At 39.2% G+C, this 144,179-nt stretch overlaps 5 protein-coding genes and 1 long non-coding RNA gene across 6 annotated transcripts; 3 read left to right on the plus strand and 3 right to left on the minus strand.

Moving 5' to 3' along the window:
* Nucleotides 1–21,845: 21,845 nt before the first annotated feature.
* LOC131696217 (uncharacterized protein K02A2.6-like) lies at nt 21,846–24,860 on the minus strand. Its single transcript, XM_058984764.1, has one exon. The coding sequence runs from the start codon at nt 24,858–24,860 to the stop codon at nt 21,846–21,848; it is 3,015 nt and encodes a 1,004-aa protein (XP_058840747.1).
* A 28,924-nt stretch (nt 24,861–53,784) lies between these two features.
* LOC131696224 (uncharacterized) lies at nt 53,785–59,112 on the plus strand. The gene is made up of 4 exons (XM_058984777.1): nt 53,785–54,684; nt 54,947–55,048; nt 55,096–56,605; nt 56,834–59,112. The coding sequence occupies exons 1-4, from the start codon at nt 53,785–53,787 to the stop codon at nt 59,110–59,112; spliced, it is 4,791 nt and encodes a 1,596-aa protein (XP_058840760.1).
* A 15,498-nt stretch (nt 59,113–74,610) lies between these two features.
* Nucleotides 74,611–81,572, minus strand: LOC131696235 (uncharacterized). The gene is made up of 4 exons (XM_058984788.1): nt 80,062–81,572; nt 79,592–79,794; nt 77,322–79,514; nt 74,611–74,750 (listed from the first exon to the last, which is right to left on the minus strand). Exons 1-4 carry the CDS (start codon nt 81,570–81,572, stop codon nt 74,611–74,613), a joined length of 4,047 nt encoding a protein of 1,348 aa, XP_058840771.1.
* Nucleotides 81,573–85,673: 4,101 nt separating this feature from the next.
* LOC131677908 (uncharacterized) lies at nt 85,674–96,123 on the plus strand. Its single transcript, XM_058957999.1, has 5 exons — nt 85,674–85,907; nt 86,059–86,253; nt 86,312–87,024; nt 93,790–93,858; nt 93,918–96,123. The coding sequence occupies exons 1-5, from the start codon at nt 85,776–85,778 to the stop codon at nt 95,941–95,943; spliced, it is 3,135 nt and encodes a 1,044-aa protein (XP_058813982.1). The 5' UTR covers nt 85,674–85,775; the 3' UTR covers nt 95,944–96,123.
* Nucleotides 96,124–138,008: 41,885 nt separating this feature from the next.
* LOC131676323 (uncharacterized) lies at nt 138,009–138,616 on the plus strand. The gene is made up of 3 exons (XR_009303122.1): nt 138,009–138,124; nt 138,183–138,351; nt 138,502–138,616. It is a non-coding gene; the product is annotated as an uncharacterized LOC131676323 (long non-coding RNA).
* A 2,141-nt stretch (nt 138,617–140,757) lies between these two features.
* LOC131696244 (hemiasterlin resistant protein 1-like) lies at nt 140,758–141,108 on the minus strand. The gene has a single exon (XM_058984799.1). The coding sequence runs from the start codon at nt 141,106–141,108 to the stop codon at nt 140,758–140,760; it is 351 nt and encodes a 116-aa protein (XP_058840782.1).
* Between the last annotated feature and the right edge of the window lie 3,071 nt (nt 141,109–144,179).

The following is a 144,179-nucleotide window of genomic DNA, read 5'->3' on the forward strand; positions in this document are numbered from 1 at the left end:
GTCGGTTGGTTTAACCGCTTCTGTCAGAAACGGTGGTTGCATTTGAGCGAATTTGTTGCCAGAATTCTCGCACAAATCGCGCAAAATGCTCGCAGAAACTCTGCCAGCATCAATTTCGCTTTGCTCAACTTTAGCTAACTTTCTGCTTGCCACGCTGACCGGGAAGCAATACACAACATCCCAGTGAGCAAATTTTCTTCCAGAGACCGCTCTGCTAGGTTTCTGTAAGTCTTGGTTTGGCAGCTCTGTCAGATTTCTGCGCGTATCCTGTCGTATTAGCTGAGCTAGGGCGAACTCGGTTTTTATGGCAAATTTTGACAGGAACCGAGCAAAACCCTGGCATTACTCGGACATAAACTGTGCAAAGATACTGGCAATTCCTTCCTGGTAGAATTTAGCACGAATCGAGCAAAACATCTGACAAAGATGTGGCAGGAAGTGTGTATGAATCTGTCATGAATCTGGTTTGAGATTAATGCCTTTCAAAATTCCAATTACCAGTGCTTTCATATCTTCACATCGAATAAGTAAACGAGAGGAGAGATCCCAGAACCGATCTTTTAAAGAAAGAACTTCTGCTAGTACTTCAAGACCCATCGTATGTGTCGATAGCATGGAACCTAACGTGATTCATAAACAACGATACTGTATTCGTTCCAATTTGATAATGCGTGTATTTTCAGCAGAACGGAAACAAAAGCACCCATATTCCATTACTGAAAGTATCGTTGTTTGATATAATCTCATTAGACCCACTTGGATGAGCACTCCACCAAGATCCGGTTATTGTTCGGAGAAAATTCATCCTTTATTGGCACTTCGATATTAGATACCTAATGTGCCCTCCCCATGTACCTTTAGAATCGAACCGAATTCCAAGGTGAAACACCAATATTAAATAATTAACATTAATGGAAACAGAATCGAATGTTCCTTTTATGTTTAAGAACACAAACGCCTTGTTTATGCGTATGCGAGTTGGATTTCTAACGAAAGTAGTGCCAGACAATCATTCGTTCCATTCACTCAAAAAACCTGATTTCTGATAGCAAGCCGCCAATCTTTAAGCCAATCCGAGACATCGTAGGATAATTATTTCCAACAACTTCCTGTTGCAAGATAGCATTGCAATCGGTCGATACGAGTTATGGGCGTAGGCAAGTTTTCCCGGTTTTGGAATAGCGATGACTCTCATAAGTCTGCAATCATACGGGACAATATTCTGCTCAAGAAACTTGTTGAATAAATCCAACAAGCGTCTTTTGGCAAGGTCAGGTAGATTCTTCACCAAGTTGAAATCTGCTTGGACCCGGAGCCAGTGGCGGATCCAGGGGGAGGGTCCTGGGGGTCCGGACCCCCTCCGAAAGTTTTTCACTTACTAGAAAATTTTAAATTAGTTTAAATTTAATATTAGTTTCAAACTCAAAATCATTCCAAACCAAATTTTACCAACAAAACATATAATCATTAAATAAGGTTATTATGTATGACGAATTGTACAATGTTTATTTTAAAATCGAAATTGCAGACCCCTCCCAAAAAAATTTTCTGGATCCGCCCCTGCCCGGAGCATTATTGTTACATGAAAAGAGTGCAATTGGAATTCCCATCATTGTCAAAGGCGAATCTATGGAATCGTTTATTATAGGAGCATCGCGAATGATTTTCTGCGCAGTAGCAGAATCAAGGTATTCGTAGAGGCTGCTTGATTTTTTTCTCTAGAGGAAGTCAAATAATATCCAGTAAATCGAAGGTGTTGTGTGAATGTTCAGCGATAGTCAACCAGGGCGAGCAGCAGAATCGTTTGGGAAGTGGCAGATTATTGTGTTCTGGCCGAAAATCGTAATTGCTGTACCCACGAAAGAAACGCGAGGAAATCACGACGGCTGAGAGACAAGTCTGCACAAAATTTCTCCCTTTCCTCATGCACTTTAATCTTTTTTCGTTTGTGTGTCAGCTAGCCTTTCGTTCAAGATTATATATTCTGAAAGTACACACTTTCGAAAATAGTGCGAAATTTCATCGTGATCGGATCACTAGTTTCTAAACTAAAAATTAACACAATACTTTGAACGCGATTGTCTCGGAATGGTGTTTTTTGAAAAGGACCGCTGCGGTCAATGTGATATCTCAAAAAGTACTCAACCGATTTTCATATTTTTATAGTTTGTTCGTATTTACACTGCCATATACTTGAACGTTTCATTTTTCAAACAAACATTTTCGATGCTTCGTAATGAATTTTTGTTTAGAATTTTGAACATCTAAAACATCGATTTTATTGCCAACACAGTTTTTTATCGGATTTTTTTTTGGAAACCGAACCAATCAAGTACATTCAATACATTTTTCTTTAATAATTTCTTACTTTTTTTATTGCAGTTGAGCGGTTCGCAAGCCTCTGCAAAAGATGCGCCTCGGGGGAGGCGCCATAACTCCGACAATTTTCAATATTTTTTTTATCATAACTCTCCGAGCTCTCGATCGAAGCAGTTCATTTTCTGGTGCCGTGCATAAAGTGAATAAGAATAAATATTGTCAGTGAAGGTCAACCATTGTTTGAGGCAGTCTTTGTTCGCCGGTACCTAGGCTGGTGAAGTGAATACCAGAATAGCCGGAATCGCCACTATATAAGCTAAGTATTTTTTTTTTCTTTCATTTCCCTTTCCCCGATCGGTCTCTACTTCTTCCCTTTCCCCTGAATATAAGTTTCATCTCTCGTTTACACCACGTGTTATCCTCGTGCCTAAATGGCCGAGGGCGAAGTAACATTGGATGGGAATGATATTCCCATGGATTTACTGGATAAACCCGAAATTACTCCCTCCCCTGATTCCCCCAGTCCTCCCCGTATTAAAACATACCCAGCCAGTTCAAATGGACCCTGGGTGGTGTATTTCCGGCCCAACACGAAATCGCCCAATATTCTAGAAATATCACGGGAGCTGACTGCTAACTACCCGTCCGTAGCTCAGATAACACGTGTTCGAGCTAATAAGATACGCGTTATAGTAAATGATCTCGATCAGGCAAACCAGATTGCTCGCAGCGAGCGTTTTACGAAGCAATTCAGGGTGTATGAGCCTTGTAGGGCAGTGGAGATCGATGGAATCGTCGCCGAACCGGGTCTGAAGTGCGAAGACCTCTTGAAGTACGGGGTTGGCTGCTTTAAGGACCCTTCACTTCAACAGGTAAAGATACTGGAATGCAAGCAATTGTATTCCGCAAAAACTGAAGGTGATAAGACAACTTATTCTCTGTCAGACTCGATTCGGGTGACTTTCTCCGGGTCTGCTCTTCCCAACTATGTCCTCCTGGATAAGGTTCGCCTGCCTGTTCGCCTGTTTGTACCGCAGGTAATGAACTGCAGCAATTGCAAGCAACTGGGCCACATAGCCACTTATTGTGGCAATAAAAAACGGTGCGGCAAATGCGAGGGAGAGCATGAGGATGACGCTTGCGGTGGAGAAACTGAGAAGTGTATTTACTGCGGTGGCCCTCCGCATGCTCTTAAATCATGCCCGGTGTACAAGCAGCGCGGGGATAAAATTAGGCGCTCCCTTAAGGATCGCTCGAGGCACTCTTATGCAGAAATGCTAAAGAATGCTTCGCCATCTGTCCCTTCCGAAAATTCCTTTGCTCTTTTGGCTGGCATTGAGCAAGAATCTGACGACCCACAAGAGGGAACATCATTGGTTAACCCAGGGGAATCCAGGAAGAGGAGAAATCTAGCCTCCCCTAAATTGCCTCGTAAGGGTGCCAAGGTGTCGTCCACTCAGAGTGCGCCAACTACAATCAATAAATCCAACGGAAGTGATGCACTAAAGCCGAAGCAACTTGCTCCAGGACTTGGAAATATTAATTCTAACAAGGAGTATCCACCACTTCCAGGGACACCAAAAACCCCAAGTGTCCCCTTTTTTCAAACAGATACTCAGTCCAGTAGCGGACTAATGAAATTTTTTGACATAGTGGACTTAATTTTCACAGCTTTCAATGTTACTGATCCTCTTAAAAGCCTTCTGATAAGTTTTCTCCTAATAGTGCAAACATTTTTGAAGCTGTTGACTACTAAATGGCCCCTCCTTGCAGCGATCGTATCCTTCGATGGCTAAGTCATCGAACGAGGTCACCGATTCGATCACTGTTCTACAATGGAACAGCAGAAGTATCCTCCCGAAAATCGATTCCTTTAAATTTTTACTAAATAGTTTAAAATGTGATGCTTTCGCATTATGTGAAACTTGGTTAACTTCCGATATAAATCTCAACTTCCACGAATTTAATATAATTCGTCTGGATCGAGAAAACTCATATGGAGGAGTACTTTTGGGGATCAAAAAGTGCTATTCTTTCAACCGAATTAACCTCCCTTCGACACCAGGCATTGAAATTGTCGCTTGTCAAGTTATAATCAAAGGTAAACACCTTTGCATTGCTTCCATCTACATTCCTCCTAGAGCCTCGATAGGGCACCGAACGCTTTGTAATATCACGGAATCCTTACCGGCACCGCGGCTAGTTCTGGGAGATTTTAACTCGCACGGTACGGTATGGGGCTGTCTTCACGATGATAATAGATCAACACTAATCCAAGATCTTTGCGACAATTTCAACATGACCATCTTAAACACGGGAGAAATGACGCGGATTCCTACACCACCAGCACGCGCAAGCTCGTTGGATTTATCGCTTTGCTCGACATCGCTACAGTTAGATTGCATGGGGAAGGTGATCCCTGATCCACACGGTAGCGATCATTTGCCTATCGTGATTTCAATTGCTAACGGTTCAAGACCATCGGAAACAATCAATGTCTCGTATGACCTCACACGGAACATTGATTGGAAGAGTTACGCGACCGCGATATCCGTTAAAATCGAATCCACTCAAATAAATAAATAAATAAGAACTTCCTCCGGAGGAAGAGCACAGGTTTTTGGCTGGTTTGATTCTCGACAGTGCGAATCAAGCTCAGACTAAACCAGTACCCAGCGCGAATACCCATGGACGGTCTCCCACCCTGTGGTGGGATAAAGAGTGCTCAGAGCTGCACGCGGAAAAGTCCACTGCATATAAGGCTTTCCGGGAAGACGGGTTACCCGCTAGCTATCAACAATACGCGTCGTTAGAAAGGCGAATGAAGAGTCTAATGAAAGCCAAAAAACGCAGTTTTTGGCGCCGGTTCGTCGACGGGTTAACGAGAGAAACAGCGATGAGCACTCTTTGGGGTACGGCTCGACGTATGCGTAACGGAAACAGTACCAACGAGAACGTGGAATATTCAAACCGTTGGATATTCGCTTTCGCCAAGAAGATCTGTCCGGACTCTGTCCCGGTACAGAAAACGTGCCGCGCCGCGTCTCCTCCCGATACCGCGAACGAAACACCTTTTTCGATGGTGGAGTTCTCACTTGCTCTCTTGTCATGCAACAATAACGCCCCAGAGTTAGACAGAATCAAATTCAACTTGCTGAAGAACCTACCTGGTACTGCAAAAAGGCGCTTATTGAATTTATTTAACAAGTTTCTTGAGGGTAACATTGTCCCACACGATTGGAGGCAAGTGAAGGTTATCGCCATCCAAAAACCAGGAAAACCAGCCTCCGACCACAACTCGTATCGGCCAATTGCAATGCTGTCCTGTATTCGGAAGTTGTTCGAGAAAATGATTTTGTTTCGCCTCGACAATTGGGTTGAATCAAATGGCTTACTGTCAGATACACAATTTGGCTTCCGCAACGGCAAAGGGACGAACGATTGCCTTGCGTTGCTTTCTACAGAAATCCAAATGGCCTATGCTAACAAAGAGCAGATGGCATCAGTCTTCTTGGATATTAAGGGGGCTTTTGATTCAGTTTCTATCAATATTCTGTCAGAGAAGCTGCACCAGCATGGTCTTTCACCAATTTTAAATAACTTTTTGCTAAACCTGTTGTCTGAAAAGCACATGCACTTTTCGCATGGCGATTTAACAACATCGCGATTTAGGTACATGGGTCTTCCCCAGGGCTCATGTCTAAGTCCCCTACTCTACAATTTTTACGTGAATGACATTGACAATTGTCTTGCCAATTCATGCACGCTAAGGCAACTTGCAGACGACGGGGTGGCCTCTGTTACAGGGCCCAAAGCTGCCGACTTGCAAGGACCATTACAAAATACTTTGGACAATTTGTCTGCTTGGGCTCTCCAGCTGGGTATTGAGTTCTCCACGGAGAAAACTGAATTGGTTGTTTTTTCTAGGAAGCGTGAGCCGGCGCAACTCCAGCTTCTATTGATGGGTGCAACGATCAATCAGGTTTTCACATTTAAATATCTCGGGGTCTGGTTCGACTCTAAAGGTACATGGGGATGTCATATTAGGTATCTGAAACAGCAATGCCAACAAAGGATCAATTTTCTCCGAACAATAACTGGAACATGGTGGGGTGCCCACCCAGGAGACCTGATCAGGTTATACCAAACAACGATATTGTCGGTGATGGAGTACGGGTGTTTCTGTTTCCGCTCCGCTGCGAACATACACTTCATCAAACTGGAGAGAATCCAGTATCGTTGCTTGCGCATTGCCTTGGGTTGCATGCACTCGACCCATACGATGAGTCTCGAAGTGCTGGCGGGCGTTCTTCCGCTAAAAAATCGATTTTGGGAACTCTCATATCGATTGCTCATCCGATACGACATTTTGAACCCGTTGGTGATTGAAAACTTCGAGAGGCTCCTCGAGCTTAATTCTCAAACCCGATTTATGGCCTTGTATTTCGACTACATGGCACAGAACATTAATCCTTCTTCATATACTTCCAACCGTGTTCGTTTCCTAGATACTTCTGATTCTACTGTATTCTTCGACACATCCATGAAGGAAGAGATTCGTGGAATCCCGGACCATATACGCCCGCAAGTGATCCCCAATATATTTTATAATAAATTCCGAGAAGTCGACTGTGACAAAATGTTCTATACTGACGGATCAAATCTCGATGGGTCCACTGGCTTCGGTAGCTTCAACAATTCTATCACCGCTTCATTCAAGCTCAATGATCCCGCTTCAGTTTACGTCGCAGAATTAGCTGCAATTCAGTACACCCTTGGGATCATCGACACTCTGCCCACAGATCACTACTTCATCATTTCGGACAGCCTCAGCTCTATCGAGGCTCTTCGTGCGATGAAGCCCAAAAAGCAATTCCCATATTTCCTGGGGAAGATACGGGAGTCCTTGTGTATGTTATCTGAAAAATCTTATCAGATTACCTTTGTTTGGGTCCCCTCTCATTGCTCTATCCCAAGCAATGAAAAGGCCGACTCATTAGCAAACGTGGGCGCATTAAATGGTGACATATACGAAAGACCAATCTGCTTCAACGATTTTTTTAGTATTTGTCGTCAGAGAACACTCAACAGTTGGCAAACCTCGTGGAGCAATGGTGAACTTGGACGATGGCTACATTCCATTATCCCAAAGGTATCAACAAAGCCTTGGTTCAGGGGGATGGATGTGGGTCGGGATTTTATTCGTGTAATGTCCCGATTTATGTCCAACCACTACACCTTAGATGCGCATTTGCGGCGTATTGAGCTTGCGGAGAGTAGTCTGTGCGCTTGTGACGAGGGCTATCACGACATCGAGCACGTTGTCTGGGTATGCGCCGGGTATTTGGACGCCAGGTCTCAGTTAAAGAATTCCCTTCGGGCCCGAGGTAGACCACCCAATGTCCCAGTCCGAGATATGCTGGCAAATCGTGATTTCCCCTATATGTCCCTTATTTATACTTTCATAAAAACGATAAATATCTAAATTTCGCCCCTTTTTTTATTTCTCGTTTTTAGAAGCTTCCTCCTGCCGTGTGGAATTGATCAGCTCCAGACTGCCACTATGTGACCGCCGTCGCCTTTATCACTACGGAAACTGAACCGAAAGCGACTCGAGGTCCGATGACTTTTGAAGGATTCCCCGCGGGTCCGAAGAATATCATCCGCCAATCCGACCTACTAGACTGAGGCGCTGATTGCTTTCGCTGATCTCCCGTTTGTCCGAAAGTTGCAAGTTTTGCTCTTCTCTCCCGGTCACCATCTACGCCTTCTCTCCCCTGTCCTTGATACAATTGCTTTTACACCGATTTTGGAAATTAGCCCCCCTCTGAATATCTTGACCAAGCATAAGTCTCCGGTAAAAAAGTTTAAATTTGTGTTCCGTATTCCTAGTTTTAAGATAGTTGTAATTTTACCTCTTTGTTAAAATTATTGTCCCCCATCTTGTAAATAGAATTGTATCCCTAGTTTTAAAACACCTGTGAAATTTTTCATAAATTTTTGTTCCCCCTTTTGTGTACCAAACTATATTGTTAGTTTTAAGATAACTGTAAATATTTCCTAAAAAACTATTACTATTGAATTCCTTGTTTTAAAATTTTTCATAAAAAAAATCTTTTACCCCCTCTCTTGTATATAGAATCTTATTTCTAATCTTAAGATAGCTGTAAATTTTTTCTCTTTTATAAAAAAAATATTTCAACATTGTAACCTCCTAGTTTTAAAATATCCAAAATGTAAAAACAAAACGCATTTGTGCCTATCAAATAAACGAAATTAATAAAAAAAACCTGTTTTAATCCACCTAGCGGTGCAATTGTGCCTTTTTCATATTTCTCTAAACTATGGCACAGAGGCTTTTTATGTTCAACATAATTGTGGAAATGTCCATTACATTCTTAGTACACTTTGCACTTATACACAATGGCCTGCCAGCCACATACTTGATGAGCTACGTGTCGACGGTGAAACACTTGAAACAAAAAAATATCATACTCCATTAGCCTAATCAGCATTAGATCAATGTTATCTGCTTGCTAACTCATTTTGTCATGCGGGGATGGGTATGTGAGGAGGGTGAAAGTCCCATGAATGAACGACTCCCCAGCTTAAATTGGTATGCTTTGTAATATAGTGGTGGTTTAAAGATGATGGGGTTGAAAGGGAGGGGTATGAGGTGGTGGTCTGAGCGGTGATTTAAGGAGATTTTTAAAGGAGGGGAGTGAACAGTAGAGGGGGGGGGTGTAACCCCTCTCCGTAAACCATCAACTACGCCCCTGTTAAAATCCAGAAACCTTATGCGAGTTGAAAAAAAAATTTGGCCGGGATTAGGTTGACGTTTTTCAGAGTGATTGCATAACCTTTCTATATGAGAAAGGCAAAAATGTGCAAAATCCAAAAACGTGAATCTTCGTCAAATTTTTTTCGTGTTTGCATCAAATCTCGACGTTTCATGCACCTTGAATACATTTAGCATCAAAAATAAAAATTCTATTTTTAATTTTTCCTATAGTTTTTATGCGAAATTTCTGTGTGGCCGCACTCTGAAACCCGTAATTCCGGAACCAGAATTCCGATCGATCCAAAATTCAATAGCAGCCGATGGGAAGGTTGCACCTTTCATTTGAGACTAAGTTTGGGCAAATCGGTCCAGCCATCTCTGAGAAAAATGAGTGACATTATTTGACACATACGCACATACATACACACACACACATACACACACATACATACACACATACACACACATACAGACTTTTTCCGATCTCGACGAACTGAGTCGAATGGGATATGACACTCGGCCCTCCGGGCCGGGATTAGGTTGACGTTTTTCAGAGTGATTGCATAACCTTTCTATATGAGAAAGGCAAAAATGTGCAAAATCCAAAAACGTGAATCTTCGTCAAATTTTTTTCGTGTTTGCATCAAATCTCGACGTTTTATGCACCTTGAATACATTTAGCATCAAAAATAAAAATTCTATTTTTAATTTTTCCTATAGTTTTTATGCGAAATTTCTGTGTGGCCGCACTCTGAAACCCGTAATTCCGGAACCAGAATTCCGATCGATCCAAAATTCAATAGCAGCCGATGGGAAGGTTGCACCTTTCATTTGAGACTAAGTTTGGGCAAATCGGTCCAGCCATCTCTGAGAAAAATGAGTGACATTAGACACACATACACACATACACACACACATACAGACTTTTTCCGATCTCGACGAACTGAGTCGAATGGGATATGACACTCGGCCCTCCGGGCCGGGATTAGGTTGACGTTTTCAGAGTGATTGCATAACCTTTCTATATGAGAAAGGCAAAAATGTGCAAAATCCAAAAACGTGAATCTTCGTCAAATTTTTTTCGTGTTTGCATCAAATCTCGACGTTTTATGCACCTTGAATACATTTAGCATCAAAAATAAAAATTCTATTTTTAATTTTTCCTATAGTTTTTATGCGAAATTTCTGTGTGGCCGCACTCTGAAACCCGTAATTCCGGAACCAGAATTCCGATCGATCCAAAATTCAATAGCAGCCGATGGGAAGGTTGCACCTTTCATTTGAGACTAAGTTTGGGCAAATCGGTCCAGCCATCTCTGAGAAAAATGAGTGACATTATTTGACACATACGCACATACATACACACACACATACACACACATACATACACACATACACACACATACACACACACATACAGACTTTTTCCGATCTCGACGAACTGAGTCGAATGGGATATGACACTCGGCCCTCCGGGCCGGGATTAGGTTGACGTTTTTCAGAGTGATTGCATAACCTTTCTATATGAGAAAGGCAAAAATGTGCAAAATCCAAAAACGTGAATCTTCGTCAAATTTTTTTCGTGTTTGCATCAAATCTCGACGTTTTATGCACCTTGAATACATTTAGCATCAAAAATAAAAATTCTATTTTTATTTTTTCCTATAGTTTTTATGCGAAATTTCTGTGTGGCCGCACTCTGAAACCCGTAATTCCGGAACCAGAATTCCGATCGATCCAAAATTCAATAGCAGCCGATGGGAAGGTTGCACCTTTCATTTGAGACTAAGTTTGGGCAAATCGGTCCAGCCATCTCTGAGAAAAATGAGTGACATTATTTGACACATACGCACATACATACACACACACATACACACACACATACATACACACATACACACACACATACAGACTTTTTCCGATCTCGACGAACTGAGTCGAATGGGATATGACACTCGGCCCTCCGGGCCGGGATTAGATTGACGTTTTTCAGAGTGATTGCATAACCTTTCTATATGAGAAAGGCAAAAACCTGTTTTAATCCACCTAGCGGTGCAATTGTGCCTTTCTCATTTCTCTAAACTATGGCACGGAGGCTTTTTATGTTCAACATACTTGTGGAAATGTCCGTTACATTCTTAGTACACTTTGCACTTATACACAATGGCCTGCCAGCCACGTACTTGATGAGCTACGTGTCGACGGTGAAACACTTGAAACAAAAAAATATCATACTCCATTAGCCTAATCAGCATTAGATCAATGTTATCTGCTTGCTAACTCATTTTGTCATGCGGGGCTGGGTATGTGAAGAGGGCGAAAGTCCCATGAACGAACGACTCCCCAGCTTAAATTGGTATGCTTTGTGATATAGTGGTGGTTTAAAGATGATGGGGTTGAAAGGGAGGAGTATGAGGGCTGGATGGGGTGGTGGTCTGAGGGGTGATTTAAGGAGATTTTTAAAGGAGAGGCGCGAACAGTAGATGGGGGGTGTAACCCCTCTCCGAAAAACCATCAACTACGCCCCTGTTAAAATCCAGAAACCCTAAACGAGTCGAAAAAAAAATTTAGGCCGGGATTAGGTTGACGTTTTTCAGAGTGATTGCATAACCTTTCTATATGAGAAAGGCAAAAATGTGCCAAAATCCAAAAAAGTGAATCGTAGTCAAATTTTTTTTTCGAGTTTGCATCAAATCTCGACGTTTCATGCACCTTGAACACATTTAGCATCAAAAATAAAAATTCTATTTTTAATTTTTCCTATAGTTTATATGAGAAATTTCTGTGTGACCGCACTCTGAAACCCGTAATTCCGGAACCAGAATTCCGATCGATCCAAAATTCAATAGCAGCCGATGGGAAGGTTGCACCTTTCATTTGAGACTAAGTTTGGGCAAATCGGTCCAGCCATCTCTGAGAAAAATGAGTGACATTATTTGACACATACGCACATACATACACACACACACACACACATACACACACATACACACACACATACATACATACACACACACATACAGACTTTTTCCGATCTCGACGAACTGAGTCGAATGGGATATGACACTCGGCCCTCCGGGCCGGGATTAGGTTGACGTTTTTCAGAGTGATTGCATAACCTTTCTATATGAGAAAGGCAAAAATGTGCCAAAATCCATAAAAGTGAATCTTCGTCAAATTTTTTTTTCGAGTTTGCATCAAATCTCGACGTTTCATGCACCTTGAACACATTTAGCATCAAAAATAAAAATTCTATTTTTAATTTTTCCTATAGTTTATATAAGAAATTTCTGTGTGACCGCACTCTGAAACCCGTAATTCCGGAACCAGAATTCCGATCGATCCAAAATTCAATAGCAGCCGATGGGAAGGTTGCACCTTTCATTTGAGACTAAGTTTGGGCAAATCGGTCCAGCCATCTCTGAGAAAAATGAGTGACATTATTTGACACATACGCACATACATACACACACACACATACACACACACATACACACACACATACACACATACATACATACACACACATACAGACTTTTTCCGATCTCGACGAACTGAGTCGAATGGGATATGACACTCGGCCCTCCGGGCCGGGATTAGGTTGACGTTTTTCAGAGTGATTGCATAACCTTTCTATATGAGAAAGGCAAAACCTGTTTTAATCCACCTAGCGGTGCAATTGTGCCTTTCTCATTTCTCTAAACTATGGCACGGAGGCTTTTTATGTTCAACATAATTGTGGAAATGTCCATTACATTCTTAGTACACTTTGCACTTATACACAATGGCATGCCAGCCACGAACTTGATGAGCTACGTGTCGACGGTGAAACACTTGAAACAAAAAAATATCATACTCCATTAGCCTAATCAGCATTAGATCAATGTTATCTGCTTGCTAACTCATTTTGTCATGCGGGGATGGGTATGTGAGGAGGGCGAAAGTCCCATGAATGAACGACTCCCCAGCTTAAATTGGTATGCTTTGTAATATAGTGGTGGTTTAAAGATGATGGGGTTGAAAGGGAGGGGTATGAGGTGGTGGTCTGAGGGGTGATTTAAGGAGATTTTTAAAGGAGGGGAGTGAACAGTAGAGGGGGGGGGGGTGTAACCCCTCTCCGTAAACCATCAACTACGCCCCTGTTAAAATCCAGAAACCTTATGCGAGTTGAAAAAAAAATTTGGCCGGGATTAGGTTGACGTTTTTCAGAGTGATTGCATAACCTTTCTATATGAGAAAGGCAAAAATGTGCGAAATCCAAAAACGTGAATCTTCGTCAAATTTTTTTCGTGTTTGCATCAAATCTCGACGTTTTATGCACCTTGAATACATTTAGCATCAAAAATAAAAATTCTATTTTTAATTTTTCCTATAGTTTTTATGCGAAATTTCTGTGTGGCCGCACTCTGAAACCCGTAATTCCGGAACCAGAATTCCGATCGATCCAAAATTCAATAGCAGCCGATGGGAAGGTTGCACCTTTCATTTGAGACTAAGTTTGGGCAAATTGACATTATTTGACACATACGCACATACATACACACACACACACATACACACACACATACATACACACATACACACACACATACAGACTTTTTCCGATCTCGACGAACTGAGCCGAATGGGATATGACACTCTCTTCTCCGGGCCGGGATTAGGTTGACGTTTTTCAGAGTGATTGCATAACCTTTCTATATGAGAAAGGCAAAAATATTTTTGCCTTTCTCATATAGAAAGGTTATGCAATCACTCTGAAAAACGTCAACCTAATCCCGGCCCGGAGGGCCGAGTGTCATATCCCATTCGATACAGTTCGTCGAGATCGGAAAAAGTCTGTATGTGTGTGTGTATGTATGTATGTGTGTGTATGTGTGTGTGTATGTGTGTGTATGTATGTATGTGCGTATGTGTCAAATAATGTCACTCATTTTTCTCAGAGATGGCTGGACCGATTTGCCCAAACTTAGTCTCAAATGAAAGGTGCAACCTTCCCATCGGCTGCTATTGAATTTTGGATCGATCGGAATTCTGGTTCCGGAATTACGGGTTTCAGAGTGCGGACACACAGAAATTTCTCATATAAACTATAGGAAAAATTAAAAATAGAATTTTTATTTTTGATGCTAAATGTGTTCAAGGTGCATGAAACGTCGAGATTTGATGCAAACTCGAAAAAAATTTGACGACGATTCACTTTTTTGGATTTTGGCACATTTTTGCCTTTCTCATATAGAAAGGTTATGCAATCACTCTGAAAAACGTCAACCTAATCCCGGAGGGCCAAATTTTTTTTTCAACTCGCATAAGGTTTCTGGATTTTAACAGGGGCGTAGTTGATAGTTTACGGAGAGGGGTTACACCCCCCCCCCCCTCTACTGTTCACTCCCCTCCTTTAAAAAACTCCTTAAATCACCCCTCAGACCACCACCCCATCCAGCCCTCATACCCCTACCTTTCAACCCCATCATCTTTAAACCTCCACTATATCACAAAGCATACCAATTTAAGCTGGGGAGTCGTTCATTCATGGGACTTTCGCCCTCCTCACATACCCACCCCCGCATGACAAAATGAGTTAGCAAGCAGATAACATTGATCAAATGCTGATTAGGCTAATGGAATATGATATTTTTTTGTTTCAAGTGTTTCACCGTCGACACGTAGCTCATCAAGTTCATGGCTGACATGCCATTGTGTATAAGTGCAAAGTGTACTAAGAATGTAATGGACATTTACACAATTATGTTGAACATAAAAAGCCTCCGTGCCATAGTTTAGAGAAATGAGAAAGGCACAATTGCACCGCTAGGTGGATTAAAACAGGTTTTTTATGATGCAATTTGTTTTTATTTTCTTCTATAGTACTGCCAACAAATTGTCTTTCGCTTTTTCTAACAAAATAAGGCTACAACTTTTTTATTAGAAAATCGCGAACTTTGCGCACTCTTTCCCCTCAACTTTGTATATATCCCCTTGAAATGATTAGATGTTTTCGGGAGGTATGAGGACGCGCTTAAGAACCTTATTACTAGATTTACGTTTCACGGATACTTGCACAGCTTTTGAAAGACTAAGAAACTTTTCGCAAAGGTTGGTGAGCTGACTCATACTAGGAGTTGACAAAGGCATTGGGAGAATCACAATTGATTGTCTCCGTTTACACCAACCCAGGGACAACTTGACAGATAGTGCTTGTTTCATATATGTACCACCGTTTTGATGGTGGCACTAGTATACCTTCTCTGTACGAGTACCACGAACAACGAAACGAAAAAGTTTCAAGAGAAAAGCGTGTTTCGTTACGTGTGTTATGAACGCCGTCAATGCGGCTAGAACAACATTTAGAAAAAAACGTATTCCAAAATGTGGATAAAGAAAACTATTATTAGAGAATAAATTTATACCTAACTGGAAACCGTCAGCAATGTTACATAAATCTCATTATAAATTTGGCTGGAGGTCGTTGTTGTTTGCAACAGGCTCACCTCCTTCCTAACAAAGTTTTAGTTTTCTTATTGTGTTAAGTTTGTAGTTGGTAAATCATTGGTGCTGTTTTTCTCGAGAAATATAAATGAAAAACATTTTGGCCAATGAAAGTACATCAACAAGCTTAAAACTTCGCGAACCTACGACACCTTGTTTCAAGTTCATTAAGAACGTCAAGAACTCTAGTATTGTGATCGGGAAAATAAAGAATATATGTAGGATTTTGTACCTATTTAGCAAAATTAGTTTTAAATAGAATTTGTGTGCTTTTAGCAGAATTCTGGCAGCAAACCGGTAGTGCTCGGTTTCAGCAAGAATGCTGCCAGGAATGTACAATTTTGTTCGACTCCTGCCAGAGTTTTGTTCGACTTTTGCAATTATTCTGTCCGGAGATTGCGATACTTTTGGTACGGATCCCTTCAGAATTATTCTGGCAATTTATTCCAGTCTGAAAGAAACCTAACGGAACGGCCTCTACCGGAGGATTTCATGCCTGGGGAAATGTTGATTCGATCCGGAAGATTTTCGAGAATTCCAATAGAAGTGGAGGTCGCTTGATTTTGAAAGTCATCTTCTTGTATTTCCGAAAATCGAATTTATTTTATTTTAGATATTTTAAATTCAAAATGGAATATCTTGGCAGTACATTTCTGGCTGGATTCTGGATAAAAGCATAGAAAACATCCATGATCGAACAAAAATATTTAAAAAACGTGTGTAAACATTTAAATTAATATACGATAAACACTAGCGCCACCACACCAACCTATCCCAACTATCCGTCAAATCCATTCCGGAACCGGTTCGAAATTCTGAATGGATTCAGTATGGAATCTTGCTCAAAGAAAACAACCGATTCCGACTCTATCGGTTGATGCATTTGAGCTGGAATTCACGCTGGAAGTCCGAACCGGTTCCGGACTAGTTTTACTGGGTAGAGGAATAACTGCTGTCAATTCTGTCAAACTCAGCCACAAAAAACATGATGACAGTAGCGCACCTGGTTTGGATATCCCAACTACCTTCGAAACCGTTAGAGATTTTACACAAGTTGAAAGCTGAAGATGTCTGTTCTCTGTGCTGAATCCATTCAGGATTTCGAACCGGTTCCAGAATGGATTTGACGGATAGTTGGGATAGGTTGATGTGGCGGCGCTAGTGTTTATTGTATATTAATTCAAATGTTTACACATTGAGGGTCGAGCTTAGGCAGCATAACTACGAATTGTAGGTATATATGCGCTTTCCGATTGTCTGTGGACGAGTTCGCTACACCGATCATCTGTTTGTCTGTGAAGACTTGACGTGACTCAATTCATTTTTTCATTCATTGTCTCTACTACATAAAAGCACATGTAATAATTTTATCTAAAAATTCGAGATGTTTAAATAAAACTTCTTCGTGCTAAACCTGCGTTTTGTTATCGAACGGATTAAAAACCAGCAGTTTATGGGCCTAGCATGATGGCAGCCGAGAAAGTAGTATACCCACAGTTAAATGGTAAGAACTTCGCGAGTTGGAAATTTCGCACTTTGCTGTTGTTGGAGGAGAAAAGTTTGTCGGACCACGTAGAAAAAGAACCTTCGGCAGCAAATTTGGTAAGCGTAGAATGGAAGCAAGGAGATGCGAAGACTCGAAGTTTAATCGTCAAGTGTCTGGCCGATTCTTACTTGGAATACGTTTGGCTGGAATACGTTCTGGCCGATTCTTACTTGGAATACGAGATGCGGCAGGCTCTTTGTGGTGTTTTTGAAAAGAAACGAGCTGTTACTGAGATGTACTTGAGGAAGCGGTTGCTGAACTTGAGATATAAGGAAAATGAATGGATGGAACGGCATTTGTTAAACCTTGAGTCAATCATCAACGAGCTGCGTGGAGCAGGTGCGGATGTTCGCGATACGGAAGCTGTGAGTCATTTATTGTTGTCTTTACCACAATCTTACGACAATGTTGTCACGGCGTTGGAAACAGTCGAGCCGGCAAATTTGACGCTGACGAATGTCAAGGCAAGACTTTTGAATGAAGAGCTGAAGCGTAATGAGCGTAGCAATGTTAAAGCTGAAGATGTACAGCCTGCAGCTTTCTTAGGAAGAATGAGGAAGTTTACTGGAAAGTGCTGGAAATGTAAACAACTTGGACATAAAGCATATAATTGCAAACAGGAGGAAGTGGTGGATGAAACTGACCAGTCAGGAGGACAGAAGAAAGTTTTTCAGCTAAACCATTCAAATGAGTTCGATAAACCAGGAGGATCTTTTGCATTTTATTCAAAGAAGGAATGGAAAGTACAAGAATTCAAAACCACGGTACGAACGATTTGTTGGATCATTGATTCAGGCTGCACAGACCACATGGTTTGTGATGATTCATATTTCATGACATAAAAAGAGCTTTCAACACCCTATCCTGTTTCGCTCGCCGAAGAAGGTCAAACTATTGTGGCTAAGAAAGTGGGTTTTATTGCTGCATCCATGCAAACAACGAGGTGTTTCATTGTGACATCCAAAACGTATTATATGCCCCGGGACTCAGGCACAATTTGATGTCAGTAAGTCGTCTAGAGAAGGCTGGTTTTACTGTAGTATTTAAGAGCGGTGTTGTTGAACTGTGGTCGAATGATGTCTGGTTTGCAGTAGGAAAACGTTCACAGGATTTGTACGAGATAACCTTCCGTAGTGAATCGTCGGGAGGCTAATGTAGTTCAAGCATCAATCGATAAAAATCTCCTATGGCAAAGAAGACTTTTAGGTATGAAAAGCGTTCGTGATTCGACTAAATTGAAAATAGTAAACGGAATCGATTTCTCAATTACAGAGTCGTTGGGCCTTTGTGAACCATGCGTCATGGGAAAACACTACCGACCGCCTTTCCAAACTCGTGATAAGCGAGCACGTCGACCACTGGAACGTGTTCATACCGATGTATGCGGACCTGTCACGTCAGCTACATGGGATGGCAATAAGTATTTTCTATCCCTTATCGACGACTGCACTCATTTTACCGCATTGCTTCCAGGGACGAAGTAGTAGACCGATTTAAAGATTATAAAGCGATGGTAGAGCCGTGATTCAATCTCCCGTTGGCCAAACTAAGATGCGACAATGGGGGTGAGTATGTTTCTGCAGAAATACGAAAGATCTGTCGTGAGAGTGGCGTGGCAATTGAATACTGTTTTGTGTATCAGATTAATAAAAGAATTCACTTTGAGTTTTGGTAACAATTTGATTTTTTATTTTTAACTGAACCTCTAGTTTACCAGCTATCCCTAACAACTGTATCTTTTTGCTAACTATTATATCGCCAGTTCTCATCACACCTATTACACGCTTTCTCTTTTTAATGACTAGCAAACCTGATTAGATATCAAATCTTTTAGGAGGACGCACTACTCGTCCACTGCGCGTTTTGTAAGCATTATTCAAAGATGACCCTTCTGAGTCAGACATAGCATTGGTTAGTTCAAGATCACTAAGTATTTCAGAGTCATCTGCTGAGTAGAAACTGTCGGTTTCAAGACATAGCGATGAATCAGGCGACCGTGACTCTGAACATTCAACATCCTGTAGCTCGTTACTTACAGCAGGCTGATGATCCTGCTCAGAATGCTCAGTACAAAGAGATGGCGTAACAATCGTTCTTGCTGGATGATCAGGACGGTTCAAATACTTTGCAAAGTGCTCTTCATACAGCAAATCACTAGTGTTATTGTCTTTGTTTATTGTTCTAGCAATGAATCGCCTATTTCGTCGGAAGTGATTCCCGTAACAATCCCTCACAATGTATGATCGGTTGTTAACCATCCGAACTATTTGTCCGTAGTGCCACTCTTTGCCGTTCTTTTTAAAAATTACATTCTCACCGATTTCCAAGACAGGTAATGGTTTCGATGAACGGTCGTAGTAATGCTTTTGATTCCTGCGCTTACGTTTAATCCTTTCTGCAACATGATCCTCTTTCAAATTATTACGGACTAGCAATTTACTGGACGTAGGTAGACGAGACTTGAGTTGGCGCCCAAAGAACAGTTGAGCGGGGGAAAGGTTCATACTAGCTACTGGAGTGGTATTGTATTCGAGCAAACGATACCGAAAAGATTCAACTTCATAACACCTTTTGAGGATGTTCTTCGCAATAGCCACTCCCTTTTCTGCTAAGCCATTGCTTTGTGGATATCGAGGGCTGGAACATATGAATTCAATGTTGCACTTGTTAGCATACGAGTCAAACGCAGACGAATTAAACGGGACATTATCACTCCTGATTTGTGTAGGATATCCATAATCACAAAAAACACGATGAAGCACATTAATCACATGGCGGGCAGATTTTTCAACCAACTGTCTTGAGATGACAAATCCTGGGGTGGCATTGCGCATCTCGAAACGAAAGGTGTATGCAAGCTTGTATGAAAAAGTCGATTCGAAATGGTTCCATAATGTTGCCCCTGAATAAGCATCAACAATCACAACATGGTCGTGGCCTGCATATTCGTACAAGTCGATACCAACACACTGAAATGGATAGTTTGGAGGAGAGCCTTGATGGAGTGGTTCTTTTTGAATATTACGAGTAAACTTTTCACAAACACTACATCCTTTGACAAATTCACTAATATCGTTTGACATTCCTGGCCAAAAGAATTGAGATCTAGCGCGAGCCAGAGTTTTTTCCACGCCTAATTGAGGTGCGTGAAGCCACTTAGTTATTGTTGATTGTAACGATGTCGGAATAACTAGACGATGCTCCGAGTTTATAATTGTCCGGTGATAGACACACATTTTGAGATATTGCATGGATCATACCAGACAGTTCCTCACTTAAACCCCCATGTCCAGAAAGGGCTGCTCGAGAAAGACAATCAGCCACTAGCATATCCTTGCCAGGGGTGTATTTTATACAAATTCCAGGGTACTTCAATAAGTGTATGAACATTCTTTGGAGACGAGGTGTCACGTCGTCTATATCACGTTTCACCAGGGACTCGAGGGGTTTATGATCTGATTGAACCACGAACGCGCGACCGTACAGAAAGAAATGGAACCGTTCACAAGCAAACACGATAGCAAGAAGCTCCTTTTCAATCTGAGCCCATTTCTGTTCGCTGTTGGATAGGGTGCGAGATGCATAGGCCACAGGCATTCCATCTTGGATTAGTACACTTTCGAACTATCGGTTTGAACAACAACCGGTTTATCTGGATCAAATATGGCTAAAATCGGTGCACTAGTTATCGAACGTTGAAGATCTCCGAGTTCGCGGTCATGCACTTCAGTCCATGACCACTCGACATCGTTTCGAGACAGTTCTCTTAATGCGGCTGTGCGCTTGGATAGATTAGGAATGAATTTCCCTAAATATTTCAGCAATCCAAGTAGCCTGAAAATGTCGGATTTTATCTTCGGTTTTGGCATGTCGGTAATTGCAGTTATATATGATTGATCAGGCCATATTTTGCCGTCAGACATCACATGACCTATGAACTTGACAGTGTCAGATCTGTATTGTGTTTTAACTGAGTTGAACTTTATATTATTTTTCCTCGCTCGCTCGAGAACAATAGCTAACGTTTTGTCATGTTCTTCCAGATTCTTTGCAGCTATAGCAACATCGTCGAAGTATACTTCTACCCCAGGAATATCCCCAAACAATTGAACCATGCGTTTTTGAAAAAGTTCTGGCGCGCTGCTTATTCCAAACGGAAGACGATTCCAGCGAAACCGGCCAAACGGGGTCATGAATCTAGTTAGATCCGAACTTTGTCGATCCAATTCCATGTGCCAAAAACCATTACGAAGATCCAACAGAGTGAATACACGTTTTCCTGACATACGGCTAAGCAGATCCTCAGACTTTTGGATGAGATAGTGCTCTCTCTTGATACAAGCATTTAGGGGTTTTGGATCCAGACAAATGCGTAAAGTACCGTTAGGCTTTTCTACAATCTGCATATTGTTAACCCAATCTGTTGGATAATCGACCGGACTGATAATGTGTGATGTCGGGCCGAGATGGAATAACACGACAGTTAATGGTTAAATAGATATTTTATTCTTTTAGCGGTTAATATTTTTCCAGCCGTTCTTACTCTGGCGAATTCCTATCACTTTATGTGTTTTTCATGTGCGAGGCAAGGAAACTGTCAAAATCAGGAGCAAGGTATTAGTGTATAAGATGATAGTTCCAATATAATGTAATGAAAGGTATAACACTTCTCCCTCTCGTAAAAAAAAGTTCATGGTAATTAAATAAAAACAATTATAGATTAAGCTTCTGTGGATGTTTGATAATCCTATTTGAGCGCCTGATGGGCATAGTTGAAGGTCTTTCTGGGTATCCTGGTACTGTTCTAGAAGGAGTAGTGATGCCTTGACTGACCTTGACCGGTGTTGTACCACTCGCGTTCTCACTCGCCGGCTCTGCAGCAGGTTCGATTGGAGTGTCTTTACCGGCCACTGGATTGGCAGCAGTGACTACAGGGTTCGTAACCATGGATACAGGAACATAATGATTGATAGCCGGCGTTGGAAATTCGACAACATCTTCACGAAGATTTTCGCCTACTCCGACCATATGATCGATGTGACGTTCCCAGATTCTTCCATCGTCGAGACGAATAATGTATCGTAGCTTTCCAGTCTTCTCGACGATTCTTCCAAACTTCCATTTATCGTGAGATAGAAAATCCCTAACCCGAACTCGATCACCATCTTTAAACTCTCGTACCACGCAGTTCGGCGCGGCGCGAACTTCGTTCTTTGGCAATATAAGGTCCAGTCTCGACCGAATTTGACGGCCAAATACCAGCATGGAAGGAGATTGGCCTGTAGCTGGATGCAGCATCTTTCGGTACGTCAACAATATGTTGGACAACTCTGCGTTTATCATTGATTTCGAGCACTTCAGCGCCTTCAGCTTCTGTTTGAATGTTTGCACGTATCGCTCGGCTTGTCCATTCGTAGATGGATGATATGGGGCTCCCATTTTATGAATTATTCCGTTCATCCGTAGAAAATTTTGGAACGCTTCCGATGTGAACTGCACGCCATGGTCGCTAACCAGAACCGAGGCGATCCCAAATGTGCTGAAGATCTCACGACACATGTTAACTGTACTTTCAGCCGTAATTGACTTACACACTTTTATCTCAGGCCATTTGCTGTAGGCATCTACGAAAATAAAGAAGTAGGTGTCCATGACAGGACCAGCAAAGTCCACGTGAACTCTTTGGAATGGTAATGTCGGAGTTTCCCAGCAGTGCAGTCTTGTTTTCGCAGGTTCAGATCTCACCGATTGGCACTCGGCACAATCTGCAATCATCGTCTCAATGTCTCGGTCCATACCAATCCACCAGCAGTAGCCTCTAGCCAGCGATTTGGTACGCGTAATTCCGAAATGTGTTGAGTCTAACTCCTCCAACACCCGTTTCCGCAATACCTGCGGTACGTAGACTCTGATTCCTCTCAGCAAACATCCCTTCTGTAGCGAAAATTCAGTTTGTTCTACACCAAATCGATCCTTGGAGTCAAAGACCTTTCCGTACTTGATTCCTTGGACCAGCACACGAACAGTTTGATCTTCTGCAGTTGCCTGCGCCAGCTCCACCGCTGTTATCGGCAGCGTCTCAATTTGGTTTAATTCTACGATGTCCGACTCCTCGATGTCGTTCTCTGGATCGGCCTGCGGCAATGGCATTCGTGACATGGCGTCCGCGTTTGCATGGTTGGTGGACTTCCTGAAGCGAATCTCGTAATGAAATGATTGTAAGTAGGTGGCGTAGTGCTGCATCCTCAATGCTGACATGACCGGTAATCCTTTATGTTCCCCAAAAATTTTAGGAATGGCTTGGTTGTCGGTGATCAGAATGAATTTCCGACCGTATATATACTGGAAAAATTTCTTAACACCGAACAATATGGCATACGCTTCTTTGTCCACCTGCATGTATCCTTGTTGAACTGACGTTAGGGTTTGGGACGCGAACTGAATGGGACGTTCCGTGCCGTCCGGGTAGAGATGACTAAGCACAGCTCCCACGCCGTATGGTGATGCATCTGTAGCTAGTACCAGTGGTAACTCGGGTGAATAATGCACTAGGCAGTCCTTAGATTGCACTTGCAACTTAACAGTGCGAAATGACTCTTCACACTGTTTTGTCCACACGAAGGGGACGTCTTTTTTTAGTAAATTGTTGAGAGGATAGAGCACTGTGCTAAGATTCTTGAAAAATCGTCCATAGTAATTTATCAGACCAACGAACGATCGTACCTCCTCCTTGTTCTTTGGAATTGGCATTCCATTGATGGCTTCAACCTTTGCTCGAATTTTATGAATTCCCTCTTTATCGATCATGTAGCCGCAATACTCAATAACGTCCGCAAAGAATTCGCATTTAGACCTATTCATTCGGATGTTCCATTCACTCAGTCGCTGAAGGACTTCTTCGAGCCGACGTAGATGCGTATCTTGATCACTGCCAGTTATTTTGATATCGTCTAGGAATACACTCACCCCTTCGATGCCTTGTAGTATTGTCTCTATCTGTCGTTGCCATATTGCTGGGGCTGAAGCAATCCCATACATAAGCCGATTTGGTCGGTACAGACCCCGATGTGTATTCAGCGTCAGGATTTCTCGATCATCCGGAGCGACTTCCATTTGTAAGTAAGCTTGAACCAGGTCGATCTTGCTAAATTTTTGTCCACCGACCAGCGAAACGAACATCTCATCTACGGTAGGCAGCGGGTGTCTGTCCACCAAAAGATGTGGATTCACGGTTTGTTTGTAATCCCCGCAAATTCGCACACGACCTTGAGATTTCTTTACCGGAACGATTGGTGTGGCCCAATTACTTTGGTTGACCTTAGTAAGCACACCTTCGGCAACCAGCTTATCCAATTCGCTCTCGACTGCACCTCGCATGTTGAACGGGATCTTCCTTGCCTTCATACACACTGGTCGAGCATCGTTCTTCAGCGGTAGGTGAGCTTGTACGTAAGAAATCTTCCCGATTGAATCGTCAAAAACTTTCGGATATTTCATCAACACCTCTTCCAGCGCAGTGGTGTGATCCGGAATAGCGGCAGCAATCACATTTACACCCCCAAGTACTCTATTCCAATCGATCGAGATTTCCTGCATCCACTCGCGCCCGAGTAGCGGATGCTTTTCCGAAACCACCACATACAAGGGTAACTTAACATTTAAGTCTTCATATTCAACTCGCGCATCGAAAATTCCCAACACTTCGATGTTAGTATTGCAGTAACTCATAAGCTTGGTTTTACTTTTACGCAATCGAACGTTCGGAAAGAGATCTTCTTTGTCTTTGGCGATCCTGTATCAACTTGAAAAAGAATTTTCTTCCCATTCACCCGCAGATTCAACCCGTACTTTGCATGGCTCGATTTAGAGTCTACGATACAAACTTCGCGCACGTTTGTTTCGACATCGTCTGCATTCAAATCGGATTCGTCGACGTAATTTGCTTGAACTGAATTAGATCTTCCCGATGCTCGCGAATTACCGGCATTGGAAGCGGATTCCCTTTTCCGGCATACTCTAGCTAGGTGTCCTTTTAACTTGCAGAATGAGCACACTGTAGTCATGTGCTTGCACGTATTGGCGAAATGTGACTCATCACCACAACGAAAACAAACAGCATCTTTCGAATTTTTACCAACTTTGACAGCAATTCCTGCCTTATGCACTTTGTTCGCTTATAACAGTTTTGCATGGTGTATCGCATGAACCTCCTGGTTGGTAGCACTTCCCTCGATCTCAGCAACACCTTTTTGAGACAACTCCATACTGACAGCAACATCCCGCGCGACTTGTAGCGTAAGATCTCGTCTTTCCAACAACCGGTTCCGAATGTCGTTCCTCTTGATGCCGAACACCAGCTGGTTCCTCAATGCCGTCTCGAGGTAGTTGCCAAAATTGCAGGTAGTAGCGATTCGGCGAAGGGCAACTAGATATTCGTCGATTGACTCTTCCGGGGAAATAGCATTCTTGTCGCCCTGTCTGCGACACTTGAAACGAAAATTTTCGCTTATTTCTAATGGTTGGGGGTTGTAGAATCTATCCAGCGTATCGACAATCTGCTGATACGTTTGGTCATCCGGCGAAGCAGGAGCTACTTTGTCACATATGACGTCATAAGAATCCGGGCCCATGTGGTGGAGCAACAGGTTTCTCTTCAAATTTTCCTCAACGATCCCGTAAATGGCAAACGCCGTCTGTAAGCGTTGAACCCACCGTTTCCATTGAAGTTTCTTTTTGTCGAACGGCTCAATAGAAAACGTCGGCAGACAGACGGCTGGATTTACAACCGGACCCACAGCAGCAGGGTTTGACATCGTAGTAGCAACGCTCAGAACTTTCTAGACACAGCCGAACGCAGATTGTTTACCTGCTTTGTTTTTTTCCGCATTTTCCGCAAAACTGAATTGGATGCGTAACCGTCCTCGTCGCCAAAACTGTGATGTCGGGCCGAGATGGAATAACACGACAGTTAATGGTTAAATAGATATTTTATTCTTTTAGCGGTTAATATTTTTCCAGCCGTTCTTACTCTGGCGAATTCCTATCACTTTATGTGTTTTTCATGTGCGAGGCAAGGAAACTGTCAAAATCAGGAGCAAGGTATTAATGTATAAGAGGTTAGGCTGCTAATAGTTCCAATATAATATAATGAAAGGTATAACATAATGCCCTGAGCTTCCATAGTGCCAAGTTCCGTATTAAGGCGTTCATGCAAACTCATTGGGATACGTTTTTTGTAATGTAAAGACGAAACAACATTGTCTTTAAGTACAATAGTACAAGTACCTGGAAGCTTTCTTAATCCTTCAAAAACATCGGAATTAGCTTCAATGAACTTTTCTCTTTCAGCAGAAAATGACATTGACGACTGAAGGCTATTCAAACGTCCTATAAGCCCGAAGGCAATACATGACCCAAGCCCCAGTAACGACTCAAAAGAATCGTCCACAACGAGGAACTCAGCAGAATGAATTGTTCCTTTACTATCATCTACACACTCTAGTTTTACCTGGCCATGAATTTTTATTTCGTTTGAGCTGTAATCTACCACGTTAAAGTACCGTTTATTTGCAACTGGAATATTCAATTGGGTAACAACACTTAATGGTATGCAGTTCACGTCAGCGCCAGTATCGAGCTTAAATTCCACGGGCCGGTCCTGTATTAGATATCGCTCGGTCCATTTTTCGTGTGATCCCCTATTTGACGTAGTATTCGAATTTATTCTATAATAAGAGTTGGATCCACTTAACAGTTCCTCTCTGAAAGCCGAAGGCATCGGACGCAATTTGTGCTTGTTCTTCTCACGCTAAGATAGGTTGCTTGGTTTGAGTTGCCTGCTGCTTCAGTTAGTGAGCTGGAAGTGTGTGGACTTGTGTCAAAAGGAATCAATCTTAAATCAAGTCAAGATGTGCTTTTAGAAGATAGTAATATAAGTATGATGAAGCAGAATCATTGAAAATATATAAAACAAAACAGCACTAAGTGATTTAAATATGAGGAAAACCTAGAATATGTAGTGGAATATCTATGTATATATAATGTGTATGGCAGTGGTAGTGAAAAAAATCAACGTGTGCTAATACCACATGCTCAATGTGTGCAGTTTGTTGTGCTGGAGCAAAGCGAAGAAAAAACAGGCTGCTGAGATTAAAAATCCAAACGGGTGATTTCTATCTGATTTACCATTAGGTATATCGTTGTATTCTTTTCAGCATGCTGTGTGTTAGAAGTAGGGTGGGTTATTTAGCACATAACTCGTGTATGCGTGACGTTGTTTAGAGGTTTCTTTTCTAAAGTGGCCCTTACACATTCAATACTATAACTTCAATACGTCAATCCCATTTGAAATGCACATCATCAATCCAACTTTTTTTCATTACATGTTCAATACTTTTGTCAATACTCTCTAGTATTGACGCAGGTATTGAGCGTGTAAGGGCCGCTGTCTTATTCCTCACACTCTCATGTTGGTATAGAGAGACAAATGACGGGAAGCGAATTTTCAGTGTGTGAAAAAGACTGTGCATTGAATTTTTATATACGCTCATGTTTTGCTGCATTTACGCAGAAGTGAGGAAATTCTGGTGAACTAAGCAAGTGAGTTGGTCCTTTATTGAGCTGCCAAAGACGCAATTCACTCGGTTCATTGGGCAGTCGTGATGTGGATCGCGATGGATGGTTGTTGGTGGGGTTAATGACCTGTTTGGCGACTGCAGCTGAGGAGGTTACTGTGGTATTTCGATACACAGTTGACAGTTGTATTGTGTTACAGTGTAGTGTGTTGGCGCAGCAAATGTTTTCTGGGAGCAGTTTGCAGATGTGCCGATGGTTACCTTGGCTGTTGTGCGTGATTTTAGAATTCTGGGGAAGATTTTCATTAGGTGTAGGGCGGTGGTGAGAGATTCTCCTTATTTGCTTTCTCCTTTGTTAATTACCCGGCCATTTCAACATTTACCCCTTAACTGCTTGCATTGTATGTTTCCGCCTTGTGATCATTGATGTAGAACAGAGTACATGCCCGAATCGAACGCTTCATTCAGCTATAATTTTAATATATTGTACCTGGAGAAACACGAATTATTCCAGAACAAATTACTGGTATATTCGTTCTTGTTCTCAGTTGCGAGCAAGCAGCCATCAGCATTGAAATTCTGATTATGATGAATCAACGGCATACTAGTTGGTGCGAAGCGTTGTGCTGGCATTATATGTAGACTACTTTTTATTTTTATTATATAGTAGCAATATAAATACATGTAGTACATTAATTACTCTATATATAATTACCCTATTATATAATGTTTTTAATCATTACAGGCATTACATCAAAGGTTTTCAGTAGATTTATTACATTATTCAGCATTACAACATGACTTAGTTCTTTAAATCCTTTTAAATTGTTATTCAACCTATATTTCAGATTTATCGCAACCTTGAGATATAGCCAGGTGCATAATAGTTTAATTGAATGTATCCAGTATGTATTTCAGACCCCACGAATTACGATCATATTACTTAGTCTATATTCATTAAAATCACTATACTAAACACCTTTTTTATACATGATCCTTACCATCAAAGTAAATTTCACGTCAGTTTGACGCACCCTTCTCCAAACAAACCATCAGGTGGGTTCAAGCACGTATAGCGAAATTTTTTACCCTTTCGCTGGATATTATTGCTGGAAGAGGATCTTTCCATCCCACGGAATGCGCGTAAGTGTCTCTGCTTACGGGTTCGCCCAAACCCCTTTTGTCCCCTCTTCAGTAACAGCAGTAATATGAAGGTTGAATGATAAACTATTTCGGAGCTACGGTAAGTCTACCCGCATACACTGGAAAAACCTTGAGCTGATGGTGGCTACTAATCACATCATCATCATCATCATCAATAATAAGAGTTGGATCCACTTAATGCTCTACATCCGCTCTGTCTATTAACTAAGGGCGCTGCATAAAGATTATCTGCATCAGTCCAGTTTAACATGTGTACATTATCTCTTTGCTTCGCATCATACTTCGATGTGCTCGACGATGGCGCTGATATAGTCTGGTTAGTGCCTTTGTTATTGCCAGTTTGGTTGCTGTTCTTGTTATCGTATTTCGTTGCCTTGCAGTACTTCCTGAAATGACCACGCCGACCGCATCCAGCACAAACCACATCAATTGCCGGACAATAACGACGATGACGCCCGTTGAACGGTTGGCCACAATTGTAGCACATTGAAATCTTTAGCGCTGCTACTTCACTCCCCTCTTTTACAGATTTATCGCTGACGCTGTGTACCTCCTTACGCTCCAACAATTGCTTGTTTTCTGCAGCAGCTTCGTAAACTTTACACATTTTTTTATAATTAATAAATTTATTTAGGCCCAAATGCGGTAGCTCGACGAGGCCGATTGTTTGTTTTTTACAATAAATAAATAAAAAAACAGCTATGTAAAATATTTGGTCTCGTTCAGGCGCAGCTTTCTGCTGCGTGTTGAGATCCTTTTTCTAGGGGGCGAAATATTGCCAGTGTTGTCCACTGCAATTTTAGGTTCGATCCGTTTGTCTTCTTTCGCGTTGTCGTTCATGTCCATGTCCTCATCCGTACTACTTTCCTGCTGCTCGCGGTCAAATGTTCCAGTCGTTATTGTATGTCGTATTGTATGTTCGTATTTTTCGGCATTCGTTTCGTTGTTGTTGCTACTGGTTGTTGGTGCTTGATCCGGAGATGTTGGTTTTGCAGCTGTTAGTGGTTTAGCGTAAGATGGTTGTGTGCTGATTTCAGTTGGATTTGAGTTTTCCTTAACAGTTTCTGTAGTTGTGTAACGGAGTTCTGTATCATGTGTAGGGGAACTGTGGGTAAGACGGACAGGTTGGGTAAGACGGACACATGGTTATTTTAGGCATATAGCATATAAAGTTCAATTGCATTATATGAGTACTCTCTCTTTATAGATATCCTTGAATTATGAAGCACTCAGTAGGCCTTGAATATTGTTAAAAGCAAAAAAATTAAGTAAACATTGATAATCAGTAGTGCATCTTCGTGCGGATGTAATTTTTACGTCTCTGATTTTAAGGTTTATCGAGGAAAAAATCATTTTTTTCGCGGATTTTTTCTTGTATTTCGATAATGTAACTCTTAAATGACATCTTCGTGGAAAATAACAGGTAAGTTCTTATACGAGTAAATAAGTGCGAGCGTTTAAAAAATATGTGTACTGGTGGGGCAAGACGGCCAGTCTTGATTAATTCTATTGATTCATCCTTATATGAATGTCTCGCGTATAGAAACGAAATTCTAGCAGTCAAACGTGGAGAACCATCCAGTTAGCTGAAGTCACACATGTAGTAGACTGCAAGATGTACGTTAATGTGACCTAGGCTGAATACGGAATTCCTTTGGAAAAGGTAGAAGACTTTGTGTAGGTCCCGTATTATGGCTATGCGTAATCGAGGAACTGATGTTACCCAATTGCGTATTTAATATGTAATTTTCCAGTTTTGTATAAATGATTTGACTGATCATTGGAACTGATTGTATAGCCTCTTTATGAAAACGGAAAAAACGATATTAGAAAATACATCATTTGCTTCAACTTTAAATTGAACCCCAAAACGTAATTTTTCACCTCGAATTGAACATATATATTAAGAAGAACCACAAACTATCCAAAACATCCGTTAGAAACAGTAGATTTTAATATTTCGTATTGTGATCGTGCTTCCGGCGACATGTCCGTCTTACCCCCACCATATGTCCGTTTCACCCGCAGTCTGGAAAAAGTGGAGATATTTCTTTGTTTTCTATTTCTTTCAAAAAAAATACTTGTCGATTTTTGTAACATAATCCCTCTGGGCACTCGAAAGCCAACATATGGAGCTACAACATAGAGTATTTCGTGTTGACAAAAACATGCTTTTACTATGTTTTATTTGAGTATAACCTTAACATGTCCGTCTTACCCCCAGTTCCCCTAACGGAGTCTACTTCTCCGTATTTTTGCAAGCATTTTTTAATCGCGCCGTCAGGGGTACGCGTAGCCAAATCATGGACCCGAACTTCTACAGCGCCGTTCTCGATGTATACGGGAATGCTATATTTAACATTGCCGCATTCGGCGGTGTACTGCATGTTGTTTCGCGAGGCGAATGACTCAGCTTGGTTAATGTTGTTGAACGAAATCAGCACGCAATGTTTGATATGATGCATTTGTAGGGTTTTCACTTCATCCAGATTGAGTTCCATCTGCACTTTTAATAACTGTTCCACTTCCCGAATGGCTGGTCTTACGGGGCATTTTGAAAAATCAACAGCAACACAGTTCGGCCGCATCTGAGTTGCTTTTTGCTGGGCACCGTCACTCATCACTAAATCGCACAGTAGGTATAGGCTATTGTTATATGGACTGCTTGTGCGATAGGCACCGATTGATTTTTAGGTAAAATTGACTGTTTCACTTGCGCGGGACGATTTTTTGCTTCTGCTCAGGACGAGATGTGAAGACAAACTGTACTTTACACATTTCGACGATGCTTGCGAGCGGCTCGTTTTTGCCGTCCAATAATTTAAGCTGCAGCTTCTTGTCCTGAATGCCGACCACAATTCGATCTCATAATATTCGGTCTGCATACGATGAATGGCAGGCTTCACATTCGAACTCGCAGTATGCCAGTTGTGTACGGAGCGCTGTCTCAAATTCAGCGAACGGTTGTTTTTCTTTCTGAACGATGAGATTAAATTTGAACGCCTCGACAGCCAGATTTTTTCGTGGAAGGCAATAAGTGTCAAATGCATCAATTACTTGTGTTAGTGTTCGCTCTCGTGCTAAATCGGCGACAGGAACCAGAACTGCGGGACGATCTTCCTCCGCGTTAGCTCTCTCAGCTGGTAGGTTTACGATGTTTGCCCCTGCGGCTAATCCACCAAACATGCTCTCCATACTAGGGGCAGATCACTCTAGGAATGTATAACAAATTTACATCAAATTAGAAAAAATGCATTTAATTTCCATTTTTTCATCAACTTTGCACTTCCTCGCACAAACGTTTGTTTAACAATCGTCCTACGCTGATCCACTTTGTTCGACGTTGTGTTGAATATAGGACTAGTTTTTTGTTGGGTTTTGACGTCTTACACGCAACGCAAAATACATTGCACGCAACGCAAAATACATTTTGAATTTCTATTTTGATCGAAAGAAATGCATTTAATTTTGCTGATTTTCCAAAATGCATCACAAGCTAGGAGCAGATCACTCTAAGAATGTATAACAAATTTGCATTAAATTGAAAAAATGCATTTAATTTCCATTTTTGCATCAGCTTTGCACTGCCTCGCAAAAAAGTTTGTTTAACAAACGTCCTACGCTGATCCACTTTGTTCGACGTTTTGTTAAATGTAGGGCTAGTTTTTCTGTAGGGTTTTGACGTCTTACACGCAACACAAACAACATTGCACGCAACGCAAAAACATTGCACGCAACGCAAAATACATTATGAATTTCTATTTTGATGGAAATAAATGCATTTAATTTCGCTGATTTTTAAAAATGCATCACAAGTGATCTGCCCCTAGATCACAAGTGATCTGCCCCTAGTCTCCATATCACCATTATTTGGAAACAAAGTGTTATAGATTTCCACACCGTGTTCACCGACTAGCCATAAAAATGTTGCAATTTTGCTCCTTACTGTTTCGGCTGTTTTGTTGTTCGCAATCATATAAATGTTGAATTTCTGCTTCCACCTTGGCCATTCTTTGGCCAAATTAGTGCAATCCAAAGCTTGTGGTAATCGATCGGAGCCAGATGCCATGTTTACATTTCCTCAACTTCCGATCGCAATTTGACGTTTACTCTACACTGTGTAAGTAGACACGAGGATAAATTTCGGTCACTCACTGAGTTCACTGCGAGGTTCACTGTAGCTGTTTGTTTCTGTTTTTCGAGAAACACGTACACTAGGGTGACAATAAAACGGCCATTTTTGAAATTACTAATCTACACCCCCTAGCGTCGTTCCAAATCATGAAAAAATTACACTGTCCAAATTTGAGCGAAATCGGTTAACCCTAACCCCTCCCCCAACGAGCTTAAAATTTGTATGGGATTTTTGGCCAAAATGTATGGGGAAACACTCACAGTTCACATTATCGCCCCTAGAGGTCGCTGTAAACTTCCGAACACGGACCTAGGAAGGAGTTAAGCTTTTGAAGATATGCCGAACAAGTTTGTCGAAGACTGCAAGACAATCCAACCAACCGTTAAAGAGTTGTTAACGTTTAAAGTTGGATACTGCTGCTTAACATTCGCAAAGGGCGTACTCCGCTTATCTCATATATGTGACCCACATGCAAAGGTGGGGCAAGGTTAGGAAAAACTCATATATAGCTGAAACGACGAGAGATAGAAAGTTATGATGTTCCACAAAATTGTAGAGAAATAAAAGGTTTCACTGGAAAGTTTCAGGATTTCTCCGCATGATGGCGGTAATGAGCCAAGAAATTTAAAGGGAATGCTCCTATCTGTACAACGCTAAGAGATGGAGCATTTGGATGTTCTACAAAGTTGTAGAGTAGCAAAACATACATTATTCTCTAATTTGAAAAATGCAAAATTCCACCACATGGTGGCGCCAGTGAGCAAAATTAATTCAAGGTAATTCGCCTATCTATACAATGGTAAGAGATAGTGCAATCTGACGTTCTACGAAGTTGTAGAGTATTTCAAAGGCTATCGTGTCTCGTTATAAAAATTGGAATTAGGCCGCATGATGTATACGAAACTAAACAAATCGCTTCTAAAGAATTTCATTTACGCCAAGTTGATACCTGTAAGTTATTTGAAAAATATACTATTTGGCAAAGCAAATTGACAGTTTATGCCGTGTTAAAATGAACAGCTTCTTGAGACACTTTGTGGATGACTTGTCAAGAGACACATCTTTGGGTACTCTTTGGAACACATGCAGAAAAATTCGAAATCGAAAGGAGACGTTTGTCGAGATTCTAATACTGTGTAGAATATCATTCAATATGCTCCCACAACACAGTGGTCTAGAATGTGAATTTAGCAGCAATTTTAACTTTTTGCTAAAATTAAATGACTTAGTCTTACAACATGTTTGGCAAAGTTGTTAATTGTAGAAGTTGTAGAGAAACACATTTTAAACAAATTTGCTGAAGACATGCAAGCTCTAGCTTTTGTAATTTTCATTGCATGAGAAAACCAAATATAAGCTTCAGCGTGTTCTGTAACCTTCCGCCAGCTAACAAAGCTAGCAAAACTGTGTTGGCGCACCAGCGGCTGCTCGTTCATTAGGCTACTTGCTCGACTTCCGAAGGGTTAAAAAACGGTTTTATTTCTAAAGCTTTTGTAGTTTTTATTTTACACTGAAGTACCCTTTAGACAACTTGAAGATTATTATAGGGCGCATAATTTGCTTTAAAACATTAACTGACTACTAAACTTTTTTCGTTTCGAAGTTATGAGAACTTTCATACAAAAATGTTTTTAATCCACCTAACAGTGTGTTAATACATTTTGTATAACTCTTATCACTCTCTTCGTATATTATATAGATAAAGAACATTTATAACTTGATGCTTCGCGATGTTTTTGATAACACATACTACATGGGATAGTGGCAGGACTCAGAGAATCGTTCAAATCATCATAGGACAACATCAGTGCTTGAAATCTCAAATGCTAAACCAAATAAATGAATAAGCGGAAAATGACTCATAAAATAGACATACAAACGAATTATTGCTCTATTGACAACATATCTAAATTCTTCCATCAATGTATTGCGTGGGGAAAACTAAATTTTCCCAAAGAGGTTAAATAAATATATGTTGTGCTAAGCCCGAAAATCGAAAAAAGTTTTTTGAATCAATTTAAAGTTCATACTCTCAATAGCGTTCAGTCTTATTCGTCTGCTAGAGTCCATCTAACATGAGGTTGATAAAATGGGGGCAGACTAAATCGGGGCCTGATCAAAACGGGTCTTCAATGTATTATAATTGATAGGCAGTATTCGAAGAAGTCTCTTGGGGACGAGTGTTGAATGACTTTGTTTCTACTTGCTTGGAGTCAGTGGCGTGGCCAGAAATTCGATTTGGCGGAAGTTTGATGAAAACTTACTGTCCAAAACGCCATCTTTGAAGTTTTAATATTATGGAGAAATAATTTTTAAAAAAATAGTAACGGAGTTCGTGTCTTTAGCGAATTTGTTGAAACTATCATTTAAAATAACTTTATTACAGTTATGAATACTAAGTGTAGGGAGTATATCAAGTTATAAAATGATATTTACGAAATGTTCCTTAATCTATGTTTTTTTAAATCACTTTCTATTGTGAGCTTCACAAACTCAAGCTTTGGATAAAGTGTAAATTTTATTATTTATGAACAGTAGAAGAGATTTATCATGACAGTATAGAGATTACTGGGTAGGGAAAGTTATGAAAATTAGAGCCATAGTACTCAAGTGAGAGCAAGGATGTGAAGTAAACAGATCGGAAAACTAGAAGTGGCAGTCATTAGAACAGGCTTAATATCGTACGGGCTTCATTTGTGTCTTTTGCTAGCTTAGGCAGCAAAACTACGAACCACCTGAGTTCACTAGCATGTGTCCTGGTATAGGCAGACAAGTCTATCTTTACCGTGACAACCGACCCTGCCACTTCTAGTTTTCCGATCTGTTTACTTCACATTCTTGCTCTCACTTGAGTACTATGGCTCTCATTTTCATAACTTTCCCTACCCAGTAATCTCTGGCTAATTGAATGTCGTTAAAATGTGAATAAGTAATTGAAAATTTTTAATAGAAGTGACGCAAGGTTATCGAAAAGAAAAAGAAAATTCCAGTAATGATAATGATTTTCCCTAACCGTTTTCGAGAGTTTTTTATTTGTTCTTTGGCATTACATACCAAAAAATAATCAAATTTAAACGACATGTAAATCAATACGAATGTAAACATATAACGATTGCATCAAAAATTTGATTGAAAATTACGTTAAAATCAATTGGAGCATCAAACATCATTCAATTTTATACTTTAATTCGTGTAATACTACATTCATTCATTTTACAGCAGTATTCGAGTAAAAATACATTGAAGTGCATTGGTTCTCCGTTTAAAGAAACTGTAATTTTCAATCCACGTGTAAAATTCTAATAAAATTCGTTGAAAAAGCACGACAAGTCGCGTGTATTTGTGGTGGAACTTAATTTTAACATTTATATTCATGCTCCAAATATGTACATGAAAATAAACTTAAAATTACAAAATATTTTTTTCTGTGTAGGATTAGGGATAATAATTCAGATCAAAGATACTACTGGGAAGTAGTTTCAAAAAAACTCGATATCGAACTAAAGTTTGAACTATGCACGCATGCACTTCAGGATAGCGAGATATCAAGAGCTGAAATTTCAATGCTTAGTTCTCATCCGCGTTGGGAATTTGAGTAAACGCTATTGAGTATGAACTTCAAAATCTATTCGAAAATTTGTTTTTCGAATTTTTTGACTCAGCACAACATAACCCCTTTAGGAAAATTCAGTTTTCGCTACACAATGCATTGATTGAAGAATTTATATTTCTCCGCTTTTCCATTAAATTGGTTTGACCTTTGAGATTTCTTGCACTGATATTGTCCTATGCTAATTTGAGCGATTCTCTCAGTCCTGCCACTATCCCATGTAGTATGTGTTATCAAAACCATCGCGAAGCATAAAGTTCTAAATGTTGTTAATCGATATAATACCCGAAGAAAGCAATAAGAGTTATAAGAAATGTATCATCACACTGTTAGATGGAATTTAATTATAATTATTGACGCCGAAAGATTTCAAAATGCATGAAACATCGAGATCTGATGTCAAAGCAAAATATAGGCATCGAATCGAAATTTCACAAACCGTCCCGAAATTTTTTTCTGGATCCGTCCCCCCAAAAATATCTATAATGTAAAATGAATGTTCTGAAGGACCAAATTTTGGGAACATTTTTTTAAATAAAAGTTTCTGGCTTTGAAGTGTTTTTGACCACCGACCAAACCACAACAAAACCAAACTTTACCAGTGTTTTGGGGCTCCTTCTAAACTGTTCTGAATTTTTGTTTGAATAAAAAAAGATGGGTGGGTAATGTCTGTGACATAACTGGAGTGTTACTGACCTTACTTCGGACATTTAAAAAAGTTTTGGCGGTTATTTTGTATGATAAAAAACATGAATGTAGAAAGTGGGAGATATATTTCGAACTTTTCATATTTTTTTCATTTGATTGATCCAGTGGTTTAATTTGAAATCTGCAACACACAACACATGATACAATTATAACTGGTTAATAACCTACACCAACACCAATTATATCATGCTGAAAATTCTTCGGCATCCAACGATCTTTAAACTCAGCACAACCATCAATAGTTCTTTTCCGAACCACTATAATTATAATAAAGTATAATTTGAAAATTTCCATTCAAACATTTCCAATCTAAAGATTCGGTTGAATATCACTAGATTTCAAACAACATGACCGATGTGTCTCAGACGTTACCTATCCATGTTTGGTTTAATTACTTATTTACTTTTAAAAGAAAATAGCTACTTCTGCAGTTAGTATGTTAGTATTCTCTGTGGAAATACTGTTTGAATTTTATTGAAATATTATGGCAAAACAATGTGTATACTCCTTTGCCGTCTTCTGTGCATAGGGTAATTTGGCGAGAGATGCCGCACATTTCTCAAAACCGGTCCTGCATCAAATTAATCATTGAAATGATTGATGAAATTTGACATGAAAAAAAAATCATTAAATTTCAATGAACATTTTTAAAAAAGATCGTTGCAGGAGAGATGCCGCCTCTGCGGGTGAGGCGTCGCACCGTGATCACAAACTGAAAAATAGTGAACAAAATATTTTTTACCCCTCGTTGATGTTAGTGCCTGAAACTTTAAAGAATAAACCGAAGTAACTATTACTCAGATACATATCACCCGTTTAAATATATAGATAATTGATTCATGTCGCTGTGGATTGTGGATACACCTTATCCAGAACCCATACCTGACACAAATTATCATTAAATGACACTAAGAGGTGGAAAAAATATATATTAGCTACGTATCCTCCGCCATCGAGTGCGGCATATCACTCATAATTTTGATGGGCATCTCTCCCAATTCGACATAGATTTTTCATTCGGGCTTAAATCGCAAATGTAAACAAACTGCGTTTTCGCTATTACGGCATTATGCAACAAAAATACTACAAGATTGAGGTGAAAATTAGTTAAAATGGTTTTTAGTTCGATGTATAATTAAAGAAAACAAAACGGCGAAACATGCATTTTCTTCGAGATTTCGACTTAGGCCCTTCTTCTCATATGGAATATAAAGGCCAAACTTACATTTTTAGACAGAAGCGGGCGTACGGTTATTATTCACAAATAAAAGAATAAACGGCGATTCTGTTATATAAATGATAAGCAATATCTACTATGATCATGTCTACTCGATAGTTGTTGCACATAAACATTCGAATATTTCGATATTTTCATGAAATTTAAAGAAAAGATTCACGCGCCCTTTCTTTTACATTGGGTTTCTATGCGCCCATTTGCTGAGCCCTATTAAAAAGTATACTGTCAAGCTCGCCCATTTACCCAGCAAGACAGAGTTAGTTTAGCCCATTTAACGCGCCCTTCTGAAAATTATGTACACGGTTTAGCCCTTCCGCAAATGGTGGTTGCTGAAGGGCGAAATCACGACTGGGATGCAAATTGGGCGTAAGCATTTTGTTAGTTTCTACCCACTAAAAGCACATAGGAATTAAATTCTTTGTTATATTGTCATAAGGTTTAACGAAAAATTCTTCCGGAAAAACACGGTCATAAAGTAATTTATACCTACAATAAAAACTACATTTAGAAAAGCATCGCCGAATATTGAAACTGATTTTTCTCCATTTGAGTACATTGCGACTTAGGCCCTAATGAAAGATCTATGTCGAATTGTATGGTAGAGATGCCGCACGACGATATTTTCCGACCGTGCTCATGATTAGAATGCCTTCTAAAAGGTCCCAGCTATTCAACTGATACATGATTCACAAAAAAAATCGGCGCTCCACCTTAGTAACAATTGTGGTTTTATGATAGTTTTATAGCCACTGATAAAACTTGTAGCGTGCTATAAAACTTCAGTTATTACTTGGGCATGATGCAACTGGACGCACAAAATCATTAATACAATTTTCGTGAGTTAATAATAAGGATTATTTTACATCTCTAGTGTTGTAGTACCCCGAAAGACAAATTCATAATATCATATTGCCGTATAAAATTGACCCTATATATGAGATATGGAGAGTGCGGCACCTCAATCGAAATTACCCTACATAGTTTTTTGGGAATATTTTTGGAATTTCTAAATGTTTTTTCCCCAATCTGCAACATTTGCTGAAAATATTGTTGGAAAGCTATTGTGAAAAGCAGTGTGGCAATACTGGTCACTGGATGGAAGGTGAGGGAAAGACGTATATTCATTTTGTTCATACTAGTATTAGTAGCAGAAAGGAATGGAAAGAAACATGACGCGAACACGAGCGAGTGAACGATACTAGTGCATATTCGCGCGACTATACAACGGTCGGTCGGTTTTCCTCATCACATTTGACCGTCGTTATGCTACTCGTTAGCATCGACAGTAGCGGAGTAGAATTTTTCGTGCTATGACCCGTGCCAATCAGTTCGTAAATCCACCGGATGGAAAGCTCCCCGAAAGCAGTTTGCAACAAGGGTCGTCCGCAGAACTTCAAAATTGATCTATGCTTTCAGACCTTAACCATTATTATGTCCCCCAAGACACCAGCATTGCCTAACTATTGTGTCTTCAATAATAAAACAAACCAATGGCTAGGAAAGTGTGTGTTGTTTTCAAGGAAGTCGTAGCTAAATTTAAAAAAAATATGATGCGCCAACAAAAGAGAGAGAAGGAATATCAAATCGAAACTCATCATCAATGGTCGTCCTGAAAAGGGCAGGTTCTGGTTTTCTCGGTACTGTTTTGCCTGCTAACGCCTGACGGCAGAATGGCATGGACATTAGGCAACACACCATCCTGGAAAATGGTCACGCCGGAGAGCAATGTTTTAAAATCCGGTTTTCGTCGTGTATGCTACCCTCTAATCAGAAATGAAAATAATTGCCTCTGCTAACACAAACAGATTCATCCACCAACCGTGTTCAGCTAATTCCTTCTCGATATTGTACAGCCCTTTCAGGACCCTGTACGCTCTAAACAGTCCAAAACAAAATGAAACAAATCTACAGTGGACCTATATTTAAAATTTTTCATCATTTAAGTGTTCGGTTGGTGCATCATATTGACGGGTCTGACCGAGATGAGCTGAAATTTTTCGCCATTTCCGGGCAGTTTTCGAATAATTTTTCAAAACAGTTTTTGGTTATGACAACATTGTTGAACTTATTTTCGACAAAATGGCAAAAAAAATATTAATTATATGCAGTACAGCAAAAGATATAAGCGTACCAAACCTTACACGACTTTCCTACCGAAATTTTTAAAAGGGCCCGTATATTGAAAGGTAAGTCGTGATTCACGATAAAAATGGAGCTTCATTGTATAAAAGGTTCCGTCGCGGTATTGGTATTTAATTAGCCTACTCCTTAAAATAATGTCACTGTTGAGTTACTTAATACTTTGGAATGGCAATCCATGTTTTCATGATCTCACATGGACTACCATTCCAAAGTATTGATTTATATTGTCCAGTTTGGAAGTTATGTGTGGTACCAGATGTGATGAAAAATTGATCATTAGAATGAGACATGGTTATATGAAAAAAATAAAATTTTGCTCAGAGTAACTTATTGGGATCCATTTAGCTCCCTCTGCAAATTTTTAGCTCGATCAGTGAAACTATATTTTTGCGCCTACTGTTTAAAGTTTACATGAGATTTCGTATGAGGAAATCGTCTTTTGCAAAATAATTCTTCCAAGAGTCGTCCGTTACTTCCTAAAAATAAATCAAAGCCTGATTTTTATAGGAAATTTATCAAGGAAATAAAGTTATTAATCAAAAACCGATTGATGCTCTGAAGATCGATGAAAATTTCACTTTTCATAGCATCATTGCTGATGATAGTCTAATTATATACCAAATTTTTAACTTTCTCTTATTATGTACAAAAGAAGCCTCAATTTATCTCTCAAAACCCTTGCAAGGTGGTCAAACAGTATAGATAAATGATTTAGACACATTAAGAGTAAATCAAAACAAAATTTCACAACCAACAGCAGTGGTGCTAGAAAAAAATGATTTTTTTATCAATCGTCAGAGCATGAATCGGTTTCTGTTAAAATTTTTTTTCTCAAGCGTCAAATCGTTTTGTGGTTTTCGAGACTTTGTTTCTATGTTGAATTTCCTATAAATGTCACATAACGATTTATTTTTATGATGCAATGGGCAACTCCTGGAGGAATTATTTTATGAAAGTTCTATGCTATATTTCACCCTAAGGAGGAAAATTTGGTAAAAACCAAAATTTTTTCTCGCTAGGGTGAAAATTTGTTGGTAAAAACCAGTCTTTGTACAGGAGGGCACAAACAACACATTATGAAAGTTATTTTTCCCACACAAAATCCCATGTAAAATTTAAAAATCTAGTTTAATAGATCGAACTAAGAATTTGCACAGGTACCTAAAAAGTTTCTCGGAGCTGGAATCTAATTTGACTATTGTCCATCCGGCATTCAAATTGCCCTAGCACCCTTTGCTTACTGCCGAAGTGTCAGTCCCATACTCATATAACCAATATCAATTGAGTTGGGTTCGCAGTACATGGCGCGTCTCGAGGCGACCAACGAGCAGCTACGGCAACAACATACACCACATCTCTGCGGCAATAGCAAGCAACACGCGCAATGAAACGCACAAAGCAAAATTACACTACCCAGCCGGTTCAGTCTCTACTACGACAGAGCGATCGACGAGCGCCGGCAGCAATGTTGCAGCTATAGCAGGAGACGATCCTTCCTTGCCGGAATAGTCGCACAAAGCAAAATTAAAATATGTGGTGATGTACCCTCGACTGGGCAGGCAGCGCAGTTGGCATGCACGCTTTGCTTGTTTGCAAGGTGATAGGGGTTGCTGATTATAATAGAAGCACAGCGTGAATTGGATTGTAGCATACTTAGGCATTTATCCCAGGCTGCATTATTAGCGGAATGTAGTGTTTAAGCCTAGTATTCCGCGTATGGTGACAGAATATATTTTGAGCCCTATTCCTAAGTTATAAATGAGACCAGATATGATGAAAAAGTGACTAATCGGCATTCGAATTACCCTAGTAGCTCTCACCTATCATCAAAATATCAGCCCTGTAATCGTGCAACCAATGCCTGTCTAAATGAGTTCACGGCGCATAGAGTACGCTTCTTCTGTGGGAGGCAATCAACTAGCACAGACGCGCGGCACTGTTCCTGACGTCTTTGAGGAGAGAGCGTTCGTAGAATTAGTCAACAGTTGCTTCAAAAAATTAAAAAAGGTTAATAAATGAGGCAACAGGAGAAATATCAATGGGATTACAAAGAAAGTCAAGAATATAGATGTTATTATAACCTGAGAGTCTTAAGAAAACTCAGTAACATGTTATGTATAATAAAAGAAACTCTGCACAAGAAATAAGAGTATTATTTTAAACTAGTTTGATTCTCTAACGCTGTTGTGCAGAAAAAATAGAAAACATTCAAAAGGTGTATCAAAATATATTCATTCTCGATAATATATGGATGTTAGCACCAATATGCGGCCTAAACCATATTTATACACGAAAGCCTATGAAATGTTCTACAACTTCGTAGAACGTCAGATTGCACTATCTCTTACCATTGTATATATAGGCGAATTACCTTGAATTAATTTTGCTTACTGGCGCCACCATGTGGTGGAATTTTGCATTTTTTTTGCAAATTAGAGAATAAAGTATGTTTTGCTACTCTACAACTTTGTAGAACATCCAAATGCTCCATCTCTTAGCGTTGTACAGATAGGAGCATTCCTTTTAAATTTCTTGGCTCATTACCGCCACCATACAGAGAAATCCTGAAACTTTCCAGTGAAACCAAAAAGTCCTTTTATTTCTCTACAACTTTGTGGAACATCATAACCTTCTATCTCTCGTCGTTTCAGAGATATATGAGTTTTTCCTAACCTTGCCCCACCTTTGCATGTGGGTCACATATATGAGATAAGCGGAGTACGCCCTTTGCGAATGTTAAGCAGCAGTGTCCACCCAGTTAAGCTCAGCCGGAAATGAACCGGGATTCTGGCTGGTTCCAGTTCGTATTCCGGCTCCAGTGACACAACCGATTCTAGTTAGAACTCTTTAACGGTTGGTTATATTGTCTTGCAGTCTTCGACAAACTTGTGCGGCATATCTTCAAAAGCTTAACTCCTTCCTAGGTCCGTGTTCGGAAGTTTACAGCGACCTCTAGGGGCGATAATGTGAACTGTGAGTGTTTCCCCATACATTTTGGCCAAAAATCCCATACAAATTTTAAGCTCGTTGGGGGAGGGGTTAGGGTTAACCGATTTCGCTCAAATTTGGACAGTGTCATTTTTTCATGATTTCGAACGACGCTAGGGGGTGTAGGTTGTGAATTTTTTTTTTTCATATAAATCATTGTCACCCTAACGTACACACTGATAAACAAAAGCGGGTCGCAGCTGTATTAGTGTTGACGACGGTGGTTTTTTCCGCTTCTATGCGATTTCTTTCAATGGTAGCGCTAACGGCGATTCTGGCTTCTATTTTCCTGCCCGGTTTACACCGGTATCCAAGACAGCTTCTTGTAAGTTTTCACGACAGTCTTTTTACTTCTGACACCATGTTTTGTGTATCAGATTAATAAAAGAATTCACTTTGAGTTTTGGTAACAATTTGATTTTTTATTTTTAACTGAACCTCTAGTTTACCAGCTATCTCTAACAACTGTATCTTTTTGCTAACTATTATATCGCCAGTGCTGCCAGTTCTCATCAATGGTTTAGCAGAAAGGATGACTGCTACTAGGCTAGAGCGATGATATACGAAAGCGGTTAATTTAAAGACATGTGGGGAGAAGCGATTATGACAGCTGTTTACGTTACAAATCGGAGTCCAACGAGAGCTCTATCAAGCGATACTACACCAGCCGAGGAATGGTTTGGCGATAAACCCGATTTATCAGTTTTGCGTGTTTTTGGATGCAAAGCTTACTCGCCTATCCCGAAGCACAAGCGAGGAAAATTTGATCCAAAGAGTGAAGGGCGGATCATGATTGGGATAATACTACTTTTCGGTTTATTGGATCCCACAAACGATATCCATTAATATCGTTTGTGGGATCCAATAAACCGAAAAGTAGTATTATCTCGGGATGTAATCTTCGATGAAAATGAATTTCGGAATCGAAACTCAGGTGAATTTGAAAATCAAGCCCCTTCGTTAGTGTACCATGAGGATTGTTCGACGGTTCCAGGAAACAAAATGGGAATGTGAACGAATCGGCAACAAGGTCGAGTGCAATGAAAGTTCGAGTGATGAGGAGTTTCAAGCGTGTGAAGAGATAGAACTGAACACCGATCAATTACTGGAGCCTGATATTGCCTATATCGAAGTAACGCGGAATCAAGAAAATGAATTACATGATGAATCGATGAATGGTCCTTTGCAACCATGTCGTCGTAGTTGTAGATTGCGAAAACCGCCAATTAGGTTTGAGGATTATGAAACAGAACCGGCTGCTTTGTTGGTAGAGGTGTATGGCGAAAGTAATCCCTCCTCATATGCAAGCTTGGACCCGGTCAGCGTGGCAAGCAGAAAGTTAGCAAAAGTTGAGCAAAGCGAAATTGATACTGGCAGAGTTTCTGCGAGCATTTAGCGCGATTTGTGCGAGAATTCTGGCAACGAATTCCCTCAAATGCAACAACCGTTTCTGACAGAAGCGGTTAAACCAATCGATGCTGCTCACTTTTAACCAGAATCCAGCAAGAAATGTACGGCCAAGATCTCTGCACGCTTGCTCGATTCGTGCTAAATTTACCAGGTAGGAATTGCCAGGATCTTTGTACAGTTTATGTCCGAGTTATGCCAGGGTTTTGCTCGGTGCCTGTCAAAATTTGCCAGAAAACGCGAGCGAAACCGAGTTTGCCCTAGCTCAACTAACCCGACAGGATACGCGCAGAAATCTGTCAGGGCTGCCAAACCAAGACTGACAGAAATCTAGCAGAGCGGTCTCTGCCAGAAATTTTGCTCACTGGGGAAGGCCGACAGGACGAGTTGAGCTGGAAACGTGCTATCGAGGAGGAGCTGGACTCTCTGAGAGTTAACGATACTTGGGACATTGTTGAACGCCCTAAAAATGTCAAAATGATTTCGTCAAAGTGGATCTTCAAAAGGAAATTGGATAAAGATGGTAATTTGGAACGCTACAAGGCACGTGTGGTTGCACGTGGTTTTATGCAACAGGAAGGTGTAAATTATCAGGAAACATATGCCCTAGTAGCCAAACTGGCCACTATTCGATTCTTACTGGCGATTGGAATTCAACTGCAGTATTACCACAGACTAACAGACATAACACTATGAGGGAATTCCCTAAAAAAACATCGATCCGACAATTTTCCCAGAACACTAGCTCCACCTTTTATTCACAGTCCCAATCACTCATTTACTGGTGGGTTACCCCTCAGGTTTGGGAACAATTTTTCACTAGTGGTCTATCCCCCATATGCTTGTTCATATGTCAGTGGCGCCATGATTTCAAATGTGGCCACAGTCCCAACTACAAATATATTTAAAATGACCGTTAAAGCGGGCGAAGCTTTGTTTTTGAGTGTTATGTCTGTTAGTCTGTGGTATTACTTCTGTCACATGGACGTCATAACCGCTTTTTTACACGGATATTTGGAGGAACCAGTTTTTATGGTGCCACCCGAGGGAATCGATGTATCTGAATGCAAGGTTCTCAAGCTTAAGAGATCATTGTACGGTTTAGAGCAGTCGCCAAAATGCTGGAATAATCGGTTTCACGATTTTGTTATTAGTTTGGGTTTCAAACGCTCTGATGCAGATTATTGCTTATACGTTAAACTAGACGGGAACAGTACAAAATATCTTTTGCTGTATGTGGATGATTTATTGATTTGTGGAACTGAAGAAACAGCCATTAATAACTTGAAACTAAAATCACAGAACAGACATCCATGATCTAACAAAAATATTTAAAAAACGTGTGCAAACATTTGAATTAATATACGATAAACACTAGCGCCACCACACCAACCTATCCCAATTATCCGTCAAATCCATTCCGGAACCGGTTCGAAATTCTGAATGGATTCAGTATGGAATCTTGCTCAAAGAAAACAACCGATTCCGCTGATTCCTACTCTATCGGTTGATGCATTTGAGCTGGAACCCGGTCAAACCATTCGGAATTTGATTCGGAATCCTGAATGGAGTCAGTATGGATTCCAAATCAAATGCAACAACCGATTCTGAGTCGGAATCGGTTGTTGCATTTGATTTGGAATCCATAATGACTCCATTTAGAAATCCGAACCGGTTACGGAATGAGTTTAACTGGGAATTCATGCTGGAAGTCCGAACCGGTTCCTGACTAGTTTGACTGCCCTCTAAGAACGGTTGGTTTCAAAATCGTCCAATGAAGGACGTTCGTTGGACCAATTTGGACAACGTCCAAATAACCGTTCAACGAACGTCCATCATTGGACCCGTGTTGAACGATTTTGAAACAATTTTTTGGACGTCTCAGTGGGTGCCCTCTAAGAACGGTTGGTTTCAAAATCGACCAATGAAGGACGTTCGTTGGACCAATTTGGACAACGTCCAAATAACCGCTCAACAAACGTCCACCGCTGGACCCGTGTTGAACGATTTTGAAACAATTTTTTGGACGTCTCAGTGGGTGGGTAGAGGAATTACTGCTGTCAATTCTGTCAAACTCAGCCACAAAAACATGATGACAGTAGCGCACCTGGTTTGGATATCCCAACTACCTTCGAAACCGTTAGAGATTTTACACAAGTTGAATGCTGAAGATGGACGTCTGTTCTCTGTGCTAAAATTGTCATCGGAGTTTCGCATGAAAGATCTAGGGGAAGTTGAATATTTTATGGGATTGCGCATTCAAATTGACAGACGTCTTGACAAAGTAACTATCGATCAATCTACGTTTGCAAAAAAAACATTGACACGGCTCAGTATGCAATGTAGTAATCCTGTATCTACACCTATTGAAGCTGGCACTAAATTACAACGATCCAGGCAAAATGACGGAGTGAATACTCAATATCGACAATTGATTGGAAGTCTGATGTACCTCATGCTCGGGACTCGACCGGATCTCTGCTTCGCTGTGAGTTATTTCAGTAGGTTTCAGGACTGCGCTGATCAGTCGCATTGGAACTACCTGAAAAGAGTATTGCGGTACCTTAGAGGTACTTCATCGCTTAAACTTGTATACAAAAGGAACCCAGATGTTAATCCATTGAAGGGATTCGTAGACGCTGATTGGGCAAATGACCTTGACGACAGACGCTCTACTAGTGGTTATCTATTCGAAGTATATGGTAATGTTGTGTGTTGGGCAACGAGAAAGCAAGGAACAGTTGCGTTGTCAACAACAGAAGCAGAATATATCGCTGCGGCAACGTCTGTGACTGAAGCTATGTGGCTGAAGAAATTATTCAACGATGTACTCATACCACTTAAAACCCCGATTCCGATTCTGGAAGATAATCAAGGTTGTCTATTCATAGCAAAACATCCTGAAACTAAGCGTTCCAAACATGTTGATATTAAATACCATATAGTACGCGAAAAAATTTGGAACAAAGAAGTAGAGATTCTTTATCGGTCATCACAGGAACAAACTGTAGATATCTTGACTAAACCGCTGCCGAAAGGACCATTTGAGAAGTTTCGCAGTGCAATGGGATTGGAAAGAGGAGGAGTGCACAGTGTTTTAAAACGTCGTTTTCGTGCTCAAAATTAATAGCGTCTAAGCCGTTGACTTTAGAGATATAGTTTGTTCAGAGAAGTTGTTGTTCTTATGATTGCGCATCCACCGAAGTATACCGTTTAGTGATTAATTCACATATAAGTGATATACGAAATTTATTTTCCGAGCTAATTAAGATAGAGACTTTATGTCTTCTGCAAAGTTATAGCTAATGTTACTACGAAAGAAATTGCTGAAGACACTATATATCTAGCTTTAGTAGTTTACGAGTTATGGAACATATTATATCGAAGATCCCTTAAAATTAGTTTTTTCATGATAACTTTTTTAGACATTCTCGTATCTTCTTGGAATCTTCCACAAAGTTATTTGAAGCATTGAAACACATATTTTTGCCGAATGTAGTTACTTCCTATCTGTTGAATTTAAAAAGATATTCCAAATTTTACGATTTTTTTGGGGTAACTTCCACCTTAAATAATTCGTTAAGGAGCAAAAAGGAGCAACCACATCATAACATACTGAAAGTACTAGCTTTTTACTTTCATATAGTGGCCCGGTTGTTAGTCGACGCGATTCTCCCCGAGTATTATTATCAATACAATATGCCATCGCAGTGGTATAAAATGAAATATTTAAGCGCACTGCGACAAACAGCTTTATGTTTTTATGGTAACACAGACGTCCATCTTCAGCATTCAACTTGTGTAAAATCTCCAACGGTTTCGAAGGTAGTTGGGATATCCAAACCAGGTGCGCTACTGTCGTCATGTTTTTTGTGGCTGAGTTCAACTGAATTGATAGCGGTTATTCCTCTACCCACCCTCTAAGAACGGTTGGTTTCAAAATCGTCCAATGAAGGACATTCGTTGGACCAATTTGGACAACGTCCAAATAACCGTTCAACAAACGCCCATCGTTGGACCCGTGTTGAACGATTTTGAAACAATTTTTTGGACGTCTCAGTGGGCAGTCAAACTAGTCCGGAACCGGTTCGGACTTCCAGCATGAATTCCATTATCACATAAACCACAGACCTACCAGACATGACACCAAATTCATTTGAAAATGTGATCATCACTTCGAAATCAATTTCGCTTTGCACACTATCACCACCTGGTGGGGATCTTTTGAACTCTACCTTCTGTTTGACACTTTCATGTATTTGACATGGCGGTGCATTGGTATGCGTAAGTGATTATTATAGACCACAGAAACTAACAACAACCATTAATCAAACGGAAGAGACGTCGAATTCCGTGAAATGTATAGATTTCTTTGCAGGAATCTACACTATGTGAGCAAGAAGGATTATCTATCATTAACACAGAATGTGATGTGGGCAATTTGATTGTTCCGTGCGATGTAATGTGAACTGTTCCCCACAAGTCAGTTTGTGAAGTTAGTGGAAAGTGCACATACCAAACTGTTTCTGCTATTGAATTGAAAATGAAAAATAAAATATTTCCGCACAATGCCCAGATTCGCCTTATTTGATTTGCAAGTATAAATACAATTAACTATTATGAATATCATATTCCAATCTACTCTCATTTGACTTAAGCAGAAAAACATGGTTAAATCAGTGCGCAATTTGCCATCGTCGTTGCGGTACACTTAGATACCCACTGTTTTTTCCTGACATTGCTTCCTAAACAATCTTCTCAAAAATTTACGCCCTCGTTTTCGTAATACTTACTTAAAGTCTTGATTTCAAGACGAACGTTTATGAAAAGCAATTGTAGAACCCAAGTGTTATTCTTGTTTCAATCTAAAACTGTTTATTTGGCACAATAACAACAACGACAATAGCAGCCACTCAATAGTGTGCGTTTGGGCATTCTTGTCAATCATGTCATATGGTTACGCGCCTCTTGCGGTGCGCACGGAAAGTAATGAGCATGATAAATTAAGGTTTGAAAAAATCGTTGAATTTTTGCAACACATTAGTGACCTCGAGTGTCATGTCTGGTAGGTCTGTGCATAAACTTATCAGTATACTAGGTAATCACCACCAAACTACAGAAAGAATCAATGGTGAAATTGATATTGCACACCAAAACTTACCACAATCTGACTTTCATTAAGACTTTAGGTCAGAGATCTTGCTCCACTCCGGTCAGCGTGGCAAGCAGAAAGTTAGCAAAAGTTGAGCAAAGCGAAATTGATGCTGGCAGAGTTTCGGCGAGCATTTTGCGCGGTTCGTGCGAGAATTCTGGCAACGAATTCGCTCAAATGCAACAACCGTTTCTGACAGAAGCGGTTAAACCAACCGATGCTGCTCACTTTTATCCCGAATCGAGCCAGAAATGTACGGCCAAATGCAACAACGCTCAAATGCAACAACCGTTTCTGACAGAAGCGGTTAAACCAACCGATGCTGCTCACTTTTATCCCGAATCGAGCCAGAAATGTACGGCCAAGATCTCTGCACGCTTTCTGCCACATCTTTGTCAGATGTTTTGCTCGATTCGTGCTAAATTGTACCAGGTAGGAATTGCCAGGATCTTTGCACAGTTTATGTCCGAGTTATGGTTTTGCTCGGTTCCTGTCAAAATTTGTCAGAAAACGCGAGCGAAACCGAGTTCGCCCTAGCTCAACTAACCCGACAGGATACGCGCAGAAATCTGAAAGGGCTGCCAAACCAAGACTTACAGAAATCTATCAGAGCGGTCTCTGCCAGAAAATTTGCTCACTGCGGTAGAATACAGATTAATTAATTTTTTCTGGCAACCGGAAGATTTGCTGTAAATTTGAGTGACTGATCAAATTAGGTTCTTTACTGATACAGTTAACCTCACTTTTCTTGAAAGTTCACTTGTACTGTTTACATGGACTTAGAAAATTTTGTGGACGACTAGATTCGCTCGAAGGAAATCGTAGAGAATTTTGCTAAGTCCATGTAAACAGTACAAGCGAACTGTCACAAATGAACACTCAGTTCATTTGTGACGTCAGCGTAATGTATTCAATTAGGTTTTACACCAACCAACATAACCCCACAAAATAAGCCGGATGAACATCGTTTGACAATTCTCGGTGGTTTCTGTACATGGTAGTTACGTAAGTTCGAATGTAACAGATGAGCACCCTTTGCACTCGCACTCACGCAACTGAAAAAGTAAACAAACCACCGAGAATTGTCAAACATGAACTTCATTCATCATGAGTTCATTCGTGTCGTCATCTTGTAGAACTCAATTACAAAATAAATTCATGCTGAATGAAAAATTAAGCAACTTTATCGTGGCAAACGGAACATCCCAGTGAAAACCATTTCAAAGATTATTTCATCTGATTTATTGAATGCTCTTTAATCAATGTATAGCGTGTTTAAATTTATTCAAAGAATTCGAGCCAACGCAGGACTCAGGTTATTTTAAGCGGATTTTTCTCGGATGAATTTGACACTCGAATAGAACAGTAACGAAACCATGTCATGCCTGAAATTCCTTCGTCATCTTTTAAGTCGGACGATATAAAAAAGTTAATGAAGGTATCCGTATGTCAAACAAATCAAATCAGATGAATATGAGTATAATGAACAAATGTAAGAAAAAGTAAACCAGCTGGATAACACCAAATAGAGTCTGGGTCTAAAAGGTCTTCCTTTTTTCAGGTGGATCTTGTGGACACAGAGAACAGACGTCCATCTCCAGCATTCAACTTGTGTAAAATCTCTAACGGTTTCGAAGGTAGTTGGGATATCCAAACCAGATGCGCTACTGTCGCCACGTTTTTTTGTGGCTGAGTTCGACAGAATTGACAGCGGTTATTCATCTACCCTGTCAAACTAGTCCGGAACCGGTTCGGATTTCCAGCATGAATTCCAGCTCAAATTCATCAACCGATAGAGTCGGAATCGGTTGTTTTCTTTGAGCAAGATTCCATACTAAATCCATTCAGGATTTCGAACCAGTTCCGGAATGGATTTGACGGATAGTTGGGATAGGTTGATGTGGCGGCGCTAGTGTTTATCGTATATTAATTTAAATGTTTACACACGTTTTTTTTAAATATTTTTGTTCGATCATGGATGTCTGTTTTCTGTGTTGTGGAGTTGGAGTATTCTGAACAGATTTTTGACGATAGCGTGACACTAGAATGACTGCGGACTTTATGACGTATATTTATTTTAGGACCTTATGACGCACCATCGTGCGTCACAATGTCCCGGACGTTACGGAGCACATTATTTTGGGACATTATGACGCAGTTCTTATGCGTCACAATATCCGAACCTATAAGTGCATCACAGTGTCGAGGGTATCGACTGCGACATAAGATCCGAAATCGAATGTGCGTTATAACGTCCGGGATATTACGACGCACAAGGGGTGCGTCATAAGATCCGAAAATGAAGGTGCGTCATAACGCCCATTGTGCGTTATAATGTCCCGGATGTTATGACGCACCACCCTTCGGACGTTAGGACCTCGGACGTTATGACACGATGCCCTTTCCGAAAGCTACTCTTCTTCGCGGACCTCCAGCCAAGACTTTAAGGCCCACTAGGGGTTCGCTGACCCCAGGTTGAGAATCGCAGCTCTGTCGCTGTTAAACTTATTCCGAAGACATACTGTTTGGTTTAGATCACTTTCAGTTAGGCATCAAAGTCCGAACCCTCATTCGGAATTTATTAATTTTCTCACTTCTCACTGATATGATCCTCTCTTTCATATACCTACTATCGCTTGCACTCACCTCGATCAGTTTAGTTGTACGTATGATCACCGAGGAAGTAACACCTCGATCGCGCAGAATAAAAGGTTATATTTCGGATTCAATAAAAAGTTATTTCACGTTCTCGCGGTAGTAAAAGTTGTGTGAAGTGCCATTTACCGAACCGGCCAAGTTTGCCTGAAACCTTCCCTGTCCGACGGGATCCCCATTTGTTCAAAGGTGAGCCTCGACCTGCCCTAACATATTTCTGGTGCCGTGACCAGGATCGAGGTTGCACCATTCGTAACTGCGAGAACTGTGAATCCGATACCATCACGATTTGCATGAGTTTGCATGCCATCGTTACGATCGACGTAGCCGCCATTGCCATTTGCATGAGTTTGCATGCCATCGTTACGATCGACGTACATAGCCGCCATCGCAATTGCACGAGTTTGCATGCCTTGCGATCGATAAAACCGCCATCGCGATTTGCATTGTTAGATGCGAATTGCTTCCATGAAAGAGCCATTTTGATGGTTCCACCCACGTTTCCTGACAATAAAATTTTCTACAAGGCCTATTGAAATTGGCATCAGACGATCACACCAATATCATCTTCCTGCCATCCCAAACGCTTACGGAGCTGTATCACGCCAGCCTTTCTGGAATTGAAAGCAAACCAACGTTTTGCAGCTAAATACAACAATTGCACGGAGGCCATCTTTCTGTATTATTGAGAAACCCGCTAATTCCAGTCAACGTGTGAGTCATTGACTGCAACGATCGAACCAGTGTTCCTGAATAATAAAATACAAGGCACTCAAAGCCTTGGTAAAGGTTAGTAACTTTCCAAGAGACTATTTTTTGCCTCCAGGTCTACCTGGTCTTATTTGTTCGACAGGGTTTCTTTGAATACCGATCGCGTGTAATGGACGACAATGATGACGTAATTGACGAAAATAGAATGGCGGACCAACTAATAACCCGTAGGACAACGCTTCTGGCGCAATTGGAACGTGCAGAGCAGTTCGTTACCCAATACGACGCCGGACGGGATGAGCTCGAGGTGTCACTTCGCCTGGAGAACCTGGATATGCTGTGGGCATCATTGGACGAGGTGCAGACAACGCTTGAAAACATGGAGACAACTAATGAGGGTAAGGCCGCCAACCTCCAACACCGTGCTTTGTATGAACCGAAGCTTTTCAGAATAAAATCCCAGCTGAAAGCTAAACTGCCTCCCCCAGTCCATCTAACTGCTAGCCGCCCTCAAGATATCCCCTCTCGCGCACCGTCCACCTTGTCTAGTTTGAAGTTGCCAACCATCTCTCTTCCCGAGTTCGACGGTGATTACAGACAATGGCTGACATTCCACGACACCTTCCTGGCCCTCATTCACGAAAACGACGAGCTGCCTTCGATACAGAAATTTCACTACCTTCGTGCGGCCGTTAAGGGTGAAGCAGCGCAATTGATCGAATCGATTGCAATAAGTGCACTGAACTATCCTCTGGCTTGGGAGGCGTTGATTAGCCGTTACTCCAACGAATATTTGTTGAAAAAGCGGCATCTACAGGACCTGATGGAAATTCCCCGGATGAAAAAGGAGACGTCAGCCGCATTGCATTCCACTCTGGACGACTTTCAGAGACACATTAAGATCCTGCAGCAGCTAGGTGAACCTACGGCGACCTGGAGCACATTGTTAGAGCATCTGTTATGCATGAGATTACACGACGACACAATTAAAGCATGGGAGGATCATGCTGCTAGCGTTGACGATCAGAGCTACGCCTGCCTAGTCGAATTTTTGGAAAAACGCATACGAGTATTAGAATCCATAGCCGTCAATTATTATGCTTCCCAATCGACTCAATCAACACCGCTTTCGAATGGGGCTTCTTTCCGCAAACAATCTGCTCCATTTAGAATGTCTTCCCATTCCGTTACTGAGACTGCATCTCCAAAATGCTACGTTTGTGACAGTCGCCATCCTTTAATAAGATGTCCTCGATTCAATAGCATGGCTGTATCTGAAAGGTTGCGTTTGGTAAATTCAAAACGTTTATGCGTAAATTGTTTTCGACAAGACCACTTCGCTCGAGATTGTCAATCCAACTATTCCTGCCGTGTGTGCAAACGGCGACATCACTCGCTCTTGCATACTGGATTCCAAAGCTCATCTGGTCAAGGTTACAAATCCAGCAATACCTATAATGACACTTGTCTTACTTCGCAGCCAAGCACATCCCAATGCAACAGCCAACGAAGAGTACAAACAGCTTCAGCAACAGCCAATCCTGATGTTCAAACCAATAGTATTGTTCGACACCAACCACCACCCATCTTCATGCTGACAGTTGTTCTTCGCGTCGTTGATGCTTATGGGAAGGAGCACTACGCACGTGCTCTGTTAGATAGTGGCTCCCAACCAAATTTAATGTCAGATCGACTAACTCAATTGCTGCGACTGAAAAGACGGAAGGCAAACGTTCTGGTACAAGGTATTGGAGAGAAGCCTGAACATGCAACTGATTCAGTTTTCACCGAAATTCGCTCCCGGAAAGGGAATTTTACACGAAATGTGTCGTTCCTGATTCTTCGAAGGATGACATCTAGTATCCCTGCCAATACTATTCCAGTAGACCACTGGAACCTCCCGGAAGATATTTTCCTAGCTGATCCCGGCTTCAATCGTTCCAGTGATGTAGATATGATCGTGGGATCTCAACATTTCTTCGAGTGCTTTCCCTCCGCCGCTCGTATTCAGCTTTCCGATTCTCTTCCTATTCTTGTCGACAGTGTGTTCGGCTGGATTGTCGCTGGTGGAACTGATATAGCAACATCATCGGTAAACTCCCCAAATTGCAAAACAGTGTCTGTGTCATTGGTCTCCCTTGAAGAAAGCATGGAAAGATTCTGGAGAATCGAAGAAATCTCCACCAAGCCCGCATTGTCAGTTGAGGAAAAGTTTTGCGAAGACTATTACCAGTCGACTGTTTCCCGAAATAAAGATGGAAGGTATGTGGTACGCTATCCAAAAAGGGAGAATTTTGAATCTTGTCTTGGAGAATCTAAGCCCGCAGCATTTCGTCGGTTTACCCTACTGGAACGAAGATTTGCCAACGATTCTGAGCTGAGGATGAACTACGACGAATTTATGGAGGAATATTGTTCACTGGACCACATGCAACTTGTTAAAAAAGGCAATAGAAAAGGTTTGCTGTCCTATTACCTCCCACACCATCCTGTCATTAAGGAGGCCAGCACTACCACTAAAACCCGCGTCGTGTTCGACGGTTCAAGCAAGACGAGTTCTGGATATTCTTTAAATGATTTGTTGTGCGTGGGACCCGTTATTCAGGACGACTTGTTGACACTTGTGATCCGTTTCCGCAAATATCCTGTTGCCGTTGTTGCTGACATTGCGAAAATGTATCGCCAGATACTCATCCATTCTGAAGATACGCCTCTCCAACGAATCATCTGGCGGTTCAATGGACATGAAAATCTATCTACGTACGAACTGGTGACCGTCACCTACGGTCTGGGTCCCTCATCCTATTTGGCTACACGTACCCTCCAACAACTTGCAGACGACGAAGGTGGTTCTTATCCTCTCGGCAGACTTGCATTGAAAAAATCCTTCTATGTGGATGATCTCATCGGTGGTGCTGACTCCGTTCCTGAGGCTATTCAGATGCGTAATGAGTTGACAGAGCTGCTTGCGAAGGGAGGGTTTCCTATACGTAAGTGGACTTCCAACCAATTAGGAGTTCTTCAAGGGCTAGATGCTGATCAAATTGGAACTCAATCCAGTTTACGATTTGACCCAGATGAAACCGTAAAAACCCTTGGCATTTCTTGGGAACCTGAGTGTGACCAGTTTCGCTTTGATTTCCACGTAAACCTTAATATTCTCCAAGTAACAAAGCGATCAATTTTATCGGCAATTTCCCAACTCTTTGACCCGCTAGGATTAATTGCACCAATAGTCGTAAGAGGAAAAATGCTGATGCAGGAGTTGTGGCTGTCATCGTGTTCCTGGGACGATAATATACCGGATTCTTTGAAGCATAAATGGGAGCAGTTTTACAGACAGTTGCCTCGGCTTGCCGACTTCCGAATTAATCGGTATGCATTCCAGCCTAGCTCCGAGATCCAGCTTCACACCTTCGCTGATGCATCTGAATCAGCTTACGGCGCATGTACGTATGCCCGATCCGTTGATAAGGCTGGGAATGTTTGTATCCAGTTGCTGGCCGCGAAAACGCGTATTGCGCCACTTAAACGATTGTCGCTTCCCAAACTCGAATTGTGTGCAGCACTCGTTGCAGCTCAGCTTTACGTGCGAATTGTTGAAGCCTTGGACATGTCCATTTCCAACTCTTTCTTCTGGTCTGATTCTACAGTGACCCTTCAATGGCTAAAATCTCCTCCTAGCACGTGGAAAACGTTTGTAGCCAATAGGGTATCAGAGATACAAACGAGTACTCATGGAGCACGCTGGAACCATGTCTCAGATTCCGAAAACCCCGCAGACCTATTGTCACGTGGAATGCATGTCGATGACTTCCTTCGATGTGTGCTTTGGAAGACAGGCCCAGAGTGGCTTTCACGACCGCACGAGAATTGGCCAACTTCAAAGCAGATCGAATCAACCGAAGCAGATAATGAACGCAAGTCAGTGATAGTTGCTGTTGTTCGAGTCGAGGAGAAATACAACCAGATTTTCGCACGATATTCCGAGTTTTCACGCTTAGTGCGCTTAGTTGCGTACTGCCAGAGGTTCATACAAAACACCCGTAACAAAACCAGAACTTGTCCCATGGTTTACAGCGGACCCAATCCCACTATTTCGCTTTCTGTTGAACAACTCTCCCAAGCCAAGACTTTACTGCTGCGTCTCGCCCAAGCTGACTGTTTTCGAGACGAATTAAGAGATCTTCAACAAAACCACCCGGTGAAAAAACAGTCACCCATCCGGCTCCTGAATCCTTTTCTAGACACCCAAGGGGTACTGAGAGTGGGAGGGCGGCTAAGGTTATCAGAACGGTCATACGAATCGAAGCACCCAGCGCTACTTCCTAGTTTCCACCCCCTCGCCAAACTAATAGCCAAATCATTCCACGTGAAACTAATTCATGGTGGCGGCCGTGTAACACTAGCCACTATGCGCGAAGAATATTGGCCACTCAATGGACGACGATTGGTACGCAGCATCATCCGTAATTGCATTCAGTGCACCCGAGCAAATCCCGTCCCGGTACGCCAGCAAATTGGTCAACTTCCAACAGCAAGGGTCACCCCAAGCAGACCGTTCGCAGTGACGGGAGTGGACTATGCAGGGCCTATCTATCTCAAGGCCATACATAAACGAGCCTCGCCTACCAAAGCTTATATATGCTTGTTTGTATGCTTTGTAACAAAAGCAGTTCACCTTGAACTGGTGCACGATCTTTCTACTGCAGCTTTCCTCGCTACTCTTCGTCGCTTCGTGGCGCGCCGCGGCCGGCCTACCCACTTGTATTCAGACAACGGCAAGAATTTCATTGGAGCGAAAAACGAACTGCACCAGTTGTACCATATGCTTAATGATTGCACGGAAGCGGGAAGGATTCAGCAATCGTGCGCGGACGCACAAATGATTTGGCACTTGAATCCGCCAAAAGCACCACATTTCGGCGGGCTCTGGGAGGCGGCTGTGAAGGTAGCCAAATCACAACTATATCGCCAGCTCGGCAATTCACGCCTTTCTTTCGAGGATATGACCACCGTATTAACCGAGATAGAAGCAGCAATGAACTCCCGTCCGCTGGTCCCAATGACCGAAGACCCAGAGGACTACTCCGTTATTACGCCAGCACACTTCCTAATTGGGTCAAGCATGCACGCTGTACCTGATCCCAATGTTCGCGGAATCCAACTCAGTCGTCTCGACCACTATCAACGGTTGCAGCAGTTATTCCAGCAGTTCTGGCACCATTGGAGAACGGAGTATCTCCAAGAACTCCAGCGTGATACCGTCAAATCCCACCCAACCACTGAAATTCAACCTGGAAGGCTGGTGCTAATAGTCGACGAATTTCAGCATCCAGTACGCTGGCCTATAGCCCGCATCATAGAAGTACATCCAGGTAAAGACAAGCTTGTGCGAGTCGTCACTTTGCGGACACCAAAGGGAATTCTGATCCGGCCAGTTACGAAGATCTGCTTGTTGCCGCATGAGTCTATAGATCAGCTAAGCAGCGAGTGAAGCTTCTCAACAGGAACAATGATCTATAATATGATGTGTGAAAATTTTTAATTGTAATTAGTTCTAAGCTTTAATTTTGATTTGAATTTTGTAAATTTCAAAGGTGGCGGCGATGTTTGGTTTAGATCACTTTCAGTTAGGCATCAAAGTCCGAACCCTCATTCGGGATTTATTAATTTTCTCACTTCTCACTGATATGATCCTCTCTTTCATCTACCTACTATCGCTTGCACTCACCTCGATCAGTTTAGTTGTACGTATGATCACCGAGGAAGTAACACCTCGATCGCGCAGAATAAAAGGTTATATTTCGGATTCAATAAAAAGTTATTTCACGTTCTCGCGGTAGTAAAAGTTGTGTGAAGTGCCATTTACCGAACCGGCCAAGTTTGCCTGAAACCTTCCCTGTCCGACGGGATCCCCATTTGTTCAAAGGTGAGCCTCGACCTGCCCTAACACATACAATACGGCACCGTGTCATAACGTCCGAGGTTATTACGTTCAATGGGTGGAGTGTCATAACGTCCTGCACATTATGTCGTATCAGGCTGCACAATAACATCCTAAAACGGATGCGCGTCATAATGTCCCGGATGCTATGACGCACATTTATTATCGGATCTTATGACGCCCCCGTTATGCGTCATATTGTCCCGAACGTTATGACACACATTCGGTTTCAGATCTTATGCCGCAGTCGATATCCTGGACACTGTTACGCACTTATAGTTTTGGATATTGTGACGCATAAGAACTGCGTCATAATGTCCCAGGTCATATTGTTCCAAAGTTATGTGCGTCATAATGTCCGGGACATTGTGACGCACGAGGATGCGTGATAAGGTCCGAAAGTAAATGAATGTCATAAGAGCTCCGTACACGAGGTGCTAGTAATGTCATTACTGAGCAGTAATGTCATTTTTAATGATCGCGTAAGGCGAGTAATGGCGGAATTCTCATACAATTTCAGTAATGGCATTACTTAACTAAGACAAGACAAGACAACTAATAAGCGATTTCTGGAGCCAGCGTGGAGCCAAAATGACGTCTTCGAATTTGACTAATTCGATACTGTTTTCGTTACCACAGCCCAGTGAGCAAATTTTCTGGCAGAGACCGCTCTGCTAGATTTCTGTAAGTCTTGGTTTGGCAGCTCTGTCAGATTTCTGCGTGTATCCTGTCAGGTTAGTTGAGCTAGGGCGAACTCGGTTTCGCTCGCGTTTTCTGGCAAATTTCGACAGGAACCGAGCAAAACCCTGGCATAACTCGGACATAAACTGTGCAAAGATCCTGTCAATTCTTACATGGTAGAATTTAGCACGAATCGAGCAAAACATCTGACAAAGATGTTGCAGGAAGCGTGCAGAGATCTTGGCCGTACATTTCTGGCTGGATTCTGGATAAAAGTGAGCAGCATCGGTTGGTTTAACCGCTTCTGTCAGAAACGGTTGTTGCATTTGAGCGAATTCGTTGCCAGAATTCTCGCACAAATCGCGCAAAATGCTCGCAGAAACTCTGCCAGCATCAATTTCGCTTTGCTCAACTTTAGCTAACTTTCTGCATGCCGCGCTGACCGGGAGGGCTCATTTCGCAGTGTTGGCATCATGATCAGTGCAAGTTGCCTAATAAAATATTTTGATTTCGTCAATTCTGCAGCGTAAATATTTAACACTTAAATGCGCAATGTTGCTTTAGTACAACATCCTGATCACAGAGAACAGACATCCATGATCGAACAAAAATATTTAAAAAACGTGTGTAAACATTTGAATTAATATACGAAAAACACTAGCGCCGCCGCACCAACCTATCTCAACTATCCCACTGAGACGTCCAAAAAATTGTTTCAAAATCGTTCTACACGGGTCCAACGATGGACGTTTGTTGAACGGTTATTTGGACGTTGTCCAAATTGGTCCAACGAACGTCCTTCATTGGACAATTTTGAAACCGACCGTTCTTAGAGGGATCCGTCAAATCGATTCCGGAACCGGTTCGAAATTCTGGATGGATTCAGCACAGAGAACAGACATCCATGATCGAACAAAAATATTTAAAAAACGTGTGTAAACATTTGAATTAATATATTAAAAACACTAGCGCCGCCACACCAACATATCCCAACTATCCGTCAAATCGATTCCGGAACCGGTTCGAAATCCTGGATGGATTCTGCATGGAATCTAGCTCAAAGAAAACAACCGATTCCGACTCTATCGGTTGACACATTTGAGCTGGAATTCATGCTGGAAGTCCGAATCGGTTCCGGACTAGTTTGACTGGGTAGAGGAATAACCGCTGTCGATTCTGTCGCACCCAGCCACAAAAAAAAACATGACGACAGTAGCACACCTGGTTTAGATATCCAAACTACCTTCGAAACCGTTAAAGATTTTACACAAGTTGAATGCTGAAGATGGACGTCTGTTCTCTGTGTCCTGATAATCGTCTAAAAACCCTCTAAGAACGGTTGGTTTCAAAATCGTCCAATAAAGGACGTTCGTTGGACCAATTTGGACAACGTCCAAATAACCGTTCAACAAATGTCCATCGTTGGACCCGTGTTGAACAATTTTGAAACAATTTTTTGGACGTCTCAGTGGGAATTATAGCATTGACGTGATATAGATGTCACAATTTACAAAAATTCTAAATAAATGATTTGCGCCTTTATGGGTTAATATATCAAATAACGCTGAATATTTAAATAAAGACGTGACATATCAATCATTTGTTCACCATTTATATATATATATATATATATATATATATATATATATATATATATATATATATATATATATATATATATATATATATATATATATATATATATATATATATATATATATATATATATATATATATATATATATATATATATATATATATATATATATATATATATATATATATATATATATATATATATATATATATATATATATATATATATATATATATATATATATATATATATATATATATATATATATATATATATATATATATATATATATATATGTTTCCTTCCGATCGAATACCTGTTGATAGAATTCATATCAAGCAAAATCTTTTCGAACATGTGTATTTGTTTGTGTATTTGTGACGTTAGCCTGTTAGCGTATTTGTAATCTTTAAATTTACTATTCTCGATTAGAATGTCACTGACCTATGTATAAAAAGAAAGCAAAATATAGAGATGTCGAGTCATTATCCAGTGATTCTATGTTTTTATGAAAATCTACTAAATAAAAAGTGTGTAGTCTGCAGACTGTTCTGTGACGAGTCGTTCACATGGCAAGATGGCGGAAGGATGAGTGGATTATATTTATGAATGTTAGTCTAGGATAGGATCCTGCCAGCTGGCTTGTTCTTATATTTTGCCAATCCCTGCTGAAAACGACATACCCCCACTCGATCAATGTTGCCAAAATATTTGTTTTGTTACAGTCGTGTCCAAAACTTTAATTGTTCTGATTAAAATATTCTATATTATGTATCAATTTCACGCTCCGGGAAAAATCAATGATTTAGTCTTTATATCCGCATTATCATTACGGGTTTTCCATCGGAATACAGCAAAGCAAAATAATATATATATTTGTTGTTGGCCACTACGAAAAATATTTCCATGCTCTTCATTTTTGTAAGTTGCTTTCTGAGTCGAGCAACCTCATTCACAAGATCAATCTTCTCTGTTCGCATTTAGTTTTTAAATATTCTAAAACTACTTTTTTGCAAGGCTTAATTTTTGTTTAGTTTGTATATGTGTGTTCCAGTACTTCATGTGATTTTTTCGGAGAAAACAGCAGTAGAAAATAACACGCTCCTATTTACACCGATGATACACACTGTAAAATTCAACTGTATCGATAATACTAAAAGAAGAACAAGAAGCGATTTCCGGGATAACTTTCTCACGGCTTGCTCCAAAGTATTGCGAATCTTTTCTTAAATCCACATTGCGACTTTTCAGCCATGCGCCACCGGGCCGTGCGTTGAATTACGCGCCCATCTAGTTTGCATCAGTGCAAGTGAGAAAACATTTTGACGTTTGTTTTTGTTTCGACCGCTCACGTGTGTATCCCATATAGCAACAACTCGACGAAATGCTATATTATCTCGCGATAGACAATACTCCCAATTTACTCGGCGCTGGAACAAAGACAATGTAGTTGAAAATATTTTCATGCTTAGGCTAAATAGTCAGTTACTCGGTTAGACTTCGAAAAGAGACATTTCCGCATTAATCCGCACACCGCGCTACCGGATCTCTCGGAAACCTGCAGAACTTCAGTTCTGGATAATATGTTTGAATTTGTCTGCCAGAAAATGCTTTGCACTTCATAATTACAGACGGACGTTATGGAAAGAAAGCGGTATCTCGAGAAAACAAAAAAAACAACACAGTAAACAATCGTCGTTTTACGTTTTATACAGGAGGGTGTCACTCCTGTCATCCTCTATGGAGATATACAGACTTTGACAGTAGTCAACATATGTGGGCCTAGCTGCATCTAGGCCCATGTCGCCTGTGCAACAGCATTGGGTTGTTTTGATTTGAACAAAGGCAGATGTTGGCTAGGACAAAATGGCTGCCTAGCAGGGGGCTGATTTTATATCACAATACGACAACACTTTCAAGCAGCCCTTTAGTACTTTTAGTATCCAAGCCGAACGTTTGCCTATGTCACTTTCATCCAATCACGAGCTGGTTCAGAATTGGTTCAAAAACAGGGGACAGAGCTGGCGGATCCTATCCTACCCGGTCAGCGTGGCAAGCACAAAGTTAGCAAAAGTTGAGCAAAGCGAAATTGGTGCTGGCAGAGTTTCTGCGAGCATTTTGCGCGATTTGTGCGAGAATTCTGGCAACGAATTCGCTCAAATGCAACAACCGTTTCTGACAGAAGCGGTTAAACCAACCGATTCTGCTCACTTTTATCCAGAATCCAGTCAGAAATGTACGGCCAAGATTTCTGCACGCTTCCTGCCACATCTTTGTCAGATGTTTTGCTCGATTCGTGCTAAATTCTACCAGGTAGACATTGCCAAGATCTTTGCACAGTTTATGTCCGAGTTATGCTAGGGTTTTGCTCGGTTCCTATCAATATTTGCCAGAAAACGCGAGCGAAACCGAGTTCGCCCTAGGTCAACTAATCCGACAGGATACGCGCAGAAATCTGACAGGGCTGCCAAACCAAGACTTACAGAAATCTAGCAGAGCGGTCTCTGCCAGAATATTTGCTCACTGGGTAGATGTTAGTTGTCTTCTGCTAGAAACATGTAGTATTCGATATGATGAAATGTTTGTTAATGAAACGGACATTGTGCGTTACAACACATCCAAATATGAAAAAGAAATTGACTGCACTGCCAACATCGCTAGCCGCATACAGTCAACTGTCATCAATTATACAGCAAGGCACGAAAATAGCAAGAAAACCAAAAATAAGAAGCCAGTTATTGCGTCTTGTCTTAGTTACTTAGTAATGACACTTTTATTAAGTGTGTAAGGGCCCCTATAAAGTCCGCAATCATTCTAGTGTCACAACGACCGAAATCCGAACTGCGTCATAATATCAGAGATTATATGACGCACATGACATTGGAATTATGACGCAGAGGCACTGATTTAACAAGATTAGGTTTCGAACATTATGACGCATAAGCGCTGCGTCATAACATCCCAGGTCATAAGGTCCCAAAAAAGGAGGCGTCATTTCTGGGATAATATGACGCGTCATAATATCCGAAAACGGGTGTGCGCCACAAGCTCCCGGACTTTATAACGCACGTTTATTTTCGGATCTTATGACGTACCTCTTGTGCGTCACAATGTCCCGGACGGTATGACGCACGCCCGATCAGCGTGGCAAGCAGAAAGTTTGTAAAAGTTGAGCAAAGCGAAATTGATGCTGGCAGAGTTTCTGCGAGCATTTTGCGCGATTTGTGCGAGAATTCTGGCAACGAATTCGCTCAAATGCAACAACCGTTTCTAACAGAAGCGGTTAAACCAACCGATGCTGCTCTTTTATCCAGAATCTAGCCAGAAATGTACGGCCAAGATCTCTGCACGCTTCCTGTCACATCTTTGTCAGATGTTTTGCTCGATTCGTGCTAAATTCTACCAGGAAGGAATTGGGTCATTAAATGAGAAAAAAAAGTCGTTTTTTATTACTTACATCGATAAAGCTGATTTTCGTGATTGCAACAATGTTTTTTCCAGCTCAGGAAACGTGAAAATAATATTAAAATTTAAAACAAAGAAATATGTTGACAGTCTTGATTTATAGTGTTGGAAGGATTTGACATATCGAATTTCACGACAAATGATGCCCTGTCAGAAAAAATTAAGGCATGTTTCCTCGGTTTTCCCGCAGGGTTTTTTTGACATAAACACCATCCATTGCATATAGTTTTTTTTTTTTTTCATTTTGGGTGTTGTCCTGATAGGCCAGACGTAAACAACCGCAGTTTTCCTATGTATGGTTGCCAAGTTTACATAAGATTTATTTAAAAAAACAAAAAAATCGTTTTTACGTATTGCAACGAAATTTTTTTTGAAATAATTTTATATTATGTATATTGGACCTAAAATTTATCGAATGGAACGAAAAACTATATATAGCTATTTCGGTAGGCAAATGGAACTATATTCTTGCAGCAGTTCGTTTGAATCAGCTCAAACTGAAAAAATATTTAATGTTTTTTATATAAGTATTTAGAACATTATTCGCGGATATCCTAAACTTACAAAATTTAGTTCCTTTTTATGACGAACAACGTGCTAGAGCCCTCAATACTTCTGCCTACGCTTTCTGTTCAATAAGTAAGGTTTGTAAGTATCTGGCATTAAGTATTCCTTCATGTAATTCACCGTTAAAGATTTAAATTCACTGAATATTTAATTAAATATATAACTTTTGTATGTAATATAAAGAACACTCGCTGTGAAAAATGCTTTACTGCTCCTTTTTAATCTTCCTCTTCTTCTCTTATCTGTCAGCCAATTCAAGGTTTATCGCGCCCAGGTAAGCCAGAATTGCTGCTGCCCAGTGGTTTTAACACTTCCCCGGCCCGTAAAATTTCTCCAGCCTCAGTACCTGGTGAAGATTTACCCTTACACATTATCTCGATCGTCGCAAGCTTAGTCACTGGTCTTCTGTACACTCCACCAACTGTACGAACCATCGCCTGCTACACACGTCCATCTTTGCCAGTGATGACCCGATCAACCTGCCCACGTACCCATCCGTTCCGATTGTGGTCGTCAGTGATGAACACGAGATCGCCTACCTTTAGCGGTTTGCTGTCTTCAAGCCATTTTGTGGCTCGATTCAGTGAGGGAACGTATTCCTTAAGCCATCGTCTCCACAGCTCATCCGAAATGTATTGTGGCCATCTATAGGTGCTCCGTAAAGCCTCGGCTTGACTGGTTGGTCCGAGATGGGGTTCCATTAGTTCCGTAGCAACACCTCGTACAAAATGGTTTGGTGTAATGGCTTCGGCATCCGAGGATTTCCGCAATACATATACTAGTGGCCTACAGTTTACTATTTCTTCGGCCTCAGCAATCACGGTTAGTAGCACTTCGTCGTTCATCCTATGCCCCGCACTTAATGTTGCTATAGTTGACTTGACGGTACGCACCATACGTTCCCAAATGCCTCCCATATGAGGGGCAGATGGGTGATTGAAACTCCATCGTGTTCTGGCATTTGTGAATACATTTGCACAGGACGTACCAATACGTCGAATTTGCTCTTGTAATTCTTTGTTTGCAGCCTTCAGATTCGTCCCGTTATCCGAAAAGATCGCAATTGGTGGCCCTCTACGCATCACAAATCTCCGGATGGCCATAATGCACGAGCCAGTGTTCAGCCTGTATGACACTTCTAAGTGAATGGCGCGTACAGTATGACACGTAAAGAGCACTATCCACCTCTTCTCAACGCGTCGCCCAACGGTGACTTCTACCGGACCGAAGTAATCGATCCCAACGTAGCTAAATAGCTTGAGAAATGGAGTGAGACGCTCTACTGGAAGTGGTGCCATTCTAGGAAATTGAGGCCGACATTTGTTAATTTTACACCATTGACATCTCGTCATAGCTTTTGCCACGCACGCCCGTAAATTCGGAATGTAAAATCTTTGCCGAATTTCATTAAACACCGTCTCTTTGTTGGCATGGCTATATAGACGATGGTAGTATTCCAACAGACGATATGTTACAGTCGTGATTCGCTGGTTGGGCCACAGCCTTGTCCAACTAACGAATTTTATTCGCTAGTTGGACCGACTGACAAATGTTAAAAACTCTCCAAAGGAGATGTTGGCAGTGTAAATGCATCTGTTCATATCTTTAAATACTGTCAGATTGATTGTCAAAGTAAATTTGACACGAGATTTTAACGTTCAGATGCTTTTTAGTTGGACAATGGTCCAACTAGCGGAGGTCCAACTAAAAAGCGGTTCAGTTAAAAAGTGTCCAACCAGCGAATCACAGCTGTACTTCATGCGTCTTTGGAAGAATGATAGCACAGATAAAAATATTTTGTAATTTTAAGTTTATTTTCATGCACATATTTGGAGCATAAATATAAATGTAAAATTAAGTTCCACCACAAATACACATGACTTGTCGGGCTTTCTTCAACGAATTTTATTACAATTTTACACGTGGATTGAAAATTACAGTTTCTTTAAACGGAAAAGCAATGCACTTCAATGTATTTTTACTCGAATACTGTTGTAAAATGAATGACATGTAATATTACGCGAATGAAAGTGTAAAATTGTATGCTGTTTGATGCTCCAATTGATTTTAACGTAATTTTCAATCAAATTTTGGATTCAATCGTTGTATGTTTACATTCGTATTGATTTACATGTCGTTTAAATTTCATTACTTTTTGGTGTGAGGATACCTTGCGTCATATGGTATGAAATCTGCACTTTTCGTTCGCCCTTCCATTCGCAGTACTCCAAATTCGTCTAAAAAAGGCGATGAGCGATAAATTTCTCGATCGGCATTCATTTCTCCTTCGGCAGCTCACGGTTTTTTAAGAGTATTCCCATCTCACAAGCAAAACCTTCACGTTGGGCAATCTTCCAGAGTACAATTTCAGCTAACGCGAACTCTTCCTGCTTTAATGGAACGGTAACAGAAAACACCGGCTGCAAAACTAGTCTTCGCACGTTCTCCGGCACATCCGGAATAGCTTCGATGGGCAGCTGACAAGCCTTGCGGCGGCAATTGGAGATAAAGCGGTAAACACAGCATATAGTGCGTAGCAGCACATTCCAGCGAGATATACGAGTGGCATCTACAAGTGGTTCATCGACTAACTCCGTGTGAAACATGTGACATATACGCAGTTCTTCCATCGTATTTGGTGGTGGTAGATTTTGCTTTGGCCATTTGTCTTCCGAAAGATACATTAGTTGTACTCCATTAAACCAGAATCCATCTGATTCCAGACAAGGCCCCTTACCCCATTTGGTCAGGATATCAGCGATGTTCGCCTTCGAGGGTAACCAGCGCCATTCGCCGATTTTACTCTCCTGTAAAATTTCTCCAATTCTAAAGGCAACAAAAGGTTTGTATTTTCTCTGATCCGACCGAATCCACGATAAAACGTTCATGGAGTCGGTCCATAGCACACGTTTCTTCACCTTCAACTCATGATTCGATTCGACGATACTGAGCAAGCGTGCTCCTAGGACGGCCCCTTGCAATTCCATGCGAGGAATGGACAACTGTTTCAAAGGAGCGACTTTCGTTTTCGCCATGACCAACGAGCAACGAGGACCTTCCGATGTCATAACTCGAAAGTAGGCAGCATCACCATATGCTTGTTCGCTGGCATCAAGGAACACGTGTAGTTGGAGTGTGTCATAAGCTTCAGGAGGGGCTCCACGTAAGTAGCAGCGAGAAATCCTTACATTCTCGATGACTGGGAGCACGGTCTTCCATCGGGACCAGCCTGCAAAACATTCGTCGTCCATTTCTTGATCCCAGTTGCAACCAGTACGCCACAGGTTTTGTAGTAAAATCTTACCGTGAACGGTGAAAGGTGCTAATAGCCCAAGCGGATCAAACAAGCTCTTTACGCAACGAAGAGCAATGCGTTTTGTTGGGCGTCTGTCGTCTCTGACATACGGAAGTAATTCATCACGGAAACTGATTGAAAAAACAAAAACATCCTCTATCGGTCGCCATACTATCCCCAACACTCGCTCGTTCAAACCGTCTTTACCAACATCTCTTCACTCTCTGTTTCCCCCAATGCATGCAATAAAGTTGCTGAGTTCGAGACCCAATTGCGAATAGTAAACCCGGCCTGAGCGTGCACGTATCGAACTTGCTTTGCTCGTTCTATCGCCTCTTCGACTGTATCGGCATTGTCAAGGTAATCGTCGACGTAGTGTCGACGAAATATAGCCTTGGCTGCAATGGGAAACCGATCAGCGTGTTGAGATGCATTCAGATTCTTTATGTATTGGACAGATGCGGGAGAGCAAGCTGCGCCGAAAGTAGCCACGTCCATTATATAAACGTCCGGCGGAGCCAAAGGATTTGCCCGAAATAAAAAGCGCTGCGCGTGTTTATCTGCCTCCCTGATTCGAATTTGGTGATACATTTCACGTATATCCGCTCCAAACGCTACTGATCGTTCTCGAAATTGTTGAATTATAGCCGGCAATGATGTTAGCAGATCAGGTCCAGGTAAAAGCATTGAATTTAGCGATGTACCTCTCACTTGAGCCGCCTCATCCCAAACGATGCGCACTTTACCAGGCTTCTTCGGGTGAAGAACCACACTCAGGGGCAGATACCAGATTCTTTTAGAGTCTGCCAACAATAACTCTTCTGTCGTAGCCTTGTGGGCATAGCGTTTTGCCTGATAATCCTCTATATGTTGTCTAAAAATTCTGTCGAGTGAAGGATCCTTCTTGAGGCGCCGCTCGAGGCCGATGAGTCGGCTCAGAGCCATGTTGTAGCTATCTGGTAGTTTAAAATCGTCCTGTTTGCAAAGGAGGCCTGTCTCGAATTGACCATCAACGCGCACGGTCGTACTATGCAGAAGTTCTCTAGCTCGACGATCAGCTTCGGACTCCGGTAACTGGTTCACGGTAATTGCAGGTTCTTCCACTGAGAAATACTCTCGCATCAAGTCGTGTAACTGTTGGTTCGTGTGTCCATAATGACAGCCAAGAAACTCCCTTATAGGTGTATTTCCTCGCGGTCCATAAATCGTCCAACCGAGCTGCGACCTAACTGCGATCGGTTCGTTGATCTTTCCTTAGCGAGACTCGATAGGAGCCAACAAGTGAATGTTGTTGAGACCTATGAGAACTTTAGGTTCGTCACCGATATGTTCAGCTGCATACAAACCATTTAAATGGGGATAGTGACTGACAATCTCTTCGAAGTTAATCTTCTGTTTTGGTAGATACAGTTTCTTCACCGTTCGAGCTTCATTCAATTCCATTCGATTTCGTCCATTATATTCTGATACCTGCAGCGACAAGTACATCGACGCATTTTCCTGGCGGACGATGTTGCCGGTCCACTGCAATGTTAACGGCTGCGGTGTACCGATAGCTCCCAGTTCCTCAATGAGACCTTCCTCCACAAGCGTCATAGATGATCCCTCGTCTAAGTAAGCGAGTGTGGATACTGATGTTTGTCGGTAATAAAGCGTGATTGGGACAATCCTGAAGATCACCGAACGTTTTTCTGTATCGTGAACATGATGCTGCACCGCGGTAAATTTTGTTTGCTTCCATGCTATCTGTTCTACTGGCTGATCATGATGAATGAACGGATGATGATGGTAGCGGCAATTTCCTACATTACACGTGATTTTAAATTTACACCATCCTTCATGATCGTTCAGACATCGTTCGCACAGATTATACTGGTCCTTCAACCGCAAACGCTCCTTGCTGCTCAGACGACAAAACTCATCGCAATTCCGGACACGGTGACCCTCCTTCTTACAAATACGGCAGGACACTGGTGGACGTGGTTTTACGCTGAGGTCGCTACCACTACTGTGAACGTGTACGAATCCTTTGTCCTTTGCCTTCATTTTTTCGCCCTTGTTCAGAAATTGAGTTCTTGAATCGACAATAAGAGTGACTTCACTGGCTTCCGAAACGATTTTGGCAGTGAAGTCAGCAAAGGTGCGAAGTGTTACGGGATCCGAAAAGCAATTGAATTGTACCCATTCTCTTTTTGTAGCAGCCGGAAGTTTATCGACCAGTTCCTGGATTAGAACCGGGTTTACGAGGTGGTCCTGAAGATCGGCTGCTTCCAAATGGTCGCACAATTCTTGGACTGCCATTCCGAAAGGGATGAATGTTTCGAGGCGCTCAGCTTTGGACGCATCGGTTTTTCTGACCTTTGTTAGCAATGCGTGAATCAGCTGCTCAGGCCTTCCGTAGAGTATGCGAAGTGTCTGAATTACCTGCGGAACCGATCTTGGCAGTAACAGTCGGCTGCGTACAGATTCCATTGCGGGGCCCTTGAGACACTTCTGTGAACGCACGAGGTTTTCCATTTGACTGAATCCGCATGCCTCCGTAGAGTTGACAAAGCTACTATAGAAAAGAGGCCATTCCTCAATCTTTCCACTAAAAGTTGGCAGCTTCGTCGATAGGATCTGCCGGGCAGCGTGATGAGATTTCGTTAGTCCCGTCCTGTGTTCAATAGGCACATTCGGCCCGTGATCAATAGGCACACTCTTTATACTCGACACAGAAGCGCATTCTTCCTCGGATCCTTGGATGAAGCTGTATGTCGCGCTGCCGTTTGGAAATTCATAATTGTCGACTAGCGATGGGCGCGGAATATTGTTAAAATTTCGTGGATTAGCCAACGGTATAGGATCTCGCTTCGGAGTCCCCTGGTCCTTCAGTTCCTGTCGCTTAGTAGAATATAACTGTCCTTCATTTGTTGCCATCAACAATTTTTTTTTCTCCGGGATTCAATTGGGAGAACTTGTTGCGTCCGAGCCAATCAAACACCGTTTGGCAACTGTCTTGGTTGTTGTCATTGGCAAGAAGATCGCCATCGACAGTGCCTTCGTCGGCTTCCAATTCCGTTGCCAACATTTCAAACCGGTCTCGCTGGAATTTCTCTCGCAATATGCGCTGCTGACGTTGAAACCCAATTTCTTAGTCTAACCGCCTCTGCAACATGTCTCTTTCCTGTGCTAGCATTTTTTCTTGCATCTCCTTTTCCTGCTGGAACTTCTTCTGAGCTAAAAATTTTTCTATCTCTGTTTCTCCCGGATCCGTTTATCTTCCTCCAGCTCCCTCTCCTTGGCTGCGAGCTCTTCTTCCATTCGACGGATTTCCAAATGCAATCGCGAAACAGATCTTTTGCTAGTAACTGATGCTACTGATTTGTTGTCGTCTTCTACGATAGGCGGCATCATAAGGCCGGTATTCGAGCCTGCAGCAGCCTGATTCAATCCGATGCCCATCGTTGGGGTTGGATTCGTGTGATCTTGCGCCAGAAGTAAGGCGGATGTCGGTAGAGCTGGCGGAAACGTATTACCAGTCCTTTTCCCCTTTTTCTCCCTCTTCTTTGCTCATTTATCACACACAAACTCGCGGTTCTCTACTCCGGGCGATTCACCTACACAGTTGAAGTGAAACCAAGATAGGCAGTCGTCACATGCCACCATGTGGTCGTCATCAGACCGATCGCATTTAGTACAGCTTCCCATCTCTGAGTGAGGTTAAATTTTTTTGAGAATGTTTCGGTAGGCAAATGGAACTATATTCTTGCAGCAGTTCGTTTGAATCAGCTCAAACTGAAAAAATATTTAATGTTTTTTATATAAGTATTTAGAACATTATTCGCGGATACCCTAAACTTACAAAATTTAGTTCCTTTTTATGACGAACAACGTGCTAGAGCCCTCAATACTTCTGCCTACGCTTTCTATTCAATAAGTAAGGTTTGTAAGTATCTGGCATTAAGTATGAAGGGGGTCTCACTTACTTAATAATTCCTTCATGTAATTCACCGTTAAAGATTTAAATTCACTGAATATTTAATTTAAATATATAACTTTTGTATGTAATATAAAGAACACTCGCTGTGAAAAATGCTTTACTGCTCCTTTTTAATCTTCCTCTTCTTCTCTTATCTGTCAGCCAATTCAAGGTTTATCGCGCCCAGGTAAGCCAGAATTGCTGCTGCCCAGTGGTTTTAACAATAGCTTAATGACCCAATTGCCAGGATCTTTGCACAGTTTATGTCCGAGTTATGCCAGGGTTTTGCTCGGTTCCTGTCAAAATTTGTCAGAAAACGCGAGCGAAACCGAGTTCGCCCTAGCTCAACTAACCCGAAAGGATACGCGCAGAAATCTGACAGGGGCTACCATACCAAGACTTACAGAAATCTAGCAGAGTGGTCTCTGCCAGAAAATTTGCTCACTGGGCGGTTGCTTTCGGATTTTATGTCACAGTTGATTTCATGGACACATACACCCTTATAGTTTCGGGTATTATGGCGCATAACTGGGTAGTAAAGTCCTAATGATGTATGACCTGGGACGTTATGACACAGTACTTGTGCGTCAAAACATTTGAAACCATGAGTGCAACATATAATTCCGGACTTTATGACACAATACTCCTGCGTCATGACATCCCAATATCAGTCTACGTCATAAGATTCAGGACATTACGACACTGTAACTTGCGTATCGCTACTGCCTAGCAAATATGAGACTCCCTTTCTCAACGCCTCAGGGTCGGCATACGCTCGTGGCTAATCGCGGTCAAGAAAACACCTGATCTTTATCCTCAAGCAAACACAACTTTTATTTCCCTTTTCGTCGACACTTTTATTCTTTTTCTCCCACTTTCTTACTGGCTATCTCCTACCTTAGCACTTCTTTATTCTTCGGTTTTCTTCGGGGCCCCTTTTACACTCTAGTCGTTGTCGCTGCCACTCCACCACCGTACTCCACTGCTTCACTCCGTTGATTATACGGTTCCACACGGTGTTCTACGGCTGCCGCACGTCGCTCGCTACCGGTCGTCTACGCGGCCTCGAGTGTTTGACGATCTCGAGCTTCGACGAGGGGTTCTATTCGTCGGCTATGCCCGGTTTCCCGCGTGAGTATTCGACGGTCGGACACGGTAGGGCTTTCTGGGTTCACAGGGGTTATACACTAAAACCACGGCTTCAAGGTATGAACTACGGGGTCCTGCGAACACAATGGGGGATGTCAAAATGGCGGATTGGCTTTGGGGGACGGTCGAGGCGTCACATGGGTTAGTTTAGGGGACGGTCAATTACCTGGAAGTCTGGATTCTCCGGTTAACTATCCAGTTCCTTATTTCTGCTTTCTTACTTCACTTCACTCTTTTTTTTTTATTTAACACTCAGCTTCACTTCTCTTTACTTCGAACTTTTATTGTACTCTTCTGGCTTGACTTGAGAATTCCAAGTTTCCTCGTCGATAGTTACCGGGCAATTGAACTCCGGTTTTGGTGGTTATTGACCTCATACCTTCGACCGTTGACCCTTTGGTTCGCCAATGAATTCCGCCCGAATCCTCTATTATCGCCACCCCCAATGGCCGCCTGTTTGCTGAATCCGGCACCTGGTGGTGGTTTACGGAAATTGTGGCGAGTTTTCCTGGCTGCGTTCTGGCCTTCTGACGGTGTTCGCCTTTTAGACACTTCACAGATCTTTTCTTGACATACACAGATTTAATAAACGTAAACTAAACGCGACAATCTCACAAATCTTATACAGAAACAAATACACTGGTTACACTCTCCCCCTGCTCGGGTAAAAAATATTAGTGAAGCTAATATTTTTTTAAATATTTTAATACAAAACAAATACACAAGAAAAATCGAAAACACGCCGCGTACCTCTGAACCTGAATTATCACAAACAAAAATTAACCACATATCACACTTCATCATTATTTTTTTTTAATCTATGAATGCTGTTAAATTATCAGAAATCCAGAAATAAGCGGGGCAAGGGGTAGCATTTCAAACAGAGCTAAGATGAGTCGGGGTCATAAGGCTTCACCGTCGGTTACCCAACTCCGCGCTATTTAAAGGATAAACCCGTACTGACCATCAATATCTTTCGATTCCGGTCTCCAACGAACTCATAACACTGTTTTAATAAACCAACATTGATGAGAAACAAATTAAAATTTTATGAATAACATTATATACAGTTAAATTTACAATAATAGAATTAAAAATAATTAAATAAGTTTGCATGCATTTTTTTTATACAATCATAATACTATATAGTTTAAAATAATTTCCGGAAATATATACACATAATTATCAAATTACAAATTAGCGCTCGCGTACGGTACATGATTTATTTCATCACGCGTGAAACGTTTCGTTTGTCGGAGTTGACCATTTAATCTATTACTGCACTCTGATAGCGTTATCATCTTTCATCGGTGTGTGCGAGATACGGAAGATCGAGCTGTCACTATCTTGTCAAAAGTGGCTATTGTAAAACGTGGTAAGTGTGCAATGGGGTTTTATTTAGGAAAAATTTTGGAAAATTGTGCATTTAAGAAGAATTTTATCAATTTTGGTGACTTTTCGTCGACGAAGTCTGGCCAGATGATCATTATTATTATGTTAGTTCTCTTCGGATTGCATTTTTTTTTTCTTGATTTTCCTAAATAGAAGTCCATTGGGCAAACATGAGGAATATATGCGGCTATGCAGGTAAGTAGCGTATTCACAAAAGATTTTTTTCTATCCTGTTCTGTATTTCTAATTTCTCTTCTGCTTCCGTGTTATTGATTTATTGAATCATGATCTGTTGAAGGTCTGAACGCAATCTTGTGCCTTGCTTTCTATCTCCGCCTACACACAACCTCACACTTGCGGTACCTTGCAATAATCAATTGAACTGCAACCTCAAAGACTTGTTTACAACGTTGCATTCAAGTTGATCAATTGCACCCGAATGCATTTGAGTGTTGGGCTCTAAATAAATCAACTCCTCAATTCTCCCTGGATTAAGGGTTAAAACTTTTTGAAATCTTCTTAATTCACTATTCTCCACTGATGTTATTCTAAATTTTCTTTGCATTACATTTGTATGTTGTTTCTGAGAATCCGTTCTCTTCTTGTTCCAGAATTATGCAAACGAGAGCTAATGAGTGTTCTAGACATGGATATTAACGGAACACTATCGTCACCCTATTTGACCTCCCTTCACTCAAGAACAGAACCCTTTCTTCTATTTTTAGAGCTCTACGCCTTCAAATCAGCCGCAGAAAATACTCCAAGAGATTTGCCATTCAAGCCGGAGACCTCATATGAGCTTGTCCCTTTCTTGGCGACGATAATACACTGAGTATACGGAGGACCAAGCTTCGCATTAAAAGCATTGCCCGCCGATGATTGTCGGAATGATCGTTTGTAAACAAGTTGTCCGACATTAAACGTGGGTGAGTACCTTTTGTGACGTAAATCGTACTGCCTTTTCGTGCTCTCATGAACCTTTCTCAGGTTGTCTCTCACCAAATCCCAAAGTTTCGTGCTCACTCCTTTCATCCTGCTCATCCTTTCCTCTTGACTGAGAGTCTCGTCTCTCTCGAAACGATGATCTGATCCACGAGTTGCCATCTCGTGTCCAAAAACGACTCGATGTGGGGTAAATTTGGTTGACGAATGCACGCTGTTATTCAGAATATGCTCCATTTCTGAAATTCTGGTGTCCCATAACCTTTGATCCGTGCGAACGTATGTACGGATCATGGAGTTTATCGTTCTGTTTAAGCGTTCAACTGGATTCGCCTGGCTTCGATGACGAGCGTTCGCCCAATGCTGAACCTCGTATTTCCGCAACAACTCCTGAAATGCTTTAGACTGGAAAGTCGTGGCATTGTCAGTGATTACAAATTGGGGAACCGAAAACCTCCGCAACCATTTTTCTTCGAATATAGTGCACAGACCACTGGACGAGATCTTCTTCACCGGAACAAGTAAGCAGTACTTAGAAAAAATGTCTAAAATGACTAATAAGTGAGCGTTGCCCTGCTTGCTCCGGGGAAGAGACTGAATGTAATCCATGCACAAAATTTGAAATGGCCTGGATGCAATTCGTTGCTTGCCCATCTGTGGTGCAGTAGACACCGTTGAATGTTTGTTTTCTTTGCACATTTTGCAGTTACTTATGTACTTTTTTAGGTCAGCGTACATTCTAGGCCAATAGAATCTCTGTTTCAGATTTTCGATGCACTTTTCAAACCCTATATGAAAATTGTCGTCATGCTTCTGTTTCATTATTTGTAGTCGCTTAGATTCTGGTACGCATTCCTTCCACTCGAATCGATAGTCGAGGATATCGGAACGTGCTGAAACAAGCTTGTACAGTTTCGAATTTTCGATCCGGAAGTCCATAAACTTCTCCGGGCATTGCTCTACCGAACCGTACAAATTAATGTACCACTTATCCTCAGCTATCGTGTCGATTGTTTCTATGGACCGGGACAACGCATCAGGAACTATGTTCTCCTTCCCTTTCCTATGCTTTACCTCCATGTCGTATTGTTGTAAAGTTATGCTCCAACGACTAAGACGTGACGATGACTTCCATTTCGCCTTCATGATGAATGAAAGTGCGGATGAGTCGGTCACCAGCGTGAACCTTGTGCCTTCAATGTAGCACCTGAATTTCTCAATACATCGGAGAGCGGCGAGCCCTTCCTTTTCCGCTGCATGATAGCTCAGCTCTGCTCCCTTCAGTTTCTCCGAATAGTATGCAATTACCCTCTCCTCTCCATTTTGTAACTGGGTAAGAACTCCTGCGAGAGCTGTATCGCTAGCGTCCGTTTGTACTGAAAATGGCACGCTAAAGTCCGGATTGGCCATCACAGGCGCTGAAATCAGCCTCTCTTTGATAGCCTTGAAAGCTTCTCCTGCTGCGTTGTTCCACTGCACTCTCTTCGGCTTGTTTTTAAGCAAGTCGGTGAGAGGTGCAGTGAGTTCGCTAAATTTATCGATAAACCTGCGGTAATAGTTCACCATACCGAGGAATCGTCTTAAGGATCTTACCGAGCTCGGGGCCTCATACCCAAGGATCGCTTGAACTCGATCTGGGTTAGGCCTAAGTCCTTCTCGGGACAAAATGTAACCGAGGTACGGTAATTCATGGCAGCAGAAGTTTGACTTTTCAAAGTTAATTACTAAATTAGCTTCTCTCAGTCGTCTCGCCAGTTCTCGTAATTTTTGTATATGGTCCTCAAAAGAATTGCTGACCACTACAATATCATCCAGATACACAAAAATGGAAGGTTCTAGCGCACCATAGCCTAACACTCGATCCATCAGCTTACTCAGAGTTGCCGGGCTGTTGATCAGTCCAAACGGCAACCGTGTGAACTGAAAAAGGCCTTTTCCTGGGATCGAGAAAGCGGTGTATTTCCGAGATTCTCGATTCAGGGGCACCTGTAAGAAAGCCTGGGTCAAATCTATGGTCGACAAATATTTAAATGGCCCTAGATGGCTTAAAATTCTGTTCTGGTGTGGGAGAGGATATGCATCTCTTTTTGTTCGCTCGTTCAGCTTCCTAGCGTCTAAACATAATCGCACATCTTCACTATCTCGTTTTTTAACCGGCACTATTGGTAGGGCCCAATCCGAATTGGAGGGTTCAATAATGTTATCTCGTACCATATTGTCCAAAGCCTTGTGAATCTTCCTCTGTATTTCAGGACTCCAAGGGTAGGGATTCTTCCGAACCGGGTCCGTTGCCTGAAACTCCTCCTTCAGTTCTATACGGTGTTCAATTAGATCCGTCTTTCCAAAATTACCCGGACTTGCTACTAAGAACAACTTCTTGACCTCCTCCAATTGCTGAATTTGTTCCTCGCTTAACGTTTCTTCTTCTTCTTCCAGAGAGTCACTGCATCCATCCTCGATCGCGTCCACGAATTTGTGCACTGTAGGACGAATACCGAATTGCTGCCAAAAATCGTAACCCAGAATGCATCTACGACTCAACTTAGGAGCAATCACCACTGGTATGATTTTTGTTTTGTCATTGAATGTTATTGGAATGTCTACACACCCTACAACTTCTAATTCCTGCCCTGCAGCTGTTTTCAAACTCATCTCCGTGGGTCTAATTTTCAATTTTAAATCTTTAACTAGCTTCCTTCCTCCTATCCCTAAAACTGTTCTTGCTGCTCCGCTGTCTAGCAATCCGATTACTGAAATACCCAGCATTTCGACCTTCGCAAATGGTCGAGGATCATTACTGAGAGTTACGAGCATTGTTGCTATCTCGCCATCCTCTTCCTCCTCTTCTACTTCTCCACGCACCTGCGAATAGCCAAGCTGCATAAGTACTTCCGTAGGATCAGCTTCGTGAGGCCTTGCGGAGTCTGATTCACGACTGACTCGCCTCACTGAGCAGTCTTGTGAACGTTTTTTGACTCACAAAAGGGACACTCTTTTGTTGCATACCCGGGGAATCCGCATCGTTCGCAAAACTCGTCTCGTTTCTTGGCACATTGCGTGTAACTATGTCCATATTCGTGACAATTGAAGCAAACACCCCTTTTCACCGGAATGTACGCCCCAACAATCCGTTGTAAAGCACTAGTTCCACTTGGTCCTGGAACTGGCTCATTAGAAGCAGAACTGTGTGTATTCGGTTTTGGTTTTTCGAATTTCTTACTTTCCTCTTTGTTCCTTTGTTCACCACCTGGTGGTTGCCACTTCGTCCTTTGTCCTTTTTGGTTGTAATCCGTTGTGAAATGATTTCCTCTGCCTTGGTATTTATTTTGGTAACGAGTGTTATTCTTATGTTGAAATTGTCTTTGCTCTTCTACCTCCTCAATCTGCATATTCTGCGATGGGAACCTATTTTCCTTCCTTTGGTACAACTGCCAATTGATTGAGTCAAACCTCTTACCAAACTCTTTCATTTTAGCAATATTGCTGATATTGGCGGCGAGCATCGCGGTACGACATTCCCCGCGTGTGTTCCGGAAAAGAACATCGAACTTCCGTTTTTCATCCCAAGGAACTGACATACCCCGGAAGATCCGGACCATGTCCAAATAATAGTCCTGAAACTTCTCTCTTGCGCCTTGCTTCCGGTTGTTGGCTTGCCGCTCATAGACGTAATCGATATCGACAGGTAAGAACTCACTCTTCAATTCTTGTACTAATTCCTTCCACGTCCCAATTTCATTGCTACCATTTACTTCCATGTACCATGACCTGGCTTTCTGCGTGAACAGATGGTGTGCACTGACGAGCAACTCTGCTTCTGTAAACCCTTCCGAACGCGCATTGAATTCTACCTCCTTTAGAAATTCGTTTAACTTTCTACCGTTATCCATTCCATCGTACCTAGTTGTCCATTTATGCACAGGTAAACGGTTGTTATTCACTTTCGACCTACTACTATCACTAACTGGCTCATCTAATTTGTCTTGCACATCGCCCTTTTTATTTTCTGAACTTTTCAAACTGTCTACTGTACCATTCCTTTCCTTTAACCAAGCTAAGAAATCTGGTTTGTCCGACTGAATTTTCCCTTCCTTTCTCTTCTCACTGTTACTTTCTTCCATCTGGGTGCTATTGCTGATTTTACACACTTTAATCCCTGTCTGTTCCGCACATTTTCCCTCAAGTACCTGAATCCTTTGCAACAACTGGTTTACAACCGACAAAAGCTGTTTATTTTCCTCTGCTAGCCTATCATGCCGATTCGCTTCCTCATTTTCCACCTGCTCACCACCCTCTGCATCTTCGTTGACCGCTCTTTCCACTATGCTTTCATCGTCACTCTCCACATTCGATTCTACCTCGACGGGGATCTCATGTCGGGGTTCATCCACATTCTCTCCGGGACTCTCTTCCAAAATTCTCTCGTTCAATTCTTGGCGGCTCGGTCCTGCCTCTGTGTCTGTTCGGCGCATTTGATTTATGCTCTCGTTGATAATGGTTCGTTCAGCTTCTCTCACTTCTGGGAGGTGGGAGGTAACAGAAAAATAGACATTGAGTAACCTCACACAGTCCCCAGCAATCATTGCTAGGCTGTTCAAATCTTCTTCTTCAACGGCATTTGGCTTCAGCCGTTCCATTCGAAAAAGAACATGAAGCAACTTAGTCTTATAAATTTGTTCTGGGGCCTTCTTTGCCTTCCTACCTTCCAGACAAGCTTTAATATTATTTAGTTTTTCATCACACTCAATCAACTCATTCACCACCGATTCACAATCAAAATCAACCGCAACATGTGACAAATTCTTTTCCTCTTTCAGGCGGTTTCGCAGTACTCTCTCTAGCTGACTGCGCGGAGCATCGTGGGCTAGCTGACGAATTTTCAACTCATGCTCTAGCTCATCAACAGATAAATGGGCAGTATTCATCCCATGGTACCGCGACATCAAATGGCTCATCTCCATCTTGGTCACAAAATTCAAAGAAAACCACTGAGCGATAATATGAAAAAGAAAAAAGTTCGCTCAAGCGAATCAAGAAAAAAAAACAAATTTTAAAAATTGTATTCAAGTTACGTTAAAATAAACCGAACGTTTTGCCTGGTGTTTTCACTCAACTCTTCCGAAATGCACTTCACCGTTAATGAAAAATGTTCCGGAATTTTCCGCAATATCTAATAAATGTACTCCGAATGAAAAAAACAACTCTAATCGATTTCTCTCGTTGTTGGTAGCTTTTCTTACCACCACTGACCTCCAAGACCCCTTCAAAAATACAGTTATCAATAAATTTCCCTCTTTTTAATGAATATCAGTGCGACTGAAGTCAAAGTTTGCTTGAGATTTCTGGACGTTTTCCCAGAGACTTCTGCAAAGACGTGTTATCAACTCTTCAAGTGTTTTTCTTGCTCAATTAGCCTAAACTATTTTACTTGGGCGCCAAAGTGTAACTTGCGTATCGCTACTGCCTAGCAAATATGAGACTCCCTTTCTCAACGCCTCAGGGTCGGCATACGCTCGTGGCTAATCGCGGTCAAGAAAACACCTGATCTTTATCCTCAAGCAAACACAACTTTTATTTCCCTTTTCGTCGACACTTTTATTCTTTTTCTCCCACTTTCTTACTGGCTATCTCCTACCTTAGCACTTCTTTATTCTTCGGTTTTCTTCGGGGCCCCTTTTACACTCTAGTCGTTGTCGCTGCCACTCCACCACCGTACTCCACTGCTTCACTCCGTTGATTATACGGTTCCACACGGTGTTCTACGGCTGCCGCACGTCGCTCGCTACCGGTCGTCTACGCGGCCTCGAGTGTTTGACGATCTCGAGCTTCGACGAGGGGTTCTATTCGTCGGCTATGCCCGGTTTCCCGCGTGAGTATTCGACGGTCGGACACGGTAGGGCTTTCTGGGTTCACAGGGGTTATACACTAAAACCACGGCTTCAAGGTATGAACTACGGGGTCCTGCGAACACAATGGGGGATGTCAAAATGGCGGATTGGCTTTGGGGGACGGTCGAGGCGTCACATGGGTTAGTTTAGGGGACGGTCAATTACCTGGAAGTCTGGATTCTCCGGTTAACTATCCAGTTCCTTATTTCTGCTTTCTTACTTCACTTCACTCTTTTTTTTTTTTTTATTTAACACTCAGCTTCACTTCTCTTTACTTCGAACTTTTATTGTACTCTTCTGGCTTGACTTGAGAATTCCAAGTTTCCTCGTCGATAGTTACCGGGCAATTGAACTCCGGTTTTGGTGGTTATTGACCTCATACCTTCGACCGTTGACCCTTTGGTTCGCCAATGAATTCCGCCCGAATCCTCTATTATCGCCACCCCCAATGGCCGCCTGTTTGCTGAATCCGGCACCTGGTGGTGGTTTACGGAAATTGTGGCGAGTTTTCCTGGCTGCGTTCTGGCCTTCTGACGGTGTTCGCCTTTTAGACACTTCACAGATCTTTTCTTGACATACACAGATTTAATAAACGTAAACTAAACGCGACAATCTCACAAATCTTATACAGAAACAAATACACTGGTTACAACACTTCAGTGTAGGGTATGAGCCAGTATAAATAAAATAATAAATCAATATTGAACTTTTGGCGTAACAAATAGTTGATTCGATATTCGTACAAATATACTTAACCTCTATCCTGTTTTTGTCTTGATGCAATAAAATCAAACGGAAGAACGATTTTAGGTAAGCAGGCCTTGGTTGTTGTGACAGACAATCTAGCTTCAGTTTTTGGAAGGAAATAGATGAGAGCAGACGCCAAAGCTCCAGTCACGACACTCAGGTAATCAATAGGCATGCAAAATGCGTCTTAATGGCTACATGATAAGCATTTAAGTCGTTTTAAATGCTATTTAAAATGCTTTTGGCGAAATATGCTGATTAACAACAGATATGCATAAAGGATGCAAATATACTGCAAGAAGCATCCGAAATGCAAATTATATGCTATTTTCTGCATACACTAATGCTTGTTGGTTACCTGGGTAGTGTCGGATCTATTGACGCATTTTCGCTTTCGGATCTTATGACACTCTTCTACGTCATAATGTCCTGGGCGTTATGACACTGACTTGTATGGGTCGTTATGACCTGGGACGTTATGACGCAGTCCCTGTGCGTCCTAATATCTTGCACTATAAGTGCGTCACAGCGTCCAAGACGTTGTTTGCGAGATAAAATCCGAAAACGTTAATGCGTCATAACGTTCGAGACATGACGCAAAATGGATGTGTGTCATAAGGTCCCGAAATTAATGACACACACTCATTTTCACAGACGTCAGCATTTCAGCATTCAACTTGCGTAAAAATCCCTAACATTTTCGAAGGTAGTTGGGCTGGATATTGTTGGCTCGAATAAAAACTTGTCGAAAGTAAACAAAGTTCATTCTGTAGCGTCAAACTGGCGCCCAGGTGGCGAAATCGTTAGAGGTGGTCGTCGACCAGCCGTCGGAAGCAAGCGAACCACTGATCCACTCGTTTGCCCGGCTTACTGAAACATAGGGGCTATTCCTATCCCGCAAAGCGATGTGGCGTAGCCACATTAGGTGGTGGAATCAAAATAAAATTGGCAACGCTAGCAAAATGTAAATATAAATGAACACTCCGGATGAACCTATCGTCAATAAACAGTTATTTCGCTTATGTGGCTTTTCGATAATCCATTATTTCGCCAACAGACAGGCTTCAGAATCGGCTTATTCAAGGTATGTATAAAGCTTTGTTAGTGTCCATTCGAAGTAAGTATTAACCGGAATTGTTTACGTTTTGTTTATCGGCCCATTTGAAATGTTCTCGTCGAATTGACATTTCGACGAGTTTTAATTCGAGCCATTAGGCCCCATAAAATGGGTAAAGTTTTTTTTACCGTGCACATATAAATTAGATTTCTAGAGAAAATTTTCAATAGGACGTAAGTAACAATGAGAGATTCTCTTTGGGGTCTTGCTCTTCTGTTCATTACTCGGCCATTTCAACATCTTCTACTCTACTCGACGCAGATCTTTCATTAGGGCCGAAGTCGCAATGTACTCAAATGGAGAAAAATCAGTTTCAATATTCGGCGATGCTTTTCTAAATGTAGTTTTTATTGTAGGTATAAATTACTTTATGGCCATGTTTTTCCGGAAGCATCTTTGGTTAAACCTTATGACAATATAACAAAGAATTTAATTCATATGTGCTTTTAGTGGGTAGAAACTAAAAAATGCTTACGCCCAATTGGCATTCCAGTCGTGATTTCGCCCTTCAGCAGCCACCAGTTACGAAAGGGCTAAACCGTTTACATAATTTTCAGAAGGGCGCGGTAAATGGGCTAAACTGACTCTGTCTTGCTGGGTAGGGTTGGGTAAATGGGCGAGCTTGACAGTATACTTTTTAATAGGGCTCAGCAAATGGGCGCATAGAAACCCAATGTAAATGAAAGGGAGCGTACATCTTTTCTTCAAATTTCATGAAAATATCGAAATATTCGAATGTTTATGTGCAACAACTATCGAGTAGACATGATCATAGTAGATATTGCTTATCATTTATATAATAGAACCGCCGTTTAAAGAATAATTTTGTGAATAATAACCGTACGCCCGGTTCTGTCTAAAAATGTAAGTTAAGCCTTTATATTCCATATGAGAAGAAGGGCCTAAGTCGAAACCTCGAAGAAAATGCATGTTTCGCCGTTTTGTTTTCTTTAATTATAAATCGAGCCAAAACCATTTTAACTAATTTTCACCTCAATCTGGTAGTATTTTTGTTGCATAATGTCATAATAGCGAAAACGCAGTTTGTTTACATTTGCGATTTAAGCCCTAATGAAAGATCTATGTCGTACTCTTTGCATAATATTCTAGTAGAAACCGTCGGCTTTCGATATGTACTGGAAAATTAGTGCAAAGTGTTGTAATGACGTCGTAATAAATGAAAGAGAAAGTAAACAAAGAGAGGCTCTCAGTGTTACTTACGTCCTATTGAAAATTTTCTCTAGATTTGGTTTTTTACCGTGTAGTGTGATTTCGGCCCTTTTGTGGGTTAACGATCGAATTATCAATCTCGGTGACCGTTGACTTGGTTCATGTTGTTTATCGATGCTCGAAAAATCGGTGCGTTATTTTAATATTATTACTTTAAACCAGTAAATATGCGCTTATAAATAATGGATAAACAGGGCACAAAACTATTTATAAATGATATTGAAAATAAAGAAGAAATATTCAACGTAATAGTAAATGAATTACGAGGACATGGAATCAAGTATCGTAAAGAGAAACGAACGAGAACTGGTCAGGTATGCTTGTTTCACCGTTTTGTTGTAGCCGTGGTAACGCGATAATACTACAATACTATTAATTATTTTTTGTAACTCGAGTTTGCGTTGTTAATAAATAAATTACTAATTAATGTAATAATTCATTAAAATCCAGTGTTTCTCTTTGTAGGAAAAGATCCGATGTAAAAGAATTTTCAATGTTCCGCTCTATACTTTAGAGTTGACCGATGTAATTCTTGCAAATGGAGGAGTAGCACAGGTTCCTCTTTTTGTTTCGAATGCTTGTCAGCGAATTTTGGAGCAGGTCAACACAGAGGGTTTATTTCGGAAGGCGGGATCTTCTAAAAGACAACAAGAGATTAAGGTTTGCACTCATTAAACCCAATACGAACAGAAAATTGTTTCACCGGATATCTTTTTAGGCCAGCCTAGAAACTGGAAAGCCACTGGGGAAATCTTACCACGTTATAGATATTGCCAATATTTTGAAAACATTTTTTCGGGATCTTCCGGAACCTATTTTACCTACTGGGAATATTCAAGAAGCTTTGATTCGATGCCTGTTGTCAGGCGAGCATAAAGTGTATGATCTAATGATTACTTGTTTGCTACTTCCACCGATAACACTAAATACGTTAGCGTTTTTCATGCAATTTTTGCACACTGTTTCACTCCATTCAAATAGCAACAAAATGACAATTGAAAATTTGGCCATAATATTGACACCCAACTTAATGCCAATAGCAGAGATGATACAACAGCGACTGACTAGTCACGTAAAAGTTATACAACTGTTGATTGAAAACTCTCATCAGATCGGAGTAATTCCGGGGCCTGTTCTTGAAAAGCTCAATGACACAATCAGTGGAGTTCGTCAGTCAAGTGATCAGCATGGTACCATGATGGCTCAGAACATGACGGATAAAAAGAAAAAGAAACGAAGAAGTGGTTCGCTGACTCGAATGTTTCATGGATTGAAAAAAATTGTTGGGGCCATTGGATCGTCAGAGAGTTTAGACAAAAGCGATGAATTAATTGATACAGATACTACAGTTTCGATTGCTACTCCGTGTCTTAATAAGTTCAACAAGAAACGCAAGGTTGCTGATGGGATGCCGTTCAGTGCAAAAAAAAAGTGAGTATGTTCTACCAATATGAAACCTTATTCTTACATACCTAGCAAATTTAAATGTGCTTTCCTATTGGATGGTTCTGATCCGAAATATGATGTAAAGACGAGTGTGTTGAGCTAGCGGTATATGCTCTCAGAACTGCTCATTTGAATATGTACTGCATTTGCATTACCGTTCAAGAGATTCACACTTCACGGTCCGCATTGCGGCGTTTTTGAAAATTCGGTTGTATTTTGGAAATTTTCTTTCCATCGATTAATGAATACAGACCGACGCGAAAGCTTTGAATTAGTTTAAACTGGAAAGAATGAATTCAATATTTAATTTGCAAAAGGGCGAATAAGATTTGTAAACAAACTTTTATTTTGATGGTTCCTCTTAATTTACTAAAATTTCAAAGCAGAAAGCAATTGAAATTACTTCTACGAAGGGTAAAAATTTACATTAACGCATATTTTTCATGAAATTCCACTCTGCAGCTGACTAATGAGTGAAACAAGTTTGTTTATAAAAAAACTTTCGCCCTTTTGACGAATTGATATTGAATTGTTTCTACGAATTTTGCTAACAGTGGTATTGCGCATGAGAAAGTGATGTTTAGGGTAAAGGTATAGTGTGATGCAGCTTGTCAAAAGGGCAAACAAACTTGTGATCTACTCATAACCAAGGATGCAAAATGCCTACCTTTTCTGCGGCTGTAATTTTTCTGCCTACATTCTCATTTCTCTCTCGATGCTGCTGTCATTCGCTACTGCAGGACGCCCAGCGCGGTACGGCTGCCTGTGTGCAAAGCAGTAACATGACAAAAAACTACTGTCCCCAGTACAGCCACCAGACGCGAGCGGTACAGCTTCTCTTTCCTTATTTTACATTTTTTAATATTTTCAATCTTTTTAATATTTTTATTCAAAAATGCCGACAATGAATGCGGCTCATTTACGCCACGGCCGGCATCAACGCTTTCGTGTGCGGGCCTCTCCCTTTGACTATGCAGAGAAAAATGTACAAAGCGAGAGAACAAACTTTACTACGCCACACTCTCACCGTGCAGTCGGAGTACAGCAACAAAACAAAAATGTATTCTACTGCTGTACGGGAAAATGTACTCGGTTTGGTTACCGTTCTGGCAAGAGCTGTAGTGATACGTCGCTGTAGCGGGCTGTACGGCTTGTGCAAATGTAAATATACCGAAAAAAATGTAGTTTATCGGTACCGTTGGCATCCCTGCTCATAACCAAGCAGATACCAGAAGAATTGACATCCCCTTGTAACCATAAAGCACCCGGAGATTTTGACCCGGAGATTTTTACTGACTAGGGGGAGAAGAGAGTGTGGTCTTAGAGACAAACCAGACAGATTGGAATCAAAGTGATTGCTTCACATTTTAAAGCACTCTAATCGCTTTTAACATTAAAAATGTCTTACTCTACTATCTGGGTGTCATTTTAAAATCTAAAATATCATTTGAATCAGTTGTTGCGTTTATGCCAAAGGAACAACATTATGACTATCGAGGGAGCGGGCCATTTGGCATAATGGACACTTGGCATAACGGTCATTTGGCATAACGGACCTTTGGCATAATTTTGCTAAATGATCTCACTGAAAGTCATTTGGCATAACAGGAATGTATAGTTTATCAGGTGAATGATCCATAAGGTTAAAGCTGCACTAAGCAACAATAATAATGTTTTGTTATCTATTACCTAATATTGATTGTATTTCGAGAGAATTTTTAACATTTCATAACTGATATGGCCTTATTTAAATATGAGCAGTTCTTTTGAGTTCCATTTTCTAAATTTTTGTACTGCAATTATGAATTCTTTGCTATGACATACGTTTTAGTATAGTATAGTGTAGAAATGCGATCCATCCGACGTATGTATTGTTTTGGCCATTATTATTATGATCGCCAGGGAGTTTTGGTTTTCTATACAATGCTTCAATAGTTAAAATTATCCTTATTATCTTTCTTTATATCAGCCGGAAGCGGCGGCCCTTCGCAAGCAAACCTGTGATCCACTCGTTTGGCCGGATTACTCAAGCATAGGGGCTATAAAATAGTTTAAGTCCGACGGAGCGACAGCGATGTTATACAGCACGCGACTTGAAGTGACGTGGCGTAGCCACATTAGTCGTGAATGTTTGTCCGGAATTTCCTTTCAAAGAGAATTTTGACAGTTGGCTTTTAAGCCGTAATCATATGTTTGTCGAGATTTCTTCTTCATATTGTTTTTAAGTCGTTTGAAGCAAATAGAATTAACGTTCGGATTTTTATCAGTGTAGACAGATTTTTCCGTAATGTCACAGATTTTTTTTCACTATTTTTGATTACAGATTCTTTTTAACAGATGGCAGATTTTTGATCAAAACAATGTGGCATTGGCAAAGCGTTAGGTACGAGTTATGTACATGCGCTGATTTCGAGGGTCTGCCCCAAAGGGAAAAATAGCGTGTCCGGATAAGAATAAAAAGAGTGGCAGATTTGACAAACGCAAAACAGATTCAAGATAATCTGCATAAGGTGTATGCATATGTGTACAATAATATTTTTGGTGGCAAACGCTTTGAGAGGCTGAAAGCACTAGTTTCTATATTCAAAACATTGTTTTAATTAATTTCGTTTTTGAATTGAAAAATACGCGATTTTTACACATTGGCGGATCATCCCCATTTGCATTGCAAATATCCAATGCCATTTATTTTCAGCTGCTGTTACTAAATGCCAATTAAAAATATTTTTTTTGTGCGGTTTCCGAAATAACACGGATTTTTTTGCACGGTTTCTCGAAATAACACGGATTTTTTTTGCACGGGTTTTCAAAATAACACGGATTTTTTTTGCACGATTTCTCAAAATAACACGGATTTTTTTTTTGCACGGTTTCTCGAAATAACACGGATTTTTTTACGCGGTTTCTCGAAATAGCACGGATTTTTTTTGCACGGTTTTTTTCATGGGATGATCAAATCATTAAACTGGTATATGGAAATAGGTATTTTATACATAAAAATCGTGTTATTTGGCAAAACCGTGCAAAAAAGTCGTGCAAAAAAAGTGCGTGCAAAAACAAAATCCGGTGTACACCAAAAAATAAAATATTAGACTCACGGTCCGCGCGCGATTATCCAAGAACACATGCGAATATGCGAAAGGCATACGATTATAAAATAGAATTTATACACGCGAAGTTACATACACGTCAGCACACGAGACATACAAACGCACACGCGATCGAAGACGTTAACTACAAATGCTCGAGCACTTCGCGATAATACACGTGATCGCGAGTCCCTACGCCCGCACATACCTAAACCGTACAATCAATATTACATTCAGAATCACGGCCCGCTACAATTGGCCTAATGCAGTGTTTTATTGGGCGACATTGCCTGTCTCGTCTGCAAATTGTAATATGTGATTCTGACGGGGAGCCCTTCCGAGAATCTAGCTCTACAGCTCCAGTAGGACAACTCTCGAAAAAGAATTTGAGAGGCTAATCTATAGCGATTCTTGGTAGTCAACCCAACAGTAATGCCAACTGATTAGAATAAAGCACTAATCGATTTTTATTGTTATCACAGGTTTTCAAGCATTAGTATTGTATATCAATCAAATTTCTTAGGGTATACTCAGCAGCGTTGTGTAATATAGGAGTTCATAAGCGGAATTGTAACGCAAACAATCACATCCCTAGCGAAGGTTTTGGATTTATTATTACAAACATTTTTGTTTCGAACTGGTATACGCTGCCGTACTCTTTGTAGCTTCTTTCGGAAAATGTTTAGACTGTGTTTTGATTATATACAAAGAGTATTCAGCACATACACTCCGGTTTGATAGGTTGGGAAAAATATTTTCGAGTTAAGTAACAACCTGAGGACACGTTCTGGTGTGGTTCATGTTCAGATTCATAACTTTGACAGTTCTATAACATAAAAATCTATAACAGTGAAAATTTTAAAGCTATAATTTACTCTCCCCAGCAGCAGCTTGAGCGGGTGTTCTTTTAAGTTTAAAATTCATTCCACGTCATGTCGGAAGCGTTACTGGACTCAACATTATTTTTCTCCAGTTTATCCAGTCTGAATATTTCTGCATATTTTTCACAAAGTTACTTATTGTAATCGATTAATGCCAAGAGGAGGAGATAATCGATTAATTGAAACCAACGTTTAACTTAAAACTATAGCAGAAAGTATGGTATTATACTTGGTTTTAGAAATTGATTATAGAGAGAATTGTAATATATGGGAGCACAAAACGAAACTTAAACAAGTCGTAGCATGTTTCTAGTATTGATTTTATGGTCTGCAGCACTGAAATGAGATTCAAATTCAGTCGCGAATTATATTGCACGGTCTTGCGAAAAGCTATATTTTTAATGTCACCATGGTCATGTCCTGTACACAACCAATTATTTTTTTATTACCTAATGAGTTAAAAAGAGACAAGTATGTACTCGCATTCTTCCTGTACGAGAAGAAAATTTAGTACTGGTTGATTGGAAAATTACCAAAATTATCTCAAAATTGTCGTAGACTATTATGTTTTTGCAAAACTTATGCAACAGCATCAGTAAATATCGCTGTGGAGAATAAGTTATAAAATCACGTCAGCGCACAAACGTTAGAGCCCCTCGCGATTTTCCAAGCGACCTACGCCCACGAACTCGCAAACATGATTACAACCCGGTGATAAGGTGAAAATCTCAGCACTCATAAACTTACCAACGCGATCTCAAGCGTCAACCTACAAACTCCCGCGCTCGCGCCATCATGAATCGGGATCGTCCGGAAGTCTCTATTCTCGGTACCAACAAAGGTCCTTGTTAATTAATAAAAAAAATTGAAAAATAACTCCCATATCCACTAGACAAAACGTACCATGGCGACATGACCGGAAACTCTAGTGATATGGGGTAACTCTCTCCCTGTCAGAATGTGATCCGTACACCGAAAACTAAAGATCATAATGACGGTCCGCGAATATATGAATGGCCGCAGGGTTTCAAAATCGAATTTATACACGCGAAGTCACATACACGCGAGCACACGCGACAAACACGTCAACATACGAACACTTAAGCCCTTCGCGATCATCTACGCACACCTATGCCCGCGATCGCGTAAACTTGATAACACTCTGACAATTGTGTGAACGTTTTAGTACTTACAAAGTTACAAACGCGGTCTCAAACACGAACCCGAAAACACGCGCGATCATGAATCGGTCACGTCCGGAAATCTTTAGCCTTCATTCTAGCAATTTAGGTCCATACATTCAGTTGGACCAATAAAAAAAATAAAGCTCATATCCACTAGACCACGCGTTCTACGGCGACATGATTGGGAACTCTAATGATATGGAAGAACCCACTTTCTTCTGGAATCTGAACCGTACACAAAAAATTAAGTATCAGATTCACGGTCCGCGCCCGATCATTCTAGAACACACGCGAATATGCGAAAGGCACACGGTCATGAAATAGAATTTATACACGCGAAGTTACATACACGTTAGCACACGCGACATACAAACGTACAAATGTTCGAGCCCTTCGCGATGATACACGCGATCGCGAGTCCCTACGCCCGCACATACCTGAACCGTACAATGAATATCACATTCAGAATCACGGCCCGCTACAATTGGCCTAATGCAGTGTTTTAGTGGACGACATTGCCTGTCTCGTCTGCAAATTGTAGTATGTGATTCTGACGGGGAGCCCTTCCGAGAACCTAGCTCTACAGCTCCAGTAGGACAACTCTCGAAAAAAAACCATTTCAAACGACTTCATAGAACGAAAAATTTCAACTGAAGCGAATAGCGAAATATTTTGTTTACTTAGGTTTTAATAAATTTGAGTTGTTTTTCGATATCCTTGTTTTGCACACGAAATCTGAAATATTTTGTGGACTCATCTTGGTCACCTTGTAATGAAGGATTAGTCAGTCAAAATAATTCTGAACCCAAGGAATAGAGAATGTACAACATACACTTTTTAAATATTTTGCAGAGAATCAATTACAATTGTATTAGGGGTATTAGTATTAGTAGAGTACTATTGATTGAATTTGGCGACGGTGTGAGAAAAAACTTTTTTTTTCGTTTTCCAAGATGGCCACTTTTCCAAGCTTTCTCAGTTGAACCTCAATGTAAAGCGCGGAGATCGCTCTCGAAAATGGGAGTCTTCGGGTCAACCCCGCTGAATGGGATTTTTCGTTTGTTTGCTTCATCATTCATTCGTTTACTGCAGCGCAGTCATTCAGATAATTTCGATTTCAGTAGCAAGCTGAATTTTGTTTTTGTACTGGCTCTGATGGTTTTCAAGCAAAAATGCAGGGGGATTATCGAGCAAAAAAAACAGCAAATGAATGCTTTGCACTCAAGCGTTGGATCTGCGTAAAACTTCAGTCAATTTGGAAGTGAATGAATGAGGGAGGTATTTAAACTGAATTTTTGTTTCGTTAAATTCAAGCAGAAACAGGCAACTGAGTTTGAGTTTTCCCACTACTGTACTCAAGCATAGAGGCTATAGACTTTTTAGTGATAGGTAGATTTGTTTCACTCTTTGAATAACTATCCTCTAGAAACTGCTGAAAACAAAGTAAACACAAGTACAAATTCATCCAAAAAGAAACAGATTTTTTCAAATTTTATTCGTACAGATTCTGTATAGTATCTATTACAGTTTTTATCTTCCTTATGAAACACGAAAAACTCAAGTTTATTAAATATTGATATATTGTTTCCACTCTAGGAAAGAAGTCGTTTCATCGCTACCAGATAGTCAGGAAATTTTGCCATATACTCCCATAGCAATACTAAAGTAAGACCTGTGACTTGTATTTACTGAATCTTAGTATTGACAAACATGTTTCTTTTCAGACAGGCTAAAAAGTCTCGTTTGAGCCTTGGAGGGAATAAAAACAAAAGCAGTAAGGAAAACTCTCGATTAGTGCCCTGTTCTTCAGTAACATCCATAATTGATAATAAGCCCATGGAACGACGCTGGAGCGTTGTTGGGGCACCCTGGGCTCGAAAAAAGCCCAACCGTAATGCTTCAAAGGATCAAGTTCAAGTCGGTAACATAACTGTAGAAGATAATGAGAGTGACATGGGAGGGCTGTCGCCAGTAGTATCCTTACCAAATCTCAACACACCTGATGTACAACATGGTTGCAAATTGGCCCAGGCGCTTCGAAAGCCTCTGCTAAGAGGAAAAACTTTGTTCGCTGACGACGATGTTGGTAATGATGATGTGAACACTAAGGTAGATGATATTGATGAGCAAGAGTTTTTGCGAATCCCAAAAAGTGAATATGAAGCGATCAAGGAGAGAGTTTCTGCAATTGAAACACGAATATCACAGGAATTTGGTATGATAATCAGTAATGTGGAAACTAGCGGAAGTGATGCGATAGACACAATCAATCGCGTGGCGGATAAGTATCAAGAGATACTAGAACATACAGAACCCATCGAAGCTAGCTGTTCTAGTACAGACCAGTTGGCGAAGCGCTTAAGTCGAGAGCTAAAAATTCGACGCAGTGCTGAACAAAAAGTAATGCGGTCACCGAGTGCACGCAAGATTGGATCCATACGTCGTCGATCCCGAGAAAGTGTTCGACTTTCGAGGAATCAATCGTGGCATTTGGGACCGAGTACTAAACCAATTATAACAGCTACATCTGATTTATCGTTTTATCCGAAAACTAACCTCAAAAGAGGGCGACCAAACACTGTTCAAAGTGGTCTTAAGCATCCTGAAGTAAGTCCGGTGAGGCGTGGTAAAAAAAGTGACGAAGAGTCGCCAAGCTACGTACAAAATATTACTGACGAGGAGAAACAAGAAGATAAATGGACCTGTGCACAAAGGTTCTTCAATAACTCGGGAACATCTGTACAAAGTTCGGATACTGAAGGTACTACCATAGAGCTTTTCAAAACACCAGAATCCAAAATTGATTCTAGGCGGGCTCCGATTAGATCCGTTGATAGTTCTACGAATGTAACCCCACATTTTGTAACCAGAATTGATATAGGCGAAATTAGAACTCCAATGTTACCACCCGAGATTCCTCCTCGAAAAACACCAATGCTGCCACCGAAAACGCCAGGAAGATTGAACACGGTTTTGCTCAAAACTCACTTGACTCCATTACAAGAACTACAATCAGGCCGTGCCTCTATCGCACGATTACGTAGCCAAAATGCTGGGATGGTTATGGCAAAAGCAAAATTGTTTGATGGATTAATAACCAAAAGTACTACCGATAAAACAACACAATTACATTCCCAAAATAATCGTCGACAAAGCAGTATTTTTCTACAAAAACATAACCCGAATATAAGCAAAAACTCGACGCCACCTATGAATGTTTCGGATAAACTTCAGTTGCGACAATTGCAGAAGGTTAAAAGTTCAACAACCGGTGGGAAAAGCCCGCAACGTTCAACACCACGGAAGCGTGCATGTACGAAATCACCCCACGGTGGAATAAATCGTAGAGAGAAGTTGCGACTGGTTGGAAAATCGTCTGCTACAAAAGTTTTTCATTCGCCTTGTGTTATACGGAATCTTCAAGATAATTCGAAAAAGTTATTATCCGTCAACTCTGATATCAGTGTGTGTTTTTCGTCGAATCATAACCTGGGCAACACAACTCCCCACATAAGGAAGCAATTTTTGAGAAACTCGCCCAGACGCTTAGTGAAAACTCCAGATGGTAGAGAAAACAAACTTTTTCATTCAAGTGGTCGACAGCAAACGCCCTTGAAGGCGACACCACTTTCTAAGCTAACCCTGGCATCATCGGGGGCAGTCAGCAATGCTGACAGTCGAACGAGGCGTGAGTCGCCTCGGCTGTTAGCAAATAGTACCAAATGCCAAACCAGCACTAAGATTGTCTAGTGTTGAGTATACCAGAGTTCTATTCGTCTGGTGAGGTGTTGTGTAGTTTTTTGCGATATTTGCGTTTGTATCGAAAACAAATAAAAAATGTCTGCAAGAGTGAGGAGGCAATTTATGGATGCGTATGCGCTACTGGAAATTTATATAACTGCCAGTTTTTAATATAATAAGAAACATAAACGTAGTTCACAAGTACAATGTCACAGCCCATAAGCATATATAGGGTGATAAGCCGGGTTGTAAAACTGTTTCTATTCTGGAATTACGTGTTTATTTAGCTGTTGTTCATAAATTACCAACGTCTCATCTAATTATAGGGCCCTATTCTCACAGTCACGTCACCTAGTGACTAGAAGGAAATTTTCTTCTAGTCACTAAGTGACGTGACTGTGAGAATAGGGCCCATATACTAATTCAAATCAAAAGGCCCAGAGGCTGTTGCAAACAATACTTAGGTATAATCTTTATATATATATATATATATATATATATATATATATATATATATATATATATATATATATATATATATATATATATATATATATATATATATATATATATATATATATATATATATATATATATATATATATATATATATATATATATATATATATATATATATATATATATATATATATATATATATATATATATATATATATATATATATATATATATATATATATATATATATATATATATATATATATATATATATATATATATATATATATATATATATATATATATATATATATATATATATATATATATATATATATATATATATATATATATATATATATATATATATATATATATATATATATATATATATATATATATATATATATATATATATATATATATATATATATATATATATATATATATATATATATATATATATATATATATATATATATATATATATATAAGTAAAAGTCTCTGCTTTGGAAAATTTCTTTTTAAAAAGTAAAACTGAACTAACCTACTCGACAGCACACTAAAGACTGATTCATTGAATGTTTATCGAACACCTGAGTCTCTAGCTTGATTCCTAGAACTGCTGATCTTGCACCTGGTAACGGTGGCGGTGGTCCGTTCACGCGTGTCCCATGTACGCGACGCTGGCTCAGCTATTTCGGGTGTTGCTACGATGCTTTTGGTCGAGTTGTCATTTATGGTCGTTAGGGCGGATTCGCGCTTAACTGCTTCCTCTTCAAGTACTGCTCGTCCCGAGCAATTTTCTATTTTTGTAAACTGGTAATATTTAACAAGTATAAAAATCAACAATGCGAAAATGAGGACAACTGCTGTGCTAAGCGATAAAAATCCAAGTCGGTGTTCCACGTTAACTATTTCGAGGCGGTTTCTGTTTGCTATGTTGAGTTGGTGTACCTCTGATATGTTTACGTGCCGCTCTATTTGCATAGTTTGTATTTTGCCTGATTGCAGTGGCAAAATTGTTGGTTGATAGAACCGTAGTTCAAAATTTTCGAACAGCTCGTTCCTAATGTGGAGTGAGCAATTATGAAACGTTACCAAGTGGATTCCGGTTAACGTCCTATTGCTGATGCCGCAGGTGCTGTTGATGCGTACGTCTTGGTGAACGGATATCACCAACAGTGTTCCTGGGGTTAGTGGTCTTGTTTCTGATGACGGAGGTTTTTTTGATAAATGGCACTTTCCGTGTTGGCCTCTTAGGAGTGGAGCTTCACAAGGATCATCGCTGATTTCAATCAATTGTTTCCTCTCGCAGATTGTCACTCTGTTGTATTCTTGGCATTTGGAATTTACTGCAAGTATTTGTGTCGGGTTAATGAAAACCGTGTTGTGCGTTAGTTTAACGGTTTGGTTCAGGAGTGGTAGGGGTTCGATGATGACTTTTCTATATCTTTCAGAAAGTAGGCGTTGATGCTGATGATGAGTGTTGGTCCCTTGTAGAAGATGGTTGTTGTCAGATAGTTGAATGCTTCGTCTGCATCGTGGATTTCTAGGCCTTGGTTTTTAATTTCCTGCGCTATTATTTCTATTTCTTTTGGTGTGAAAATTGTTTTACTGACAATATTTAGTTTCGCTAACATTATACAATATTCAATTGATTTTAGTGTGTTCAGAAGGGAGTCTAGTTGAAAAATAATTGAAATTTTATGATTTTCTGTTATAACATAATCTTCGTTGTCAATGATTTTATTAAGTACATTTTGTTGGTTTCTGAAACCATCGGTAATCATATTGAGTCTATTTTAGAATTTAGAATTTATTTTTATTTGTCTATTGTTCTGCTGGTATAATACATTTTCTGTTCTCCTGAGGTTATCTAAATTAGAATTAATTATGTTCATATCTTCAGCATCTAGATTCCCTGTCACCGTTTTTATTATGCTTCCTAATACGTTAATTGAACGTTTATTTCTTGGTCTGTCGTGCAAGGTACTAAGGATGAACTTTATTTCAGTTAATTTAGTTAGAATTATTTCTGAAAAATCTGTAGAATTTTTTATCTGACTTATTACGTTCTTCATTATTGCGACAGACACGTCAAATTTTGTGAAATCGATTATGTGTAAAAGTCTATCATACCCCGCTATTATTCTTCCCTCCCCTCTTTGAAGAAGCAACGCACCTGCGTTATTTGTTATGTCATGTATCTGGATGGACTGTGAATAGGGTGTGATGGGAAGAGTGAGCAGGAGGCAAATCAGGAGGATTCTGCAGGCGTCGATCATCTCGTTTTCTGAAAGTACAAAATCTGTTAAATTCTTTTGACATTATCTTTATGTATTTTCCGGCCAGAGTCATCTACAAGTATTCTACCCTTGTTTTCTGATGCTCGGACTGGTAAATACTTTGACTTTGTTTTCTTTTTGATGCCTTGAATTTTTTTGTAAGCTATGGCATTTGGTTCTATTTCCGGTTCTGGTTCTCTGTGTTTATTATGATATTTCAAATTTCTTAGTTTTGATCTATTGTGTGCGAGCATAACCTCGTCATAGAGTTTGTTGCGGGCCTTTACTATTAATTCTATATTGAGGGGTCTTTCTTGTTGATCTTTCAACCCGTAGAAAACTTCCCTAGGTTTGAGTTTTATTGCAGAGTGAATTGTGTTGTTATACAGTGTACACGCAATGTTAAATATTTCTTTAATGTTTAGATCTTCGTAATTTGGTTTGTTACAGCGAAATATTTCTGCTATGGTTGAATGAAATCGTTCAACAGTACCGTTGCTTTCACTGTGGTTAGGTGGTGTGAAGAATATTTCGATATTTAAGTCATGCAAGAGGCCACGAACTTCTATAGACTTAAGGGCTGGCTCGTTGTCGTATACGATTAAGCGTAGTGTCCCATAGGTTTTGAAAAATTTAGTTAACCCTTTTCTTATAGAGGGATTCCATGAGAAACCGGCCGACCGCAAAATATGACCATCGTCGATTCGAACGAAACTTTGCAGGTGTGTTCGCTGTATGAATCTCCATGATATTCTCTGGCAATTGGAATATTTTGATACAAGAGTAATTTTTCAAAAGGGCGTAAACGTTTCTACGTGTATGAATTTCAAAAAAAAATTGTTCGATTACTGTATTTTATACAGCAAAACTATCTGAGAACAAGTTACAGGGAATGAATACTTCTGTCCGAAAAAAATATACACTGAAAAAATGTTGTCATATTTCAAAAAAACAAAAATTTATGATAAAAATAAAAATTGCGAAAAAACCCATTTTTTAAATTTTTTATATTTTGTTACCAAAAACCTAAAGAGAAAAGTAACATTTTGATTGTGATTGCATGATGGAGAAAAAATCGGTAAAAAAGTTTTTCTAACAATAACTTCGTACATGTTTTTAAATTTCATACTAATTGACATACAAAATTGTAATTTTATTACAGCACCATTTAAAATCAAAATGCATTTAACAAAAATCTTCCAAAATGCGATAGTTTTCGAGATATTTGAAATTTTGCTACTTCAAAAACAATTAATTCGTGTAATTATGCTCTTTTTAAAAGTTATTCGCGTTACCCCATCAAGAAATGTCAAAAATTTAATGTTTATCGTTTTAAAGACGTAAAAGCAACCTGTTTAGTGTATTTGGATCATGGAGAAGCTTTCAATAAAAAAGTTTTCCAAACAACAACTTTTGTAATTTTTTTTATAATTCTTACTATTTGCAGTCAAAAATACAATTTCCTTTTTGAATATGATTCTAAACGCCATTTTAAATCGAAATGCTCTTAACAAAAATTTTCTAAAATGTAGTAGTTCTCGAGATATTTTAACTTTTGTTTTAACAACACAATTATTTTGTTTTATTACGACCTTTTCATAAGTTAGTCGCGTTTCTCCATCAACAATAATAGGTTTTTCAAAAGGCCCGTAAACTTTCGTGCAACTTTCTCTTTGACATCAGGGCGATATTGTAAACCATTTGAAAGTTACATGAAAGCAACCAAAATATATTTCAACCATAGGGTCTGTTGATTAAACTATATAGCTGAAACATATGTTGGTTGTTTTTTTCAGTGTATATTTTTTCAGACAGAAGTATTCATTCCCTGTAACTCGTTCTCAGATAGTTTTGCTGTATAAAATACAGTAATCGAACAAAAAAATTTTGAAATTCATACACGTAGAAACGTTTACGTCCTTTTGAAAAGTTGCTCTTGAGTTAAAATAATCTTATTACCTGTGAAAAATATTTAGTCTCAGTTCATGCCGTTTAGTCGAGCGAAACAGTCGCAATTGCGTTGAGCTGGTGGAGAATATTTTTATTCGGCATGTCATAGTATGTTATAATCAGACTGTTAAATCAAGTGATTACCAAATCCAGTTGGCTAGTTGGAATTAGTGATAGTGACGAGTGTGTAAAGCGAAAAACCACTATTGCGGTGAATAATATCACTGAACTAATAGTGATTGTAATCATCGAGTGATTGGTGGTGTTAGCTCGGCCTCTGAGGCGAAGCGAAAAGTTTGCTTTATCATCCCATTGTGGTCATTTCTGTGATATTGATTTACGCCAAAAAGGAAAATTGTAGGCAAATCGAATCAGTTCAAGATGTTGGCGTCAGTATCTACAAAGACGCCATTTTTGTGGGGTGAAAAAAGTGTAGCCGAAGAACAGAGAAATTCGGAGAGTGTTTTCTGTCAGAAAGAGGAAGGCTGAGAATGGGTTAGAGAAGAGAGTGAAATTAGTCGAGTTCTCCATACGGTGATACCTGGATGTGTGCATAATGAATATTAAGGGAGAGATACAACTAATGTGCTGCGGCTACTTACGGATAAACATATTCTACATATAATAAGGAAGTATTATTTATTTTGTATTTTTTCAGTCGGCAACCGTACTGTAAATATTTATTATGTACAATGTTTACTGCCCATAACAGCATAAGAGTCCCATGTTGAAAAACAGCAAGCCGAGAAAAACACTGTTCAAGATTGTCCCATCCATTGAGCCAAATGGATGGGACAACCATGCTTTGGTATTTTTTTTGATATTTTTTTAACAAACCCGGTAATCTTATTTGTGCAGTGTGATTAAGTGGTGATACAGAATACAATCCAACGGATAACTCATTTTCGACAAAAATCCACATGGGACTCTTATGCGTTTATGGGCAGTTTATGTTTATTATGAACAATGTTTATGTTTATTATGTACAATCAGTTTTTGGACTGCTTGAGTTGAGTGCGTCGTATGTAGTCATCGACAGGTAACAGTTAAGTCGGCATAAGTTGGATGTATTTGTTTTATGCGAATATACACGAATTGTACGTCAAGAGTTCGACCGTTTGTATGTGTGAGCGTCTCCATAGGAGGTGCATGTATATAAGGTTGACGATCCGCTGGCGTTTGTAACGATGGGAGAGCAGGACTGGCGGATCTTTTGAAGGACACTTGGTTGGGCAAGTTGGGGATTTCGAATACCTGTTCACATGGGGGTCGTTTTGAATTCTTGTGTGTGTTGACTTCGTCACCATGCATAGAGTGAGAGGTTTGATAGATTCTTGACTTCAGTGTTACTTGTATTTGGGAGTGATTGGTATCGGTTGTCTTTCTTCTTTATAGCTCATTCGCATTTTCGTTTGTAACCTGGCTGTTTGCACGGGTCCATCGTCGAACGATACGATATATTATATTATATTATATTGTATTATATTATATTATATTGTATTGTATTATATTATATTATATTATATTATATTATATTGTATTATATTGTATTATATTGTATTGTATTATATTATATTATATTATATTATATTATATTATATTGTATTATATTATATTATATTATATTATATTATATTATATTATATTATATTATATTATATTATATTATATTGTATTATATTATATTATATTATATTATATTATATTATATATTGATTGGTATATATTGACGTTATATGCATATGATTTATGGGGTGAGGAGGGTCCACCAGTGCATGAAGTTACAACTGGACAATGAAGTGGAAGGCCAATCGGAGTCAAGGAGGAAAAGTGGTCGTCGTTCACAACAGATCAATATATTATATTTATTGAATGCGTTTATCCATGATTTTCAAACTACTTAATTAATTCTTCATGCTCATCGTTCTCACCATACTTATTTACATTTATTTCTATCTTTCTCAGGAAAATTGATACATACTGTTATTTGAAACTCACTGAATTTCGTTATATTCACTGCGTCATAATTTTCGTTGCAACTAACGTGTTCACCATATACCTTGTATAACAATGGTTATATTCATGTATGTGTTATATTCATTATTTTCATTAAATTGTATTCATTAAAGGTTTTATTCATTTTTCTTATTAGGTATGTACACAATATTCATTTTATTCTTGATCTTGAGCTATTTGTCAACTATGCTATATTACATCATATACAATAAATTTAATTCGCTATATAATACACTATATAACATTGAAAACTGGGAGGGGCTGGGAGCACCAGGGTATCATATGAATTGAGGACTGGACGAAGGAACGTGGATAGCCAGCCTAAGTCACTTGAAGAAAACTTGTTTTCATCAGAAGGTCTGATATGAGTTTGACGCACCCTTCTCAAAACAAACCATCAGGTGGGTAAAGCAGGTATAGCGAATTTTTTTATCTTTTAACTGAAGTATTGTTGTTGGAAGGAAGCGGGGTGCGTGTAAGTGCCTCTGCTTACGCACCCGCTCAACCCTTTTTGATTTCCCTTCATTAACAGCAATAATGCGAAGGTTTTACGATAATCTATTTCGAGGCTACCGTAAGTCTACCCGCATTCATTGGAAAAACCTTGAGCTGATGGTGGCTTAATATCACATCACATCACATCACCTGTGAAAAATATTTAGTCTTGCATGACAGTGAAACGTGTAAAGTTTCATTGGAATCTAAGATGGTCGGTCACGATTTTAAAGATTTTCGGACGGATCTTCGTGGAATTCCTCTATATCTAAAATGTTTCGGGATTTGATGTGTACTAAAGTACCGTATCTGGAAATTTTGTCTAAGAATGACAGAAAGTGTTCCTTTTCTGCTACAAAGATGTCAACGTGAACTATGTCAAGCGGTCTGTTCGGATTTGATGTTGATCCTAAGGGGCCGTACACAAATGACGTAGCTTTTTTCAGCGATTTTTGACCCCTCCCTCCCCCCTCGTAGCATTTGGTCACAAAATTCTAAGCTCCCTCTCGTAAATAACGTAGCATTTACCTACCCCCTCCCCCTCGTCCCATGCACAGCGCCCGAGTGTTTAGTTTGGTTGATTCCGAAGTGAAAATTTAATTCAGCTTCCAAACTAAGTCTACTAGTTAGCAACATTAGCTAACTAATGTAGCAAGTTAAATCCGCAGACAAAATCTTTTCGCATTTTTGCGAACTTGAAATTGAAATTCTGCGAATCGTAAAATTTACCTCATGAAAAACTGCATCAAAAGTAACTTGTTGGAATTTAAATTCATTTCTCTTGGGAATGGAGGATCATTAAATTGTTTTCTCTAAACAATGGGTTTTAAACATAATGCTACGTCGCACAACTTCTGTCCCTACCCTCCCCCTCGTCACACTTCGTCACAAATTTGGTATACCCTCCCTACCCCCCAAAATGCTACGTCATTTATCCATGGCCCCTAATATAATTTTGTAGGGATGCCGGTCGTATTTATTTTTGTTACATATGTCGCAAAGTTTGAGTTCATCTCTCTGATTTTTATTTTCATCTTCGGAAACTAATACCTCTTTATTATTTGCTGAATATTTTCCCAGATTCCTCTGTGTGCACATTCGTGCGTTTGTTCTATCACGAGGTTCTGTTCTTCGGGTGTTTGTAAGTCTATCAGAAGTTTATTTTGCGAAATGACGATTTTAAACGGTTTAGCCCTGCTAAAGTAGTTTTTATAAGTGATCTGGATGATGTTCATAATACTTTCCGGACAGTAGATACAATTAGTCCGTCTAAGGTCCATGTAATCTTTGAATATACGGATCATAACTGGTACGCCGAAGACAGATTTTGTTATCGTTCTTCGATATACTCTGGGGAATATTTGTTCGTAATTGTCTGGCTCGTCAGGCCCGACTCTCAAAATTATTTGATTACTAAAGGTGTTCACCGGGAGCTCAGTACACGGGATAAATTCGGAGTCGTCTGTATCCGCAGAATGCACCGTGGCATTATCGGATGAGATTTCCTCCTCATTTATATTAATTTCGTTCCGAATCCTTGATAAACTGTCTGCGACTATGTTTTGTTTACCAGGACGGTAACGTATTTCATAATCAAATTCGCTACGTGAAAGACGCCAATGGACAAGCCTATTATTAGTGTCTTTCAGATTAAGCCCATATGTGAGAGGTTTATGATCAGTATAAAGAATAAACTTCCGGCCATATGAGTAAGGGCGAAAATATTTGCAAGCCCATACAACAGCCAATCTTTCTCTATAGCTGAATATTTTTCCTCTGACTTATTCAAAGTTCTGGAAGCGAAGGCTATCGGCTAATCACTTCCTATAATTCCTTGAGATAACACAGCGTCGATTGCGAAGTTGGAGGCATCTGTGGTAAGTATGAATTGTTTGGAAAAGTCAGGATATTGCAGAATATTGCTCCCTAATAGAATATTTTTACATTTTTCGAATGCTTCAGCGAAGTCTCTCGAGTGAGAAATGCCTTCACCTTCAGTCAGTGGCTTGGCTATTTTAGCGAAGTCTTTAATGAATTTGCGGTAGTATCCTAAAATACCTAGGAAACCACGCAGTTCTTTTTCATTTGATGGCAATGGCCATTCTTTTATAATTTTAATTTTGTCGGGATTGGGTTTGACACCTTCCGAAGTCACAATATGGCCCAGGAAGGCAACCTCCTTTTGTAGGAATGCGCTCTTGTCCAATTGTACCTTCAGATTGTGTTTTTTCAATGTCGCGAAAATTTTTAACAAATTGTCGAGATGCTCAGTTAGACTGGTAGAAAAGACAATGATGTCATCCATGTACACTAAACATATGACTCCGATGTGTTCCCTCAGCACGTTGTCCATCACGCGCTGGAATGTTGAAGGTGCATTTTTCAACCCAAAAGGCATTCGCAAAAACTCATAGTGTCCATTTTCTACACTAAATGCAGTTTTTGGAATGTCTACTTTTTCGACTTCGACTTGGTGGAAACCAGAGGCGAGGTCTAAGGTTGTAAAATACATACAACGACCTAATTTGTCGAGGATGTCTGTAATATTGGGTATGGGGTAACGGTCGTCGACCGTTTTTTCATTAAGTTTTCTGTAGTCTATTACAAGTCACTTTTTCTTTCCAGAAGCGTCTAATTTTTTTTCGACGATCCAGACTGGTGATGTCCATGGACTATTCGAATGCCGAATGATGCCTTGGTCAAGCATTTTCGTAATTTGGCGTTGTACCTCTTCTCTATGACAGAAAGGGTAACGGTACGATTTAGCATGTACTGGTAGGTCATCTTTCGTATTAATTTTGTGCTTAATAGCGCTAGTGAATGTAAGTTTTTCACTTTCAATGAAAAATACGTCTTCATATTTCGATATGAGCTGCAGAAGTTTGGATTCTTCTTCTTTATTTAAATATGTGGTCCGCTGCTGTTTTAAAAGCGATTGTTTTATAACGGGTTGGTTAAGGTTGGGTGTACTTGTTTCGAAGTTATTAATTTCAATGTTTAGAGGATCCGTAATCAAGAATTTTGTAGGAGTATCCGAAAGATTTGAAATTCGGAAGAATGCTCTATTGTCGTTTGCTTGGTATATGCGGGATCCGATAACTATGTTGGGATTAATTTTTAAATCATCTAGAAGAAAATCTCCTTCTGTGGAACTCACGGGAAGGTTAATTGTTTTGCTCTCGTGAGCATTGAGCGTTACCTGGGTTGTGTTCGGGTATTTGCGATGCATTTTGATTGTATTGTTTGGCAATTTGAGTTCATTAGAGGTGGTCAGAATATCAGCCTTTAACTTTTGTAAGGATTGGTAACCAATCAATCCATCGAAAAAGTCATGAAATTCGAAGACGTAAAATCTTAATTTTTCGTTTTGTGGGAACGGACTAAATTCGACGTACTGATTTAAACGGTGTGAACCAGTAATATTACGGACTTTGATGGGTTCCGTAAAACGACACCTTTCGAGGTTGACGTGTCGTGGGCTAATATAATTTTTATTAGCGCCGGTGTCAATGAGAAATTTTAGTGCACCTTTTGATGTTTGTATCGTAATGTAAGGAATGAAATTCTCTAGGTCGTCGGATGGTGTCCTTGAGCCATCAGAAAATTTAAACCGTCTTGTGGGGGTTGACCTTTTCGGAAAGGTGGAGGAGGTCGGAATTGTTGGATAGGTGGAGATGGCCTGTATTGTTGAGCGTTTTGAGGGGGGTGATACTGTGAAAACATCTGAGGAGGTCGAAATTGTTGGAAGGTTGGAGGTGGTCGGCATGTAAGCAGCCGGTTTTGGGGGAAGGATAGGAATAAAAGTGTGTGTTTTGGTGTGGTTTCTCCCGTGATTATAGTTATTTTCTTCGAGACACAGTCTCAAAGCTTCTTTAAGAGTGCTAGGCGACTGTGCTCTAATTATAGGTCCTAATGGATCTTTCAGTCCTCCTAGGAAGACTTTAAGTCCCATTTCTTGGAAGAGTTTAACTTTTGCTAATTTTACTTGCTCGTTAATGTTGTTGAGGTTCAGTAAATTAACGAGTAGTGAAATTGTATGTGAAATTTTTCCATAGAACTCTTCTATGGTAGAGTTCTGTTCTAATTTAAATAAGTCCCTACTTAAACAAACCTCGTCACGACGGTCGCTGTAATGTGTTACAAGGTTGTTTTTTTTATTTCGGACCAATCGAGATTGGTACCGTATAATAAGAGGACACTATCGGCGTCTCCCTGAATTTTTGTGGGAATGGCTTGTAACCATACGTTGTAGATGGTTGTGCCTCTCGCATTTTCTAGCAACGGCATTAAATTGTCGATGCTCTTCACAAATGTATGTAATTTCATCGGATTGGCATCGAAGGATGGCAAGTCTTTAATAATCTGTGGTGTTTGAAGGGATTTTAGAATTCCTTCTACACCTGAAACGCGTTCATCGAGTCGCATTTCTCTTAATTGTGCCTGTGCGGCGTTCGCTGCTGCCTGTGCGGCACCCACAGCTTCAGCCGCCCCGATGGCTTCTAACTGCATATGAGCGATTTGCTCATTTTTATCTGCGAGCATACGCTGTAGCTCTGCGATTTGGTGTTCCATTTCTAAACGCTAATCACTTGTCACTTTTCACTTGTGTTTAGTTACTACTGTTAGGCTAATTTGGTTAACGTTTTTTGTTTTATGTTAGTAGGTTCACTTATGTGATATCCAAACTCTCGCTTACCACTGGCGGGGGCTTGAGTTTCTGAATTAGTAATATTTTTAGGGTTTTTTGGTGCACGGGATGGTGCTTTATTTTTTCAAGAAGTAACCAATCGTCCTTTATATTAATAGTTAAAATGACTTACTTGTTAAGATTTCTGCTCCGTGTGTCCGATATTCACTCGCGACCTAAGGTTTCATGGACTTCTAAAACTTTGACTCAAATCGCACGATTTTCGTTCGCGGACGGTTCCTTACCGGACAAAATTAAAGAAATCCTACCGACTGCGCCAGTAAAAGTCTCTGCTTTGGAAAATTTATTTTTAAAAAGTAAAACTGAACTAACCTACTCGACAGCACACTAAAGACTGATTTATTCAATGTTTATCGAACACCTGAGTCCCTAGCTTGATTCCTAGAACTGCTGATCTTGCACCTGGTAACGGTGGCTCCCATGATGGTCCGATGTTTGGTCGTTCACGCGTGTTCCATTTACGCGACGCTGGCTCAGCTATTTCGTGTGTTGCTACGGTGCTTTTGGCCGAGTTGTCATTTATGGTCATTAGGGCGGATTCGCGCTTAACTTATATATGTATATATATATATATATATATATATATATATATATATATATATATATATATATATATATATATATATATATATATATATATATAATATATATATATATATATATATATATATATATATATATATATATATATATATATATATATATAATATATATATATATATATATATATATAATATATATATATATATATATATATATATATATAATATATATATATATATATATATATATATATATATATATATATATATATATATATATATATATATATATATATATATATATATAATATATATATATATATATATATATATATATATTATATATATATATATATATATATATATATATATATATATATATATATATATATATATATATATATATATATATATATATATATATATATATATATATATATATATATATATATATATATATATATATATATATATATATATATATATATATATATATATATTATATATATATATATATATATATATATATATATATTATATATATATATATATATATATATATATATTATATATATATATATATATATATATATATATATATATATATATATATATATATATATATATATATATATATATATATATATATATATATATATATATATATATATATAGGTAATCTTCGATATAACGTACATATTTTTTAATTTATTTTTCAGGTCCAAATTTATCTTGAATTACGCATGTATTCCATATTTTAAGAATTCAGTATGTTATACAAAATCTTAAAACGTACTAATTGGGCTTCTAATGAGCATGTTAGGAGTTGGCTACTTCATTGAAGGTTACGAGACCGTTTGTTTTTGACATTAAAAATGTCTTACTCCACTATCTGGGGCTAGGTGTCATTCTAAAATCTAAACTATCTCCCATGTAACGAAAATATGTAAGGTTTGCACGCTTATAACTCCGATATTACTAGATGGATTTTAATCATTCATACACCAACCGATTCAGAAACACCTAACTTAAATATTGGTAATAATTTCATATCTCCCCAATAAAAGTAGACTTTTGGAAATTGGTAAAATTAAAAAGTTCACAAAAAACGGGAAAAATACCATTCGTGAGGCAGATTTTTCAGACACAGCCGTCAAAAGAGGGCAGCTTAGTTGCTCAATGAAACACGAAAAGTCATAAATAGAAGCAACGCATGTCCGTTTAAATCAGTTGTTGCTCTTATCCCACACGAGCAACGTCGTCTCCGGGCGATGCAATAAGCGCTATCGATTTTCGGTAACGTTGGCATTTGCACACACTCGCACCTAAGTGACTAAACCATATACGGTTAGTTTATAAATAGAGGTGACGCGTACCCGTTTGAATCAGTTTTTGTTCTTATGTCGAACGGGTAAGATCATGGCTGCAGCGTCTGGGCACTACAATAAGCGGTAGACGCTATGCCGTGTGCGGATTTGTCGGGTACCAGCATGGTGTCACAGAATGATTTGCAAAGTGGGTGGGCGGGGTGGTTTGGATTTAATTCAATACGGTGTGTGCTGCTTAAGAGTGTTGCGTTTGAAAAAAATATATTTATTTTTATGCATGCGTGTGCGTTGTAACTTGTTAATCCATGTTTACGGCGCTTTGTAGCTGCGTAGGGTAAAGAGCCAATTGGTTTTCATGTTTCATATTTCGGTTATATGTTTTTTATCAGTAAGGCATCTGACAACGTGCTTCTGTAGTTATTGCACTGTTCAGCAGCGTAGTATTTTATATAGGAGAGTACACTCAGGTTTTTTACGCGAATTTTGAAATTTACGCGGTTTTCATTAACGCGTTTTTTTTTAATTTACGCGGTTTTCATTTACACGGCCTGTATCCCCTGCGTGAAAAATCTGAGTGTAATTGCATCGGAAACAATCACATTCCCAGCAGAACTTTTTGTTTTCTAATTTCAAACACTTTTGTTTCGTACTGCACACAACGGAAAATTTTAAAACAGAACTTACCGTCCCAGCAGCAGTTGAAGCGGGTGTTCTTTTTCGATTCAAATTCAAGCCATGTCTTAAGCGTTACTGGACTTAAAATTGTTTTCCCAGTTTAACCAGTCAGAATATCTGTCCTACCCTATGTATTTAAAACACAGTTCTAATTGCGTTTTAAGGTATACAACAAATACGGTTGGGTATACTAATTTAAATTTAAAAAAAAAAACTGTTTTAAATTATGAAACAAACCGCTGTACTGAAGATATAATTATGTCAGTCCTATTACCACATAAAACACCTATATAACATAAAACGCTGCAGAATTGGTTTAATAATACAACGTTTACACTACAGAGTTATAACACGTTTTAATAATTAGCAACAAGAAAAATGTCACCAAGATAGCATAAAAACCCGTTTTAACCGGTAGTGCGAACGTTGTACGACAATGTAATTTATCAAATAATTTCATTTTTCCACCACTAATCGATCAAGAAATACTTAAACTTAAGATTGTTTACTTAAGTTCATTAGTACATTATTGAAAATTTAAATGGAAAATGAAATTTCATAATTTATGGAGAATCTGTATATTTCCGTTGGCGGGCGTGGGTTTCCTCATCACAGCTCTCAATATGGAACTTTTCTTTTGAATATATTTTCTGGACAGACCAGCCTATTTTTACTAGATGGATCAGCCAAATAATGCCAATCACCTAGTGAGATACTTGATTAATTAATAGATTACCGTTAAAAGACCTTCAATAAATTATGTTTTAATGGGGAGGGTATATAGCAAATTGTAACATATGAAAACAGGCGAGTGAACAAGAACGTGTGTCGATATGTGTGATAGATAAAAAGCTATATTTTTAATGTCACCGTGGTCGTGTCCTGTACACAACCCTTTAATTTTTTCAATTTCATTTGCGTATGATCGTGATTTATTAAAACCAACCATTTATCTCAATAAATATCCCAATATCAGTAGGAGAGCCCGAGGCTAGTTGGCGGTTGGGGTAAGTTGGCGGTTGGGGTAAGTTGGCGGAATCCCTTTTTCTCCGTTTCTATTAGACATATAGCACTGCCTCTCGTTATGTACCTCAAGTTATGCGAGACCCATTATCCAATTTGTTTTGGTTGCAAAACATTTTGTATTGTGGAAGTTCTGGGCGATATTGTGTTTTCGAGCATACCTAGTAAATTTCCTAAATTTTAAACACTGTATTATTTAGGGTGATGGCGGTGCTGCTCGCGGGGCAAGTTTGCGGTTCTATTTACGATGCAAAAAATTTTATTTCTGGAATTCACTCCAAAGTAAGAAAATGTTTTTCTTGTGTATCTTGTCAATGCAGGAAACATTTACTTCGGCTAGTCACCTGAAGAATTTCGAAAATTTGCTATTGCTTGCTATAAAAATTTGCTATGGAGTACGCGTCAATGTCAATATTCCGGGATATTGAGACTGAAATATAATAGCAAATGTCGATTAATATACAGTTTTCTTGAAAAGACATTCAGCATGTTCCAAAAGGACCCATGAAGTATTTGATTCTTCATTTGATTGCTTATTTTATGGTGTATCTATACATATCGCCAACTTACCCCGGGGCCGGGGTAAGTTGGCGGTTTTTCCACGTAACATATTTTTGTCTCTAAAAATGGAGACAATGCATCAAACATTTTAAATAAAATTCAGAGATGTTGCCAACAGTCTGCCCTTCCATGCCACGTGTTCTATTTTGCAAAATCTAGGCACATCAAAGTGGTAAAAAATGAAAAGTGAAAACACAGCCAACTAGCCCCGGTCTCCTCTAAGTTCTAACTGAAAACTAAAATTGATAATATTTGTGTGACCATTGTTGATTGGTTTCGGGGCTGCGGAATCTGATTCTCTGGGCCGAATGACAACGTTTAAATTCCACGGCATGCTATGCCACAAAAAGAATCAGAGGTCATATTTGTAGTTACACGGACAACTGTGCACGCTTCACAACCGGTTTGGGGTATTTAGGAAATCGGTTAGCGGACTGAAATATATCTTCAGAAATTTTTGAATCGTGGATACAAGTGGATCTTTATACTCTATTCTTATGATTAAAGTTCATAAATTGCTTTTATTGTATGAGGCGCAGGCGGTGGGAACATTAAAATCACTTTACAAGCCCAGACAAAATAATAATAAATGATTTAATAATTAGGAAAGGAGTCAGAATAGAGAATATTTTCGGAGGTAGAGATAGCGTAGTTGGTAACACGATTGCCTTGTACGCAGCTCACCTAGGTTCAATTCCCAACCCCGCACATAGTGTTAGAGATTTTTCTAAAGAGATTTCTCCAACCCAACAAAGAGGCCAATGACCCGAAGGTTAAAACCTCTAAAATAAAAATAAAAAAAGAATATTTTCAATAAATTTAATTCATATAAGCAAAAAATGATTATGGCATCTTTTTTATGGATCTACTATAATTTTCTTATTAGAAAAGTTGTTTCGCACTGCTAGGTAGGTAAGATTTTCAAAATTAGTTACGCGTTATCAAAATTCTACAAAATAAAGTACCACGAACAACAATTCTTTGAACATTTTGCATTTCCCTTTCGATATAACGTACAATTTTTAAACCGAGATGTACGTTATGTCGAAGTTTACCTATATATATATATATATATATATATATATATATATATATATATATATATATATATATATATATATATATAATATATATATATATATATATATATATATATATATATATATATATATATATATATATATATATATATATATATATATATATAATATATATATATATATATATATATATATATATATATATATATATATATATATATATATATATAATATATATATATATATATATATATATATATTATATATATATATATATATATATATATATATATATATATATATATATATATATATAATATATATATATATATATATATATATATATATATATATATATATATATATAATATAATATATATATATATATATATATATATATATATATATATATATATATATATATATATATATATATATATATATATATATATATATATATATATATATATATATATATATATATATATATATATATATATATATATATATATATATATATATATATATATATATATATATATATCATTAAATCATTTTTTGCCATCCAGTTGATCTTATTCCTTCCTATTGTTTATTACAATTTATTTGGTGTTACCTGCATTTATCATTTGATGTATATGTTATAATGTATAATGTTATAACTCATTGTGATTTAATTTTGATGTAATGTAAAATTTGAAACTGTAAAATCTGAAATCGGTACACTCACTTTTTATTCCAATATCTAAATATAACACAAGTTGTTATACATATCAACCGTTGATACAATTGTGTTATAATCTTGTTATGTCCTTCTGATCGGGTTACCATCTTGTCAACTAAATTTGTCTTTGTTTTATTGAGTTTTCATGCGAAATGATGAATATAGCTTATATAGTATAACTATCGAAGAACTGATAAGGACTAGGACACTAGCTAGCGATATTTATGATAACGTAGATTTTTCTAAATTAATTCTCTATAAGTCTATAAGTACAGCGAACCAAACGGCACGTCAACACACGGACGCCATTGGATGTGCCAGAAACGTAATGAAGTCCGGCCAAAATTCATTTCTTTGCATTGTGCTGAGTTAGAAGTTTTGTAATGGCACTGGTAATGACGTATAATGCGGCAATAAATCGTATAGGCGCACCTCGATTGTGCCCTAACACTTTTACATACGATAACGTGTTTCAAGTAATTTTGAAAATTGAAGTTCTCTGCAGTAGGTAACTTGCTACAAATGATATGAACAATTCCTGTTCCATTAGAGTAAAGCAAAGCCTCCCTCCCTTTTAACTTACCAGGCCGGGGTGCTTGGAATGAATATAAAATATTTGAGAAACATGATCACCTTATACATGACCTTGTTTTAGCGAAGGGCCACAATTTTATATGAGATTAGCTCCTCTGAAAATATGTTTTATTACCGCAATGATAAAATTAGTACTGTAATTTGACATTCTAATTGAAATTAATTCTTTTTTCAAAACAACCTGGTAACCCATTCACATTCCCAGAATAATCGACTTACAGGTAATAGCATCACCGGATAAACTGATTTTTTCAGTGTCTCCATTTTGTCAGCCTAAAAACCACTATGAGGCAGTTCATCGCTATTTTAGCTAAATATTGTAATAGAGTTTGCGACATGAAATGACTCAATACTTTATTATTAAGACCAGCAATAGATAGAATATCTAAAAATTGGTACCAAAGTTTCGTATAATAAAAATTATCCAAATGCTGTGAAATACTTGTGATTGATTGATCGAAAATTCGAAACATGTTCCCAATTCTAACGCCATAATAAGATTGAGTTGTATAGAAATACCAACTAAATGGCGGCAATAGGAATAGATTCAAATTGAGCTAAACACCATATGTGCGTTATCCGTATAGATTGGGATCATAAAAAAAATAAAAAAAGATGTTTATCGATGGCAAAGTTCATATCTTTTGCTTTCAATTAGATGTACATTTGCAAGAAGATAAAGAAATAGAATTTCCGTTGATTAGTATTTCCAAGACGCAAAATTAAAAAAAAAATCCACTATCCGCGATCTATACTTGCATCGACTTTGGATATTTTATAGTTACATATCTAACTAAAAATCAAACTGCCGTGATTATAGAAGTATATTTCCTGTTCTCTTTTATTCCGTCGCACCGAAAAATCTTTTTTTCTTTCTTTTTGTGCATATGCTAGCGGGCTTAAACATTCTCGCTTTGATACGGGTGCAAAGTCAAAGAGTTTCCGAGGTGTTATCCGAAGTTGAAAGCGCTCGGCTCCGGTGCTTCAGAAATTTCAAAGCACCCTGCCCGAGTGTTTTCCGAAGCATCCAAGCACCGGATCGAAAATGTAACACCGCCACCGACACAGGTGCTTCGGTGCTTTGCATCGAGCACTGGCTTGGGGTGCTCATTTCAATACACTCGGTTGCGACACGGTTAAAATGCAGCACGCGGTGCCGTGGCGTGTTTGGACATGCCTGATTGCACATTTCTTGAGCGTTTTTTCAAAAAGTCATACCTGCAATGAGTTACTCTCTTTGTTTACTTTCTCTTTCGATTTTTACGGCGTCACTATAACACTTTTCACTTATTTTATAGTACAGATCGAAAGACAGTGGTTTTAACTAGCATATTATGCAAAGAGTTAAGGGATAAATGTTAAAGTGATCGAATTATTAACAGAAGAGAAAGTAAAGAAAGAGAGTAACTCATTGCAGATATGATGTTTTGAAAAAACGCTCAAGATTTTAGTTTGTCATTATTTTCTTATAGACGCAGCCTGCTGGCACATACATATTGAACTCCCGATATTGTTGCACAAAATAGTTAAATTACTATATATTATATATTTGTGTTACACAAATAAAATTAAATTTTTTGTTCTTTTGATGAAAACGGCTGAAAAAATTTATATGGAACTCAAAAATGTGAGTACTTATTTGCCGAGAGACGCAAATGCACTTGCATATCAGTTCCACCTGCTTCTCACGCTAGAGTTGTTTTTCGCGCAAATTGATATAGGGTGATGAGCCTATTTTGGCACCATTATGGAGAGGGTCGCACTATTTTTTGAATAACTTAAAAAGAAGCCATATTACCTATAACCTTTTTCAGAATAAAGTATCAGTGTACTGTTTCTTAAACATCTGTATAATGCTTATTTGGCAGAATTGTCTCAATTTTCAGCATAAATGAAAATAAATGTTCTATTCTGTGCATCTATTCCCACCTGAACGTTCCAATTATCGCCTCATGGGTGTGCCGATTTCCACCTCATCGAAAAACAATCTAGTTGAAACGCAATGCCTCATATTTCATTTGCGTCGTTCTAACTAGGTATCCAGATCATGGACGCCAACGCGTGATTTGTAAAACGAATTATTCTGCTTTTTTCAGCCGATCAAAACAAACGTAAACATTACGCACACGAAAGAAACTCATCAGCTGTTAGTAGAAGAGCGCCCAGAACTGCGCATGCAGGAAATAACCATGCGAAAGTTAACAACTGGAATATAAAGTTCACCTCACACATTACTTCCTCCCGATCCAAATTGTATGTGCAGATGAAAATAAAATATCTGCGATCAACAATTAGTTGAATAACTTGAAATAATTGATTACTTATACCTGAAATTGCATAACATTATGTTTTCAAGTTCATGTTTTGGTTTGGCCGCACTGGTGATTCTTTTCTGTATGATGGATGCAAAAAGTTGGTTTTGATTGTGGTAGTGTATCAGCAAAACATGCCAATAATAGGAACCCCCGTATTTAGTTTTATCCTATTATAACACTAGGCCTATTCTAGTGTTTGACGAGTGCTTTTAAAGCGAAATAATCGTAAAAAGGTTCTCCAGCTAAAATAAAGGTATGTATCAGTGCAATATTTAATATATTTGTGCCGGAATAACGAGATATGAGGCGGTAAATGCTGGCTCGAAAGTGTTTATTTTGCTAAGCGCCGTTGCGTCCTGTTTCGGTTCACTACGCGAGTGAGGCGGATCAGCAGATATTTCAATAAGGTGATTTTGTTTTAATTAAAAGTTGGATTTAGTGGATAGTTCTAAATACGTATGTGCACAACAAATAAAGAATATAACTTGAGCTTTTTTTGCACACCTGTTTTAGCCAAATCGATATTGTCATTATCTCATATGCTTGGTTCGAAACCAAGGGGTACGAAATAGGGTCACAATAGGCTCTACTGCCATAATAGGCACATCACCCTATGTATGGTTTCTTTTGAATTTACATATTGCTTGTGGCACTAAAAACTGGATTCCAACCGCACTGCGCACTTACCAATCACTTTTAAATTCTTCTCATAGACTGGTTAGTTCGACTGGTCTGTCTATGAAAGTATCATCTCTATCGCTTGAAATACATGTGTTTTGACAGCTCGCAGTTTTGAGATCACTCGCACTTTGAAAGTGCGGAGTCCAGGTTGGTGGGAAGTGTGCAATATTTTGAAATAAGTAGACGTGTGCCCGGTCAAACCATTCGGAATTTGATTCGGAATCCTGAATGAAGTCAGTATGGATTCCAAATCAAATGCAACAACCGATTTTGAGTCGGAATCGGTTGTTGCATTTGATTTGGAATCCATAATGACTCCATTCAGAAATCCGAACCGGTTCCGGAATGAGTTTAACTGGGTGGTACCTACTGTTAAGGCTGTGAACCATTTGGTGAAATTTTTAACTTTTAAGGCCTATTTACACCCTCGGTGAAAATGAACGTGAACTCGATGCGAACCAAATTGTTTTTTCCAATATCTCACTTATTAGTGCATAGAAATTGATGAAAATGGAACTAAACGATAGTTCATTAATATACTTATCCATGCAAAATTATTCGATATAATTGAACCAATGTAATAATATTCGTATTCCCCGATCATTTTAAATATTCCACGGTGAAATATGTTCGCAGTGGATATTTCACTTGTTCACCGGAAGATGTAAACGCGACGACGGCGGAATTGATGCGGAGTGGTGAATATAAATGTCATCGCTGTTCACGCCCACTGAGACGTCCAAAAAATTGTTTCAAAATCGTTCAACACGGGTCCAACGATGGACGTTCGTTGAACGGTTATTTGGACGTTGTCCAAATTGGTCCAACGAACGTCCTTCATTGGACGATTTTGAAACCAACCGTTCTTAGAGGGCGGTGAACGTTCACTTTCGAATACAGTGTTCGACAGAATTGACAGCGGTTATTCCTCTACCCACCCACTGAGACGTCCAAAAAATTGTTTCAAAATCGTTCAACACGGGTCCAACGATGGACGTTCGTTGAACGGTTATTCGGACGATGCCCAAATTGGTCCAACGAACGTCCTTCGTTGGACGATTTTGAAACCAACCGTTCTTAGAGGGCAGTCAAACTAGTCCGGAACCGATTCGGACTTCCAGCATGAATTCCAGCTCAAATGCACCAACCGATAGAGTCGAAATCGGTTGTTTTCTTTGAGCTAGATTCCATGCTGAATCCATCCAGGATTTCGAACCGGTTCCGGAATCGATTTGACGGATAGTTGGGATAGGTTGGTGTGGCGGCGCTAGTGTTTTTCGTATATTAATTCAAATGTTTACACACGTTTTTTAAATATTTTTGTTCGATCATGGATGTCTGTTCTCTGTGATAAAAGCTGTTGGCTACACTAGTTTCAAAATACAGCTTTATCTTTTTTAGGCATTTTGGTACTTCCCAGACTTTAAAAATTATTTGCAGACATTTGAAAAAAGTATCTGGCATCTCTGCTCCAGACCAGAGTAGGGTTATTTTGCAAATACCCACTGAGACGTCCAGAAAAATGTTTCAAAATCGTGCAACACGAGTCCAGCTATGGACGTTTGTTGAACGGTTATTTGGACGTTGTCCAAATTGGTTCAACGAACGTGCTTCATTGGACGATTTTGAAACCAACCGTTCTTAGAGGGTAACTTTCGAAGTGTCAGATTTCAACTAAAAGTTAAAAATTTCACCAAATGGTTCACAGCCTTAACAGTAATTACCACCCAGTTAAACTCATTCCGGAACCGGTTCGGATTTCTGAATGGAGTCATTATGGATTCCAAATCAAATGCAATAACCGATTCCGACTCAGAATGAATTCCGAATGGTTTGACCGGGCACACGTCTACTTATTTCAAAATATGTAAATTCAAAAGAAATCATACATATATCAATTTGCGCGAAAAACAACTCTTGCGTGAGAAGCAGGTGGAACTGATATGCAAGTGCATTTGCGTCTCTCGGCAAATAAGTACTCACATTTTTGAGTTCCATATAAATTTTTTCAGCCGTTTTCGTCAAAAGAACAAAAAAATTAATTTTATTTGTGTAACACAAATATATAATATGTAGTAATTTAACTATTTTGTGGAACAATATCGGGAGTTCAATATGTATGTACCAGCAGGCTGCGTCTATAAGAAAATAATGACAAACTAAAATCTTGAGCGTTTTTTCAAAACATCATATCTGCAATGAGTTACTCTCTTTCTTTACTTTCTCTTCTGTTAATAATTCGATCACTTTAACATTTATCCCTCAACTCTTTGCATAATATGCTAGTTAAAACCACTGTCTTTCGATCTGTACTATAAAATAAGTGAAAAGTGTTATAGTGACGCCGTAAAAATCGAAAGAGAAAGTAAACAAAGAGAGTAACTCATTGCAGGTATGACTTTTTGAAAAAACGCTCAAGAAATGTGCAATCAGGCATGTCCAAACACGCCACGGCACCGCGTGCTGCATTTTAACCGTGTCGCAACCGAGTGTATTGAAATGAGCACCCCAAGCCAGTGCTCGATGCAAAGCACCGAAGCACCTGTGTCGGTGGCGGTGTTACATTTTCGATCCGGTGCTTGGATGCTTCGGAAAACACTCGGGCAGGGTGCTTTGAAATTTCTGAAGCACCGGAGCCGAGCGCTTTCAACTTCGGATAACACCTTGGAAACTCTTTGACTTTGCACCCGTATCAAAGCGAGAATATTTAAGCCCGCTAGCATATGCACAAAAAGAAAGAAAAAAAGATTTTTCGGTGCGACGGAATAAAAGAGAACAGCAAATATACTTCTATAATCACGGCAGTTTGATTTTCAATTAGATATGTAATTATAAAATATCCAAAGTCGATGCAAGTATAGATCGCGGATAGTGGATTTTTTTTTTTTTAATTTTGCGTCTTGGAAATACTAATCAACGGAAATTCTATTTCTTTATCTTCTTGCAAATGTATATCTAATTGAAAGCAAAAGATATGAACTTTGCCATCGATAAACATCTTTTTTTATTTTTTGACATTAAAAATGTCTTACTCCACTATCTGGGGCTAGGTGTCATTCTAAAATCAACACTATATCCCATGTAACGAAACTATGTAAGGTTTGCACGCTTATAACTCCGATATTACTAGATGGATTTTAATCATTCATACACCAACCGATTTAGAAATACCTAACTTAAATATTGGTAATAATTTAATATCTCCCCAATAAAAGTAGACTTTTGGAAATTGGTAAAATTAAAAAGTTCACGAAAAACGGGAAAATTACCGCAGATTTCTCAGACACAACCATCAATAGAGGGCAGCTTAGTGGCTCAACGAAACACGAAAAGTCATAAATAGAAGCGACGCATGTCTGTTTAAATCAGTTGTTGTTCTTATCCCATGCGAGCAACATCGTCTCCGGGCGATGCCATAAGCGCTATCGATTTTCGGCAACGTTGGCATTTGCACACACTCGCACCTAAGTGACTAAACCATATACGGTTAGTTTATAAATAGAGGTGACGCGTACACGTTTGAATCAGTTTTTGTTCTTATGTCGAACGGGTAAGGTCAGGTTGCAGCGTCTGGGTACTACAATAAGCGGTAGACGCAAGAGGGTGACGTGACGTCATATTTTCGTAGCCAACATAAGAACTTTGCTTGTAACAAAATGAACTAAATTAATTTTAAATACGAACGAGAGGCACTTTAGTTCACATCAAATCAGTTAAAGTGTTCATTGTTTTCTTTTGTTTACTGCTACCAACGACGTTGCTGCTACTATTGTTTTTTATGACATTTTGAGCGATTTTGACGTTGTCAAACTGACCTCCATCGATCGGTGGAAAAACGATGTTGCCTATTGTCAAACTCTGTATGTAGAGATAGGGATGCCAGTTACCTGGGTAGACGCTATGCATTTTCGACAGCGGTGGCCGTGTGCGGATTTTTCGAGTACCAGCACGGTGTCACAGAATGGTTTGCAAAGTGGGTGGGTGGGGTGGTTTGGATTTAATTCAATACGATGTGTGCTGCTTTAGAGTTGCGTTTGAAAAAAAATATATTTATTTTTATGCATGCGTGTGCATTGTAACTTGTTAATCCATGTTTACGGCACTTTGTAGCTGCGTAGGGTAAAGAGCCTATTGGTTTTCATATGTTTCATATTTCGGTTGTATGTGATATATATATTTCGGTTATGTTTTTTTTTATCAGTAAGGCATCTGACAACGTGCTTCTGTAGTTATTGCACTGTTCAGCAGCGTAGTATTTTATATAGGAGAGCACACTCAGGTTTTTTTACGCGGTTTTCATTTACGCATTTTTTTGATATTTACGCGGTTTTCATTTACACGGCCTGTATCCCCTGCGCAAAAAAACCTGAGTGTAATTGCATCGGAAACAATCACATTCCCAGCAGAACTTTTTGTTTTCTAATTTCAAACACTTTTGTTTCGTACTGTACACAACGGAAAATTTTGAAACAGAACTTACCGTCACAGCTGCAGTTTAAGCTTGTGCTCTTTTTCGATTCAAATTCAAGCCATGTCTTAAGCGTTACTGGACTTCAAATAGTTTTCCCAGTTTATCCAGTAAGAGTAAATTATGAAACAAACCGCTGTACTGAAGATATAATTATGTCAGTCCTATTACCACATTAAACACCTATATAACATAAAATGCTGCAGAATTGGTTTAATAATACAATGTTTACAATACAGAGTTGTTGCTAATTATTATAATAAGTTATAATAATTAGCTACAAGAAAAGGTCACCAAGATAGCATAAAAACCCGTTTTAACTGGTAGTGCGAACGTTGTATAACAATGTAATTTATCAAATAATTTCATTTTTTTCACCACTAATCGATCAAGAAATACCTAAACTTAAGATTGTTTACTTAAGTTCATTAATACATTATCGAAAATTTAAATGGAAAATGAAATTTCATATTTCATAGAGAATCTGTATATTTCCGTTGGCGGGCGTGGGCTTCCTCATCACAGTTCTCAATATGGAACTTTTCTTTTGAATATATTTTCTAGACAGACCAGCCTATTTTTACTAGATGGATCAGCCAAATAATGCTAATCACCTAGTGAGATACTTGATTAATTAATAGATTACCGTTAAAAGACCTTCAATAAATTATGTTTTAATGGGGAGGGTATATAGCAAATTGTAACATATGAAAACAGGCGAGTGCGCAAGAACGTGAGTCGATATGTGTGATAGATAAAATTCATTTGCACGCTCTTGAAAAAAGCTACATTTTTAATGTCACCGTGGTCGTGTCCTGTACACAACCCTTTAATTTTTTTTTATGATCCCAATCTATACGGATAACGCACATATGGTGCTTAGCTCAATTTGAATCTATTCCTATTGCCGCCATTTAGTTGGTATTTCTATACAACTCAATCTTAATATGGCGTTAGAATTGGGCACATGTTTCGAATTTTCGATCAATCAATCACAAGTATTTCACAGCATTTGGATAATTTTTATTATACGAAACTTTGGTACCAATTTTTAGATATTCTATCTATTGCTGGTCGTAATAATAAAGTATTGAGTCATTTCATGTCGCAAACTCTATTACAATATTTAGCTAAAATAGCGATGAACTGCCTCATAGTGGTTTTTAGGCTGACAAAATGGAGACACTGAAAAAATCAGTTTATCCGGTGATGCTATTACGTGTAAGTCGATTATTCTGGGAATGTGAATGGGTTACCAGGTTGTTTTGAAAAAAGAATTAATTTCAATTAGAATGTCAAATTACAGTACTAATTTTATCATTGCGGTTATAAAACGTATTTTCAGAGGAGCTAATCTCATATAAAATTGTGGCCCTTCGCTAAAACAAGGTCATGTATAAGGTGATCATGCTTCTCAAATATTTTATATTCATTCCAAGCACCCCGGCCTGGTAAGTTAAAAGGGAGGGAGGCTTTGCTTTACTCTAATGGAACAGGAATTGTTCATATCATTTGTAGCAAGTTACCTACTGCAGAGAACTTCAATTTTCAAAATTACTTGAAACACGTTATCGTATGTAAAAGCGTTAGGGCACAATCGAGGTGCGCCTATACGATTTATTGCCGCATTATACGTCATTACCAGTGCCATTACAAAACTTCTAACTCAGCACAATGCAAAGAAATGAATTTTGGCCGGACTTCATTACGTTTCTGGCACATCCAACGGCGTCCGTGTGTTGACGTGCCGTTTGGTTCGCTGTACTTATAGACTTATAGAGAATTAATTTAGAAAAATCTACGTTATCATAAATATCGCTAGCTAGTGTCCTAGTCCTTATCAGTTCTTCGATAGTTATACTATATAAGCTATATTCATCATTCCGCATGAAAACTCAATAAAACAAAGACAAATTTAGTTGACAAGATGGTAACCCGATCAGAAGGACATAACAAGATTATAACACAATTGTATCAACGGTTGATATGTATAACAACTTGTGTTATATTTAGATATTGGAATAAAAAGTGAGTGTACCGATTTCAGATTTTACAGTTTCAAATTTTACATTACATCAAAATTAAATCACAATGAGTTATAACATATACATTATAACATATACATCAAATGATAAATGCAGGTAACACCAAATAAATTGTAATAAACAATAGGAAGGAATAAGATCAACTGGATGGCAAAAAATGATTTAATGATCAATAACAACGAGTGAATCAGTTTATTAGCTGTTAGTCTATTTGCGTTCTTAGTTTACAAATTGAAATGAAGTTTTTGTTAGCAGAATTTTCATCTTTTGGTTGAACTGTTACGCTCACGCATTGTTTTACTGTTCCAAAAATTGACATCGACATTCTGATATAGCTCCACATCACCATCATTTTGAAGATTATATTCATTTTGATGATCAGTAGCTAACCAAACATGTTTCGGCTAAGTATCAAAACAATATTAAATAAAAACGGTCAACAGAACATCATAATATAACTTACTTTTCTGGTATATTTGCGATTGTACCACGGACATTTTAAATGATAATGTCGAGGTCTACGGTTCATTTTGTATTGAATAATTTTATAAAAATGTACTGAAATTCGTAGACTAACGCTTAATTGCTGAATAAAGACTTGGCCAGAGATGATGTGAAGGACGAAATATAAAGTTCTAATCGAACCCAAAACAACGGTTCCAATTGAGTAATGTAAACAAATATGGCGGATCGATCGATCGACTAACCACGCGCAATTTCTTCTTATTTTTTATTTATTTATTTCTCACAATTGAGTATTCCAACCGAAATACTGAGGAAAACCAAACATCAGCGACATGCGTTTGTCAACTTTCTATGCGGATATTTTTTTCTGTCGAAATTCAGGCGAGAGCCGAGGTTCAAGGTTCAAACTGCTGAGAATATGCTATAATCTATTGATCAGCATTTAGATACGCAAAGGACAAAGCAAATTGATATCAACGAAAAAGTCAAATTTGACGTTTAACGGTAGAGAGAACAAAAATGAGCAGGAAGATGAGAGCTGTGAAACTTGAGGCTGAAGGGATGGCTTGTCAAAATTGACACTGCTTATGATTTGTCAGAATTGACACTGGACGAACAACTTGTTAAAGTTGGGTGCGCATTTAGAAACGCAGCCACCGACAAAAAGCTGAATAATCTATCTAGATTGTGTATTTTCCCAAAGACATCATAAGAGCAATTTCAGTCGTGCAAAGTAGGGAAAAGGAATCTCATTCATTAAGACTACAAGCCATTCGATGTTTACACAAAACTCCTGGTTGTCAAAACTAGCAGACAAAATCTAGAGCTTTTATTCAAAACGATATATCTACAATGAGTGACTCTCTTTGTTTACTTTCTCTTTCGATTATTACGGCGTCGCTAGAGCACTTTTCACTTATTTTACAGTACAGATCGAAAGACGGTGGTTTGGACTAGCATATTATGCAAAGAGTTGAGGAATAAATGCTAAAGCGATCGAATTATTAACAGAAGAGAAAGTAAACAATGAGAGTCACTCATTGTAGATATGTCTTTTTGAAAAAACGCTCAAGAAATAACTTAGTAAACCGTGCAGCCAAATTTACTGTTCGACTCGCCGCGTATTTTGTATGGTAAATATGGTCTTTGGACTGGACATCTCAATTATTTGTTTACCATTCATCAGTCAGTGTCATTCCAATCTATCACGAGATCTGTCAAAAGCATTTCGAATTCGATTAGAATGACACTGATAGATAAATGGTCAACATGAGATAGTCGAGTCTTTATATCAGAGCTTCTTGTTCGAAACCATTAGATTGTCAAATTAGTGGCCCTCTAGTAAATGTCTGGACAAGCGAAAACAAGTGTAATGAAACCAATGCCGACAAAACATTTTCGTAGAGTGAGCTTAGCAATCATTGAAAAGTTCATGCACTTAAAAATCAAATAACCATTTCATGGGATGCTTCAGCTGATTTTTTGTTCGTTTTGTTTTTCTGTTTGGGAAGACTGGAACCACCAGTATCATGGCACGGCAAATAGTCCGCTAATGTCACAATACTTCCTTTTAAAATTTCTAACATAGAACTCTATACCGGCTTTTTAACGCGAAATATTTGTTTTTGAATCTGGATACGTTAAACTAATACCATCAACACTTTTACTAGATAGACAACTGTTAGTCAAATGAAACAATTACAAAAAAAACACAAAAATAGTGAAGAGTCACTCAATTTTATAAAAAATACTCATGCTTAAAAATTATACCCGTTTAGCTTGAAGCGAAACTGGGTCAGATTCTAACCCCTGTAAAAATGAATGAGCCAACAACGGTTGGGATTGCAACAGCATTAGGGGCCATGCATAAATGACGTAGCATTTTGGGGGGTAGGGGTGGTATACTAAATTTGTGACGAAGTGTGACGAGGGGGAGGGTAGGGTCAGAAGTTGCGCGACGTAGCATTAAGATTTTTTTTTTACGAGAATTAAAACCCATTGATTAGAAAAAAAACAATTTGATGGATGATGGGAATGGAGGACCCAAGAGAAATAAATTTAAATTCACACAAGTTACTTTTCATGAAATTTTTAATGTGGTAAGTTTACGTGTATACGGATTTAACCTGCTACATTAGTTAGCTAATCTTGCTAACTAGTAGACTTAGTTTGTTAGCTGAATTAAGTTTTCTCTTCGGATTCAACCAAACAAAATTTAGTAATTTTATCGAATGTATGCTTCTTAGAATCATGGGCAGCTGCAGCATCGTGAACTGAGAGATCTTTTGTTCATGTTCCATGACATATAAAACTCAAAACAAAATTATTAACGCGATATTTGTCATGAAATGGGTTTATTTTGTTCGCAATTTGCTGTTATAATCAAAATGTTGATAAAATCCGTCAAAAATTTTGTAAACACACGTATTTAAAAAAATTGTAAAACATATTTTTTCTTCATTCCCCGGTCGCGTTGGAAAGGGGGGGGGGGTTGTCAGAAATGCTACGTTATTTACAAGGGGGAGGTTAGAGTTTTGTGACAAAATGCTACGAGGGGGGAGGGAGGGGTCGAAAAACGCCGAAAAAAAGCTACGTCATTTGTGTACGGCCCCTTAGATTTTTTCGTTTACTCAGTGTTGAGTTATAAATGAAAATATCATAATTGGAGTACTTTCTAGACAAACACCAATTAACCTCCCGGAAGTCGCGTTAGGGCACTGAGTACACGCTGCTCTGAAAATCTAGCAAATCATTGGTATTTGCTAGATTTTCAGGTATCCCGGCTTCACCCCTATTACATAACAAATACTTCAAAAAAATGTTCCAGAGTAAAACACATGTTACGTAACATTCTAGCGTTACGTAATTTATGAATGGCCCCTTCTTTGTTTATATTCTACCCGTAACCCAAAGGTGTTTAAAAGTGCGCCCAGAGCGAAGCCAAATCTACCTATCAAACATGTCAGTGGCTACCCTTCGTGTAAAATAAACAGTAAAAAAGTAGTAGTGTTAACAAAATTACTACTATGGGAAAATATATCAATTGACTAAACTGAACAATTTTTTTTATATTCACATAAGGGACCATCCATAAATGACGTAGCATATTATGGGGGAGGGGGGAGTTTTGTATTTTGTGATGATGTGTGACAACAGTGGGGTATGGGGTCATGTCATGCTACGTAGCTTTTTTAACGGGAATAGGGGTTGACCTGATGTCACGACAACTTTACCCGTTTCATCTAACTAGCATCGTTTTTTATTTTTTTTTTCATTTTTTACGGTGACAATGGGGGGGGGGGGGGGTTGGGGTTACCGTCAAACTACGTAATTACCACGGGGGGTATTCAGAGGTTTGTGACGAAATGCTACGATGGGGGAGGGGGGTGTTAAAAATCGCTCAAAAAATTCTACGTCATTTATGGATGACCCCTAACAATGTATAAGAAATTACATGGAAAAGTATTATAAATAAAGTGATATAAGCCATGAAACAGTAAGTTTACAATTTGCTTCGTATCAATTTATTGTGTAACTCTGTTGAAGTCACTCATAGTTACAGCAAAAACTGTGGGTGCCAGAAACAAAGAAATAGTCGTCATTTTATGCAGTGTTGCGCATTCTTCTGTATGGGATTCTTTAATACACAGACTCTACCGTAAACGAGGGGCAGTTCACTCCCCATTCAAAGTGAATTGAAAATACCCAATTGAAAAAATACACCAGAAATGCTTCAATACACCTTAATACATTTAATACGCCGAAAATACATTAATGCACTAAAAATACGTTACTTCTGGAAGAATTTTTCAATACGTCGAAAATACACTAATACACAAAATACGTTAGTGCCGGAAATATTTTTCAATGCGTCGATAACAATCCAATTCGTCAAGTAATACACTGTTGATACAAGCCATACAAATATTACATTAATTTCAAGCCAAATGAAACTAATTCAGTATATATCTTATTATGACATAGCGTATGTTTTTTCAAGCTAGATTGTTTACTTTTCTCGGAATTGGGACTCCCAGCAAACGGATTCAGAATCGGTGAATCATTAGAATAACAAGAAGGCAGAAATCAATCAGAATTCTTGTTAGTTTGATTCAGAGGAACAATCCCATTATCTTTAAAGAAAACAAACATTCCGTAGATTTGAAAATACTCCCAGGGGACGTGAACATAGGTAAATCCGAAACTTCCTACCAGCATCAGTAGGAAATTTTTGTACAAGAATTCGGTCGTTTTATCGACATAAAGAATGGTTTATTGTTTACCCTAAATAGTGAATCTCTAAAATCTTGCAAGTTCGAAGTTCGCATTGCGATGGATCATTTTGCTTAGATATATAGGTTGCATTATAAATCAACACTCGTTGGGGGAATAGAATCGAAACCAACGGTCGATGGATTGAGAATGCAAAACACAAGATTGTACGCAGCTCACCTGGGTTCCATTCCCAACCCCGCACATAGGGTTAGAGATTTTTCCACAAGAGATTACTCTAACCACAAAAGAGGCGAATGGCCCTAAGGTTAAAACCTCTAAAATCAAAATAAAAAAAATAATACAAAACACAAGAATCCGAATTACGTCGCTTGAAGGTATGAGTTCAGCCATAACTCTAAGTTCAGTTGGAATTCCGGCTGGATTCTGCCAGAATTCAGGCTCTAGTGACGCAACCGAGTCTAGTACAACCAAGGAATTTCGGCTGATTTTACTGAGGAGCATCTCATTTTTACTGAGAAGCATCTCAATTTTTGAAATAAATTTAGATAATACTGCAGTGATTAAATATAATACCGCGTTGCTCAAAAAATACCATAGGGTAAACCTAATTAGAATTCAGCAAGCCTAATTAGTTTTCACCAAACTAAAGATAAAGGCACAGATAACAGACGTTTAGGCTAGAACAAAATTTCTTCAAAAACCTGTGTAAATTTTCAAATTGATAAACGTTGGAAATCCGTGTTTCACTATTGCCATCTGCGCAACTGTTTGCTACACATGTTTGACAGCTGCTCTCTAACTGCATTGTATCGATCACTGCGACATCTACAAACGTTTGCCAAACGTGTTTCAGGCGTCTTATTTATTCGGAATTTCAGTAGCGGGTATTTACACACGATTCAAATCGAGCCTAAACGTCTGTTATCTGTGATAAAGGTTACTTCAATTACATGTTCATCAGCCTTGGTTCAACAATAGCAGCATATCTGGTAAATCTCCCCGCTTCCTGCTTCTCACCAGTAGAAGCAAACTGAAGAAGTCACTAATTCTCTAAATAATAAAATTTTCATAATGCCTAATTGTTCTTTAATCTTGAAAAATCACTAGTAATTCCATTTGTACTAATTTTATTTTTTGCGTTTATGAAATTATTCTACTTGCCTTCTACAATAACATTTAAACGTCAAAATTCAGTAACATCGGTTTCAATTGATTATTCAACAAAAATACTATGCGTGCATACAATTGAACGATTTAGTACACTAATCCATAAGAATTATGAATTATTTCACCAATACGCATAATACATTGCATTTCGTGAACAATACACAAATACGTTTTTAATTCGCTAATACGTAACTATTATGAAAAAAATAATCAATACTCATCAATACACAAAATACATGTCATTTCGTGAAAAAGGCACAAATACGCCTCTCAATACGTTAGCCTGAATCGAAAATACTAGAGTGAGTCGCCCCTCGACCGTGAACAATTAGGACAAATCACTTATTGACATTTTTTGGTTGAGATTTGACAATTTCATACTAACTTTTCGAAAGGGCTAATTAATTTTGTAAATAAACTTTTCTTTTGTTTTTACGAAGCATAAACATGTGGAATAACGAGTAAAATAAAATTCATAAAATTCCAACCTGCAGCGAGGTAATGAGCAAAATAAGTTTGTTTGCAAAATTCTCTTGCCCCTTTGAAGAATTATGTTAATTCTTGTGAATTAACAATTCAAAAGTAGCATTGAAGACGCATAGACATCTGATATCCGACAATTGACAATTTTATCAATCAATAGACCTTTCTCGTCAAAAAATTTTATATGCAGAACAGCTTCCGTTTTCATCGCTGGATCAATTCTGAATACTGTCACGTTAATTTGGTGTCTCTAACTATTGAAAAAATCAAAAATTCTTCGAGCTGCCCATTTTACTCTGTATTCCCCTGTCCTATTTTACCTCGATTCTCCATACTTTTTCACCATTTGGATGAACTTCGAGTGTGGAATATGAAATAAAGTTACGGCGGGTAGCCTATAACATAGTTCCAGTAGCCTACCACTAGCCGGCATCTGTTTTAATCTGGCTATTCGCCGTTTCGTTTACTGGGTATGAACTCCAAGAGTTCATTCCAATTTGTCAAAAACATTGTTTTGACGTAGATGAACCCCAAAACAGTGTTGCAGAATATCGATATTTAAACCGATTGTTAATTTCAATACCAATAAAGTTACTAAAAATACCGATTTCTTTTTTCTTTCGAGCCCAAACGCAATGGCGACGGAAGCGGAACGGCAACGGTACGCGGAATTGTCGCGGTTTGTACTAAAAAAACCGCGACCATTGCCGCGTATTCAAAACGCAATGAACATCAGCGGTTAGAGCTCGAATAGCGCTTGGCATTCCTTTGTTGACAAATTTGGACCAAACCAAAGCGACTTTCCTTTTACGAAGCTCATCGCAGTGAATGTCTGCTTTATCAATCGTGGTCGGTCCACTCGATTCCTTGATTAGTACAGCAATGATGTAGTAAATAATGGCACAGGACTACTGATACTATCCATCCGAACTACAATGCGACAACCTTGTTCACGGATTCTAATACAAAAATTGGTTTAATCATTGCATGCTCGAATAATATAAACCTGGTTTAATCATGTGAAATATTTTTGTTAGATTGTCCTTGATGCTTTCACTGAAGGGGGAATAGATTGGATATCTGGTGATTGATTACAATCGCTTCACCTGCTGCGGGGTATATGTATATTTGGATAAAGATGTAAATTATGGATAGCGTAACGCCAAATATTCAGGTCATGGCAAGAAATTAGTATAGCCATGTCGGAATTCGGTAGAACAATTTGCATGACATCTATATTTTTTAAAGAAAAACGGTTGTCAATTCTACCAAGTGGGTGCTATGGAAGGACATAGACATCGCATTTGTCAAAATAGCTGGTCATACAACTTCCGAATCCGAACCTAAACTGATTGAAATAATGAAGAACACCAATAGAAAAACGAACAATGAAGAACACCATCGATTCGAAAGCATCCAACGACTTCAGATCTTTTGACCAAACCTGTAACCGAATCTTGAGAATCGCAGGTTTGATTATATTCAAAACTTTCTACCAAAGACCCAACCATGAACCAGTATCTTTGATATACTGCAGATAAATGGTTTACGTATCTTATCCGGTAGCGGGTTTCTCCTTTTCAATCAATGTCAATTAGTTTATCCTGGCTAACGCTTGCTTTGTACACTTGCTTGCAAAGTGGCTTACGAAGTTGGTCTGTGCATCCAAATGATTTTTCGCGTTCGTCAGAACGTAAACTGTGAACAAAACTAGAGTAACAAGAAACGTAGCTGTCTAGTAGATAAAATAACCACGGTTCCGTAGTATGCCCACCGACGTGCCAGTTTCCTTAATTGTTTAAATTAAAATACTTTGTTACACTAGTGGCATCTGTATAATGGTTCGTTTGGTGGACGTCGATAAATCAACAGTACGCAAAATCCAAAGTGTATTGACGTTGTACCAGATGTGCTAGAACGAACAAACTATCTTTTATTCTTGTTAAAAAATCGTTTCTTATCTTTCCCAGCTTTTTATTATCTTGTGTATGCACTAATTCACAAAACTGTTCGTTAAAAGAACAAAAAGTAACAGAGATACAGTACAGTTTCAACAGTGAATTTCGTTCATGTTTTTCATGCCGCCATCTTTGAATTTCTTCTGGTCCATTAGTACGCACACGAAAATTGCTTATTTGGGTTCGATTCCCAAAGCCGCACATATGATTGGAGATTTTTAGAAAAAAGCTTTTGAAGTAGAATACTTCTAACGTTTCAATATAGGGGTCCCGTTTCAAAATTTTCTGCCAGGATTTTACCCGATTTTTTAAACGAGAATATCTGCATTTGTACTGAATGAAAAAATAAGATTAATGCGCTATCTGATTGGAAATATGTACAACAATTTTGTGTCCAATTCGGTAGTATGTACAATTACTAAAAATAGCGGAAATAATGGATTTTATGAAAGTAATAATTATCTGATCCATGATTGGTTGGTTCAATTCGCTCAAAAGCAAACGTTGCTGGGACTGCCTCTTTTTCATTGAATGAGCTGCGACGCGTATAAAAAGAGACTACAAGAAAAATTCGTTAGTTTGTGTTCTGACGTTGTAAGCGTAGCAGCTGCTGCGTTTCAGCTTTCATTCTTCGATGGTTGGTAACAGATACCATGACTGCATCTGATTGGGAATATGTGTCACATGTGTGTTAGTGATTCAAACGAACACGAAAAGTTATAAATAAATGTGCCTTGTGCCTGTTTGAATCAGTTGTTGCTCTTTTGCCAGACAAATAACATCGTGCCTATAGCGTCTCGTACGACAAATTTGAGCACCCAGCACACTACGCTTCTATGAATGACGTCATCCTCGACTATTTAAAGAATATCATTTCTCGAACGACTTCATTCTCCCGTCGAACGTCGGGCCGTAAAGAACAGCAGTAGTAATCATGCATGTTGACAATGCGCTGCGATGAGTGCTGCATTTGATCACTGCTACCGCTGGGGGTGATCCGATGTAAATAGCGCGCGGCTGGAAGAGTTGGAAAACCTACGTTGAAGCTGACTAATTGTTCCATTCTGCATGTTATTATTGTTAAATTATAAGCCCTTTTAAGGGCTATAACAATAACAAACAATTAAGAATAAATTGGAATGTTTCCAATCTTTGACAGCGATAATCCAATTGCGCAGTTTATATTCGTTATTTGTTGCATGCGCGTATATTGACAATCTGAAATTTGCAACAATCTGTTATTTGTTTAAATTTATCCTTCCGAAACAATACAAATATGTGCAGCTACTTAAAGTACATTTGCAGGTTGAAATTAACGAAAACCTGTGATTTATTAAAAAGAGTCTTTCGGAAACATAATCCAAAATTCTGCAATGTTTCAGAAAATTGGAGGATGTGGCAACACTGCCAGCTAGCGAAAGCCGTACCAAAAAGAATCCGCAAATATTTTTTCGTTATTCTGCATGAAGGCAGTCAGTCCATCAACAATGCGAAGGTGATAAAAGCCGATGTCACATTTCAAACTATCAGTATTTCATATTAGATGCTGAAGGGAAAGGTTGTTTCTTTTCATTTCGAAATATTTATCTGATGTAAGTAACGTGTGGCTGGAACAGATGGCAAACTTTTTTTTGCAGCTGACTAATTGTTCCATTCTGCATGTTATTTTTGTTAAACCAAAAGCCCTTAGTTAGTTTAGTACTTTTCATTCCATAGCACTCGTGTTTGTGGATCCCACAAATAGTCCATTTCAGGATTCCAACAATAGTTCTTTTCAGGACCCCACATGCAAAACAGTTAATTTGAATGATTCCCTTAGAATGGTTCTTTTTGAGACCCCAAATATAGAACATTTCAGAGTTAATGTTAATGTTAATTAAACCTGCCGTTATATGCACATATGTTAAACTTTTTTCGTTTACGAATAATTTGATTTACGACCAGTTATTTTTCTATCGTGATTGCAAACATTTGATTTGATAGTAGGTATTTAAAGATAGATGAAAGGTTTTGTGAGCATCATTAATTTATGTTCCCATTTCATGGATTTGAATAAAACTTTTTCAAAACTTGAATTTATCACACTATAGGTTATCGATTTTAATTTAAAAATTCAACAATTATGAATATTGCTTGCTAATAAAACTGGCTGTATTTTTAATGTCATCGTGGTCGTGTCTTGTACACAACACTTAATTTTTTTCAGAGCTGAATAAATGGATTGGCGATGGAGTGGTTTGGTGCGAGAACCGCGCTCTCTTGTTCTTTAAATTATATGTGGCGTTAGGTGCCTGTACAGATAAATTCACCACGGCGCGCGTCCCAGGGTGCACCGTGGTGAATTTATCTGTGTGTTTGTTTCCTCTGGCAAGCCGTAGACTACGGCGTAGTGCGTACTGGTTGTTTCGTTGTGTAAAGGAGATGGTGTTGGCTTATTGGATACTGATAATATGATTTTCTGTTGATGATTTGATACGAGTTACTTAAGTTACTAAAGTTTATTTACGAGTATATAGAGCATTTTTACACTACCAGGGGAACTTTAAAATACTCGGTACTCGGAGCAAACTGAGAAAAAGTTGTACGTATCATCATGTTATAAACTTAGTTGAATAACGGTCCGTAAAACAGATTAATTGTATCCACATTATTTTGTGTGCGACTAAATGACGCAATGTGCTTTTTACTTATTTTGTTTGCGAATATCGCGGCTACACAAATGAAAAGCTCCATTATTGTGAACAATCCACTCTAAGATACCTGCTTGGTTAAGGTTCGAGCATATTATTATTTATGAAAACATGGGGTAAAACGCGCCTCCTAAGGAAATATGATCATAGTTTAGCTATAGAACATTAATTGGGAGAACTTAATAAATATCATTCAACCAACGTTGCTCCATGTAATCGCAATCATAACGCTTTGAAAAATGTTCAAAATTTCAACGATTCACAACAACAACGGGACAGAAAGCTCGTTGGACTAACACGTAATTTTGTTTTCTGTTGAGATTAAACAAAAGTGTAGCTTTAAATCGTCTTAGGTTACGCAATTATTCGGTTTTCAAAACAATTGTTCTGTTTTAGATTAGACAGATGGGTAGGTAATGTGCGACATTACCGAAATGAAGTAGCATACATTTTAAGTTGTTAATACGAATGCTGCAATTTTTTTCTAATTTCTGAAAGGTTTTATTGAAATAAGTTATTTCGGTATTTCTAATGGAAATAGCGAAATAACGGTACAAGTATATACGATTCTCTACTGTTGCCAAATGAATTGATTCACTCTCATTTAATGCTCATTTCAGGGTTACCATATGAGGATAAATATGTTGGAATATTTTAGGTTTCAATGTACGTGTACCGATATTTCGGTATTTCCATTAGAAATAACGAAATGGCTGGTTTTAATATAACCTATCAGAATATAGTCAAATTTGTAGCGTTCTCATTAACAGCCTAAAGTGTATTCTACTTCACTCCGGTTATGTCTCTGACATTACCCGCCCATCTTTTTTCTACTCCAAAAAAGGCGAATGACCCTAAGGTTAAAACCTCTAAAATCGAATGAAACAAAAAAGCTGCTATTAAGTTCTCTCTCTGCCCAACCTAAATATCCGCAATACAATACGTTAGATTCCACTGAATATGGAATTCGGTGAATTTGAATTAAAACAATCTGTTTACCGCGTTTTCGATTGCCGCTCTTTTTGAATTTTTTCAAAAAAAACGCGGTTTTGTTCTTTTAGTACAACGCCGCGTTTACCGTTCCGCCATCATTGCGGACAACCGCATTGACTTGCATATATTCAAAATTATAATTGACAGCCGCTTTCCGTTGCCGTTCCGCTTCCGTCGCCATTGCGTTTAGGCCTTTACCAAAAAACCACGATTTTCACACGCAGAAAAATGTATTGTAGATATAACAATATTCTGGTTCGAATTCAATAATAATTATTATTATCTCAGGGCTAATAATATTCAACAATTGATTCAATTCATAATATTGTTATTTCTACAATAAATTCTGGTTTTGACGTTTCTGCATTTAAATCACGTTATCGGTTGAATTAACAATAAAATTGTTGAAACGATCGACACTGTGTTATTACTCGAATGATGTGAACACGATTAGTTCAATAATATTCTGTTGTTGAAGCAACAAATAATACAATAAACAATTACCATTGAAATGTTTGTTTCTTTTAAATAAAAATAAAACAATTTTTAGGGTTTAATTTTTATTAATAATAGCACGTTTCAAAAACTTACTTATTCATTTGCCAAACAACTTCCAACATTTCAGGGTTGTTCTGAAAGTTAGAAAGGTAATGTTACTGTCAATATATTTAAATTATTTTAATATTGACACTTACCCAGAGAATATCTGTCCTGTATGCTGTGACTGCGCTGTGAAGTCTGCGGAAACGGAAATTTTACATAGTAAAGAAATTGTGAGGGTTTTACTTTGCTTTTCTTACTTACATAAATAAAAGAAAAATATGTACGGAGCATAGAATCCACGCAAAAAATACACAATACACGCTGATTTGGTACTATGCAAGACTTACATAAAATACAATTTGATTGAAGTAAAAATAATATTGTTAGTTCAACAATAAAAAAAATGTGCGTTTAAAATTCCATGAGGTTTGAATCAATAATAGAGTTACGATTCAAATCAAAAATCATTTTTGTTGGATTAAGCATTTGAAATTTCGCTGCGTGCATATAATAAGATCAACTAATATTACGTATGGGCCTTTTTATAAAATGTCTTCACCTTTTCCACATCAAATCATCCGGAAATTGATTCAGCAATCTGCCAGGTTACTATCAAAATTTCAAATGAAGCTCAACAACCGATTCTGAAATTGATTGAGCTCGGTAGGTTTGATTACATAACATTAGAATGATCTATAATTTAAAACCAATAATTTGCAGGTAACTTTTGGTTAGCATACATCTTCACACCGATAAATACCTATTTTTTATTTAGAACTATACCGATATTAGATTTGTTCCAGTACCAGTAGACAGTCGAAGTACTCCGGAGCAAACAGAGAGAAAATCGTTCCTATGTTCTCTTCTCTTTTTTCTGCTTCCATTAGCAAACCGAAGTAAAAAGGAAGTATTAGGTTTGTTCCAGTACCAGGAGAAACTGGAAGTACTCCGGAGAAAACAGGGAGAAAATCGTTCCTGTATTATCTTCTTTTCTTTTTCTTCTTCTGGTAGCAAATCGGAGTGAAAAGGAGCAAGAATTTTTTGCTCCGGAGCAACAGGGAGTGACTTTCGTGTACTGGAACAAACCTATTTTTTGCTTCTGTTTGCTCCGGAGCAACTTCTGTGTACTAGAACAAACCTATTATACAAAACCATCTGACAACGCTGCTCTAAAGTGAAAAGTACTCTTAAAACATCGATGACATCTTTTTTGTTTTTTCTGTTTTCTCTACCACTCTGATGTGTTTCATCCTGCCAAGGAATCCAAAAACATCAGCTGTCTCCCGTTTCCAGAAATTTCGCCGACCAGTTTTGCTTTCAAATTGAAGAGAAAAACTACAGTTTAACTTCACCAGGTACAATCTTCAGAATGAGATGCAGGAAAATATTAACCCAGAATGGTTTCATTTTACCGTCCAGTTGGAGAAACATTTCACAAATGATAATCGTGTATGCCCAAAAGGTTTTGTGCGGATCTGCGAATTCGGTTTTTGTGGAATAATTCGACTAAGGGCTATGATGTAGCAGCGGTCACAGTAAGTCCAATCATACGGCTTCATCCCACCCCGAGATCAGATGAGCGCTGGGGAATGTTTTCAGCCACCTGGAGAAGGAAGTTCAGCGCGGAAGAAATGTTACCAGACTTCGCCGATCTGGTATCCGGACTTTTTTGATGATCTCATAGAGATTGGGTGTGCAGATGGGCGGTTAAAGTTCTGGGAGGGAACGACTGGTAACTTTAAGGTAAATTGTTTGGAGTTATTTGCTTTTATTACAACTATTGACGGACGTTTCATTGCAGGATATATATGAAGCTGAAAACACCCACAACAATGGGGTAACTAACATAAACCTCACCGGTGACAAAGTGATAGTCGCACGATTGAGTGAACGAAACGATTTTCTGAGACTGAAAACGTACACGTAAGGTTGTCAGATCGATTGGGGATTTACGTCTGCATATGGGCGAAGTAAGTTCTATGTTTCAAACAATTTTTTAAGCTCACCTAGGGCGCAGACAGATTTTACTTGTTCTTTTAAAATACTGTATATTCTAAGTCATTTAATTTTCAGTCTGTAATGAGTATGTCATCAAGTGCCTTACTTCTTATTTTTTTTAGCCCATGTACGCAGCGGTTCGGCAGGAAGCATTAGTTTATTTCAGCAATCCGCCGGCTCAAATCCGTCCACAGCGTTGCCAGCTCAACATCACGCATCCGAGGAGGAGCTTCGATGTATCCTGGAGTTTCACCAGCAGGGTCACCGGTGACATGTTTGGAAGTGGCGGGCGGTACAGTCATTACTGGCAGCCAGGGCCACACTGTTAACGTGTTCCGGCTCGATAGCCACCTATTGCAGTTCACCCTAAACGGCCATTGCGGTCGAGATTGCGGTCCTATCACATGTATTTTCATAGACCAGTGGCAGGACGAGATGGGCGCATCTGGTTGCCAGGATGGTGTGCTATGTGTGTGGGACTTGATACGGGGTATGTCAGTCAAATTTACGGTATGGCCTAAATCTACATAATTAAATTGATTGGTTATTTATAGGTGCCTGTATGTACAAAATTGAAGCCCATGACGACTTAATCGTCGCACTTGCCTGTTCCCCGAGTTACGCAATATCGCTCGGACTGAACGAACGAATACGGTTCTGGGATAGATTTCAGGGTCAACCGCTCAACACCATGACCGTCAGTCATGCATATTCATCGCTTGTGATGCTGACGCCGTCCCTTCTCGTGACTGGAAAGCCAGCCCGAATAGAAATGCACAACAGTATTACAGCAGTTTTTATTGTTATATTACAACGAAAAACAATGTTTTTCTGGAAAATTTACAATGGAAATATAATCACATTTGTTGTTTCTACATCCAATTTCATTGTAAACCCGATTTTTACATGGAAAAAGGGGGGTCGTTAAGGGATGTAAAAATTGATCTTTTCCCATACATTCTGAAATCAAAAACATCGATTTACATTGTTTTTCCGTTGTAGATTTTGGAGGCATGAAGGACTGCATCATAAGTATATTGATGTTACAACAAAAGTTGTTGTTAACAAATAAAACTGTTGTAAATTCAACGATCGACCTTGATATTACTTTCTGTTCGGGAGGTTAGTCGAAGATAACTTTCGTAGAAAAATTTTCAATCTAATCTCATCACATTTAGGTTCACTAGTCGCATGGGACGACAATACTAAAGATGTAACTCGGGAAGTCAGGCTTGACTGTTCCAATTCCAATTGGTTCGGTCGGGGGAATCGTAATCGACCAGCTAACGAAAACAAATGTACAGCAGCAGCTTCTGAACGAAGCCATTGCTAGCACGAGTTTTTGATTTGGAAGGATAGTTGCTGAGGACCATTCTCACAATAGTATAAAAGTTCTAACCCCAAAAACAGACAACAATAAAATGTATTTCTTTCAGTTTATAATATCCATTACATGATCAAATGCGCTGATGGGTTAGGCTTTGGATTCGGCTATATTCCATCGTCATTGAAACTAGATCATATAATCATGTTAATTTGACAGACTGCAAGTGTTATTAGTAGCACAAACAGCTAGCAGCCCAGCTAGTATTGTTCTTTCTGCTTGCAACCAACCTGGTTATATAGATGTCAATGCTAAATTCGCTGTCGCTATACTGTCCCATGTGTTATGGGATTCGCTATTAACATGGGATAGTTATGCTTAGAGCACCAGATTCTAAAAGCGACCAATTTTGGCCAATCACTGGAGACAAAATCACGCGTAACAATTAATAATAAATTAAATTGTTGCTGAGTAAATTTTGTTGTACATGAATAAAACATACCGATTGCCTCGTTACCTATGCTGCCGTGATCCGCATAACAGTCCCATTTGGGTTTCCTATGCAGATGAGACAGTTATGCGTATCACGGCAGTATGGCTAAATAATCATTAGAAAGGTTATGAGCTTATGTTGTCGCATTTTATAATCATTTATACTACGTAACAATTAATAATAAGTTACATTATTGCTGAGTATTTTTTGTTGTACATGAATAAAACATACCGATTTCCTCGTTACCTATGGCTAAATAACCATTAAAAAGGTTATAAGTTTATTGTCGTCGCATTTATAATCATTTATACTACTTTCAAGTGATCGATTTTAAAGATACGACTCGCACTTTAACCACCCCTTCACCGCGCCATCACAATAAAAATAAGTCATACTCCTAATGAACTATTATTTATTAAAATATTTACTAAATAAAAATATAGACCTGATAGTTCGTTTGCAAAAAACACCGAAGCACAGTGAGTTGGTGTTGATGCTCTATCTTTGATCCTAGTGCTGCAGGATTTGGCCAACATTTATACAATTTTTATTCAATCAACTTCAAGGAAAATGTATCACGTGAACGCTATATATATGGACTTCTAAATTTGGTAATTGTTCCGAATCACACTCGACCTGGCCTTGGGTACAAGATATTTGCTTGCTCTCCCACGAGCATGGTCCTGCCGGAGTGTTTGCCTCACCCGATACCGGGGCAGCCTGTCCTAGCGAGGCTGCCTCTTGTGAATCGGAACCGCTGAACATTCCGATGAGGGCATGTCCACCGGTGTTACCGATGGAGCCAATCGCTACACTACCAGCAGTAGCTGCGATTTGAGCAATTAATCCAAAGGCCTGGTTGGGAGCTACCATTGGTGCAGCGACAGCCGAGTGTGACGCAGGCTGGACCATCGGCTAACACGATTCCGGCGAGGTGGAGCGGCTGCAACTGGTGCGGACCTATGTTGCGATGTATATAATTTCAAGGATTACCAGAGATTATCAATTACCAGAGATCATCAAAATGTTTTGTGGCTAACGTTGTCAGCAAAAAAAAACAAAAGTTAAATTGATCGCAACAAATAAAATCGCTTTCTTCAACGAATCGTGGACAAGAAAAATCCAAATGCCAAATTTAACGGAACATTGCCTAATGACGTCAAATAAAAATGAAAGCCTAGCGAGCTTGTTAATACAAGATATTCGCATTTAAAAGTAAACCAAACCAAGTTTCTCATACTGTGGTCGAATAAAAAAAATCCAAGTCTATGTAAACAAGTTCTGCGAAATGTCAAAAAAGTGAGGTTAAACATTTTCATCCAATGTTCTACAGCGAGAGGTTCATTTTAGTTTGTTTACATTACTAATGAATTTTGTACTGCGATTCACCACTTCATTTACCGCGTTGCCAAGAACTTAAGTGAAAATATTCAAAGCAGTGCTGCCCAAACGCACATTTTAAGTCCCACCATTCTTGCTGAGGTGAAAAAATTAAAGGGTTGTGTACAGGACACGACCACGGTGACATTAAAAATATAGCTTTTTATCTATCACACATATCGACACACGTTCTTGTTCACTCGCCTGTTTTCATATGTTACAATTTGCTATATACCCTCCCCATTAAAACATAATTTATTGAAGGTCTTTTAACGGTAATCTATTAATTAATCAAGTATCTCACTAGGTGATTGGCATTATTTGGCTGATCCATCTAGTAAAAATAGGCTGGTCTGTCCAGAAAATATATTCAAAAGAAAAGTTCCATATTGAGAGCTGTGATGAGGAAACCCACGCCCGCCAACGGAAATATACAGATTCTCCATAAATTATGAAATTTCATTTTCCATTTAAATTTTCAATAATGTACTAATGAACTTAAGTAAACAATCTTAAGTTTAAGTATTTCTTGATCGATTAGTGGTGGAAAAATGAAATTATTTGATAAATTACATTGTCGTACAACGTTCGCACTACCGGTTAAAACGGGTTTTTATGCTATCTTGGTGACATTTTTCTTGTTGCTAATTATTAAAACGTGTTATAACTCTGTAGTGTAAACGTTGTATTATTAAACCAATTCTGCAGCGTTTTATGTTATATAGGTGTTTTATGTGGTAATAGGACTGACATAATTATATCTTCAGTACAGCGGTTTGTTTCATAATTTAAAACAGTTTTTTTTTTAAATTTAAATTAGTATACCCAACCGTATTTGTTGTATACCTTAAAACGCAATTAGAACTGTGTTTTAAATACATAGGGTAGGACAGATATTCTGACTGGTTAAACTGGGAAAACAATTTTAAGTCCAGTAACGCTTAAGACATGGCTTGAATTTGAATCGAAAAAGAACACCCGCTTCAACTGCTGCTGGGACGGTAAGTTCTGTTTTAAAATTTTCCGTTGTGTGCAGTACGAAACAAAAGTGTTTGAAATTAGAAAACAAAAAGTTCTGCTGGGAATGTGATTGTTTCCGATGCAATTACACTCAGATTTTTCACGCAGGGGATACAGGCCGTGTAAATGAAAACCGCGTAAATTAAAAAAAAACGCGTTAATGAAAACCGCGTAAATTTCAAAATTCGCGTAAAAAACCTGAGTGTACTCTCCTATATAAAATACTACGCTGCTGAACAGTGCAATAACTACAGAAGCACGTTGTCAGATGCCTTACTGATAAAAAACATATAACCGAAATATGAAACATGAAAACCAATTGGCTCTTTACCCTACGCAGCTACAAAGCGCCGTAAACATGGATTAACAAGTTACAACGCACACGCATGCATAAAAATAAATATATTTTTTTCAAACGCAACACTCTTAAGCAGCACACACCGTATTGAATTAAATCCAAACCACCCCGCCCACCCACTTTGCAAATCATTCTGTGACACCATGCTGGTACCCGACAAATCCGCACACGGCATAGCGTCTACCGCTTATTGTAGTGCCCAGACGCTGCAGCCATGATCTTACCCGTTCGACATAAGAACAAAAACTGATTCAAACGGGTACGCATCACCTCTATTTATAAACTAACCGTATATGGTTTAGTCACTTAGGTGCGAGTGTGTGCAAATGCCAACGTTACCGAAAATCGATAGCGCTTATTGCATCGCCCGGAGACGACGTTGCTCGTGTGGGATAAGAGCAACAACTGATTTAAACGGACATGCGTTGCTTCTATTTATGACTTTTCGTGTTTCATTGAGCAACTAAGCTGCCCTCTTTTGACGGCTGTGTCTGAGAAATCTGCCTCACGAATGGTATTTTTCCCGTTTTTTGTGAACTTTTTAATTTTACCAATTTCCAAAAGTCTACTTTTATTGGGGAGATATGAAATTATTACCAATAGGGGAACTGGGGGCAAGTCCGACACCTTAAGCGCAATCATTTTTCTAAAATACCACAAAGCTCCAAAAATTGTATATTCTGTGCGTAATCCTTGTTTAGATGGTTCTTAACAAGATATAATTTTTTAAGCGTTTCAAAAAATGGGATTCATTAAAAATTATTGGTTGCCAAAAAATGGAGAAAAATATCATTTTAAAAACGCTGCGGGTAAGACCGACACCCCGAAGTGGCAAGAGCGACACCCTTGTTAGCTTTCTTTTTATCCAATTTTTTTCATTAAAAATGTGTTTTGTATGTGTGATAAAGGGTAATTATGAGAATATGAGTACGTGTGATACAAATGCATGCTTTCTGGAATTTCATTGCGTAGCAAGAGGAAGAGCAAACGAATGTGTGGTGTGAATAAATAATGTTCAACACTTGGTTTGTATTATGGTAAAGATTTCCCCTCTTAATCTTTTCAAGCTTTATTGGCGCTTGTGAAATCATTCTAAGAAGTAAGATCTGTTCTGCTAGAAGAATATATCCCCTGTTACTAAGATTTATTCACTTAGAAGTAACATACGCTTTTGTAGTAAGCTATCCGATTCGTGTTATGATTTTTCGGAAATCTGTTGATCAAC

Source organism: Topomyia yanbarensis, chromosome 1 (assembly GCF_030247195.1).
Source record: "Topomyia yanbarensis strain Yona2022 chromosome 1, ASM3024719v1, whole genome shotgun sequence".
Classification (NCBI taxonomy): Eukaryota; Metazoa; Arthropoda; class Insecta; order Diptera; family Culicidae; genus Topomyia; species Topomyia yanbarensis.

What these genes read in the sequence shown, in the direction of transcription:
- LOC131696217 (XM_058984764.1), bottom strand. Translation starts at nt 24,860, where the DNA reads ATGAGTTACTGCAATACTAACATCGAAGTGTTGGGAATTTTCGATGCG.
- LOC131696224 (XM_058984777.1), top strand. Translation starts at nt 53,785, where the DNA reads ATGGACGACAATGATGACGTAATTGACGAAAATAGAATGGCGGACCAA. An exon ending in TTTTGGAAAAACGCATACGA is followed by an intron (nt 54,685 to 54,946) that starts GTATTAGAATCC and finishes GTTTTCGACAAG; the next exon opens with ACCACTTCGCTCGAGATTGT. An exon ending in CCAAAGCTCATCTGGTCAAG is followed by an intron (nt 55,049 to 55,095) that starts GTTACAAATCCA and finishes CTTACTTCGCAG; the next exon opens with CCAAGCACATCCCAATGCAA.
- LOC131696235 (XM_058984788.1), bottom strand. Translation starts at nt 81,572, where the DNA reads ATGGAGATGAGCCATTTGATGTCGCGGTACCATGGGATGAATACTGCC. An exon ending in AACAAAAGAGTGTCCCTTTT is followed by an intron (nt 79,515 to 79,591) that starts GTGAGTCAAAAA and finishes GGCCTCACGAAG; the next exon opens with CTGATCCTACGGAAGTACTT. An exon ending in TGACCTAAAAAAGTACATAA is followed by an intron (nt 74,751 to 77,321) that starts GTAACTGCAAAA and finishes AACCACCACCAG; the next exon opens with GTGCCGGATTCAGCAAACAG.
- LOC131677908 (XM_058957999.1), top strand. Translation starts at nt 85,776, where the DNA reads ATGGATAAACAGGGCACAAAACTATTTATAAATGATATTGAAAATAAA. An exon ending in AACGAACGAGAACTGGTCAG is followed by an intron (nt 85,908 to 86,058) that starts GTATGCTTGTTT and finishes TTCTCTTTGTAG; the next exon opens with GAAAAGATCCGATGTAAAAG. An exon ending in AAAGACAACAAGAGATTAAG is followed by an intron (nt 86,254 to 86,311) that starts GTTTGCACTCAT and finishes ATATCTTTTTAG; the next exon opens with GCCAGCCTAGAAACTGGAAA.
- LOC131696244 (XM_058984799.1), bottom strand. Translation starts at nt 141,108, where the DNA reads ATGGTCCAGCCTGCGTCACACTCGGCTGTCGCTGCACCAATGGTAGCT.